This window comes from Papio anubis, chromosome 16 (genome assembly GCF_008728515.1).
Source record: "Papio anubis isolate 15944 chromosome 16, Panubis1.0, whole genome shotgun sequence".
Classification (NCBI taxonomy): Eukaryota; Metazoa; Chordata; class Mammalia; order Primates; family Cercopithecidae; genus Papio; species Papio anubis.
In genome coordinates, this window is record NC_044991.1 from 77961721 (window position 1) to 78083370 (window position 121650).

General features: G+C 50.4%; 1 protein-coding gene across 3 annotated transcripts; it reads left to right on the top strand.

The window, feature by feature from the left end:
* The first annotated feature begins 25263 nt into the window (after window positions 1-25263).
* BCAS4 (breast carcinoma amplified sequence 4) lies at window positions 25264-110121 on the top strand. 3 transcript variants are annotated; one of them, XM_021920932.2, is made up of 5 exons: window positions 25268-25825; window positions 50461-50532; window positions 62985-63086; window positions 72917-73051; window positions 74958-75367. In XM_021920932.2, exons 1-5 carry the CDS (start codon window positions 25646-25648, stop codon window positions 74982-74984), a joined length of 516 nt encoding a protein of 171 aa, XP_021776624.1. In that variant the 5' UTR covers window positions 25268-25645; the 3' UTR covers window positions 74985-75367. The 3 variants fall into 3 exon arrangements, with proteins under 3 accessions (XP_021776625.1, XP_021776624.1, XP_003904663.1); XM_003904614.4 differs by lacking the exon at window positions 74958-75367 and adding an exon at window positions 109426-110121 and having other exon boundaries at window positions 25277-25825; XM_021920933.2 differs by lacking the exons at window positions 72917-73051; window positions 74958-75367 and adding an exon at window positions 109426-110121 and having other exon boundaries at window positions 25264-25825.
* Window positions 110122-121650: the final 11529 nt, after the last annotated feature.

A 121650-nucleotide genomic window follows, 5' to 3' on the forward strand; every position in this document is an offset into this window, starting at 1 on the left:
CTCAAAAAAAAAAAAAAAAAAAAAAAATTGTAGGCAGGGTTTTTTTTGTCTGTGTGTTTTTTGAGACGGAGTCTCTGTCTGTTGCCCAGGCTGGAGTGCAGTCTCGAACTCCTGACCTCATTATCCGCCTGCCCTGGCCTCCCAAAGTGCTAGGATTACAGGCATGAGCCACCGCACCCAGCCAATTTTTTGTATTTTTAGTAGAGACCATGTTTCACCATCTTGATCAGGCTGGTCTTGAACTCCTGACCTCATGATCCACCTGCCTTGGCCCTCCAAAGTGCTGAGATTACAGCCATGAGCCACCACACCTGGCCAGGGCTTTTTGTATTCATGTCTGGGCCTGAAGGTTTAACTCGGAGCTTCAGAGACATACCTGGAAAGGAAAAATGTATATTTGTATATATAAATATTGTATATGAAAAGTAAACAAGTTAAGGAAGCTGTGTGCCCACAGAAGTAATATGTGATTTTAGGAGAAATTTTAGAGAAAAAAAATTACTATTCAGAGATAACCACTCAAGTTTTTCAGCACATGTGCACATCAAATGTATATTCATATTAGACCTATAAAATTATTCTGTAGTTTGCTTTCTTTAGAGGACAATATATTGCACATACCCTTCTCTGTCAATATGGCTCTGCATCATTTATAATGGCTTCATCGTATTTCACTGTATATATGCACCATCATTTTGTAAAACCAATTCCTTATTCTGAACTGCTTTCATTCATTCACCATCATGAACAGTGCTGTGGTGAACAACTTTGTAAATACATCCTTGTGTTCCTTGTCCAATTATTTCCTTAGAATAAAAGGAATCTTTAGGTCAAGGCGTACACATTTTTTTGGAAAGGGAGGGAGTGGCTTATGAATAGATCCAATTTCCTTCCAGAAAGTTTGCTCTAATGTACACACTTGCAGGGATATGTGTGTCTTTTTCTCCTTCAAAACACCAGATTTTATTATTATTATTATTATTATTATTATTATTATTATTATTATTTTGAGACAGGGTCTCGCGCCATCACCCAGGCTGGAGTGCAGTGGTACAATCACAGTTCACTGTAGCCTTGACCTCTCTGGCTCAAGTGATCCTCCCACCTCAGCCTCCCAAGTAGCTGAGACTACAGGCCTGCACCACCACACCCAGCTAATTTTTTTTTTGTAGAGACAGGGTTTCGCCATTTTGCCCAGGGTAGTCTCTAATTCCGGGGCTCAGGTGATCCTCCCCTTCTGCCTCCCAAAATGCTGGGATCACAGGCGTGAGCCACTGTGCCCAGCTCACTATTGATTACATTTTAGACTTTATTTGGATAGCACCAGTTTTCCACTAATGTCTTTCTTTTGGCCCAGGACCTAATCCAGAATACCGCATCCCATTTCATCCCCATTCTTTGCTGTAGCTTCATAATATGTAACCAGTTTAATTTATTTAACAATCCCCTATTGTTGGACCTTTGGGTTACATCAGGTTTTTTCTGTTTTGTTTTTTGTTTTGAAATAGAGTTTCACTCTTGTCGCCCAGGCTGGAGTGCAATGGCACCATCTCGGCTCACTGCAACCTCCACCTCCAGGGTTCAAGCGATTCTGCCGCCTCAGCCTCCCGAGTAGCTGGGATTACAGGCATGCGCCACTACACCAGGCTAATTTTTTATTTTTAGTAGAGATGGGGTTTGTCCATGTTGGTCAGTCTAGTCTCCAACTCCTGACTTCAGGTAATCCACCCACCTCGGCCTCCCAAAGTGCTGGGATTACAGGCGTGAGCCACAGCGCCTGGCCTCTGATGGATATACTTTTTTAAAAAGTCACTGTAGTATTCATGTGGGGCACAGGGTAAGGGGGAGGCAGGGATTGGTCCTGGTGAGTAGGGGTGGAGGTGGGAAGGAGGGGACAAATTCAGGGTATTTCTGAGGAGCAGTGGAATATCTTGACCAAGGCCTTCCTCAGCGGGGGAGATGGAGCCATGCCCTGGGGGACTTTGCAGCCTGGCTGGGAAGACAAGCTTCTCCCCCAGGGAATTAGATACCAGTGGTTAACAGATTAGCAACTTAATCTTAGAGACTGAGAAAGCAGTTTCCAAACTCTAAAACACAGAAGGAAAGCCCGTGACAGATTTGGCCACATAAGCATTTAAAGCTTGTATCTCTCTCTCTCACTCACTCTCTCTTTTTCTCCTCTCTCTCTCCCCCCCTTTCTCTCTCTCTCTCACTCACACACACACAGAACAATATAAGATTAAAAGGTGAGGGGCTGGGAGAAAACTGAGAAAGGATGGTCATCTAGGATTTATCAGCCGCTCCCAGGAAACAAGAAGAAGAAGGCAGATAACTGGACAAAGGAATAGGAACTGGTAATTCCCAGAAGAGGAGATTGGGAAGCCGGTAAACCTAAGGAAATATACTTAGTCTCATTAGGAATCAGGAAAATGCAAAGTAAACAAAGGCCCACCCCTAAGAATAGTAGCCGAATGTAAAGGAGGGAAGTGGGAGCAGGAGGAGCCTCTCCTTGGAATGGGGAGGAGCCAGCCAGGCTCTGCGGAAGCAGAAGGAGGTGGGTGTACTACTGCGATGGCACAAACACACGTCCACGGGCTCTCCAGGGGGCCCCACCCTCACCCCCCAGACCGTTTCTAGGAGTAGTGGCTGAGCAGGACCCAGTGGAGGCCACCACCCTGCATTGCGAGGGTTAAGTAAGATGCTGAAGGTCAAGCATGAGGTCCGGCCGGGCACTTCCAGCGGCTCTGTCTCGGCCAGGCCAGTGGCCATGCTGAACTGGGAGCAAGAAGAGTGGGAGATAAAACCCTCAGTTTCAGTTGTTTAGCGTGGGAAACGCTAAGCTGATCTGTGTACCACAGCTCCTGGGTGGGGAAGAGATGGGGAGGGAGCCTGTGGCCTGGAGGTGGCTGGAGACAGATTCCCAGGAGGGCTGGGAGGGGTCAAGGGCAGGGTCATGCTATCCTACTTCCCTGGGCACCGAGCATCTTGGCCTGCAGGGGCCCTTCCAATAAGAAATAGGGCTGGGTGTGGTGGCTCACACCTGTAGTCCCTGCTCCTCACGAGGCTGAGGTGGGAGGACTGCTTCAGCCCTGGAGCTGGAGGCTGCAGTGAGCTATGATCACACCACTGCACCCTGGCCTGGGCCACACAGAGGGACCCTGTCTCTAAACAAATTAAAACCAAATTAGCCGGGTGCAGTGGCACGAACTTGTAGTCCCAGCTACTCAGGAGGCTGAGATGGGAGGATCGCTTGAACCCAGGAAGTCAAGGCTGCAGTGAGCTGCGATCCCACCACTGCACTCCAGCCTGGATGATAGAGCGAGACCCTCTCTCTCTCTCTCTCTTTTTTTTTTTTTTTTTTTTGAGACGGAGTCTCGCTCTGTAGCCCAGGCTAGAGTGCAGTGGCCGGATCTCAGCTCACTGCAAGCTCCGCCTCCCGGGTTCACGCCATTCTCCGGCCTCAGCCTCCCGAGTAGCTGGGACTACAGAGGCCCGCCACCTCGCCCGGCTAGTTTTTTGTATTTCTTAGTAGAGACAGGGTTTCACCGTGTTCGCCAGGATGGTCTCGATCTCCTGACCTCGTGATCCACCCGTCTCGGCCTCCCAAAGTGCTGGGATTACAGGCTTGAGCCACCGCGCCCGGCCTATCTCTCTCTCTCAAAAAAAAAAAAAAAAAAAAAAAGGAGAAGGGGATATTACAACTTGGTATAACAATGAATACATTACTATTATATAACAACACATTTTCTTTGACCTAAAGAATCATTTTTTGTCTTCTGATCCTAGAAGTAATTCACATGTTCGTGGGCCCATGCATGACCTGTGCGTCTTATGGAGAGGTCACTCCAAAAAGGAACCTCAGGGTTCTCCCAGGCAGCGGCAGGCCTGGAAGTCTGTCTTTGTTTTTTTGACTGTTTTGTAGAGGGAAGCTGCTCTGCCGTCCAGCCCTGTGGAGGGGGCAGGGTTTTGTCCCTGAGATGACAGAGGGTTGGGGGCAGTTCACTCCAGTGACCAGTGGTTGGCCGAGGTGTGCTTCGGAGTTCAGCCCACCTGGGTTTGAATCACTGGTAACAGTGCCCTCCCCGCGGGGAGCTGTGGGGGTGAGTGACAGGCTGTGTGTCCAGCCCAGTGTCTGGGATTTAGAAAGAGGGGGTCTGTTCAGTGGGGGCAGAGCACAGGCTCAAGGCCAGACTTCCTGGGTACCAGGAATTCAGTGAGTGAATTCTTTGAGCAATGCCTGGCACTGCACAACTCCTGTAGCCATGTTGGGTACCACTGGCATTATTGCAGTCTTCAGGTTTGTTTGTTTGTTTGTTTGTTTTTTGAGTCCGAGCCTTGCTCTCTCACCCAGGCTGGAATGTAGTGGTGCGATCTTGGCTCACTGCAACCTCCGCCTCCTGGGATCAAGCAATTCTCCTCCCTCAGCTTCCTAAAGTGCTGGGATTACAGGCATATGCCACCACGCCTGGCTAATTTCTGTGTTTTTAGTAGAGATGGGGTTTCAACATATTGACCAGGCTGGTCTCGAACTCCTGACCTCAAGTTATCCACCCACCTCAGCCTCCCAAAGTGCTGGGATTACAGGCACGAGCCACTGTGCCCAGCCTGTTTCCAGTTTTTGACAGTTGAACAAAGGTGCTTGGCCTGGAACAGCAACCACCAGGTTACCTCACTCCCTCAGTGTCAGGGGTCTGTCTGCAGTCCCCAGTTGCTCTCACCTCATCTCAGTCCCTCCTGCCTGTCCCCATCCTTATCACTGCTCCTACAGCTGGAGACCGGGGTGGGGCACGTTTGAGATGGGATTCCCAAGTCAGCCTGTGCTTCTTGGAGGCCCAGCTTCCCCCACTCCCTCCCGCTACCCCATCACCCCCTACTTCCCCACGCTCTCTTCCCCAGCTTGGGCAGGCCCCAGCTGCCTTCCCACCTGGCACCCTGATACACAGCCACCCCCATAGTGGCCTCAAGAGGCTTTTTTCCCAGCCAGGCGTCGTGGCTCACACCTGTAATCCCAGCACTTTAGGAGGCCGAAGCGGGCAGATCACCTGAGGTCGGGAGTTCAAGACCAGCTTGACCAACATGGAGAAACCCCATCTCTCCTAAAAATACAAAATTAAAGGCCGGGCGCGGTGGCTCAAGCCTGTAATCCCAGCACTTTGGGAGGCCGAGACGGGCGGATCACAAGGTCAGGAGATCGAGACCATCCTGGCTAACACGGTGAAACCCCGTCTCTACTAATAAATACAAAAAAAAACTAGCCGGGCGCAGTGGCGGGCGCCTGTAGTCCCAGCTACTCGGGAGGCTGAGGCAGGAGAATGGCGTGAACCCGGGAGGCGGAGCTTGCAGTGAGCTGAGATCCGGCCACTGCACTCCAGCCTGGGCGGCAGAGCGAGACTCCGTCTCAAAAAAAAAAAAAAAAAAAAAATACAAAATTAGCTGGGCATGGTGGTGCATGCCTCTAATCCCAGCTACTTGGGAGGCTGAGGCAGGAAAATCGCTTGAACCTGGGCGGTGGAGGTTGTGGTGAGCCGAGATTGTGCCATTGCAACCCAGCCTGGGCAACAAGAGCAAAACTCTGTCTCAAAAAAGAAAAAAAAAAAACAAAACGCTTCTTTCCCAAAGAGAGACTTTGTCTTCAAGGTGACCCCTGCCTGACCCCTAACATGGCTGGTGGGAGTAGTGACGGGGCAGTGATGGGGCCATTTGAATTAAAACGCCCTCTAGATAATTCACAGAAATTCATGAGTCATCTTTATCTGGGGAAACGCCAGTGGAGTGGGCTGGGACCCAGGGCTGCAGACTGACAGACAGAGGGAAGCGGCCTCCCTGGACCCCGGTCCTCACTCCCGTGCCTGCTGTTGACTGGTCTGCGGGCAGGAGGCGTCCCTCTGCCTGCAGTCCTGGGACAGTGGATAGCAGGGGACCCTGGAGCTTCCCAAGGAGTTACTTGTTCTTCTCCTAAATCAGAAATCAGGGCACTCATTGTCTGTCTGTCCATCAGGCCGCTGTCCTCTGCACAGAGACACCTTGGGTGTCCCCTCCTGGCTCCACATGGTTCTGGAGGATGGCAGAGCCAGGACCATGGGCTGCCGTGAGGGTGGTTCCAACCTGCTCTATTTAAACCAAGGGTCCTTTAAATTTGTCTCTTTTCATTTAAATACACTCTTTAAAAACAAGCAGGCCAGGCATGGTGGCTCACACCATGTGGATCGCTTGAGGCCAGGAGTTTGAGACCAGCCTGGGTGACATTTTTTTGAGATGAAGTCTTGCTTTGTCCCCCAGGCTGGAGTGCAATGGTGTGATCTCAGCTCACTGCAACTTCCGCCTGCTGGGTTCAAGCGATTCTGCTTCAGCCTCCTGAGTAGCTGGGATTACAGGAGCCGGCTACCGCACCCGGCTAATTTTTGTATTTTTAGTAGAGACGAGGTTTCACCATGTTGGCCAGGCTAATCTCGAACTCCTGACCTCAGGTGTTCCGCCCGCCTCAGCCTCCCAAAGTGCTGGGATTATAGGCGTAACCCCTAATTACAGGCATGTGCCCAGCCCCCCACATTTTTTTGTTTTAAAGACAGAAAAACTCCCTGCCCTCTGGAGCTAATATTCTCGAGAAGGATGCTTGATTAACTGATGAATGAGACAGTCAGAACCGTGATGAGTTCTTTGAAGGATACGGGTGAGGGGCAAGGCCACGTTAGCCAAGGGGATCAGGGAGGACCTCTCTGAGGAGGTAGCCTTGGTTGTGAGGCCTGCAGGCTGGGAGAGAGTGATACGGAAGACCTGGGGGAAGGGAGGGGCTATATGGCAATCAGTGGTTGTATTGAGAAGTCATTTTGCACATGTGGAAATACATTTCTGAAGTAAATTCCTAGAAGAGGGATTACTGAGTCCAAAAGCATATGACTTTCTAATTCTGATAGATACTGCCAACTTGTCCTCTTTGGGGTGCACCAGTTTCTACTCCCATCCGCCAAAGACAAGAGTGCCTGTTTCCCCACAGCTTTGCCAATCCTGTGGATTTTCACTAATCTGATGGTTGAAGAATATATCTTATGACTGTCTGTGGTGGCTCACACCTGTAATCCCAGCACTTTGGGAGGGCAAGGCAGGCAGATTGCTTGAGGTCACGAGTTCGAGACCAGCCTCACCAACGTAGTGAAACCTCGTCTCTACTAAAAATACAAAAATTAGCCAGGCATGATGGTACGCACCTATAGTCTCAGCTGCTCGGGACGCTGAGGCAGAAGGATCACTTGAACCTAGGAGGCAGAGGTTGCACTGAGCTGAGATCATGCCACTGCACTCCAGCCTGGGCAACAGAACAAGACTTCATCTAAAAATAAAATGTATCTTATTAGGAATGAGATTGAACATCTCTTTATATGATTATGAGCTACTTGAATTATCTTTTCTTTCTTTCTCTTTTTGAGATGGAGTTTTGTTCTGTCGTCCCCACTGGAGTGCGATGGCGTGATCTTGGCTCACTGCAAGCTCCGCCTCCCGGGTTCAAGTGACTCTCCTTCCTCAGCCTCCCAAGTAGATGGGATTACAGGCACCCACCAGCATTCCCAGCTAATTTTTATATTTTTGGTAGAGATGGTGTTTCACCATGTTGACCAGGCTGGTCTCAAACTCCTGACCTCATGATTTGCCCGCCTCGCCCTCCCAAAGTGCTGGGATTACAAGCATGAGCCACCGTGCCTGGCCTCTAGAAGCCTTTTAAATATGAAAGAGAGAAAGTTTTGTTTTTTTTTTGTTTGTTTGTTTGTTTTTGAGTTGGAGTCTCGCTCTGTCACCCAGGCTGGAGTGCAGTGGCACAATCTCGGCTCATTGTAACCTCTGCCTCCTGGGTTCAAGCGATTCTCCTGCCTCAGCCTCTGAGTACCTGGGACTACAGGTGCATACCACCACACCCAGCTAATTTTTGTGTTTTTAGTAGAGACGAGATTTCATCATGTTGGCCAGGATGATCTTGATCTCTTGACCTTGTGATCCACTCGCCTTGCCTCCCAAAGTGCTGGGATTACAGGCATGAGCCACTGCACCCAGCCCAAAAGAGATTAACTTTTAACTATGATATGTGTTGGGAAATACTTTTTTCCCAGCTTGTCATGTTACTTTGACTATGATATGTGTTTGCAAATATTTTTCCCATCTTATCATATTACTTTTCTTTTGTCTTTTTCCCCCATCTTATCATATTACTTTCCTAACAATCAGCTTTATTGAGGTATGATTTATGTTAATAATAAAATGTGCTTTGAAAGTACAGTTTGATGAATGTTGACAAATGTAATACACCCATGTAACTACCAACACAAGACACAGAACATTTCTGTGACTCTAATATTATTTTAGAATATGAGTATAGTTGTTTTGGCCATGGAAAAACTTCTTTTCTTTCTTGATGGAATCTCGCCCTGTCGCCAGGCTGGAGTGCAATGGTGCAATCTCAACTCACTGCAACCTCCACCTCCTGGGTTCAACTGATTCTCCTGCCTCACCCTCCCGAGAAGCTGGGACTACAGGTGCATGCCACCATGCCCAGCTAATTTTTGTATTTTTTTTTAGTAGAGATGGGGTTTCACCAAGTTGGCCAGGATGGTCTCCATCTTTTGACCTCGTGATCCACTTGCCTCAGCCTCCCAAAGTACTGGGATTACAGGTGTGCACCACTACCGCCCAGCTAATTTTTGTATTTTTTTTTTAGTAGAGAGGGGATTTCACCATGTTGGCTAGGATGGTCTCCATCTCTTGACCCCATGATCCACTTGCCCCGGCCTCCCAAAGTGCTGGGATTACAGGCGTGAGCCACTGCACATGGCCACTATTTTCTATTTTAATACTGTCTGGCTTTATCTTTATTAATTACTCCATTCTCCTTTGATTCATTTTATTCTTTTCTTATTTCTTTATATTTTATGCTTTCTGTTCTTCTTTATTTACTCATGTAGGTTTTTAAGGATATAAATTTTCATCTGAGGACATTTTTATTTGAACCCCACAGGTTCTATATGTTGTGTTTTTATTATTTTTATTTAATGTGCTGCAACTTTGCTTTGTGCTTCCTCTTTAAGAAAGTCTTGGTCAGGAGGGGTGGCTCACACCTGTAATCCCAGCACTTTGGGAGGCCGAGGCAGGAGGATTGCTTGAGGCCAGGAGTTCGAAACCAGCCTGGTCAACATAGCAAAACCCTGTCTCTGCAAAAGAAAAACTTTAAAATTAGCTGGGCATGGTGGCGCATGCCTGTAGTCCCAGCTACTTGGGAGGCTGAGGTGGGAGGATCACTTAAGTCCGGGAGGATGAAGCTGCACTGAGCCGTGATCGCACCACTGCACTCAGCCTAGGGGACAGAAGGAGACCCTGTCTTAAAAAGCAAGAAAAGAAGAAAGTCCCGTTATTATGGTATTTTAAGAACTGCCCTGTATCATTGCTTTGTGATCACAGAGTGCTATCTGTGCTATTTTCATTCTGTGGAATTTTCCTCCAAATAGCTCACTGTGGGGTCAGTATTTGGGACTGTTCCATTGGTACTTGAGAGGCAGAGTATGTTGTATATTTTCTGGATTTTCAGCTTAAAATATTTGTAGGATTCTGATCTTTTACATTCTTACTTATTTCTGTCCACTTCATCTGTCATGATGTAAGAGGGGTAATTATTATAATTTTGTGATTTCAATTACTCTTATTCAAAATTTTGCTGGCTAATCTTGACAGCTAAGTTCACTAAACCTAAGATGCAAGTTAAGCTCAAAAATGTTAAAATGTAGGGGAAGGAAAGGGTCTTAGAACCAATAGGATAATGCATGCTTGTTTCAGTAGATCAACTGTGGGATGTCTTTACATTATACAAGAAAAATCCCACTGCAGGTCTAGTTTGTGATCTTGTTAAATTTGTAGATTTTTTTTTTCCTTTTTTTTTTGAGACATAGTCTCACTCTGTCGCCCATGGTGGCTCACACGTGTAATCCCAGCATTTTGGGAGGCCAAGGCAGGAGAAGGCTGGAGTGCAGTGGTGGGATCTCAGCTCACTGCAACCTCCATCTCCTAAGTTCAAGCAATTCTCGTGCCTCAACCTCCCGAGTAACTGGAATTACAGGCGCCCACCACCACGCCTGGCTAATTTTTGTATTTTTAGTAGAGATGGGGTTTTACTATGTTGACCACGCTGGTCTCGAACTCTTGACCTCAAGTAATCCTTCCACCTCAGCCTCCCAAAGTGCTGGGATTACAGGCGTGAACCACTGCCCCGGGCTAAATTTGTAGATTCTTTTCAGGAAGAGCTGGTAGCTTTATGAAGTGGAGCCTTCTCTTCAGCAAATATGATGTTTCCCCATTTCTTTCCTTCTTCTTTTATGTTTCTTCATAGTTTTCTTCTTCAGGCTCCTATACATTTCCTGTTAGGAATATTTCTAGGGATTGGTCTTTGTTCTCATATGAAGGAGGTATTTTTACCACTGTGTCCCCTAACTGGTTATTGTTGGTTTATAACTTCCCCTCCTGCTTCTTTTTGTGTAAAGTTATTTGTAAACAGCTTCCTCACTATTTCCAATTGGTTAATACTTCCAGAGGGATAAGACAATAGAGGATGCTTCCTTTTTACAAAAATACCACCCGTATTTCATAATGAAGAATAACTTTTTAAATAACAGATTAATGTTTGTCCTTGCAAAAGTAATATATATTCACTGCACAGATTTATAAAATATAGAAGGATGCCAGGTGCAGTGGCTCATGTCTGTAATGCGCTTTGGGAGGCCAAGGCAGGTGGATCACTTGAGGTCAGGAGTTTGAGACCAGCCTGGCCAACATGGCGAAACCCCGTCTCTACTAAAAATACAAAAGTTAGCCGGGCATGGTGGCCTGTGCCTGTAGTCCCAGTTACTCAGGAGGCTAAGGCTGGAGAATCGCTTGAACCCAGGAGGCGGAGGTTACAGTGAGCTGAGATCGTGCCATTGCACTCCAGCCTGGGGGACAAGAGTGAAACTCTGTAAAACAAAATTAGCCAGGCGTGGTGGCACGCACCTGCAATCCCAGTTACTCAGGAGGCTGAGGCAGGAAAATCGCTTGAACCCGGGAGGCAGAGGTTGCAGTGAACCAAGATGGTGACACTGCACTCCAGCCTGGGTGACAGAGTGAGACTGTCTCAAAAAAAAAAAAAAAAAGGAATGAAGTACTGATACGGGCCACAACATGGATAAATCTTGAGAACATTACAGTAAGTGAAAGCAAACACAAAGGGCATATAGTATATGATTTCTTTTACATGAAAGTATCCAGAAGAGCCAAATCCTTAGAGACATAAAGTAGATTAGTGGTTGCCTTGGAGGTGTAGGGGAATGGGAGGGTTGCAGAGTGATGATAAGGTGTGTGGGGTTTCTTTTTGGGGGCATGAAAATGATGGCTGCACAGCTCCACAAATGTACTAAATATACCATTGAAATGTACACTCTAAATAGGTGAATTGTATAGTATGTGAATTATATCTCAATGAAGCTGTTAAGAATGATTCATAAACTCTACTCATTCAAAATATGTCAACTCTACTCTGCCAGATGGTGAGAACACGGCCCTGAACAAGACCAATGCCATTCTTGTCTTCACGGGATTGCTACTCTGGCGAACTTCCTCTGGAACTCTATTCTACATCCTTGCAAAGAAAATACTTGTCTTGAACTTCTGAGCTCAAGTAATCTGCCTGCCTCAGTCTCCCTAAGTGCTGGGATTACGGCGTGAGCCACCATGCCCAGCCATTACTTATTCGTTTATTTACTTAGAGACAGAGTTTCACTCTGTTGCCCAGGCTGGAGTGCAGTGGCACAATCTCGGCTCACTGCAACCTCTGCCTCCTGGGTTCGAGTGATTCTTATGCCTCAGCCTGCCGATGTAGCTAGAATTATAGGCACAGGCTACCATGCCCAGCTAATTTTTGTAATTTTAGTAGAGATGGGTTTTCGCCATGTTGGCCAGGCTGGTCTAGAACGACTGAACTCAAGTGATCCGTCCGCCTCAGCCTCTCAAAGTGTTGGGATTACAGGCGTGAGCCACCGCACCAAGACTATTTTATTTTTATTTTTGAGACAGGGCCTCGCTCTGTCATCCAGGCTGAAGTGCAGTGCCATGAACATAGCCCACTGCAGCCTCCATCTCCCTGGCTGAAACGATTCTCTCATTTCAGCCTCTCAAGTAGCTGGAACTACAGGTGCACACCGCCATGCCTGGCTTTTTTTTTTTTTTTTTTTTTCTTAATTTTTAGTAGAGATAGGGGCTTTCTATGTTGCCCAGGCTGGTCTCGATCTCTTGGGCTCAAGGAATTCTCCCGCCTCAGCGTGATGGCAAGCGTGAGCCACTGCGCCTGGCCATTTCACCTTTAGACACCCTTTTCCTTATTTCCAGGTAAAGTTGGCTTCCTTTTGGCAGTGCCTCTGTATTTGTTTTCTGCTGCTGCCTGACAAATCACCACAAACTTAGCAGCTTAAAATGACACACATCAGCCAAGTGCGGTGGCTCATGCCTGTAATCCCAGTGCTTTAGGAGGCCGAGGCAGGTGGATCACCTGAGGTCAGGAGTTTGAGACCAGCCTGGCCAACATGGTGAAACCCCCGTCTCTACTAAAAATACAAAAAAAAATTAGCCAGGCGTGGTGGTGGGCACCTGTAATCCCAGCTACTTGGGAGGCTGAGGTAGGAGAATCGCTTGAACCCAGGAGGCAGAGGTTACAGTGAGCCAAGATCACGCCATTGCACTCCAACCTGGGCAACACGAGCAAAACTCCATCTCAAAAGAAACAAACAAAGAAACGACACACACGTTATCTCAGTGTCCCTGGGTCAGGGGTGTTGGAACGGGTTACCTGGGTCCTTGGCTCAGGGTCTCACAAGGCTGCCATCAGGGTGTTGGCTGGGGCTGTCTGAGGCTCCAGGCCTCTTCCAAGTGCATTCAGGTAGTTGACAGAACTTAGTTCCTGCAGTTGCAGGTCTCGGGACCTCAGCTCCTGGAGGCACCTGCAACTCCCTGCCATGTGGCCCCCAAGGGCAGGCCATAGCATGAATGCTCCCTTTCTTCCAGGCCAGCAAAGGCCTGTTTCTCTGCCTTCCTCCGCCTCTAAACCCTCTTTTAAGGGCTTGCCTGATTAGGTCAGACCCACCCCGGATAATCTTTGGTTTGTTTGTTTGTTTGTTTGTTTGTTTGTTTTTGAGACGGAGTCTCGCTCTGTCACCCAGGCTGGAGTGCAGTGGCACGATCTCGGCTCACTGCAAGCTCCGCCTCCTGGGTTCACGTCATTCTCCTGCCTCAGCCTCCCGAGTAGCTGGGACTACAGGCACCCGCCACCACGCCCAGCTAATTTGGTTTTGTATTTTTTAGTAGAGACGCGGTTTCACAGTGTTAGCCAGGAAGGCGTCGATCTCCTGACCTTGTGATCCACCCGCCTCGGCCTCCCAAAGTGCTGGGATTACAGGCGTGAGCCACCACGCCCGGCCTGTTTTGTTTTGTTTTGAGACAGAGTCTCACCATGTCACCCAGGCTGGAGTGCAGTGGTGCAATTATGGTTCACTGCAGCCTCAACTTCCTGGGCTCAAGCAGTCCTCCCACCTCAGCCTCCCAAGTAGCTGGGACTACAGGCGTGCACCACCACACCCAGCTAATTTTTGTATTTTTTGTAGAGACACGGTTTCACCATGTTTCCCAGGCTGGTCTTGAACTCCTGAACTCAAGCGATCCTCCTGACTGCCTCTCAAAGTGCTGGGATTACAGGCATGAGCCACCGCACCCAGCCATAATCTCCCTTTTGAGTAACTCAAAATAAGCTTGTCAGGAATCTAAACTCAGGAGTGATATCCCATGTATCCACTGATCCAGCCCACCCCAGGGGGAGGGTGTTATACAGGGCATGTCCACCAAGGGGCAGGAATCTCGGGGGCCATTTTGGAATCCCACTTCCCTTAGCCCCTGTGTAGCACAGCACCAAGGGATGCCACTCAGATGGTCATCTATGTGAGTGGTGCAGCGATCAGCCTGCACACCCACGACAATGGTGCTTCTACGGCTTTTGTCTCTCTGGATCAGTTGGACTTCTTTCCTTAGAAGCCTCATAGAACTCACTGAATTGTTTTTCCTCATGATCTTCCTTCAGATCATTCAAGCTTTCTCCAGGCAAAACAGCTCCAGCTTCTTCAAACTGGCACCACGTGACATGACTTTAGTTTTAATTTTTCTCTTTTTAAAGTTTTTAAAAATAATAGAGACAAGGTCTCACTATATTGAGCAGGCTGGTCTTGAACTCCTGAGCTCAAGTGATCCTCCTGCCTTAGCTGCCCAAAGTGCTAGGAGTACAGGCGTGAGCCACCGTGCCCAGCCAACATGAGATGACTTCATATTCAGTTTCTCAACAGACCCAGATGCACAGTTGGTGATGATAAAATAAAAACTTCAACTGAATTAAATTTAAGCTAGCTTAATTGAGCAATGAACAATTTGTGAATCGGGAGCCTCTCAAGCCCGAATAGGCTCAGAGACTCCAGCACAACCACATGGTGGAAGATTTATGGACAGAAAAAGGAAAGTGACTGATAGAAAACGGAAGTGGCGGCCAGGAGTGGTGGTTCACTCCTGTAATCCCAGCACTTTGGGAGGCAGATGGATAACTTGAGGCCAGAAGTTTGGGACCAGCCTGGCCAACACGGTGAAACCCCTGTCTCTACTAAAAATTAGCCGGGTGTGGTGCTGCACGGAGGCTGAAGCATGACAATCACTTGAACCCAGGAGGCGGAGGTTGCAGTGGGCCGAGATTGCGCCACTGCACTCCAGCAGGTGTGGAGAGCAAGACCCTGTCTCAAAAAAAAAAAAAAAGAAAAGAAAAAAAAGGCCGGTGGTGGCTCAAGCCTGTAATCCCAGCACTTTGGGAGGCCGAGATGGAAGAGCCGGATCATGAGGTCAGGAGATCGAGACCATCCTGTAGCTAACAGGTGAAACCCCATCTCTACTAAAAATACAAAAGAATAGCAGTGGTGGCGAAGCGCCTGTAGTCCCAGCACTGAGCTGGTGAAATGGCGTGTTCAGAGCGGAAGCTTGCAGTGAGCTAATAACCACTCCAGCTGAACCACAAACGAACTTGGTCTCAAAAAAAAAGAAAAAAAGAAAAAGAAAAAGAAAATGGAAGTGAGGTACAGAAACAATCAGATTGGTTACAGCTCAGCGTTTGCTTTATTTGAACACGGATCAAACAGTTGGCGACATTTGATTGGCCAGAGACGGAGTCTCTCTGTGTCACCCAGGCTGGAGTGCGGGGAGCGCGATCGCCCGGCTCCTGCAAGCTCCGCCTTGCGGGTTCAAGCAATTCTCCTGCCTCAGCCTTCCAGGTAGCTGGGACTACAGGCACGTGCCACCACGCCCGGCTTTTTTTTTTTTGTATTTTTAGTAGGGTGAGGTTTCACCATGTTGGGCAGGATGGTCGATCTCATGACCTTGTGATCCAGCCGCCTCGGCCTCCCAAAGTGCTGGGATTACAGGCGTGAGCCCCCGAGCCCGGCCTTGTTTTGCTTTGTTTTGTTTCGTTTTTTTGTTTTTTTTTTTTTTTTTTTTTGGGGCGGGTCTCGCTCTGTCCCAGGCTGGAGTGCAGTGGCCAGATCTCAGCTCACTGCAAGTTCCGCCTCCCGGGTTCACGCCATTCTCCTGCCTCAGCCTCCCGAGTAGCTGGGGCTATAGGCGCCCACCACCTCGCCCGGCTATTTTTTTGTATTTTTAGTAGAGACGGGGTTTCACCTTGTTAGCCAGGATAGTCTCGATCTCCTGACCCAGTGATCCGCCCGTCTCGGCCTCCCAAAGTGCTGGGATTACAGGCTTGAACCACTGCACCCGGCCTTGTTTCGTTTTGTTTGAGATGAAGTCTCACTCTATCACCAGGCCTTGATCTTGGCTCACGGCAACCTCCTCCTCCTGGATTCAAGCGATTCTCGTGCCTTGGCCTCCTGAGTAGCTGGGACTACAGGCGCCCGCCACCACGCCCAGCTGATTTTTGTATTTTTAGTAGAGATGGGGTTTCACCATGTTTGGCCAGGCTGGTCTCAAACTCCTGACCTCAAGTGATCCTCCCGCCTCAGCCTCCTAAAGTGCTGGGATTACAGGTGTGAGCCACCATGCCCAGGCAACACCTCCATTTATTCACCATGTACAGAGAAACCTTTAAGCGGAACTTAAAATATGTCAGGAGGCAGCTTTAGGCTAATCTTGATTTAACAATGGCAAATACTTTGCCTGGCAGTGTCACCTGCTCTCTTGTTTATCTGGCCATCCTCTTTGCCCTTCCTTGAAAACATCCTAGTTTGTCAAAATTTCACTTAAAATGTAGTATTTATTGAGTGTTCACTCTTTGCCAGACACTGTTTGAAGCAGCGTACATAATGAGATTGTTCTTATTGAATTTTTTTGTTGTTGTTGTTGTTGAGACAGGGTCTTGCTCTGTCACCTGGGCTGGAGTGCAGTGGCATGATCTCCGCTCACTTCAACCTCTGCCTCCCAGGTTCAAGCAGTTCTCAGGCCTCAGTCTCCTGAGTAGCTGAGATTACAGGTGCCTGCCACCATGCTAGGCTAATTTTTGTATTTTTAGTAGAGACAGGGTTTCTCCATGTTGGCCAGGCTGGTCTCAAACTCCTGGCCTCAAGTGATCCACCTGCCTCAGTCTCCCAAAGTGCTAGGATTACAGGTGTGAGCCACCATGCCTAGCCTTGTTGAATCTTTTTAGCAACCTTTTGAGTTGTATCATGCCATTTTACTGGAGAGGAAAGTCAGGCACAAAGAAGTTAAGTAACTCCACCAAGATCACACAGTCATTCTGTGTGGGGAGCCAGAATTCGAACCCAGGCAGTTTGAGTCTAGGACCTGTGTAGTTAGTCCTATGCAATGCTCCCTCCCAAAGCCACTCTCTGTACCCAGAAGGGGCTGTCCCAGAGCCGGGGTCATTCTTTCTTGGCCCTCTGTTTTGCATGCAGTGTTCTTCTAAGTAAACATCCTCATTCCCATTTGCTTTATATCAGCTATATTATTTCATTGCCTTAAATTGAACTCAGAGTCCCTTTAAAAGATCTGTGTTTGTCATATGAACTGCTGAAAACAAGATTTCCCACATCCTCATGCAGGTAAATGAATTAACAAATTTTTTTTTTTGCTAAATTTTTTAATGTGGTTGCTTTTGGCCACTGTTACAACCAGAGGCCTGGCTCAGCTTTTTATGTTATTGGTATGACTGCAGATTTCATATAGAGCAGCATCTCATTTACAAAGAACACAACCATGCCATGGACTCCAAAGATGGAAAAGTCCTTTGAGGCTGGGCATGGTGGGTCATGCCTGTAATCCCAACATTTTGGGAGGCTGCGGTGGGAGAATGGCTTGAGCTCAGGAGTTCAAGACCAGCCTGGGCAACATGGTGAAACCCCGTTTCTACAAAATTTAGCTGGGCATGGTGGTGTGTGCCTGTAGTCCCAGCTACCTGGGAGGCTGAGGTGGAAGGATTGGTTGAGCCTGGGAGGTCAAGGCTGCAGTGAGCCGAAATCAGTGCCATTGCACTCTAGTCTGGGCCAAAGAGACTGAGACCCTGTCAAGGCATGAAGAGAAAGGTCCGGGTGTGGTGGCTCACACCTGTAATCCCAGCACTTTGGGAGGCCGAGCTGTGTGGATTGCATGAGCTCAGGAGTTCTAGACCAGCCTGGGCAACACGGTGAAACCCTGTCTCTACTAAAATACAAAAAAAGTTAGCCGGACTTGGTGGTGTGCGCCTGTAGTCCTAGCTATTTGGGAGGCTGAGGCAGGAGAATCACTTGAATGTAGAAGGCAGAGGTTGTGGTGAGCCAAGGTTGTGCCATTGCACTCCAGCCTGGGTGAAAGAGTGACTCCATCTTACAAAAAAAAAAAAGAAAAGAAAGGAGAGGGAGAGAGGAAAGAGGGGCAGAGAGAGAGAGAAGAGGAAAAAGAGGAGAAAGAAAGAGAAAGAAGGAAAGAGAGAGAAGGAAAGAAAGAGAAAGGAAGAAAAGAGAGAAAGAAAGAAGTCTTTAGAATTTTAATGAAAGGCCGGGTGTCGTGGCTCATGCCTGTAATCCCAGCACTTTGGGTGGCTGTGGTGGGAGGATGGCTTGAGCTTAGGAGTTCAAGACCAGCCTGGGCAACATGGCGAAACCCTGTTTCTACAAAAATTACCTGGGCATGGTGGTGTGTGCCTGTAGTCCCAGCTACCTGGGATGCTGAGATGGGAAGATGGGTTGAGCCCAGGAGGTCCAGGTGGCAGTGAGCCGAGATCAGTGCCACTGCACTCCAGCCTGGGCCACACAGTGAGACCCTGTCAAGGCAGAGAGGGAGGAAAGAAGGGAGGGAGGGAGGGAGGGAAGGAAGGGGAGAGAAAGGGAGAAAGAAAAGAGAGAAATAAGTCCTTAGAATCTTAATGAAAGGCTGGTTGCGGTGGCTCATGCCTGTAATCCCAGCACTTTGGGAGGCCTAGGCGGGTGGATCACATGAAGTCAGGAGTTTGAAACCAGCCTGGCCAACATGGTGAAACCTCGTCTTATTAAAAAAAAAAAAAAAAAAAAAAAAAAAGAATCTTAATGAAAGAAGAGAAAAAGAAGTTCTTAGAATCTTAATGAACAAAAACACAAGTTTCTGAAACAAGAAAACAAATGTCTCATGTAGTCTAAAGAATACAGTTTTTACTAGGGTATTTAGCAATTTTCTAGAAGATTCTGATCTATCTCTATGTGATATAATAGGTGCAAAGCTCAACCGCTCCACTTCACGGTTATGTGTGAAGGCCTCATTTTCTCCAGCTGTGGGACTGGAAAACAAGTCAATTCTTTTTTTATAATTTTGAAATCCAGGAAACGCCAAAACCATTAGCTCTCTTTCCCATCAGTTTGGCAGAAATTCACTGAGGTGAAGAGATGGGGGGTTATTGAAGGCTTTTATTTAGCTCAATTAAGGTGAATATCCACATATTTTTCTGAGAAATATGATTAGATAAGAGGATGCTGCCCCAGCTCCCCTGGGACTTGTATGTACTTTGTATTAGCCTTCTACACTCCAAGGAGTTCGGATTCTGAAACACATCTGGCCCCAGCGGTCTTGGATGAGGAGTAACACCTGTAACACCCACAGGTAGCCGAGAGCAGTGAATGAGAATCCACGGACAGCACTGAAACTCATCCCTCGGGGGACCTCTAATGTCCCTGCATCGGGCCAGTAGTTTCCGCCACTTACTCTTTAGATAGAGGCAGAGAAAACAAGTAGGGACATAATTTCAGTAACTGGAAGGGAGAACATTCCTTCGCCCTCCAACTAAGTCACTCTCCTCTCGCTTCTCAAGGCCGGGGAAGCTCTGCCATAAGGCTGAACGCGACACTCAGGGAGCATCTGGAAACTTGCCCTGTGGCCTTTTGCCTCTAAAGCTGCAAGACCCTTTATGTGGCTCTGTTGTGATAAGGGAAAGGAGTAGAGAGAAACTGCTCAAATGACTGCAGAGACGTAGAAGCTTTCCTTATCAGGGAGAGAATAGGAAGCTGTGATTGCTGTGTCCTGTCACTGTAGTGAACATTTCAAAATTATGACATAAAAATGGTCTTTGTTTGTTCTTTTGAGATGGTGGTCTCGCTCTTTCACCCAGGATGGAGTGCAGTGGTGTGATCACAGCTCTCTGCAGCCTCAATGTCCCAGGCTCAAGTGATCCTCCTGCCTCAGCCTCCTGAGTAGCTGGAACTACAGGTGCATGACACCATACCTGGCTAATTTTTATAATTTTTGCAGAGGTGGGGTTTCACCATGTTGCCCAGGCTGGTCTCGAACTCTTGAGCTCAAGCGACCCATCCGCTTTGGGTGGCCAAAAATGTTTATTTATTCATGTATTTATTTTTGAGACGAAGTCTCGCTCTTGTCCCCCAGGCTGGAGTGCAATGGCGCGATCTCGGCTCACTGCAACCTCCACCTCCCTGGTTCAAGCGATTCTCCTGCCTCAGGCTCCTGAGTAGCTGGGATTACAGGCGCCTGCCACCACGTCCGGCTAATTTTTGCATTTTGATTTTTAGTAGAGACAGGGTTTCACCCTGTTGGCCAGGTTGGTCTCGAACTCCTGACCTCAGGCGATCCGCCCACCTCAGCCTCCCAAAGTGCTGGGATTAGAGGTGTGAGCCACCGCGCCTGGCCCCAAAATGTTTTTTAATATCTGGGTTTTTATTGTTGGTGGTGGTGTTGGGTGTTTGTTTGTTTGAGACAGCATCTTACTCTCTTGACCAGACTGGAGAGCAGTGGCACGATCTCGCCTCACCACAACCTCTGCCTCTGGGTTCAAGCAATTCTCCTGCCTCAGCCTCCCGAGTAGCTGGGATTACAGGACCAAGTACCACCAAGCCCAGCTAATTTTTGTATTTTCACTGGAGATGGGGTTTCACCATGTTGGCCAGGCTGGTCTCGAATTCTTGACCTCAAGCAATCCACCCACCTCAGCCTCCCAAAGTGCTGGGATTACAGGCGTGAGCCACCATGCCCAGCCAATACCTGGTTTTTCACTATGCTTCTATGAAGATGGGTTGTGCTTGAAATTATTTCACTAGTGGGGAAACACACTAAGCAGGAGAGCGACTTCACATTTTATTTATTTTTTCCAGAGAGAGGTGCCCAGGCTGGTCTCGAAACCTGGTCCCAAGCAATTCTCCCCACCTCAGCCTCCCACAGTGTTGGGATTACAGGCGTGAGCCACCGCCTGTCATGTGTTCTTTTGACTGAGGGGATCGTCGCAGGACCTACTGGCCTCACATGGTGAGGTGAGGATCCAGTGAGCGCATCTATGTAAAGAGCTTAGAACAGTGCCAGGCACATAGTAAGGGCTCAGGACACATTAGCAACGAATATGGTTTTAGAGATCAGGGTCCCAGACAAAGCTATGCCAGCGCTGAAACAGTGTAGATCGGAATCACCTAGGGGCATCTTTTAAAACTGTCAAAGCCGAGGCTACATCCCAGACCAATAAAGTCACAGCCTCTGGGGGTGGGGTCTGGGCATCAGTATTTTCTGGACGTTTCCCAGGAGTTTTCAATGTGAAGCCATGTTTGGGAACTGTCTGGTCTAGAACTTTGTGTGCCTGAGGCCTGTGCTGGGAGAACTGACTTTGAAAAGACACAGACAGGCAGTCATTTTGCAGCTAGAGGTGAAGCAGATGGGGTTGGGGCAGAAGGGTGTGAGACGTGGGACCCAGCGGGGGACTACAGCTCCCAGGGGCCTTCAGGCCTGGCAACCACTGGCACCCCCACCCCTTAGGCTGGGTTGGAGCCACTGTCTGCACCCGAGGAGGCCTCCCGAGCAGGAGGCGGGAGCAGCACTCTGAGCCCGGCTTGGGCACCAGAGGGAGCTCGTGGGGACGCGCCACGGCTCCATCCCTGCAGCTGGTTCAAACTGGTTTGGGCAGGGTGCGGCCTGGGCGGGCTGCATTCCAGGCCTCAGGCTCACGGCTGTCCGGGGCCTCCCCAAGGGCTGTGGACCTAGGGCAGGGAGCAGCGAGGGCAGGACCCCGGGCAGGAGCCCAGCACCCTGAGAGGCTAGGGAGATGTTTAAAAACCCAGTCCTCTTTGTGTAAAATCATTTACTTGACCTCCCACGGGGGTCCCTGACTAAGGCTGACAGAGCGGCTGAGCCCCTGGATAGGGCTATTCCCAGACATTAGCGTGCATTGGAATCAATGCAGAGCTTCTTAAATGCAGAGGCCCAGTGCCCCCTCTCACCAAAGAGCCTGATTCAGAACGTCTGGTGGGGGGGCTTGTGGGCATCCATATTTTTAGCAAAGTATTTTTTTTTTTTATACTTTAAGTTCTAGGGTACATGTGTACAACATGCAGGTTTGTTACATATGTATACATGTGCCATGTTGGTGTGCTGCACCCATTAACTCGTCATTTACATTAGGTATATCTCCTAATGCTATCCCTCCCCTCTCCCTTAGCAAAGTATTTCTAAGCTACAATCACACATTCAGAAAAAAAGGTTAGAAACAAAATGACTCTCAACGAGCCAACCTGGCCCAGGGTATGAATCACTGGGACACTTGCAAAGGACGCAGAGACCCCTTCCCCAGACCTCCTCTCTCCCCAGGGAAGAGGATTTGGGCAATTAGCACTTTTAGTTAATATCCCAGGCTTTTTTTTTGATAAAGGTAATTTTCTTTTTCTTTTTTATTTTATTTTTTGAGACAGGGCCTGGCTCTGTCACCCAGGCTACAGTGCAGTGGAGTGATCTCGGCTCACTGCAGCCTTGACCTCTGGGCTCAGGTGGTCCTCTCATCTCAGCCTCCCAAGTAGCTGGGACCACAGGCGTGTGCCACCACTCCTAGCTAAGTTTTGTGTTTTTTGTAGATGCAGGAGTTTCGCCATGTTGGCCAGACTGGTCTCAAACTCCTGGCCTCAAGATCTGCCCGCCTCGGCCTCCTACTCCCAAAGTGCTGGGATTATAGGCGTGAGCCACCATGCCAGGCTGGCTTTTTTTTTTTTTTTAAATGAGTCATTTTAGACATTTACACAGTTTTGATATTGTTACAAACAGCAGCTGAAGAAATAAAACGTTCCAAACGTTCAGCTGTCCCTCTCAGCTGAACACCTGAGGTCAGGAGTTCAAGACCAGTCTTGCCAACATGGCAAAAATCCATCTCTCCTAAAAATACAAAAAATTAGTCAGGTGTAGCCAGGTGCGGTGGCTCACGCCTGTAATCCCAGCACTTTGGGAGGCCAAGGCAGGCAGATCACCTGAGGTCGAGACTTCGAGACAAGCCTGGCCAAGATGATGAAACCCTGTTTCTACTAAAAATACAAAAAGTAGCCGGGCGTGGTGGTGGGTGCCTGCAATTCCACCTACTCAGGAGGCTGAGGCAGGAGAATCACTTGAACCCGGGAGGAGGAGGTTGCAGTGAGCCGAGATCGTGCCACTGCACTCCAGCCTGGGCTACAGAGACTCTGTCTCAAAAGAAAAAAAAAAAATAGTCAGGCGTAGTGGCATGTGCTTGTAATCCCAGCTACTTAGGAGGCTGAGGCAGGAGGATCACTTGAGCCCAGGAGGCAGCTGTTCCAGTGAGCTGAGATTGTGCCACTGCACATCAGCCTGGGCAACAAAGCGAGACTCTGTCTCAAAATAAATAAATAAATAAATAAATCCCTCTTGGACTGGGCGTGGTGCCTCACTCCTGCAATCCCAGCTCTTTGGGAGGCCGAGACTGGTGGGTCACTTGAAACCAGGAGTTTGAGACTGGCTGGGCCAACATGTTGAAACCCCATCTCTACTAAAAATACAAAAATTGGCCGGGCTTGGTGTTGCTTGTTCCTGTAATCCCAGCTACTCGGGAGGCTGAGGCAGGAGAATTGCTTGAACCCGGGAGATGGAGATTGCAGTGAGCCAAGATTGCCACTGCACTCCAGCCTGGGCGGCAGAGTGAGTCTCTGTCTCAAAAAAAAAAAAAAAAAAGAAGAAGAAGAAGAAGAAAAGAAAAAGAAATCCCTCCCATACCCCTCCCCAGTGTCTTCTCCCAGGCCCTAAAGTAACCACTTTTGGAACATGGGGTGCATCGTTCCCATGCACAGCTTTGTACTTTTGCTCCATCTGTCGGTGTCCATAAACAATCTATAGTGTGGTTCTGCATGTTTTAAAAACTGTGCTAATGGCACAGTGCCCTACAGAGCCTTCTGCAACACGGCTTTCCTTCCTTAGCTTTATGTTTCTGAGATTTATCCACCAGGAGAAGTTTGCTGTGCTCAGGTCAATTTGGTGATCTGAGGCCAGTCCTGGACTCTTTGTGGGAGATGCCCAGCCAGCAGGCAAGAGCGAAGAGGGTCTAAGACCGGCTCCCAGGGGATGGCGAGGAGGGCTCAGAGCATCAGGGAAATCATGACAATGACAAATGGCCAAGTGTGGGCTCAGTGAGTTCCTATAAAACCCTTAAGCACTTGGGGCCCAAGTCTATGCCAAGAATTTTCCAGAAAATGACTGGCCTGAAGGCCTGGATATTTGAATAGGGAGAAATTAGCAGTGGGCAGATTTGGAAGTGGGAATTGTGATGTACTACACAAAAGGCAGATCAAATATGTGTTGTTTAGGCCCCTACCTAGGGTGGCCAACTACAATATAAATTCAGACTTAATGGAGAGGAAGGTGTGGGACGTCCTATGTATTTATTTGCACCCTTGATACCAGCCCCCTCTTTTTTTTGAAAAAAACAAAAGACAAGCTTTCACTGTGTCACGCAGGCTGGAGTGCAGTGGTGCGATCGGAGCTCGCTGTATCCAAGAACTCCTGGCCTCAAACAATCCTCCTGCATCTGCCTCCCCACTAGCTAGGACTACAGTTGCGCACCACCACACCCTGCAATTTTAATTTTTTTTTTCTTTTTCCTTTTTTTTTTTTTTTAAGGCGATTTAACATTTAAAGAAAAGTCAGCAGTCCGGGGGTGGTGGCTCACGTCTGTAATCCCAGCACTTTGGGAGGCCGAGGCAGGTGGCTCACCTGAGGTCAGGAGTTCGAGACCAGCCTGGCCAAAATGGCGAAACCCCGTCTCTACTAAAAAATACAAAAATTAGCCAGACATAGTGACATGGGCCTGTAATCCCAGCTACTCGGAAGGCTGAGGGAGGGGGATAATTGCTTGAACCCAGGAGGTGGAGGTTGCAGTGAGCCGAAATCGCGCACTCCAGCCTGGGCGACAGAGCGAGTCCATCTCCAAAAAAAAATAATAATAATTAAAAATAAAAATCAAAGTCATCAAACGAAAAATTTAAACTTCAGACCTTTCTTGTACCTATTTGCCTTTTAGTACTTTCCTCATTAGCACTGCTGGGGTGGGGGATGGGGCGCACCTCGCTCTCTTCAGCCCCAGGGCTGTAAAGGGTCTATCTAGGCCAGCCTCCGAGAGCGTGGAGGGAGTGGGGGGCGGCTGTCAAATTTAGTGCGCTCAATAGTTTCCTGGTGAAGCTTATTTAAAAGCTGCACCGAAGAGGAAGACGAGGACCGTCACACTCGGCCTTCCCTCAACTCCAGGACCCTCTGCCCGATGCAAACTAGATGCTTTAGCAGGATGGGAACGGGAGGGGAGCGGGCGGCTTTGGGCTTCCTCTAAGATAGCGCCTCTCTAACCCGGACGCCCGTTAGAATCACCCGGGGAGCTTTAGAAACTACCGATGCCTAAGCCCCACTCCGAAGGATTCCGATTTAATCGGCCCGGTGCGAGGACTGGCTTCCGGGCTTTTAAAAGCTCCCCGGGGATTCTATTGTACAGCGGGGGCCGGGAGCCCGTACTCTACCGGGATTCCGAAGAGGAGGGGTGGCTTGCCCCAGTAGCTCTCAAATTTAGCTTTCGGTCAACAATCTGATTGGAACCACCTACCAAACATCAAAAGATCCTGATACCCAGGTCCCAACCCAGATACGGTGTGGTCCGGGCTTGGGAAATTCTAAAAGAGCTCCAGGTGACTGCCATCTGCAAGCGAGTTTGCAAAGCACTGGTGCCCAGGTGCTGCGGGGGCGGGCGCAGCGCGCGCCGCTCGCCACTGGGTGGCGCTGCCCGCTCGGCCCGGCGCTCCTGGAGCTGAGAGCCGCGACCGCCGGCAGCGCACCTGCCCCGCCTCCGCCAGGCGGGCCGCGGAGCATGCAGCGGACCGGGGGCGGGGCTCCGAGGCCCGGGCGCAACCACGGGCTCCCAGGCAGCCTCCGCCAACCCGACCCCGCCGCCCTCCTGATGCTGCTCGTGAACGCCGATCGGCCGGAGCCCGTGCGCAGCGGAGCGCGGGAGCTCGCGCTCTTCCTGACGCCCGAGCCTGGGGCCGAGGTAGGGGACGGGGCTGTGGAGTTGGAGGAGAGGGTTCTCGCGGTTGGGGGTCCGGGCTCCGGATCCTCGGCTTCCCCGGAGCATCCTCTAGCTCCCGGAATGGGGGGCCCGGGGATTCCCCCCTTCCTGAACTGTGGCTGAGGGGCGCCACCCAGAGATGCGCAGCGGGTCGCCCCTGCTCCCTGCTCCGGGCGACACCGGGCCCCGGAGGCCCAGGCTCGCTTTCCCTCCCCACCCAGGTACACCAGCATCCGCCGGGTCCCGAGGCGCCGCCCTTTGCCAGGCCGGCCCTGAGAGAGGCGGACCCCGGGACCGCCCCTGCCCCGGCTACCTCCGAGCGCGGTGCCCCAGCCGAGCGGCGCCGCAGGCTGCGGCTGTGCGGGGAGTCCTGAGGCCGCGCTGCGCTGCTGCAGCTCGGAGCGAAAACACCACGCCTCTGTCTGCGCTTTCTATTTTAAAAGCACCAAGTGAAAAGCAGATCTAAAACGAGACCCTCTACCTTCCGGCTGGAGGCATCTGTCGACGGTGCTGTGAAAAAGTTATTTACCCGAGTTCACTAGGAGTTATTTACGGCCAGAAATTCAACCCATTCTCTTTTTAAACCACAAAAGCAGTACAGGAGTATTTAAAATAAAGGCTATGCACCCCTTTCTCTTTTCTCTCCCATCCCAATTCTAGTTTTCTTAGAAAACCAGCATTAACAGTTTGGTATAAATCATTCCGGACATTTAAAATGCCTTTACAAATGTAGATATCTATATATCTGTATCTGTCTAGGCAGAGCATTGGCTTGCGCCAGTGGTCCCAGCATTCTGGGAGGCTGAGGAAGGAGGATTGCTTGGGATGGGGATGGGGGACGGGGAAGACTGAGGCTGCAGTGAGGCTTGATCATGCCACTGCACTCCAGCCTGGGCGACAGAGTGAGACATGTTAAAAAAAAAAAAAAAATCTATTTCACCAGGCGTGGTGGCTCACGCCTGTAATCCCAGCACTATTGGGAGGCCGAGGAGGGTGGATCACCTGAGGTCTGGAGTTCGAGACCAGCCTGACCAACATGGCGAAACCCTGTCTCCTAAAAATACAAAAATTAGCCGGGCGTGTAATCCTAGCTACTTGGGAGGCTGAGGCAGGAGAATCGCTTGAGCCTGGGAGGTGGAGGTTGCAGTGAGCTGAGATCAGCCATTGCACTCCAGCCTGGGCAACAAGAGCAAAACTCCCTCTCAAAAAAAAAAAAAAAAACAAAACATAAAAATATCTTTCCATATATATATAATATTTTTTCTATATACTTTCCATATATATTAAAGATATTTTTAACTCCTAGTGAACTTGGTATTTTATATATATATATATGTTTTTTCTTTTTTCTTTTTATTTTTCTCCATATATAGGCTGGAGTGCAGTGACACGATCTCAGCTCACTGCAACCTCCGCCTCCTGAGTTCAAGCAATTCTCCTGCCTCAGCCTACGGAGTAGCTGGGACTACAGGCGCATGCCACCACACCTATCTACTTTTTGTATTTTTAGTAGAGACAGGGTTTCACCACGTTGGCCAGGATGGTCTCTATCTCTTGACCTTGTGAAACGCCTGCCTCAGCCTCCCAAAGTGCTGGAATGACAGGTGTGAGCCACCATGCCCGGCCATCTCCATATATTTTAAAAATATTTTTTGAACAGAAGTTTTTCGTTTTTTAGGTTGTTTTTTTTTTTTTTTTTTTTTTTTTGAGACAGGGTTTCATTTTGTCACTCAAGCTGGAATGCAGTCGTAGCTCAATGCAGCCTCAACCTCCTGGGCTCAAGTGATCCTCCCACCTCAGCCTCCCACATAGCCAGGACCACAGGTGTGTACCACCATGTCAGGTTAACTTTTAAAACAAAGTTATTTTATGGAGACAAGATCTCACTATGTTGCCCAGGTCTTGAACTCCTGGGTCCAAGAGATCCTCTGGCCTCAGCCTCCCAAAGTGCTGGGATTACAAGAGTGTGCCACCATGCCTGGCCCATCTATATTCGTTTTAAATGAAACCTCACGTGCTGCTGTAATACTGTCCTGCAACTTGCTTTTCTTTACTCAAAATAGCATGGGCAAATGGGTGGGGACTGCTAATGGGAAGGTATGGAGCTTCGTTCTGGTGTGATGAACATGTTCTGGATGTTAGTTGTGATGGTTGCACAAATTTGTGAATATACTGAAAACTGCTGAATTGTACACGTTTAAAAGGGTGAATTTTGTGGTTTGTGAATTATATCTCAATTTTAAAAATAGCATGGAGGCAGGGCACAGTGGCTTATGCCTGTAATTCCAGCGACTTGGGAAGCTGAAGTGGGAGGATCACTTGAGACCAGGAATTCAAGACCAGTCTGGGCAACACAGGAAAACCCCTGTCTCTACAAAAATGTTAAAAGATAAAAAAAAAAAAAAAAAAAAAAAAATTTAAAAATTAAAAATAACATGAGCATGTATCCATAAACACTGTCCAACAGAAATATAATTGGAGCTACAAATGTGAGCCACCTATGCAATTTTTTTTTTTTTTTGAGACAGAGTTTCGCTCTTGTTGCCCAGGCTGGAGTACAATGGTATGATCTAGGCTCACCGCAACCTCTGCCTCCCGGGTTCAAGTGATTCTCCTGCCTCAGCCTCATGAGAAGCTGGGATTAGAGGCGTGCACTACCATGCCCAGCTAATTTTTGTATTTTTAGTAGAGACAGGGTTTCTCCATATTGGTCAGGCTGGTCTCGAACTCCTGACCTCAGGTGATTTGCCCGCCTCGGCCTCCCAAAGTGCTGGGATTACAGGTGTGAGCAACTGTGCCTGGCCACCTATGCAAGTTTTAGTGTCCCAGAAGCTACATGAAAAAGAAACAGGTAGCCAGGCACCATGGCTCACATCTGTAATTCCAGCATTTTCGGAGGCCAGCGCAGGCAGATCACTTGAGGCCAGGAGTTTGACACCAGCCTGGCCAACACGGTGGAACCCAGTCTCTACTAAAAATACAAAAATTAGCCAGATGTGGCGGCATATACCTGTAATCCCAGCTACTCGGGAGGCTGAGGCACGAGAACTGCTTTAACCTGGGAGGCGGAGGTTGCAGTGAGCTGAGATCATGCCACTGCACTGCAGCCTGGGTGATAGAGTGAGACTGTCTCAAAAAAAAAAAAGAAAAAAAAAAGGCCAGGCATGGTGGCTCACACCTGTAATCCCAGCACCTTGGGAGGCCAAGGCGGGTGGATCACCTGAGGTCGGGAATTTGAGACCAGCCTGACCAACATGGAGAAACCCTGTCTCTACTAAAAATATAAAATTAGCTGGGTGTGGTGGCACATGCCTGTAATCCCAGCTACTTGGGAGGCTGAGTCATGAGAATCACTTGAACCTGGGAGGCGGAGGTTGCAGTGGGCCGAGATTGTGCCATTACACTCGAGCCTGGGCGACAAGAGGGTAACTCCATCTCAAACAAAACAAAACAAAACAAAACAACAACAAAAACCAAAAGAGTAAAAAGAAAAGAAACAGGTGAAAGTAATTTTAATATATTTAAAATAACAGTATATCTGGGCCAGGTGCAGTGGCTCACGCTTGTAGTCCTAGCACTTTGGGAGGCCAAGACTGGAAGATCCCTTGAGCCCAAGGAGTTTGAGACCAGCCTGGGCAACATAGTGAGGCCCCGTCTCTAGTTAATAAAAAAATAAAAATATATCCAGGCCGGGCGCGGTGGCTCACGCCTGAAATCCCAGCACTTTGGGAGGCCGAAGCGGGCAGATCATGAGGTCAGGAGATCGAGACCATCCTGGCTAACATGGTGAAACCCCGTCTCTACTAAGAAAACAAAAAATTAGCCGGGTGTGGTGGCGGGCGCCTGTAGTCCCAGCTACTTGGGAGGCTGAGGCAGAAGAATGGCATGAACCCGGGAGGCGGAGCTTGCAGTGAGCCGAGATCGCGCCACTGCACTCCAGCCTGGGTGACACAGCGAGACTCCGTCTCAAAAAAATATCTCTCTCTCTCTCTCTGTCTCCCCAAAATATTTCAACATGTGATCAACAGTAAAAAGTTAATGAAATTTTACATTCTGTTCTTTGTCCTGAGTTTTCAAAATCAGGCTTTTGATACTGAACTTTCAGTCCATCTCAGCTTGGACTGACCACATTTGAAGTGTTCAGTAGTCCCATGAGACATGTGGCTGCCATGTTGGAGAGCCTAGGTCTCCGTCACCCTCTGGCTTCCTAGTGTCCCATGATGAAACGGTAATTGCTCCCATTCCTGAGCACATCCTGTGTGGCACCAGTTTGCCAAACTCTGTTCATGGCTTATGTCATTGTGTCATGGCAGTGACCCGGTGACTAGGATGGTGTTATGTTGATTTTATAGCTCAGCAAACAGAGGCTCGCACAGCATAAATGACGTTGTGTGGATGGACCGTAATTTATGAATCATTCATAAATGGTTCGGGGCTGCTGCGTTTTGCCAGGCAGCGTCCTGGGGGAGGCTGCACGCTCCCCAAGCATACTTTGGTCTAGTGTCCCAGGGACTCTGGCACAGACATTTAGGTTGTCTGCGACTTTTCACTGCCTTTAGCATCCTGAGTGCATTTCTTGTTCCTTCTCTCCCTTACTCTCAGCAGCTTCATGTCATTTTGCCCAGTGGCTAAGCCCCAGCTTCATTTTGTCTCTATTAGGAATAATCTTTAAGAGAAACTGCATGTATTAATTTCATTTTCTCACTCAGGGCTCTCTTTAACTGAGTCACGCGTTTGATTATGCACATGTGTAAGGGACGTGTAGTAAAGAGCCTCAACTCCCTGTAGCTCCGTGCAGCAATAACCCACTTAAAGCGCTTGTTGAACTTTATTTACCAAAAGAAACAGAAACTGCGCCAGAGCACAGTCACGTGCAGCCTCCACTTTTAAAGCTTAATTCATTAGCAGATCCTCAGGCTGGAACAGTTTCCAGGTGGGCAGATGAGCAGGAAAAGGGAAACCTGGTTTGCGAACAGGCCTGGACAGCAGCCTTCTCCCACCAGCCTGTCTCCCAGGGGCACTTTTGCCTCTTCCGTGGAGCAGTAGAAATCTCAGTCCAGCCAACCCCAGCCTTAGGGGGCCTGGGCCTCCCAGTGAAGTGGGGCCTGCTTCATTCAGCACCTTCAGCCTCGGTATGTGCCAAGTCTTTCCTGGAGCTGGGGACGCCACAGGCAGTTAGACACACAAAGCCCTTCCCCCGTGGCACTGCCAGACAGTAAACACATAACAAGGCCAGACACAGTGGCTCACGCCTGTAATCCTAGCACTTTGGGAGGCTGAGGTGGGCGGATCCTTTGTGCCAGGAGTTCGAGACCAGCCTGGGCAACATGGCAGAATCCCATCTCTACAAAAATTAGCTGGGCGTGGTGGTATGTGCCCGTGGTCCCAGCTACTAGAGAGGCCGAGGTGGGAAGATCACCTGGGACCTGGGAGATGGAAGTTGCAGTGAGCTGAGATCGCATCACTGCACTCCAGCCTGGGCGACAGAGGGAGACCCATCTCAAAAGAGAAAACAAAATGAAACCGTAGCAAGACCTCTAAATTGTAATGAATGCTACAAAGCACACGACATGGGTGGATGTGTGATAGGGCACCTGTGTGTGCAGAGACTCAGGAGGGTGAACAGAAAGTTATTGTCTCGGTGCAGTCATGGAGGTCTTCCCTGAGGCAGCATTGTCTTAGGATGAGCCCTGAGCCTAAATAGGAGTTGGCTGGCTGAGGAGAAAAATATCCCAGGCAGAAAGAACAGTTCTTACAAAAGCCCCGGGATGGGATGAAGCAGGGGGTTTTTGGGGGTGGAGAAAAGAGCAGCTGTGGGAGGCAGAGCAGCAGGAGATGGGGCAAGTGAGGGCACACAAGCTCTCCCTGGACTTCACACTGCCTTCCCCAGATGGAGAAGCTGCTGAGGGGGGTGCCTTGAGCTGGGTTGGCAGGTGAGTTACTATTTCCTGGGCCTCGGGTTTTCTGTTCAACCAGTTCCCTGCCACCCCTCTTTCTGGTTTGAACTTCCCCTTTTTTTTGAAACAGAGTCTTGCTCTTGTCACCCAGGCTGAAGTGCAGTGGCGCAATCGCAGCTCACTGCAATCTCTGCCTCCTGGGTTCAAACGATTCTCCTGCCTCAGCCTCCCGAGTAGCTGGGATTACAGGTATGCATCACCACGCCCAGCTAATTTTTGTATTTTTAGTAGAGACAGAGTTATACCATGTTGGCCAGGCTGGTCTATAACCTCTGACGTCAGGTGATCCACCTGCCTCAGCCTCCCAAAGTGTTAGGATTACAGGTGTGAGCCTCCGCACCTGGCGAACTTTTGATTTTTCTATAGTCAGAATGAGAGAAAAGAGAAATATTTCTCCAAACTCTGTACCTGGACAAAAGTAGAAAAATGTAAATTAGCCAAAGATGGCCTTCAGTTTCAAAAAAAATGTAGGAGAAGAGTTTTCTTTGCATAAGCTAAGAATATTACTTCCAACCTGCAAACATGATGCACCCATGGGAAACTTGCCAACATGTCTCATCCTTGTGTGACCTGCTGGTCCCCTTTGGGCATTCAAGTTTGGGATGCTGGATTAGAAGTCCATGGTGGGGGGCTGGGCGTGGTGGGTCACGCCTATAATTCTAGCACTTTGGGAGGCCAAGATGGGTGGATCACTTGAGGTCAGGAGTTTGAGACCAGGCTGGCCAACATGATGAAACTCCGTCTCTACTAAAAATACAAAACTAGTTGTGCATGGTGGCAGGTTGCCTGTAATCCCAGCTACTTGGGTGACTGAGGCAGAATTGCTTGAACCCGAGAAGTGGAGGTTGCAGTGAGCTGAGATTGTGCCCCTGCACTCCAACCTGGGCAACAAAAACGAGACTCTGTCAAAAAAAAAAAAAAAAAAAATCTGTTAGGGGGACTCCAGGGTATGGTCCACTGTCTCAAAGATGTAATTCCACTATTTATTCCTTAAATTTTGTTTTGAGATGGGGTCTTGCTATGTTGCTCAGGCTGGTCTTGAATTCCTGGGCTCAAGCAATCTGCCCACCTCAGCCTCCCAAAGTGCTGGATTACAGGCATGAGCCACTACACCTGGCCAGTTCCCTAAATTGTATGACAAACCTGCATTGTGCCATTCTGCTGTAGGCACTGGGCGAGACCAGCAAGATAGGCATGGTACCTGGTGTTGCAGGTGGGGAGGAAGATAAGCAGGCTAGTGACAAACAGAGTGACTAAATGATGATAAATGCCATGCAGGAGACACCTGAGGGGTTATAGGGACTGAGGGGAAAGAGGATGGGAAGGACCGGAGGGCAAAGATGTGACAGCAGATGCCTGGCCACAGGGGAAAGATGAGGGACCGGGAGGTACCTGAGGGGAGGGACCTCAGTGACCACAGGGGCGTTGGGGGAGGTAGGGCCACACCAGGGCCTAGGTCCCCAGGGGAGGAGTCTGAATTCTGTTCCAGGGTAATGCATAAAGGACAGGTTCTGATTTGTCAACTTGTGCTAGGCGTGATAGCTCATGTCTGTAGTCCCAGCACTTTGGGAGGCTGAGGTAAGAGGATCACTTGAGTGCAGAAGTTTGAGGCTACACTCTAGCCTGGGTGACAGAGCAAGACCCTGTCTCAAACATAATAAATGAAAAGATTCATGGCCATGTGGCTGTGGTGCTAGAATGTATTGGGGGACCGCAGCGGCAGCAGGGAGACCAGAGATGGGTGCTGCGCCATCCAGGTGGACAAGGACCGGCTGGCCGCCTCCCTTCATCAGAACCTTCTGGGGCATGAGGAGCCAGGGCCAAGGCATGTGCTGGGAGAGGCAGCTTTTCTCAGATGTGCCTGACTTTCTACCCACAAAACTTGCCCAGGAGCGGAAGGAGCCTTCCTCAGGGCTCTGGCAGCCTCTCATCAAAGGACGTGGTCTTGCTTTGGGTGAGGGTCTGCCTAGAGCCTTGGATGAAGGTTTCCCATCTGGCCGACCCTCAGCGTCACACAGAAGCCTTAAAACAAACACGTTAGGCCAGGCATGTTGGCACACGCCTGTAATCCCAGCACTTTGGGAAGCCGAGGCGGGTGGATCAGTTAAGGTTAGGAGTTTGAGATCAGCCTGGCGAACATGGTGAATCCTTATCTCTACTAAAAAAAAAAAAAAAAAAAAAAAAATTAGCCAGGCGTGGTGGTGGGCACCTGTAATCTTAGCTATTTGGGAGGTTGAGGCAGGAGAATCATTTGATCCCGGGAAGCAGAGTTTGCAGTGAGCCGAGATTGTGCCACTGCACTCCAGCCTGGGCGACAGAGCGACTCTTCATCTCAACAAACAAAACAAAACACATTGACTGGCCATGGTGGCTCACACCGCCTGTAATCCCAGCACTTTGGGAGGCTGAGGTGGACAATCACTTGAGGCCAGGAGTTTGAAACCAGCCTGGCCAACATGGCAAAACCCAGTCTCTACAAAAAATACAAAAATTAGCCAGGTGTGGGGGTGTGTACCTGTAGTCCCAGCTACTCAGGAGGCGGGGGCATGAGAATCGCTCGCACCCAGAATGTGGAGGTTGCAGTGAGCCAAGATCGTGCCACTGCACTCCAGCCTGGGTGACAGAGCAAGACTCTGTCTCAAAAACAAAACAAAACAAAACACGTTCCCAAAGATTGGAAACAGCCCAGTGCCCATCAGTGCGGGCCAGTGCCATAGCATTGCTTCTGATGAGTGGAGCAGTAGCGGCTGTGGCAGGAGTCAGCGCTACTTGTGCCCGTGCACAGCAGCGTTCAGCACAGAGTGCTGAGTGAGAGGTGCAAGGGGCATGTGTGTGTGCTGCCGTCTTCTGTAAATAAAAACAGAAGGCAAAAAATATGTATTTTCATGCATCTGTAAACAGGAGATTCAATTAAATCAGTTTCTCGGGTGGGGTAGGGTATGGGCGTGGTTCAGCAGTAATACAGATTATAGTTCTCAAACTTTACAAACTTTGGCATCCTTTGAGGATGCAAAAATACTTGCTGGGGTCAGATGCAGTATCTCATGCCTCCAATCCCAGCACTTTGGGAGGCTGAAGTGAGAGGATTGCTTAAGCTCAGGAGATTGAGACCACATCTCTACAAAATAAAATAATAAATTAGCCAGGCATGGTGGCACACGCCTGTAGTCCCAGCTTGTGAGCTGTGATCATGCCACTGTACTTCAGCCTTGGGGACAGAGTGAGACTAGACTCCAAAGAAAAAAGAAAGAAAAATACTGATTGCCTGCCCCATCCTTGAGTATTCTGATTTAATTGATGTGGGTGCAGCCTGGTCACTGGAATTATAAAATCTCTCCCGGAGGATTTTAAGCCTGGAAGTTTCCTGGTCTGATTGGTCTGTTGGAAAATCACTCTGGGGGCTGGTGGAAAATGGATTATAGAGAGGGGTGGATTATAATAACGGATTATTTAGCAGGCATGCAGGCATAGGGATGTGGACTTCTTTTTTTTTTTTTTTTTTTTGAGACAAGAGTTTCGCTCTTGTTGCCCAGGCCGGAGTACAATGGCGCAATCTCAGCTCACTGCAACCTCTGCCTCCCAGGTTCAAGCGATTATCTTGCTTCAGCCTCCCAAATAGCTGGGATTACAGGCACCTGCCACCATGTCCGGCTAATTTTGTATTTTTGGTAGAGATGGGGTTTTACCACATTGGTCAGGCTGGTCTTAAACTCCTGCCCTCAGGTGATCTGCCTACCTTGGCCTCCCAAAGTGCTGGGATTACAGGCATGAGTCACTGCGCCCAGCCAGGGGATCTGGACTTCTAAACACCACCCCCACCCCAGATGATTCTGACGGCCAGCTTGGTTGGAACTGCCCACCTGTCCTGGCCTGGACCCTGCTGGGGTCGCAGGCTCGTGTCCATGGATGTGGACTCCACTCCAGTGTCTGTGAGTGCCCCACCTCCAGCGTCAGACCCCTGAGGGCAGGGACCCCAGCTGTCCTGCTTGCTGCTGTGTCCTCGGTGCTTGGTGCCTCTTGGTTAAGGACACATCCCTTACAGGTGTGTGAACCCCCAACACCCTGCCCTGGTCAGACAGGGCAGAGAGGTGGGAGGACATGGGCTCTGGAGCTCCCTGGGCTGGTGCAGATCTGGGGGCTGTGTCCAGTGCCTCGCTCCCTGCCTTGTCCAGCCTGCCTTCTCATCCCATACTGTGGTCTCCTAGCAGGGTTCTGCCCATTTTAGGTGGTCTGGGAGCATTAGCTACGATCATTTGCTAATTGTACAGACCTTTATTGAGCAGGTACTGGGTGCAGATACTGTGAAAGGTGGCATGAGAGGTGTCTTGGTCCTTGAGGGCTTGCATTTGGGTGACCCACTTGCATGGGTTACACTTGCATAAGTTACAGTTGTATGCCATGCTTGGAAGTGGGCAATTTCAGCCCTCCAACTGGGCTGAAGAGCAAGGATTTTCACTCACCAGCTCTGCCTTACATAGGCGTGGAAGCCCGGTGTTCACTCGCTGCACCTGCGCATGCTGGGGGCAACCACGACATGGTCTCAACGAGCCACCAGTTCTCTTAAGCTGTTTTAGGATCTGAATTTATTCCTTTGCTGCAGCTGTGGTGGGGAATATGGCTTGTGGTTTTTTTTTTTTAAAGTAAATTGGAGCCGGGTGCGGTGGCTCGCGCCTGTCATCCCAGCACTTTTTGAGGCCGAGGCGGGTGGATCACCTCAGGTCAAGAGTTGAAGACCAGCCTGGCCGACATGGCGAAACCCTGTCTCTACTAAAAATACAAAACTTAGCCAAGCGTGGTAGCACGTGCCTGTAATCCCAGCTCCTCAGGATGCTGAGGCAAGAGAATCATTTGAGCCTGGGAGGCGGAGGTTGCAGTGAGCTGAGATCACACCACTGCACTCTAGCCTGGGCAACAGAGTGAGACTCTGTCTCAGAAAAAAATAATAATAAATAAGTAAAAAATAAAGTAAATTGGAGTTTTTTTTTCTATTTTTTAAATCTTTTTAAATATTTTTTTTTTAGAGACAGGATCTCCCTGTATCAGGAGGCTTAAGCAGTCCTCCCACCTCAGCCTCCCAAAGTGCTGGAATTACAGGTGTCAGCTACCACACTTAGCTGGTTTTGTTTTTTTAAAAAACTTTTGTCTTAAAGATTTAAAAATGTATGTACATGTTACAAATCCGAAAGACCCTGTGGCCATGGAGGGATGAGAGAGCCCTGCCTGCCTCCTCCGGTCCTCAGCCCCGCGCTTCTCCTGCAGAGCCCGGTCATTTCCTGTGTCCCCCTTCTGGGCAGGTAGGACAGGGAAGTCCCTACCTCCTGCCACCTCCCCTCTCTGCATTAAGCCTTTTTTTTTTTTTTGAAATGGAGTCTCACTCTGTCACCCAGGCTGGAGTGCAGTGGCGTGATCTCGGCTCCCAGGTTCAAGTGATTCTTGTGCCTCAGCCTCCCGAGTAGCTGGGATAACAGGCGTGTGCCACCACACCTGGCTAATTTTTGTATTTTCAGTAGAGGCGGGGTTTCACCATGTTGGCCAGGCTGATCTCGAACTCCTGACCTCAAGTGATCTGCCCACCTGGGCCTCCCAAAGTGCTGGGATTATAGGTGTGAGCCACTGTGCCACTGCACCCGGCCTCATGCTTTTTTCACACATTTTTCGAGATCTTTTTTATATTAATGCACAGGAGTTACCTGATTATTTTCAGCAGTTAGACAGAATTTCATTGTGTCTGAATGACACTTTAGGTAACCATTCCTCTGCTGACAGACATTTAAGTTATGTGGAATTTTTTGCTGTCACAAAGCGTCCTGCAATAAATATCTCTGCACATACATCATTTTGCATTTATGCAAATATGTAGGATAAATACCTAGGAGGTGTATTACTGTGTCTAAGGGCACATGCATTTTAGACAAGATTGAGTGGTTAGGGCAGTATGGCCATAGACTGCACCTGCATTTTAAATGTTGGTTACTGTTGCCAAATTAACCTTCCTGGAAGTCAGGGTCTGCATGACTTTAGAGCAGAGTAGTCAGCCCTTTCTGGACACTCAAACCTCAAACCTCAAGATCAAGGGTCCTTTCGGGACCAGGATGGGAACTCTATCTTGCTTTGGGGACCTGAGAGGAAAGAGTTCCTGAGTTTCTTCTCCGGGCGGTGGGTCATTGTTTAACCCACCAGCTCCTTCCTGGTTTGCAGTTCAAATCTAATGCTACTCAGAGAATCACTTCATTTGCTCCCTGGCTTCCAGGATCTTTCAACGTTCATTGCATCCCTTTCATCTTGTGCATAGAGATGAGGATGCTTTTTCTGCCTGGGCTGAATGGACCTTGCTATGCTAAGATTCTTCTGTGTGTGTGTGTAAGCAGCATTATTGAGATGTGATTTGCATACATACAATTCACCTGTTTAAAGTGTATAATGTGATGGCTTTTAGGATATTCACAGAGTTGTACAACCATCAACCACAACCAATTTTAGAACATTTTTATGACCCCAAAAAGAAACACTGCACCGTTATCTGTCATTCCCCAACCCCCCACCACGAATATCCTTTCCATCTCTGTAGATTTGCCTGTTCTGGTATTTCATGTGTGTTTGTGTTTTAAAAACACAGATTGGCCAGAGGCTTGAAGGCCACATTCAGCCCACAGACAGTTTTATTTGGCCGTCATGGTGTTTTTTAACTTATCAGGCTAGTTTTGAACATTTTCAAACGGAGAGAATTTGCATAAACATCTGGATTGCCATTTGTCTTGAACAAAGCAGGGTTGGCACATCCCTACCTGGCACAAGCTGGGGCCCAGTAGCAGCCACCCCATTTAAATAGGGCCTGTGGTCTTCTGTTTGCTACAGTCTCCACCCCTCCCTGTTGTCTCCCTGACCTGGAGGCTGAACATCAGCTGCTCTTTATAATCCCACCTGCACTGCTATTTTTCTTAGAAGTGAAATCTCTCTGTCAAAAGTGGGAAACTGGTCATAGTGGTGGCTCATGCCTGTAATCCCAGCACTTTGGGAGGCCGAGGCGGGCGGACCACCTGAGGTTAGTCGTTCAAGACCAGCCTGGCCAACATGGTGAAACTCCATCTCTTCTAAAAATACAAAACTTAGGCGTGGTGGTGTGCTCTTGTAGTCCCAGCTACTTAGGAGGCTCTGAGGTAGGAAAATCGCTTGAACCCAGGAGGCAGCGGTTGCAGTGAGTTGAGATTGCGCCACTGCACTCCAGCCTGGGTGACAGAGCGAGACTCCGTCTCAAAAAAAAAAAAAAAAAGTGGGAAACTGAAAATAAACAGTTTGCAGAAAACAGTCTTCAGCACAGCCCACTTCTCTGGTATTTATTACCTGCATGGCTTTGGTGTCATTTGAGTTTGGAGACCCTAGGAGGGTCCTTTTAAAGGGAGGTGGCGTCTCACTGGGAGTGACCCAGAGAAGTGACTTAGTAGACTTCCTTAGCTTCTGTCATGAGACAGAGTCTGTGGATTGTTTTTCTCATAATTTTCAAATGGGGAGTCAGAAGCACAGGGATGGTCAGAGGTGCAGTTGAGACCACACAGCATAAAATGCAAGGCTGGGACTAAGGCCGCCCAGGCTGCTGTTCTCAGGCCACACCTCTTCCAGGCAGTACACATCCTCCCCTTCCCTCCTCTCTCTTTCTCCCTTTCATCTTCCTCTCTTTTCTACAATGAATATTCATGAGCACTGTACTGATTACCAATCACTGGGTAGCAAACTACCCTAAACCTTAGCAGTTTCAAGCAACTGCCATTTCATAGGGTTCATGCATGGACTGCGTTCAGCTGGAGGATTGGCCACCCTGGCAGTCCAGCATGGCCTTGCCCATGTGTCTAGCAGTTGGTGCTGGCTATTGGCTGGGACATCTCAGTTCTCCTCCATGTGGCCTCTCAACCTCTAGGGCCTCACTCACTGGCTTTTGCAGAAGAGTTGCCTGGACTTCTTTTTTTCTTAAATTTTATTATTTTTATTTTTAATTTTTGGGGGTATATAGTAGGTATATATATTCAGGGGGTACATGAGAGGTTTTGATACAGACGTGCAATGTGAAATAAGCACATCATGGAGAATGGGCTATCCATCCCCTCAAGCATTTATCCTTTGAGTTACAAACAGTCCAATTATACTCTTTTTTTTTTTTTTTTTTTTTGAGACTGAGTCTCACTCTGTTGCCCAGGCTGGAGCGCAGTGACATGATCTTGGCTCACTGCAACCTCCACCTTTTGGGTTCAAATGATTCTTGTGCCTCAGCCTCCCAAATAGCTGGGATTACAGGCGCACACCACCACACGCGGCTAATTTTTGTATTTTTAGTAGAGACGGGGTTTCACCATGTTGGCCAGATTGGTCTTGAACTCCTGACCTCAGGTGATCTGCCTGCCCAAAAAGTGCTGGGATTACAGGCGTGAGCCACCGCACCCAGCCCGGTTATACTCTTTAAGTTATGTTATTTTCTTTTTTTGAGACAGGACCTCACTCTGTCACCTAGGCTGGAGTGCAGTGACAGAATCTTTGCTCACTGCACCCTCCACTTCCTGGCCTCAAGCGATCCTTCCACCCCAGCCTCCCAGGTAGCTGGGACTACAGGCATGTGTCACCACACCCAGCTAATTTTTGTATTTATTTATTTATTTTTTTGTAGAGATTGGGTTTCACCATGTTGCCCAGGCTGGTCTTGAACTCCTGATCTCAAGTGATCTGCCTGCCTCAGCCTTCTAAAGTGCTGGGATTACAGGCATGGACCACTATGCCTGGACTTTAAGTTATTTTATTTTTTAATTTCAATAGGTTTTTGGGGAACAGGTGGTGTTTGGTTACATGAATAAGTTCTTTAGTGGTTTCTGAGATTTTGGTGCAGCAACCATCACCTAAGTAGAGTACACGGTAACCAATGTGCAGTCTTTTATCCCTCACCTACCTCCCACCCTTTCTCCTAAGTCCCCAAAGTCCGTTGTATCATTTGTATGCCTTTGCATCCTCACAGCTTAGCTCCCACTTAACGAGTGAGAACATATGATGTTTGCTTTTCCATTTCTGAGTTACTTCACTTGAATAATCGTCTCCATTTCCATCCAGGCTGCTGCAAATGCCATTATTTCGTTTCTTTTTATGATTGAGTTGTATTCCATGATATCTATATGTATATATGCCACATATTCTTTATCCACTTGTTGACTAATAGGCATTTGGGCTGCTTCCATTGTTTTGCAATTGCTAATTGTGGTGCAATAAACATGCATGTGCAAGTATCTTTTCATATAATGACTTCAAGATACCCAGGGGTGGGATTGCTGGATCAAATGGTAGATCTACTTTTAGTTCTTTAAGGAATCTCCACACTGTTTTCCATAGTGATTGTACTAGTTTACATCCCCGCTAACAGCGTAGAAGTGTTTACATTCCCACTAACAGTGTAAAAGTGTTCCTTTTCACCGCATCCATGCCAACATCTATGATTTTTTGATTATGGCCAGTCTTGCAGGAGTAAGGTAGTATCGCATTGTGGTTTTGATTTGCATTTCCTTGATCATTAGTGATGTTGAGCATTTTTTCATATGTTTGCTGGCCACTTGTATATCTTGTTTTGAGAATTGTCCTCAGCCCACTTTTTGATGGGATTGTTTTTTCTTGCTTAGTATTCTGGATGTTAATCCCTTGTCAGATGCATAGATTGTGAAGATTTTCTCCCACTCTGTGGTTTGTCTGTTTACTCTGCTGATTATTTCTTCTGCTGTGCAGAAGCTTTTTAGTTTAATTAAGTCCCATCTATTTATCTTTGTTTTTATTGCATTTGCTTTTGGGGTCTTGGTCATGAAGTCTTTGCCTAAGCCAATGTCTAGAAGGGTTTTTCCAATGTTATCTTCTAGAATTTTTATGGTTTCAGGTCTTAGATTTAAGTGTTTGATCCATCTTGAGTTGATTTTTTGTTTAAGGTGAGAGATGAGGATCCAGTTTCATTCTCCTACATGTGGCTGGCCGGTTATCCCAGCACCATTTGTTGAAAAGGGTGTCCTTTCTCCACTTTATGTTTTTGTTTGCTTTGTCAAAGATCAGTTGGCTGTAAGTATTTGGGTTTATTTCTGGGTCTCTGTTCTGTTCCATTGGCCTATATGCCTATTTTTAAAAAAATTTTTCAATTTTTTTTTTATTGTTTGAAATGGAGTTTCACTCTTGTTGCCCAGGCTGGAGTACAATGGCGCGATCTCGGCTCACTGCAACATCCACCTCCTGGGTTCAAGCGATTCTCCTGCTTCAGCCTCCCCAGTAGCTGGGATTCCAGGTGTGCGCTACCACGGCTGGCTGATTTTTGTATTTTAGTAGAGACGTGGTTTCACCATGTTGGCCAGGCTAGTCTTGAACTCCTGACCTCAAGCGATCCACCTGCCTCAGCCTCCCAAAGTGCTGGGATTACAGGCGTGAACCACCGCGCCCAGCCTTTATAGTATATTTTGAAATCAGGTAATGTGATGCCTCCAGATTTGTTCTTTTTGTTTAGTTTTGCTTTGGCTGTGCAGGCTCTTTTTTGGTTCCATATGAATTTTAGGATTGTTTTTTCTAGTTCATGAAGAACAATGGTGGTATTTTGATGGGAATTGCATTGAATTCGTAGATTGCTTTTGGCAGTGTGGTCATTTTCACAATATTGATTCTACCCATCCATGAGCATGGGATGTGTTTCCATTTGTTTGTGTTGTCAATGATTTCCTTCATCAGTGTTTTGTAGTTTTCTTTGTAGAAGTCTTTTACCTCCTTGGTTAAATTCCTAAAAATTTAATTTTTGCAGCTGTTGCAAAAGAAGTTGAGTTCTTGATTTGATTCTCAGTTTGGTTGCAGTTGGTGTATAGCAGTCTACTGATTTGTGTACATTGGTTTTTATATCCTGAAACTTTGCTGAATTCATTCACCAGTTGTAGCAGCTTTTTGGAGGAGTCTTTAGGGTTTTCTAGGTATACGATCATGTCATCAGCAAATGGTAACAGTTTGACTTCCTCTTTACCAGTTTGGATGCCCTTTATTTCTTTCTCTTGTCTGATTGCTCTGGCTAGGACCTCTAACTTATTTTAAAATGTACAGTTAAGTAGTTATTTAATATAGTTGCCCTGTGGTACTGCCTGAACTTCCTTATGTGGCTTCTGGCTTCCCGGAGGGTGAATCAGAAGCTTTGAGGTCTCTCGAGGCCTAGACCTGGGAGTCACAGAGTCTTGCTCCCATCACATCCTATTGGTCTAAGCAAGTCACAGGCCAGCCCAGATTCGGGGGTGGGAAGGATTGGATCCCACCTCTTCACTGGAGGAGCTGCAAGGTCCTTTCGCAAAAGCACATGTGGGATGGGAGGGAGTTGGAGGGCTGCCTTTGAAACACAAGTACTTCTTATTTGCCAGACTTTGTTCTAGGCTCTGGGAATTGAAAGACGAGTAAAACAGACAAAAACCTGTGTCCCCCAGAGGTTTCATTCTGGTGGGGAAGATGACAGGAAACAAGTTGAGAAAAATAGATAGTATATTAGATGGTGATAAATGCTAAAGAGAAAAGTAAATTGGGGCAGGAGGATGGGGAGTAGGGGAGCTATAGGGTCAGGGAAAGCCTCACCTGGAAGAAATATTTGAGCAAAAGCTAGAAGGAAGTGAGAGACAACTTTCACCAGTAAAGGGAACAGCAGGTGCAAAGGCCCTGCGGTGAGGCTGTGGCTAGTGTTGTGGGTGGGGATAAGCAACAGGCAGTGAGATCAGGGGGAGGCGGAGGCTCCAGATGGGGTACAGCTGGGGAGGCCCCCATTAGGTGTTTTCTGAGTGGGTGGAAGATGAGGGAGGACTCTTAAAAAAATTGAAGCCAGGCATGGTGGTGCCCATCTGTAGTCCCAGCTACTCATGAAGCTGAGGCGGGAGGATCCCTGGGGCCCAGGAGTTGGAGGCTGCAGTGAGCTACGGTCCTACCACTGCACTCTAGCCTGGATGACAGAATGAGACAGGTCTCTAAGAAAAAAACAGTTGGTATATAATGCATGTATAAATGTATGATTTTAAAGTATATAGTTCGTTGGCTTTTAGTATATTTACTGTGTTGTGCAGACATCACCATGACCTAATTCCAGAACATTTCTATGACCCAAAAAAGAAACCCCATCACCATTAGCAGTTATTCCCTCTTCTCCTCTCCCTGCCACTCCATGCAGAGGGGCAACCACGAATCTACTTCTGTCTCTGTGGATTTGCCTATCTCTGGACATTTCCTCCCTCCCTCCCTTCCTTCTTTTCTTTCTAGATGGAGTCTTGCTCTCTTGCCCAGGCTGGAGTGCAGTGGCACGATCTTGGCTCACTGCAACCTCCACCTCCAGGGTTCAAGCGATTCTTGTGTCTCAGCCTCCCAAGTAGTTGGGACTACAGGCTCGTGCCACCACGCCTGGCTACTTTTTGTAGTTTTAGTAGAGACAGGGTTTTGCCATATTGGCCAGGCTGGTCTCGAACTCCTGATCTCAAGTGATCTGCCTGCCTTGGCCTTCCAAAGTGGTGGTATTACAGGCGTGAGCCACTGTGCCAAGCCTGGACATTTCTTATAAGTGGAATCATGTCATGTGTGACCTTTTGTGCCTGGCTTCTCTCACTTAGCATCATGTTTGCAAGGATCATCCATGTTGTAGTGCATGCTGGTGCTCCATTACTTTTTATGGACAAATGATACTCTATTTTATGGATACACCACATTTTGTTTGTTCATTCATCACTTTATGGACATTGGATTGTTTACACTTTTTTCTTTTTTTTTAATTGAGATGGAGTCTTGCCCTGTCTCCCAGGCTAGAGCGGGGTGGCGCAATCTTAGCTCACTGCAAACTCCGCCTCCCGGGTTCCCCAAGCAATTCTGTGCCTCAGCCTCCCAAGTAGCTGGGACTACAGGCTTGTGCCACTACACCCGGCTTATTTTTGTAGTTTTAGTAGAGACGGGGTTTCGCCATGTTGGCCAGGCTGATCTCGAACTCCTGACCTCAAGTGACCTGCCTGCCTTGGCCTCCCGAAGTGTTGAGATTACAGGCGTGAGCCACCACACCTAGCCTTTTCTACTTTTTGACTGTCATGAATATGGTACAAGTTTTTGTGAGAGCATGTTTTCATTTCTTTTTTATTTTTATTTTTTATTTTTTTTTGAGATAGGGTCTTGCTTTGTCGTCCAGGCTGGAGTGCAGTGGTGCCATCATGGCTCACAGCAGCCTTGATCTTCTGGGCTCAAGTGCTTCTCCCACCCCAGCCTCCTAAGTAGCTGGGAATACAGGCACATGCTACCGTGTCCGGCTAATTTTTGTATTTTTTTTTTTTTTTTTTTGTAGAGACGGTGTCTCACTATGTTGCCCAGGATGGTCTTGAACTCCTGCACTTAAGTGATCTGCCTGCCTCGGCCTCCCAAAGTTCTGGGACAAAGTGGTGGGCGTATTGCTTGATCATAAGGTGACTCTGTGTTCCTTCTGAGGAGATGCTGGACTGGTTTTCAGAGCAGCTGCACAATTGTACCCTTCCCACCAGCAGTGCGTGAGGCTTCCAATTCCTCCACATCCTTGCCAGCCTTCATCATTTTCCATTTTTGTGATTGCAGCCATCCCTGTGAGTGCAAAGTGGTACAGTGGAGGATTTGGGGCAGGGAGGGCTTTTTTTGTTTGTTTGTTTGTTTGTTTTGTTTGTTTGTTTTTTGAGACGGAGTCTCGCTCTGTCACCCAGACTGGAGTGCAGTGGCGTGATCTCGGCTCACTGCAAGCTCCACCTCCCGGGTTCGTGCCATTCTCCTGCCTCAGCCTCCCGAGTAGCTGGGACTACAGGCGCCCGCCACCACACCCGGCTAATTTTTTTGTATTTTTTAGTAGAGACGGGGTTTCACCGTGTTAGCCAGGATGGTCTCGATCTCCTGACCTCGTGATCCGCCTGCCTCGGCCTCCCAAAGTGCTGGGATTACAGGCGTGAGCCACTGCGCCCAGCCAGGGCTTTTGTTTTAACAGGACTGCACAGAGCAGATTGAAGGGCAGTGAGAACAGGAAGCTGGGACCAGTGAGCAGGCTACTGCACCAGTCCTAGCAAGAGACAATGGTGCCGTGTGCCATGGTGCTTGGTTGTATGGGAGAGAGAGTGAAGTAGTTGGATTTGGGTAGAGACATTTTGAAGGTAGAACTGAGAGGATTTGCTGGCAGATTGGTTGGGGTGGGAGGTGGGAGAGAAGAGTTGAGAGTGCTCTGAAGTATTTGGCCTGAGCAAGGGGACGATGGAGTTTCCATTTGTTGAGTTAGAGAAGATAATGGGTGGGGACCTTTTTGGGTTTTTTTTTTTTTTTTTTTTTTTTTGTGCCAGCCCCTTGGTGAGCAGGGCCAGCCCCTCTTCAATGTCTGGGCATTCCCAGCTGGGAAGTTTGCACTGCCACTTTGTGAGAAAGGGGATGTGGGAAAAGACAGTGAAAACCATGATTTGCAGGTGTTTGTTTAAAAAAAAAAAAAAACAACACTCACCATCTCCACTGGTCCTTCCTTGAATGTCACTTAAAGTGAGCCTCTCGCCTCCTTCCCCTCTGAGTGAAGCAGTTTAGGCCCAGGGGGCTGCAGAGAACAGCGAGGGCATTCATCGGCTCACAGGCTGGTTAAAAAGGCACGTGAGCTGCAGCCTGCGGGACTCTCATTTCTGAGGCCACTTAGGGGATAATCTTGAGAGAAAATTGCCCCATGGATGATTTGTGGGCATGGTGGGCTGGCTTATCCTGAGCGCCTTCCTGTTGGTTGGGAATGTTTCTTCCTGTTGGTTGGTCGGGCTTGTTTCTCCCTTTGCTGACCAGACAGTCGGCAAATGCTCACTTTGCTCCCTCCTGCTTTTGGGAACCTCCCTAGGTACTAGGGAGTGAGGTGGAGGACTGACCATAGCTGACAAGCAGCAATGAAGGGAACACATTTCTAACCTCCCCCAAGAGCATCTTGTTTTTGTTTTGAGATGATCTCGCTCTGTCACCCAGGAGTGCAGTGACGCATCACAGCTCACTGTAGCCTCAACCTCCTAGGCCCAAGTGACCCTCCCATCTCTGCCTCTCAAGTAGCCGAGACCACACAGGTGTGCACCACCATGCCCAGCTAGTTTTCTTTTTATTTTTAGAGAGACAAACTTTCCCCCTGTTGCCTAAGCTGGACTGGAACTCCTGGGCTCAAGCAATCCTCTGGCCTCAGCCTCCCAGTGTTGAGATTACAGCCGTGAGCCACTGTACCCAGCCCCAAAGAACATCTTATTACACATTCTAGCTCTGGAGTTAGAGTGCTCAGGGTCAAATTCTGGCTTCAATATTTATTAGCTGTGTGAGCTTAAGCAAGGGACTTAACCTCTCTGATCCTCTGTTTCTCAATCCATAAAAAGAGGGAAATAGTAGCACCTACTGCATAGGGTTCTTGTGAGAAGTATATGAAGTAATTCAAATACAGTATCTAGTCCTTGTTTTTATTCTATGGTAAAAGAGATGGGGTGGGTGCAGTGGCTCATGCCTATAATCTCAGCATTTTGGGAGGCTGAGGCAGGAGGATTGCATGAGGCCAGGAGCTTGAGACCAGCCTGGGCAACATAGTGAGACCCCTGTCTCTACAAAAATTAAAATACAAAAAAGAGAGAAATCGAGCTATGGAAAGCAACCCCTTATCATGCACCTATTGTGTGTCAGCACTCTGTTAACCACATCTATGATGTCAGGTTAACCTCCTGAGCATTCTGCCAAACGGGCATGATGGTTCCTGTCACAGGGGATCCAGCAGCAGTGAAATGCAGAGGTTAAGGCATTGGGTTCCAGCTGCATGACTGGCAGAGGGTAAGGTGAACCCAGCAGTGCCGTGACCACGCCATGCCCTTCCTGAGCGGGCCAGGATGGGTTGCGATGCGCTTCCTACAAGCACAGCGCTGCAGACACATCTTGGGAAGGAGGCATCCCATCCAGCTGGGGCGTGGGCTTCCGTGGCCTCCCATGCAGGTTGTGTGTTCTTAAGCGCGCCTGGACCCAGGTCTGTGTTAAGAGCACCTGCAGCCCCAGGATCTCTCCATCACCGGCTGTGCCCCACTCCTCTCTTTCCCCTGGATCAGAAAGAACCACCAACCTTCTCCTCCCACCACAGTGACCTCTTGGCTCCATCCTTTCTCCCTTAGTGCGATAATGACATTTTCTCATTGTAATTGAATTTGGGGGTTGGGTGAGGGGATGATCTTTCTTTTTCCGAGTCTTCGCTCCCCTCTCCCGCACTGAGGCACAGAAATAGTCCCAGCTGTGAGATGAAGGTTGCAGAGTTTAAAATTGCAACTTGGTACTATTTATACTCCAGCCTGAAAGATGTTTTTTTTGCGCAGTCGTTTATTTTGTTGTGGTGGAGATGGCTCATGCTGGAAGCAGCAGGAACTGGTGCTATATAAACAGTTCTCTGGGGACAAGTGGGTGGTGAGGGAGCCTTCAGGTGCAGGAGGCAGGGACGAGGCCTGCCCAGAAACCCTGAACACGCCTCCCTGGAGCAGGACGGTGTGGCCTGGTAGGGAAAGCAGATCATGTGCTGGGTGAACTTTCTTCCTGCATGCTGGCCATTACAAAAATAACAACAGAAACTGGTATTTTAGAAGTCGTAAAAGTAGTAGATACTTGGGGGGAAAAAAACCCTAATTTTTTTTTTTTTTTTTTAAGACAGGTCTTGCTCTGTCACCCAGGCTGGAGTACAGTGGCACGATCTCGGCTCACTGCAACCTCCTCCTTCCGGGTTCAAGTAGTCCTCTTGCCTCAGCCTCCTGAGTAGCTGGGACTACAGATGCATGCCATCGCATCCGGTTAAGTTTTGTATTTTTAGTAGAGATGGGGTTTTGCCATGTTGGTCAGGCTGGTCTCAAACTCCTAGCCTCGGATGCTTGGCCTGCCTTGGCCTCCCAAAGTGTTGGGATTACAGGCGTGAGCCACTACACCTGGCCAAACCCCTAATTATTTCCCTAATTTTTACACAAGCGCATGAAGCAGTTGTACACTGGCAGACCCTTTGCACGTTTGTGATTGGCTTCATTTATGGAGCATTAAAGGGTTTTTTTTTAATGTGTTCCCATGTTTAAACATTGGGGCATTTCCTATCAAATTAGGATTTCTGGCTTCTCTTAGAAAATGGAAGATCTGGTAGCTCTGGGCCTGCGTTTCCTGATGGCGGCTAGTGGCCAGCAGCTGGAGGACTGGATGAGCACCTCTGAGATCACCACAAGCCCGATGGCCTGCTTCACTCATGTATTTTAATGTCCGGCCTGATGACTGGGTGTTTTTTCTTCTTCTCTTTTTTTTAAAGACAAGTTCTCACTCTGTCGCCCAGCCTGGAGTGCAGTGGTACGATCACTGCTCACTGCAGCCTCAGCCTCCTGGGTAGCTGGGACTACAGGGGTGCACCACACTTGGCTAATTTTCATATTTTTAGTAGAGACGGGGTTTTACCATGTTGGCTAGGATGGTCTCGATCTCCTGACCTCGTGATCCATCCGCCTCAGCCTCCCAAAGTACTGGGATTACAGGTGTGAGCCACTGCACCCGGCCAAATTTTTTTTTTTTTTTTTTTAAAGGGACGGAGCCTCACCATGTTGCCCAGACTGGTCTCGAATTCCTGGACTTCAGTGATCTTCCTGCCTCGGCCTCCCAAAATGTTGGGACTACAGGCATGAGCCACTGCTCCTGGCCACGGACCCTTTACATAACATAAAAAATTCAAGTTTCCCTTGTCAGAGTCCCTTTCCCAACTCCTCCTGCCCAGGGCTAAGTAAGCCCTATTAATAGGGTTTCCAAAGAAACTATGGGACACCCAGTTGAATGTGAATTTCAGATAAACAACAAATAATTGTTTTAGTATAAGCACATCTCTTAACTATTAGCAGTTTGGCACATATCATTCCAGGCCTTTCTCTGTGGAGACAGGTACTTTTTTTTTTTTTGAGATGGAGTCTCGCTCTGTTGCCCAGGCTGGAGTGCAGTGGTGGGATCTCGGCTCACTGCAGCCTCTGCCTCCCAGGTTCAAGTGATTCTCCAGCCTCAGCCTGTGACTATGGGCACATACCACCATGCCTGGCTAATTTTTGTATTTTTAGTAGAGATGGCGTTTCACCATGTTGGTCAGGCTGGTCTCAAACTCCTGACCTCAGGTGATCCGCCCGCCTCAGACATTTTTTTGGTATGGTTTGTATCTGGCACTGTCTGCAGCTTGCTTTTCCTCTCTGGGGTATCGCCGGGGCCACTGTGTTTGTTAGAGCAGGCTGTGAGGCTGCGGACTCCATCTGGATTAGGATTCTTGCCCCGCGCTGTTTGTTAACCTTGTGATCTTGGGTAGGCTACCCCATCTCTCTGAGCCTCATCTGTACAATGTGGAGGGTAAGGGTAGCTTATTTCCTGTATTTGTTGATCTTGTCTCTTTTGAAAGCTGTGTAGAATGGAGAGGCCGTGGTGGCTTTAACCAGTCCTCTGTGATGGGTGCCAGGATTGCTGCCCGTTTATTGCTCTTTCAAAGGAGGCAGTGGAAGGGGGTCGAGCAGGAACTGGGCACATAATCCTAAGACTTAGTTTGCTTTTAAAAAAAAAAAAAAAAAAATGAAGGGTGTTTGTCTCCCTGGAAACCACTTGCTAATCTCCAGGATGTCGTCTCTTTTTCAGGCGAAGGAGGTGGAGGAGACCATCGAGGGCATGCTCCTCAGGCTGGAAGAGTTTTGCAGCCTGGCTGACCTGGTGAGTGGCTTCCTGGGAGGCGTGGATTTAGGCCCAGGCCAGACTTTGGGCCCTTGCTGGAGTTTTCTGGGGAAGCCATTTTGGTGGTGAGTTAGCAACCAGAAGGAATGGGGCAGCAGCCAGCGCTGAGAGGAAAACCACGTGCAAACACTCCCTTCTCTCTCTCTCTCTCTCTCAACCCCAAGTGCTTCCTGAGGCGGCCATCTTGATCTCGTCCTTCCCCCGAGATGGTTTTTATTCCGCAGAGGAGCCAGGAGTGGACCACAAGGTGGCACTCTCGGGCACCGATGCAGGGAGCCGTTCAGCGGGGACACTAGACTATATTTAACTTTCCTCAGCTCTGCACCGTCCCCTGTGCAAACATGGAGACAGCCAGGAAATGGCTTCAGGCCTGTGAGGCCTAGGAGGAGCCTCTTGCCCGGGCCACAGCCCGCGGTGGAGTTGGGCATTGAGTTCCTTCCTGAATCTTTCTGTTCTCTCTGCTTTTACCTCCTACTCTGCCTGGTTGGCCCAAATCTCCCAGCCTGATTGAGGCGGAAGATGGAAGACAATGGCCCAGAAGACAAGGCCTCCCAAGCCAGAGTCTCTAGAAATTGCCTGTAGAGGCTGGGTGCAGTGGCTCACACCTGTAATCCCAGCACTTTGGGAGGCCGAGGCGGGCAGATCACCTGAGGTCAGGAGTTCAAGACCAGCCTGACCAACATGGTGAAACCCTGGCTCTACCAAAAATACAAAAATTAGCTGGTGTGGTTGCAGGCACCTGTAATCTCAGCTACTCAGGAGGCTGAGGCAGGAGAATCGCTTGAACCCAAAAGATGGAGGTTGCAGTGAGCTGAGATTGCACCACTGCACTCTAGCCTGGGTGATAGATCAAGATTGTGTCTCAAAAATAAAAAAAAAGAGAGAAAGAGAAAAGAAAAGAAAAATTGTTTCTAGATCCCAGTGTTCCCAGGATTGCTACCAGCCAGGTGAGGAGCCCCCAGGAGCATTGATAGAATTTTCTAGAAGCTCCCAAGCTTGTTAGAGGCAAACCAGTAACCTGGGCTTGAGGTGTCTGCCTGGAGGCCCAAAGTGCTCCATGTTGTGACCAGGCCCTGTGTCTCCCCAGAATGGAGGAAGCCTGCCCACCCGGGCCCAGTGGTATGCGTTTGTGTCCCTGAGAAGCACTGTGTCCGGACCCTGAGAGTGTTTGTGAGAACCCAAGGGAGTAACAGTAACAGCAGCCCCAGGTGTTCATTGAACACCTTCCTTTGTGCCCGGCACAAAGCCACCCTAGACAGCAGGCACTGAGTCATCCCTATATATTCAGCAGACCTCAGCCCAACTTCTAGGGTCACAGCAGAAATCCCAAGAGGAACTATGTGGTTTCTTCTCTTGAGTCAAGTTTTATGTTCAGATGTGGGTCCAGGTGGGAGCCAAGTAACAAGACAGGCTTTTAATAGCCTGGATTGTCCTTTCTTCTACCACCATGCATTAGGTAGGCTCGCTCTCTCTCTCTCTCTCTCTCTCTCTCTCTTTCTGTCTGTCTTTCCCTCCCTCCCTCCCTCCCTCCTTTCCTTTCTTCCTTCCTTCCTTTCGAGACAGAGTCTCGCTCTGTCCCCCAGGCTGGAGTGCAATGATGCGATCTCAGCTCACTGCAACCTCTGCCTCCCGGGTTCAAGTGATTCTCCTGCCTCAGCCTCCTGAGTAGCTGGGATTACAAACATGCGCCACCATGCCCGGCTAATTTTTGTATTTTTTAGTAGAGATGGGGTTTTACCATGTTGATCAGGCTGGTCTCGAACTCCTAGCCTCAAGCGATCCTCCCGCCTCAGCCTCCCAAAGTGCTGGGATTGATTATAGGCGTGAGCCACCACGCCTGGCTGTATTGGGCACTTTCTCAGGAATGGGCTCCGTGATAAGCTTGAGTAGGCAGAGACAGTTCAGTCCATCTCCATCCCCACCAAGCCCCAGTGTATGTGGGGAGGCTGATTTGGGTACCAGTTGGTGCCATCCTATGCTACAGTGCTGTCGTGAAGGTAAGGTCAAGGTGTGAAGGGATTCCAGAGCCAGGGTGTTAAGTCCTGCCTAGGAAGTTGGGAAGGCTTTGTAGAACAGGTGGTAATGAATCTGGGACTGGAAGGAGAAACAAAGAATTCAACAGATTGGGAAGGAGGGCATTCAGGCAGAGGGACCAGCCTGTGCAAAGGTGGGGAGGCCAGGCATGTGGTGTGGCTGGGCACCGGGTGGAGGATCGTGGCTGCGGGCAGAGAAGGCAGGTTGGGAGGATGGTGTGGATGGATGCTCCAGGGATACCTTTGTTCTCAAATCCCATCCCGTCATCCATGTGGGCACTCTGTGCAAGGAGACCCAGCATCAGCCTAAAGAGGGCTGGGGGCAGGAGTCCGTGTGGACAGGTGGAGAGAGACCCATGTGGCCCAGCCCTGAAAAACCATCGCAGCTTCCTGTGGTGGGAAGTGTGTGTCTGTGTTGCCAGGAGACTCAAGATTGCAGGCAGCATCGGGCAGGTCCTCCTCACTCGAAGCCTGGAGATGCTTCATGGAAAGATTTAATCCTGCGGCCACACACAGATGACCCACAGCTCCAATCCTGCCTGCAGATAATTTGATGTTTCTGGGGCGGGGGGAAAAAGGCATTAGCTTGTGACATTTTTAGAATTTCATGTGAAAAATCTGGAGTTCTGGCTTCTCTCAGAAAAGCAAAGATCTGGCCCTCCTGGGGTACTCATTCCTACCTAGCAAGCGTCGGCCACCATGTCACGTGGCAAGCAAGCGACCGCCTGCTGTGGGCAGCGAATGTGCTTTCCAGCTTGCTGCAGTGCCGGCTGCTCCCGGGGAGCCTTCCTGACTCCACAGCCGCCACGTGCTTGTGTATTTTTGATAGATGATGTTTCTGTGTTCTTTTGACCCTACTGAAAGTGGGAAAATAAAGCCAGACCAAGAGGATCCCGTGTTCCAAGAAATGGAAGAGAATATGCATCCGTTTGGAAGCAGTCTCTTCCCATGTGTCTGTGTTGACAGGATGTGCCCAGCCAGTTCTGCAAATATGTGACGCTTTTGGGACCCCTGGGGGTGTTTGAGCTTACAGCCCCTGCATGGGCACTCTGTGCCGATGCCATTTATATTCTAGAAATCCTCTTGGCCCCTAGAGGTTCACGCTTGGCTTACCTGGTATGTTTGCTGTGTGCTGTGGGACCACCTGACTGCAGAGAGAGGTGTCCAGTGATCAGCCCTAGCTTGGGGCCTCTTTTTCTCTTTAAGAGCTGCTTTGAAATCCAAGCTAGGGATGAGTAGGGTCCTCTAGGGGCGAGTAGGGTCCTCTAGGGGCAGGTGATGTCACACCATGGACCACTGTCCCCCCAGGTCCCTGCCTCGGTCTTCAGAAACACTGTTTGATCAATTTACACGTCCGAGAGAAGGCAGGCCCTGGGCTGCACGGTTTAGAGAGAAGCCACTTCCTTTCTGATAAAATTGGGCTGTTAGAAATCAAAGTCCGGGCGCGGTGGCTCAAGCCTGTAATCCCAGCACTTTGGGAGGCCGAGACGGGTGGATCACGAGGTCAGAAGATCGAGACCATCCTGGCGAACACGGTGAAACCCCGTCTCTACTAAAACATACAAAAAACTAGCCGGGCGAGATGGCGGGCGCCTGTAGTCCCAGTTACTTGGGAGGCTGAGGCAGGAGAATGGCGTAAACCCGGGAGGCGGAGCTTGCAGTGAGCTGAGATCCGGCCACTGTACTCCAGCCCGGGCGACAGAGCGAGACTCCGTCTCAAAAAAAAAAAAAAAATCAAAGTCCAGCTTCCTGTCTGCTCTATTAGTTCTTCCACTAGCCTGTCCTGATCACTCCCTGTCACTGAAATTCACCCCTTTGTTCTGGGACCTCTTTTGACATTTGATATAATGCCAATTGTTGGCACTTCACGTTCTGATTCCTCCCACTGTGGGGCCATGGACACGTCACATTACCTCTCTGAACCTTTATTTTTTCCTCCATAAAATGAAGATAATGGTTCTGATTGTCTGTTGCTGTGTCAAACTACCCGAAAATTTCGTGATGTAGAACAACCACCCATTTATTCTGTGGGTTGGAGCAGGGCACAGAGGACTCAGCTCATTTGAGTCGAAGCTGGCTCCTTCATCACTTGTCTGATACCTGGGCTGGGCTGGCTGGGGCTGGTTGGTGTAACTTGCCTCGTGCACGCTCTCCATGTGGCTGGCGTGGGCTTCCTCATAGCATGGCTGTTTGACCTCCCCAGAGCAAGCAGTCCAGTGGGCAGGAGGGAAGCTGCCACATGTCTTGAGGCCTGAGTGTGAAAAGTGACACAGTGTCACTTCTGTTGTAGTTTATTGGTCAAAGCAGTTACACAGCACAGCCAGAATCAGGGGAGAGAACCTGGATTCTACCCCTTCATGGAAGGAATTAAGGAGTTTGTGGCCATCCTTAATCCACTACAAATAGTTTCCATCTCCAAAGAGTTACTGTAAGGGATAGATGAGGCAGAGATGTGTGCTTTACACCCACTAGAATGGCTAGATCTTAAAAACCACCAAAATACCAAGTGTTGGCAAGGATGTAGAGCAACGAAGCTCTGATACATTGCTGGTAGAAATGCAAAAAAACCCACAGCCACTTTGGAAAACAGCCTGGCAGTTTCTTACAGGTTTTTTTGTTTTGTTTTGTTTTTTTGGAGACACAGTCTTACTCTGTTACCCAGGCTGTAGTGCAGTGGCGCTATCTCAGCTCATTGCAACCTCCGCCTCCTGGTTCAAGCGATTCTTGTGCCTGAGTAGCTGGAATTACAGGTGCCCACCACCACGCCTGGCTAATTTTTGTATTTTTAGTAGAGATGGGGTTTCACCATGTTGGCCAGGCTGATCTCGAACTCCTGACCTCAAGTGATCCGCCCACCTCAGCCTCCCAAAGTGCTGGGATTACAGGCGTGAGCCACTGCACCCAGCCTCTTACAAAGATGAACATGTGCTTAACCTACATCCCAGCAATTCTAGCCCTTGTCATTACCAATAAGGAATGAAAACAAGTGCCCAAACCACACAAAGATTCACACACAAATGTTCATAGAAGCCTTATTCACCGGGCGTGGTAGCTCACGCCTGTAATCCCAGCACTTTGGGAGGCTGAGGCAGGTGGATCTCCTGAGGTCAGGAGTTCAAGACTAGCCTGGCCAACATGGCGAAACCCCATCTCTACTAAAAATATAAAAATTAATCGGGTGCAGTGGCATGCACCCGTAGTCCCAGCTACTCGGGAAGCTGAGGCAGGAGAATCACTTGAACCCGGGAGGCGGAAGTTGCAATGAGCTGAGATCGCGCCACTGCACTCCAGCCTAGGTGACAGAGTGAGACTCCATCCCCCCCCCCAAAAAAAGAAGCCTTATTCATGATACTCCAAACTGTAAACAACCCAAATGTCCATCTGCAGTAGAATGAGTAAAGCAACTGTTGTTTATGCATATATTGGAATACTACACAGCAATGAAAAAGAATTGACTGCTATACACAGCAACAGAGATGATCTCACACATGTGATATGGAGCAAAAGAAGTCATGGCCAGGCATGATGGCTCACACCTGTAATTCCAGCTCTCTGGGAGGACAGACTGGAAGGGCTGCTTGAGCTCAGGAGTTTGAGACCAGCCTGGGCAACATAGGGAAACCCCATCTTTATTTTTAAATCATCATAATAAATTTAAAAAGAAAAGCTTAACACAAGAATACATTCCGTGTGATTCCACTAGTCTGAAGTTCAGCAATAGGCAGAACTCATCTATGGGTGGTCTAAGTCCGGTAGTGGTTGGTCTGGGGAGGGTAGTCATGGCCTGCAGGAGGCCTTACGGGGTGAGGAAATATTCTATATTTTAGTCTGGGTGGTGGTTACACAGATGTAAACATATGTGTGGATTCCTCAAGCTGTTCCACTTATAAGCTGTGCCCTTTCCTTTGTGTCACTTACACCCAGTTAAAGATCATTGCTGAGCACAGTACCTGCTATTTATTAAATGACTAATAAATGGTAGCTACTAATGCCATCATCGTTATTACCAAAGCAGCAGAGGGGCATGACGCTGAGGAAGTTATTCAGAGTAAGGCTGGATTTGTAAAGCCTTTCAGCTCAGTGCCCTGTGGGGTTTGGGTAGCTTGTCCGGTCCCTCTGAAACTCCAGTGGCCTTGGGCCCACCTTCTGCCAAGGAGCAGACTCTTACTTCGCTCACATAAATGGAGAACATTTCCTGTTGGCCTTGGCCCAGCAGTTGCATTTGGCGTGGGTGCGCGTTCTCGGGTCCAGTGCGTTTGGCTCTCCTTCCTAGGGGCCCTGAATCATTCTGGACAGATGACTTCGCTCTGTGATGACCTCAGCACCTGCTGCCCAGACTTCTGGGCTCTGGAGACCAGCTCTGGAGAGGTGGGAGGAGAGTTGGGGGAAGGGTCCGGGACCCCCAGGCTAGCCTACCTGGTTGGGTGTTTGTCCTGGCAGAGGCTCCAGAGCATGGAGGCTTCTTCACTGAAATCTCTTTGCTCTTCTCAGAGCGTACCCCAAGGTGCGCAAATGTAAACACCTGTAATGTGATGAGAAGTGAGTTGGAGGTGGAAAATGTGCCACTTTTCTTTTGACTCTTCCATAAGAAGAAAGTGCTCCTCTAGGTAGCCATGGATTCCATGTTGGGGAGACTGTAGGGAGTGAAGGGGACTGGGGTTAACAAAAGTGGCAGCTGTCACTCAGCTCCAGCTGATTGTTGCCATGTGGAACATGGGCTCAGTGTGGCCAGGTCTTCTGATTTTTCACAAGAAGCCAGAGATCTGGGTTTCTAAGGGAAATATCCTGACTTTGACATCTTGGCATCTGGTTTGGTTTTACTTTTTTTAGGCATGATTGGGCTGACACTGCCTTGGCCCGATGGAATGACATCTGTAGACCTCTGGTATTAGGAAGGGTGGCCTCAGGCCCATCTGGATTGGAATCCTCCCTCTCCCACTTTCTGGCTTTGTGACCTTGGGCCAGCTCATTTAGTTTCTCTGAGCCTCAGTTTTATCTCCCATAAAATAAAGTTGAAGAAGAAATATTTCTTGCCTCCCGGGGCCTGTTCCCAGCACACAGTCAGAGGTCATGGAGTGTGCTCTGTTGGTATCATGCCCCTCTAGACTGGACCTACGTTAACCCTACAGTTCTGTCTTTTCCTTTAATAAATGTTTAATTTTTTAAATAGAGATGGTGCCTCACTATGTTGCCCAGACTGGTCTTGAACTCCTGGCCTCAAGGGATCCTCTCACCTCAGCCTCCCAAAGAATTGGGATTACAGGTGTGAGCCCCTGCACCTGGCCCTAAAGTTTCTTTTATGGTTCCCAGCCCAGGGTGGAACCAAGAGTAAGGGTTGGGGTCTTTCAGCCCCTGGGATTGCCCTCCGTGGCCCCTCATTCTGAGTAACTACCTCTGGGTAAACCTCTGGGCAGGTATAAACAGTTCCCTGTTGCCTTCGGTTTCAGCCATTGGAGAAGCTGCATCAGAGAAGGGATTTCTCTAAAAATAAAATAAGAGGCCGGGCGCCATGGCTCACGCCTGTAATTCCAGCACTTTGGGAAGCAAAAGTGGGTGGATCACTTGAGGTTAGGAGTTCAAGACCAGTCTGGCCAACATGGTGAAACCCTGTCTCTACTAAAATACAAAAATTAGCCAGGCGTGGCGGCAGGTGCCTGTAATCCCAGCTACTCGGGAGGCTGAGGCAGGAGAATCACTTGAATCTGGGTGCAGAGGTTGCAGTGAGCAGAGATGGCGCCACTGCACTCCAGCCTGGGCGTCTCAAAAAAAAAGGAAAATAAATAAAAATAAAAATAAGGAAAAAAAAAACTGTTCCCAGTTCTTTCGGATTTAGGGGGCGAGGGTGGTCCCTGAATCTCCTGTCTGCCCCTTTGTCTCCTGGAGGTTGCCAGTCCCAGCCCATATCCCCAAGCTCATTCTCACCCCTCCCCCAGTTTGTTTCTTTAGAAATTAACAGAAAGATACGATTCAGGTTTGCTCCCCCGTGTTCTGACCTTGCCCTGGAATTAATTATCTGCTCTTTGCTACATCAGGGTGATTTTCTCCAAGTTTAGCCTTGTTGAGGAATGAGCTTCTCTCTAGAAATCCGGCCTTGGGGAAGAAAGGGAGGAGACTGAGGACTTTTCCCTGTCACTGGTAACAAATGCTGGAGCCAGGCAGAGCGTGGAGCTGGGGTGAGACAATGGGGAGGGGTGATGACTGTGGAAACCCCAGCACTCAGGCCCATCTGGAGGGAGCAGCCTCGGCCTTTGCTGCCTGGGGAGACTCAGGCTCATCATTGCCAAAGCTGCTGACTTAAGAGAAGCTGTAGATTCAGAGCTAATTACTTGATTTTTTAAAACTACATTTATGTATTTTTTATTTTTGAATAGTTTATATTTACAGAAAAGTTGCAAAGATTGTTCAGTGAGTTGCCATATTAACCCTAAATTTTTTAAAATACATTTTTAATTTTTTAACGGAGATGGTGCCTCGCTATGTTGTCCAGGCTGGTCTTGCGTTCCTGACCCCCACTGTTAACATCTCACATCACCATGGTACATTTGTCAGTACTAAGGGGCCAGGCACAATGGCTGACGCCTGCAAACCCAACACTTTGGATTGAGGCAGGAGGATAGCTTGAGGCCAGGTGTTCAAGACCAGCTTGGACAACACAGTGAAACCCTGTCTCTACAAAAGATAAAAAATTAGCTGGGCATGGTGGTGGACAGCTGTAGTCCCAGCTATTCAAGAGACTGAGGCTGGAGAATTGTTTGAGCCCAGGAGGTCGAGGCTGCAACAAGCCATGATTGCGCCACTGCACTCCAGCCTGAGTGACAAAGCAAGACCCTATAAAACAAACAAACAAACAAAAAGAAACACCCCCCCCAAAAAAAAAAAAAAAAAAATGAAGAAACCAGCATTGGTATATTGCTATGCACTGAACTCCACAGTTTGTTTCGATGTCACCAGTTTCCCATGAGTGTCCTCTTTCTGTTCCAGGATCCAGTTTAAGGTGCCACATGGCACGAGATTGTCACATCTCCTTAGTCTTTGCCAGCCTGTGACAGTTTCAGTCTTACCTCGCTTTTCATCACTTATACAGTTTCGAGGCATGCTGGTCAGGTGTTTCACAGAAGGTCTCTCGATGTTTGTGACGTTTTTCATGTGGTTAGATTGGAGATAGGAATTTGTGGAACGATCACCACAGACGAGGAGGAGTCTTTTTTTTTTTTTTTTTTTTTTTTGAGACGGAGTCTAGCTCTGTCGCCCAGGCTGGAGTGCAGTGGCCAGATCTCAGCTCACTGCAAGCTCCACCTCCCGGGTTTACACCATTCTCCTGGCTCAGCCTCCCGAGTAGCTGGGACTACAGGCGCCTGCCACCTCGCCCGGCTAGTTTTTTGTATTTTTTAGTAGAGACGGGGTTTCACCGTGTTAACCAGGATGGTCTCGATCTCCTGACCTTGTGATCCGCCCGTCTCGGCCTCCCAAAGTGCTGGGATTACAGGCTTGAGCCACCGCGCCCGGCCAGGAGGAGTCTTATCACATCCCATCAGAGGGTACCGGATGCCCACGTGGCATCGTGGATGTGAACCTGCGTAAGGTGGTGCCTGCGGCTTTCTCCAGTGGAATTTGCCATTTCCCACAGTAGGCTTGTGCACATTTACTTTGTACTTTGAGCTATGATCTAATGCGATGTTAATTTTTTGTTGCTCAGTTTGTCCCAGCTTTGGCCATTTCATCCTGCAGGTTGGCTTCTGTGTCTCTTGGGTAAGCCCCATCTCATCTTTTATTTTGTGGAATACTTTCTTGCTTTCTGGGCTACAAGATGCTCCAGGCTCAGCTCAGTCCTAGAATCAGCCATTTCTCATGGGAGTCCCACTTGAATTTTTGTTTTAGAGACAGGGTCTTGCACTGTCGCCCAGGCTGTAGTGCAGTGGCGCCACCTTGGCTCACTGCAACCTCCATTTCCCAGGTTCAAGCGATTCTCCTGCCTCAGCCTCCCGAGTAGCTGGGACTACAGGCACGCGCCATCACACCCAGCTAACTTTTGTATTTTTAGTAGAGACAGGGTTTCTCCATTTTGGCTATGGCTTGTCTTGAACTCCTCACCTCAGGTGATCTGCCTGCCTTGGCCTCCCAGACTGCTGGGATTACAGGTGTAAGCCACTGTGTCCAGCCTGCAAAATCTTTTTTTTTTTCAAAATATGAGATGAGGAAACCGAGGCCCAGGGAGGATAGGGGACCAGCCTCGTGTCATAGTGGAGAACAGTGGGCCAGGGGCTTAGGCCGGGCAGCCTGATACCACATGCCACCCTCTCAGGGCTTATCTTTGACCTTGTGGGATCAGGGCATGAAAAACAAGTATCCCTGAGGATACTAGACACCTAGAGCTAGGTGCCCAGAGAGATGGCGGTGCTGTGACCAGAGGAGGGCTAGGCGTGGGGAGAGGCGTGGAGGAGTTTGGTTTTAGACATACAGAGCAATGGGGCGAAGGTCGCAGGAAACCCAGGGCAAGGGGGAAATGTCGTCTGAACAGTGGTGGGAGCAGATTTTCATGATAACCACGAGAAATCTGATGTACTTAGGCAGAAAGAGGAGGAAAAACAGTTACAGTTTTCAAAAAAAATTTTTTTAAATAAAAATTTGGGGCCAGAAGTGGTGACTCACCCCTATAATCCCAGCTCTTTGGGAGACCGAGGCAAGTGGATCACTTGAGGTCAGAAGTTCAAGACCAACCTGGCCAACGTGGTGAAACCCCGTCTCTACTAAAATACAAAAACTACCCGGGCATGGTGGTGCGCACCTGTGGTCCCAGCTACTCAGGAGGCTGAGGCAGGAGAATCGCTTGAACCTGGGAGGCAGAGGTTACAGTGAGCTGAGATTGCACCACTTCACTCCAGCCTGGGCAACAGAGCCAGACTCAGTCTCAAAAAACAAACAAACAAACTAAAGTCACTAGGCCTAGCCCAAAATCTAGGGAAGGAGATTACCTGAGCGTGAGGATACCAGGAGGGTGAGACCCCGGGGAGCACGTCAGAAGCCACCTCCATACTCCACGCCAGCACTGTGCTAAACAGCTCATCCTCAGCATCCCAGCGAAAGGACCATCATCATCGCACCACTGTCCCAGTGAGCAAAGGACGGCTCAGAGAGGTGCAGTGAGTTGCCTAAGGTCACAGAGCTCATGGTGGGTAGAGCTAAATTTAAACACTAGCCTGAATCCTTAGTCCAGCTCCTGCTGTGCCCACTGGTGTTTCTGTAACAGTGGTCCCCAGATTCCTATTCCAACGTTGCCTCAGAGTGTTGGCTGAAAATGCAGATTCTCAAACTAGGAGAGGCTGGGAATCAGAATCAGTGTTTGAAAGGCTTCCCCAAGGAGATTCAGTTGCTCCCCAGAATTTTTTTTTTTTTTCTTTTTTGAGATGGAGTTTCGCTCCGTCACCCAGGCTGGAGTGCAATGGCTCAATCTTGGCTCACTGCAACCTCTGCCTCCAGGGTTCAAGCAATTCTCCTGCCTCAGCCTCCCGAGTAGCTGAGATTAGAGGTGTGTGCTCTATGCCTGGCTAATTTTTGTATTTTTAGTAGAGACAGGGTTTCACCATGTTGGCCAGGCTGGTCTTGAACTCCTGACCTCAGGTGATCCACCTACCTCAGCCTCCCAAAGTTCTGGGATTACAGGCGTGAGCCACCACGGCCAGCCGCTCCCCAGAATTTGAGAGCCATGAATATATGGCCTTTTTTTTGCACAGCGAGGATGTGATAACATGAAAATGGAATCTCTCATTCTCTCTCACACACACAGAAGAGTTAGGCTTGGTCCTTGGGTTCTGAAGGAAAAAGGAACCATCGGCGTCTGATTTCAGTGATCAAGGGAAAGATATGTGGCTTCACACAGTTCACTTCTGGAACCCTTGCAAGCAGAAGAAAATGATAACTCAAGGAGATGGTGCAAGGAAGTACTTAGGACAAGCCTGCGTGTCGGAAGCATCTGATACACGAGAGTTGTGGTGTTCATTAACATTATTAATGAATATTAATCGTAATGATCAACTTGTTAATATTCCAGTGCAATGAAAACTGGACTGACTTTGACTTTGGTTTAGAGAAGAGATTCTGATTCTTTCCATTTGCTCCAGTTCAGTATTTAGTTTGGGACTGGTGTTGCTGGGTGGTTGGCGGGGAAGTGATTAATTTGTGGTTCAGTAAATAATACCTGGGTAGGTCTGAGTCCGCAGAGGCGATGAGGTTGGTCCTCCCCTGGGGCTCTGGGTTGTTCTTGGGCCTGTCTGGTGCAGGATGCCCCCTGGCACCTCAGCCATCGGTGGGGTCTGCGTAGGCCCTGGCCGACCTCTGAGGCAGGCAGGAGGACACAGTGATGGGGCAGAAGGGCCTGATGAGCTGTTTTGTTCCTTGCAGATCAGGAGTGATACGTCACAGATCCTGGAGGAAAACATCCCAGTCCTTAAGGCCAAACTGACAGAAATGCGTGGTATCTACGCCAAAGTGGACCGGCTAGAGGTGCGTCTAGGCAAACAAAGGTTCTGAGGCTGTGAACCTGATCTGGCTTTTCCCTCTTCCTGGAAGACGCCGATCTGGCCTTGAACATGCAGGCATTATGCCCAATGCAGGGGGTTGGTGGTGGCAGTTGGGGGGTCTGCACTCAAGTGATATTTTGAAAAAAAACCACAAGTAAGAATTTGTTTCCAGGCCAGGTGCAGTGGCTCGTGCCTGTAATCCCAACATTTTGGGAAGCCAATGTGGAAGGATCGCTTGAGCCCAGGAGTTTGAGACCAGCAACATGGCGAAACCCCATCTCTACCAAAAATACAGAACTAGTCAGGTGTGGTGGGTGCATGCCTCTAGTCCCAGCTACTTGGGAGGCTGAGGTAGGAGGATGGCTTGAGCCCAGGAGGTCGTGGCTACCGTGAGCCTTGATTGTGCCACTGTACTCCAGGCTGGGCGATAGAGCAAGATCCAGTCTCAAAAAGAAAAAAAAGAATTTGTTTCCAACATTTAAAATCAGGGTACTTTATATAAAAATCTGCACTTTAAGCTTTTGAAAATTCAGAAACTTTGATAACCCTGGGCCCACATTTCCTTAAATACTTTAATCTGTTTATGTTTCAAGGCATAAATATATAATGTATACACATCTAAGTATGTAATTTAGTGAATTTTTACATATACCGACATCATGTGATGATAACCCAAATTGAGAGCGAGAACATTTCCAGGCCCTGGGTTGCACTCTTGCAGTGTTCTTGCAAGAATGGATGGAGGCTGGGCGTGGTGGCTCACGCCTGTAATCCTAGCACTTTGGGAGGCTGAGGCGGGTGAATCAATGGAGGCCAAGAGTTTGAAACCACCCTGGCCAACCTGGTGAAACCCTGTCTCTACTAAAAGTATGAAAATCAACTGCGTGTGGTGGCACACACTGAGGAGGCTGAGGCACAAGAATCACTTGAACCTGGGAGGCAGAGGTTGCAGTGAGCCAAGATCGCACCACTGCACTCCAGCCTGGGCAACAGAGCAAGACTGTCTGAAAAAAAAAAAAAAATGGATGGAGCTGGTGGCTGCTGCTCCCCAGAAGGGCATGGGCTCTCCAGTTTTCCACAGTCCTCACCATGCCCTCTTGCCTTACCACTGACGTAGCTCACCCATCTTTTACTTGCCTGGCTAAGATGCATGGCATCTCATTTCCTCCTTGCTGCACTGCAGAGTCAGTCCTCTCACTGCCCCCATCTCCTGGAAGAGGAGCATAAGCTTTGCAAGGTCAGCCACTTCTCTGGGGTCACACTACTAGTTACATCAAGCCAGGACTCCAGCTCATATGTACCGGTCCAGACGCTCTTCATCCACCTGGGGCCCTAGGCTTGGGACCCTGGCTCCGTGCACAGCAGAGGACTGGGAGGCTGAGAGGACCTTGCGGCTGTGTCATAGTCACCTGGCCAGAGGGAATGTGAGCCCCTCCCAAGCTGCAGAGGGAGGGAGCAGGCGTGGCTGTCAGCACCGAGTTAGCAGAGAATTAACATTCTTGTCAGCAGAGAATGAAGCAGGAATATAATTAAAACTTTGCCCTTGGAATAGCTGATTCATTTGAATTTTATTCCACACGTTTGAAGGAGGAAAGAAAATGTGAAGACTTGCAGCTTGGTTCTCGCCTGGCCTGGGCCAACCCAGCTATCAGGACCATTCCTTTCTGAGCATTCAGTCCATTGACGTTGACTGAGGGCCGGCCAGGAGAGACCCTCAGCAGGGTATTACCACATCAGCCTCCTATCGCTGCTGGGAGAAATTACCATGAACTTAGTGGCTTAAAACAACACACAGGAGCCTCTCTGAGCCCACCCTGGCTCAGGAGGCTGCCCAATTTTAAAAAAAGAAGAAGAAAAGAAAACAACACCTTTTTTTTTTTTTTTTTTTGAGATGGAGTCTCACTCTGTAGCCCCAGCTGGAGTGCAGTGGTATGATCTTGGCTCTCTGCAACCTCTGCCTCCTGGGTTCGAGTGATTCTCCTGCCTCAGCCTCCCAAGTAACTGGGATTACAGGCGCCTGCCACCACGTCCAGCTAATTTTTGTTTTTTCAGTAGAGACAAGGTTTTGCCATGTTGGCTAGGCTGCTCTTGAACTCCCGACCTCAAAGGATCTGCCCGCCTCAGCCTCCCAAAGTGCTGGGATTACAGGCATGAGCCACTGCACTCGTCCACGACACACATTTATTATCTTATAGTTCTGGAAGTCAGAAGCCCAAAATGTGCCTTATGGGGCTAAAGTCAAGGTGGTGGCAGGTTGGCCCCTTCAGGAGGCTCTGGGGAGAATCTTCGCCTTTCCTTGCCTTTTTTCCTGCCTTTTCCAGATTCTAGCACTGCCTGCATTCCTTAGCTCGTGGCCCCTGCCTCCCGCTTCAAAGCCCATGGAGTGACATCTTCCTGTCTCTCTGTTGCTGGCCCTCCTGCCTCCCTCTTGTAAGGACCCTTGAGATTACGTTGGGCCTACCTGGATGATCCACAGTGACCTCCTATTCCAAGATCCTTAACTTAATCACACCTGCAGGATCCCTTTTGCCAAGGAAGGTGACATATTCACAGGTTCTGGGACTAGGATGTGGACATCTTTGGGAGCCATTGTTCTGCTGCTCACACTTGGCCAGGATTTGCTTTCATTAGGCAAGTGCTGTGAAGGGAAGCAGCGACTGAGGCATGGGATCTACAGGACCCTGGAGAAGGAGTGGAAGGAACTGTGTTAGGTGGGTGGAGGAACTGTGGGAACTGTGTCAGGTGGGTGCAGCTCAGGCAGGGGCTCCAGGCGGGATCTTGGCTCTGAGCAGGGAGGAGATTTGGGTGTTGGAAGGATCTTGGGAGGCCAGGTATTGGGGGCAAAGGGGAATCAGACCCCAGTGGGGCCACAGAAACTGGCGGCAGCAGCCAGGTTGTCCAACCCTTGCCGTCGGAGGTCAGGACTTTGGCCTTTATCCTGAGGAGGAGGAAGCCGCTGAAGAGTCCGGACAGCCTAGTGGTTAGGAACGCACACCCCAGAGCAGGGCTTCTCAGCCCCAGTGCTGCTGCCCTGGAAAATTCTCTGTTGTGGGGTTGTTCTGGGTATTGTAAGTTGCCTCTCTGGCCTCCACTCCCAAGATACTATTAGCATTCCTCCAACCCCACTCCCCAGCCTGACAACCAAACATGTGGCCAAATGTCCCCGGGGGGCAAGGTCCCTGCTGTTTGGAAGCGCTGATCTAGAGCCGCACAGCCGGGATTCACGTCCTAGTGCTGCTGTCTCCTAGCGTGTGACCCCCAGAAAATTCCCAGCCTCATTTCCCCATAAAATGGGAGTGACGGTGAGGTGCTTGCACCCAAATCCTTGTTGTATTCAACAAACATTTGCTGCACGGTGGGCTTCTCAGAGATGGGTGCTGGGCATACGACCCAGGGGAGATGTCTGGTTCCCTGTGGGTGGTCCTGGAGGAGCATTAGACAGGGAAGCAGGCTGGGTGGGGCGGGTCGGCCTCAAGAGCACACACCAAGGGGTCCTGGCCAGAGCTGGAACAGAGGGGGCTTCCCAAGTGTGTGACCTGGACCCTAAGGCCTGAGATTGGGTGCAGAAAACCTGGGGAGGGAGCAGCTTGTGCAAAGAAAGGTCCAGGGGCGGGAAAAGGCAGCTTCTCAGACACCTGGGGCCCGGGAGGAGCTCAAGGTCAGGGATGAGACTAGAGAGAGGGATGTAGCCCACAGGGTAGGGCCAAGGCCTGGAGTTTGGACCCTGTCCTTAGAATGACAGGACCCATCAGAGGGATTGCAGCTGCTGTAATCCCCACTCCCCACCAACAGGAAAGTTGACATTGATTATTCTTTTTTTCATTCATTCATTCATTCGTTCATTCATTCATTCATTCATTGTAGAGACTGAGGCTCACTAAGTTGCTGCCCAGGCTGGTCTCGAACTTCTTCTTTTTTTTTTTTTTTTTGAGACGGAGTCTCGCTCTGTTGCCCAGGCTCGAGTGCAGTGGTGGGATCTTGGCTCACTGCAACCTCTGCCTCCCGGATTTGAGTGATTCTTCTGCCTCAGCCTCCTGAGTAGCTGGGATTACAGGAATGCCCACCACACCTGGCTAATTTTTGTATTTTTAGTAGAGATGGGGTTTCACCATGTTGACCAGGCTAGTCTCGAACTCCTGACCTCAAGTGATCTACCCGCCTTGGCCTCCCAAAGTGCTGGGATTACAGGCATGAGCCACCATGCCCAGCCGATTATTCTTAAAGTATACCATTTGGAGGTGTGGGGTATATTTACCAGGTGATACAACAATAAGCACTATCTCATTCCAGAACATTTTCCCAAAAGGTACCTCATGCCTACTGGCAACCATTCCCCAGCCCCCGACTCTGGCAACCACTCTTCTACTTTCTGTCTCTGGATTTGCCTATGCTGGACATTTCGTGCTAATGGAATCATACCATATATGGCCTTTTGGGCTTGGCTACTTTCACTTGCCATAAAGGTTTCAGGGTTCATCTATGTTGTAGCATGTGCCAGGACCTCATTCCTTCTGTGGTTGAATCACCTTTTGGTATATGGCTGGACCGTACTTCATTTGTCCATGCACTAGCTGGTGCACAGTCGGGTGCTTTCCACTTTACGGCTGTCGTGAATAATGCTGCTATGAACGTTTGCGTACAAGTTTTTGTGTGACATATGTTTTCATTTCTTTTGGGTAGATACCTAGGAGTGGAATTATTGGCAGGTCTTTTTAGGAGAGCTATGGAAACTCATTTTAGGAAGTTTCAAACAATTTTCCGAAGTGACTACAACATTTTGAACTCCACTCGTTTTAGGAAGTTTCAAACAATTTTCCAAAGTGACTACACCATTTTGAACTTCCACCCACGCAACTACTACAATTTTTTTTTTTTTTTTTTGAGACGGAGTCTCTCTGTGTCGCCAGGCTGGAGTGCAGTGGTGCAATCTCAGCTCACTGCAACCTCTGCCTCCCGGGTTCAAGCAATTCTTCTGCCTCAGCCTCCCGAGTAGCTGGGACTACAGGCGCCTGCCACCACGCCCAGCTAATTTTTTGTATTTTTAGTAGGGACGCGGTTTCACCATGTTGGATGGTCTCGATCTCCTGACCTCGTGATCCGCCCGCCTCAGCCTCCTAAAGTGCTGGTATTACAGTCATGAGCCACCGCGCCTGGCCTACTATAAGATTTAGATGGAGATTGCAAACTCAGATGCCAACAGGAGCCAGAACTGCTGAGGGACCAGGTGTTAGAAGACCAACCCCAAGCTCTCCCCATTCTTTTCTGGGAACAGCTGAGAAGCAACTGTCACCACCGTGGGGCGTGAATCTCCCGGCTGTCACAGACCACGCTCTGCCCTAGAGTCTCACCAATTGAGGCTGAGTGGCACTCACCTCCTGTCAACACCCCTGCACATCTGCTTTCTTTAGAGTAGAGAGAGATTTCTCTGTAACTGATGCTCCGTTAAAAGGGGGGAGTCCTAAGGGAGGTTCCAAGAGGGCTGTGGATTTTTAAGGTCAAGTGGGAGATGATGTATTTCTTTTCCTTTTTTTTTTTTTTTTTTTTTTGGAGACAGAGTCTCGCTCTGTCACCCAAGCTGGAGTGCAATGGCACGATCTCAGCTCACTGCAACCTCTGCCTCCCGGGTTCAAGTGATTTTCCTGCCTCAGCCTCCCAAGTAGCTGGGACTACAGGCGTATGCCACCACGCACAGCTAATTTTTGTAGTTTTAGTAGAGATGGGGTTTCACCATGTTGGTCAGGCTGGTCCTGAACTCCTGACCTCATGATCTGCCCGCCTCAGCCTCCCAAAGTGCTGGGATTACAGGCGTGAACCATCGTGCCCGGCTGATGATGTATTTCCTATTAGCTCAAGTGTGTGCCATCAAACAATAAAACTGAGGGACCTGCTGAGAACCTGACATTGTATGGGGCAGGTGGACTCCAGAACCAGAGAGCTGGGGCTCTGATCTGCCCCTTTGGAGTCAGTGGCAAGGAAGACCCCCATCTCCTGGAAGGGAATGTGCCGTCCACCCCTCAGAGTCATTGTGAGGATTAAACGAGACCAGCACCTGCCATCTTGCAGATGCTCCGCAAGGACAAACTATTATGGTGGTTGTAGTGGTCCACAAGGCTGAGAGAGGGAGAATCTGTCCAGGATGGAACAATGACTGCTCTGCCCTGCCAAGGGGAGGTCCTGGGGTAACTAGAGTGTCAGTGGCTTCCACAGACTGCAAGTCCACCCTGCCCTCAGAATCAGTGTGACCTGCCAGGTGAGAGCTTGGAAACCACGAGGTGACCTCTTAGGCCAGAACTTGACCCTTTATCAGTTGTATTAATAAAAACTAACTTTGTTTTTTTTTTGAGACAAGTTCTCGCTCTGTCATCCAGGCTGGAGTGCAGTGGTGCAGTCACGCTTCCTGGCCTCAACCGATCCTCCCACCTCAGCCTCCCGAATAGCTTGGGACTACAGGCGTGCACCACCACACCCAGCTAATTTTTTTTTTTTTTTTGAGACGGAGTCTTGCTCAGTCGCCCAGGCTGGAGTGCAGTGGCACAGTCTCGGCTCACTGCAAGCTCCGCCTCCCAGGTTCACGACATTCTCCTGCCTCAGCCTCCCGAGTAGCTTGGATTACAGGCACCTGCCACCGTGCCCGGCTAATTTTTTGTACTTTTTTAGTAGAGACGGAGTTTCACCGTGGTCTCGATCTCCTGACCTTGTGATCCGCCCGCCTCAGCCTCCCAAAGTGCTGGGATTACAGGCGTGAGCCACTGCGCCCTGCCACAATTTTTTGTATTTTCTGTAGAGATGGAGTTTTGCCGTGTTGCTCAGGCTCATCTTGAACTCCTGGGTCAAGCAGTCTGCCCACTTTGGCCTCTCAAAGTGCCAAGATTACAGGCATGAGCCACTTTGCCCAGCCAACAAAAACTAATATTTTTGAGTACCTACTACAGGCGAGGCACTATGAGTGCTTTACACATAAGAACTCACTTCAACTCCACAGCAACCCCAGGAGCAAGGTCCTGCTATTAGTCTCATTTTACAGAAAAAGCCGCTGAGGCACAGAGATGAGAAGTGACGCTCCTGAGTTCACACAGGTGGGAAGTGGTAGAACTGGGGTTGCAAAGTTTATGTTCCCCCCTGCTGGATGTCAACACACCTTTCTGTACAGGAATCATGCTCTGAAGCTGGGAACTCTTTGGTGGAAATGTTCAAATTCTCCAGGCATAGTGGCTCGGCCTGTAATCCCAGCACTTTGGGAGGCCGAAGTGGGAGGATCACTTGAGCCTAGGAGTTCGAGATCAGCCTGGGCAACATGGCAAGACCCCTGTGTCCAGGGGGGATGAAAGTGTTCAAATTCCTCAATACTTGCCAATATATTTTTAAACAATGAGGCTTTCCTCCTTCCCTCCCTCTCAACTGATTATAAAAGTAGCGTGTCTTTATTGAAGAGGAAAATATGCAGAAATCAATTGTGCTCCCTGCACCCAGCCCTCAGGGTGGCTAAGATTAGCGGTGAGCCCTCTCGCTCACCTGCAGCCACCACAGCCTGGCTGTGTGGGTGGACATGCGCGTCTCCTCTCCCCGCAGTCGGGGCTGCCCTAGCCCAGGTTTCCGCCTCTCTGGCTGTGGCTTGGCCGGGCTGGCCTCACTGGCAGGCATTTTGGAGACAGTTCAGACGTCGCGAGCGCACATTCCTCAGCTTCGCCTCACACTCTCCACCAGATTGGTATTAACCCAGGGAGCACAAAATTGGAATCGGCTGGAGGAAGGGGAGTCGGGACTTTCTTCTGAGTTTTACAACCATATGTGCGGGCTGAGCCAGGCCTCTGAGGCTGGAGCCCTTGTCAGATGCTTCCTGGCCCATTTCCCAGCCACCCACCTCTATACACACACACACATACATGCACACATCTGCACATACACACACACACACACACACGACGTGGCTGATTCAGCCTTTCAGCCCTGCTGCAGCCAGAGCCCCAGGGCGGCAGCAGCACAAGAGAAGCCTCCATCTTGGGTTCACTCAATGTCGTTTTGCTAAGGATACACTCACTCATTCACTCATTCATTCATGCACGTGTGCATTTATGCATCCACCATCCATATGGGCCCTGTCTCCTGGACCAGGTTCTGGTCTTGGCCTGTGAGCAGTGCTGACTCAGCAGCTTCTGTTTTAGAACCCACATCCTAAAGGCGTGGACTGTGAATAGATAAGAATTTCAGAGGGCAATGAGGGCTGTGAAGACCAGGAATCTGGGTGGCTCTAGAGTACCTGCCGGGGCTGTATGACATCAGGTGCTCAGGGACAGTTAGATGGAAGCCTGAAAGACAGACTGAGCACAGTGGCTCACGCCTGTAATCCCAGCACTTTAGGAGGCTGAGTCAGGCAGAACACCTGGGGTCAGGAGTTCGAGACCAGCCTGGCCAACATGGTGAAACGCCATCTTTATTAAAAATACAACATAAGACGGGGTGCAGTGGCTCACGCCTGTAATCCCAGAACTTTGGGAGGCCGAGGTGGGCGAATCACCTGAGATCTGGAGTTTGAGATCAGCCTGACCAACATGGAGAAACCCTGTCTCTACTAAAAATACAAAATTAGCTGGACATGGTGGTGCTCACCTGTAATCCCAGCTACTTGGGAGGCTGAGGCAGGAGAATTGCTTGAATCTGGAGGCAGAGGTTGCAGCGAGCCAAGATCATGCTATTGCACTCCAGCCTGGGCGACAGGCTGCTAAAAATATAAAAAGTAGCTGGGCATGGTGGCAGGTGCCTGTAATCCCAACTACTTGGGAGACTGAGACAGGAGAATCACTTGAACCTGGAAGGTGGAGGTTGCAGTGAGCTGAGATCACGCCATTGCACTCCAGCCTGGGTGACAAGAGTGAAACTCCGTCTCAAAAAAATAAATTAAAATAAACAAAAAAAAAGAATTCTGGCTGGGCATGGTACCTTATGCCTGTAATCTCAATACTTTGGGAAGCTGAAGCCAGGGAGGGTCACTTGAGGCCAGGAATTTAAGACCAGCCTAGGCAACGTGGTAAAACCGTATCTCTACAAAAAAATTGAAAAATTAGCCAGGCATCTCAAACTCCAGATCTCAAGGCTGGTCTTGAACTCCTGACCTCAGGTGATCTACCCACCTTAGCCTCCCAAAGTGCTGAGATTACAGGTGTGAACCACTGTGCCCTTTATTCTTGAAACTGGCAGCTCTGCACTTGAGGCCTGGAGCTGAGTGGTTCCTGTGGGCCTGGACTTAGCTTTTTGGTTGACCCTGCTTCCCATTAGGCCCCCTTTACCTGCTTGTTTCCTGCTAGGCCCTTGGTGGCTTCTGAGTTCGAATATACAGCACATCCACTATTAAAATGAGCGTTTGTGTGTCCTTAACATAGATGAAAAGTACAAATAAATAAGCATTTGGGCTATTTCTATAAAATCAACTTTGAACAAAAAAGGCTTTGAAATCTGATGAATGTGCCCTGAGACCCTGCCGCCCCCCCGGCCCCCGGCACTTCCTGGCTTCATGACTTTGAGCAGGTGACCCAGCCTCTCTGAGCCTTGATTTCCCTCCCCTGTAAAATGGAGGCTAAGAACAGCGTCCCTATGGGGAGAAGGCAAGAGGCCACCAGCGGGAGTTGTGACCGTTGTCAGGGTTTCTGCAGGTGTCCCTCCAGCGAAGCAGGCCCTGCCACCTTGTGGGGAGCCCTGTTGGAGGGAGGCTGGTCGTAGTGATGAAAGGCCTGGAGTCCCCACCGGCCTAGGGAGTGTGGCCAGGAATGGGCTCCAGCCTGCACAGATGTGGCATCATGGCCTCTCCGTGTCTCTCAGGCCTTCGTCAAGATGGTTGGACACCATGTCGCCTTCCTGGAAGCGGACGTGCTTCAGGCTGAGCGGGACCATGGGGCCTTCCCGCAGGCCCTGCGGAGGTGGCTGGGATCCGCAGGGCTCCCCTCCTTCAGGAACGTGAGTATCCTGACCCAAGAAGTGAGGGGAGGGCTGCTCCCCCTTCCCTCCGCAGACCCCAGCATGGGGAGGAGCGCGCAGGAAGCCAAGTTCAGGGGGCACATTTCACTTCTGCAGACAGGAAACGGGTACAGGCGGCCAGACACCTCAGCCTTTCTCTGTCCCCTGTGAGCCCCGGGCTGCGATGGTTTGTGTGCTCATCCACCATTTATTGGGCACCTACTGTTTGCTGAGTGCCATCTGAGGTTACTGTGGTGAGCAGAAACAGCTCCCATCCTCCTGCCCATCCTTGCACACTTAGGGACAGTGACCAAGATGACATCCAGAATTCTGGCCAGGTTCCCCTTCCTGAGGCAGGAGTCAGCCTCAAGGAGCAGGGGAAGGGGGATGGGTTTATGGCCTGCAAAGGCCGTTCTCTTCCTCATCTCTCCTCTGTCGTCCTGGGATCCTCTCCATGGCCCCGCAAGGAAGGAAGGATCATGTGTCCTTTTTGTTTTCTTTTGAAATGGGGTCTCACTCTGTCACCCAGGCTGGAGTGCAGTGGCGTGATCTCAGCTCACTGCAACCTTCGCCTCCTGGGTTCAAGTGATTCTCCTACCTCAGCCTCCCAAGTAGCTGGGATTACAGGTGTGTGCCACCATGCTCAGCTAATTTTTGTATTTTTAGTAGAGATGGGGTTTCACCATGTTGGCCAGGCTGGTCTTGAAGTACTGAATTGAAGTAATCCACCTGCCTTGGCCTCCCAAAGTGCTGGGATTACAGGCATGGGCCACCATGCCTGGCTAATCACCCTCATTTTATAGTTGAGAAGATGGAGGCTCAGGGAAGGAGATTAGGGGACTTGTCTGAGGTCAGGTCCTGGAGTGCCTGTTTCTGGTGACTTGCCCTTCACAGGAAAGGTGTCACCTAGTGGGGCCTCTTGTGGCTCCTTGGGCTCTGCCTGCAGGTATCCCCTCTACTGCCCTGTCTCCACTGTTCCTGCCTGTCCACACCTTATCTCTACTTCATCACAACAGCCCAACTAGTGAGTGCTTTTTGTTTTTGAGATAGGATCTCACTCTGTCACCCAGGCTGGAATACAGGCGTGATCCTAACTCATCGCAGCCTGGAACTCCTGGGCTCAAGTGATCCTCCCACCTTGGCCTCCCAAGTAGCTGGGGCTGCAGGCATGCACTACCACACCTGGCTAATTTTTTATTTTATTTTTCTTTTCTTTTTTTTTTTTTGAGACGGAGTCTCGCTCTGTTGCCCAGGCTGGAGTGCAGTGGCACCATCTCGGCTCACTGCAAGCTCCGCCTCCCAGGTTCACGCCATTCTCCTGCCTCAGCCTCCCGAGTAGCTGGGACTACAGGCCGCCACCACGCTCAGCTAATTTTTTTTTTTTTTTTGTATTTTAGTAGAGACGGAGTTTCACCGTGTTAGCCAGGATGGTCTCGATCTCCTGACCTCGTGATCCGCCCATCTCGGCCTCCCAAAGTGTTGGGATTACAGGCGTGAGCCACCGCGCCCGGCGGCTAATTTTTATTTTTATAGAGACAGAGGCTCGCTTTGCTGCCCAGACTGGTCTCCATCTCTTGGACTTCAGTGATCCTCCTGCCTTGACTTCCCAAAGTGCTGAGATTACAGGCATGAGCTACCATGCCTGGCCTTGTTGAGTGCTAACCAGGTTCCAGGCTCTGCATTAGGCGTTTTATATGCAGTGATTCATTTACCTTTCCCAGCCATCTTGTGTGCTGGGTATTAATAGTATCTCCATTTAACAGGTGAGGAAATGAAAATTCAGAAAGTGTCAGGGTTCTGCCCGTGGGCAGAATTTGGCCCATGTCAACTCATTCTATTTGGCCAGGCGATATATTTAAACAGTGCGACTTGAAATGCTGATAGGGCACGTGCTTTCCCGTCACAGGCTCCTGGCCTCATTGTACCTGCCTGAGGCACGTGCTACTCACCTGCCTGCTTCCAGATGAATGGTTTGCCCAAGCTTGTAACAGCTGGACAGCGGCCTCTCAGATTTCATGGTCTAGGAACTCCTCTTGATCTTTCAGAGCCCAGGTTAAAGACACCTCCTGTGAGAAGCCCTCTGGGATTGCCCCTCTTCAGACAAACTCCATCTCTTTGCTTTCCAAAGACAATGAAGTCATGAGCTGCATCCTTTGTCCTCTCCCTCAACTTACAGTGACCATTCCTGAGTGACTTTTCCCACTGATGGCTTTAAAAGCACATTTGGGGCTGGGCACGGTGACTTATGCCTATAATACCAGCACTTTGGGAGGCCAAGGCAGGTGGTTCACTTGAGCCCAGGAGTTCGAGACCAGACTGGGCAACATGGCAAAACCCCATTTCTACAAAAAATAGAAAAGTTAGCTGGGCATGGTGGCGCATGCCTGTGGTCTCAGTTACTCGGGAAGCTGAGTGGGTGGATCACTTGAACCTAGCCTGGGAGGTGGAGGTTTCGGTGAGCCGAGATCGCATGACTGCACTCAGCCTAGGTAACAGAGTGAGACCCTGTCTCACAAAAAAAAAGCACATTGGGGCCAGATGTGGTAGCTCATGGCCATAATCCCACCACTTTGGGGGGCCAAGGTGGGAGGATTGCTTGAGTTCAAGATCAGCCTGGGCAACAAAGCAAGACCTCATCTCTACAAGAAATTATCCAAGTGTGATGGCGTGCACCTGTGGCCCTAGCTACTCAGGAGGCTGAGGTAGGAGGATCACTTGAGCCTAGGAGTTTGAGGCTGCAATGGACCTTGATCATGCCACTACACTCTAGCCTGGACAACAGAACAAGACCCTCTCTGAAAATTTAAAAAAAATTTTTTTTTTTTTTTTTAAAGACACATCGGGGCAGAAAGGACCTTGGCTGTCCATGTCCTGTTAGGACCCAAGTATCATAACAGTAGGTCCTGCCTATCATTTAATACACTTCTTGCAGTCGGCAGTCATCCCCATGAGGTTGGTGCTAGTGTTCCCATTTACAGAGGCAGAGACTGAGGCTTGGAGACGGAGAATCACCTACCCAGGGTCACTGCTGGGTTTGGAATCCAGGCCTGTGGAGCTCTGAAACTGAGGTCCCCCCACCACCCCTGCTGCAGGGATGTGGCATCCCCCCCGGGGTGTGGCTGGGGCATGCTGGGACCTGCACCCTCTCCTCTCTGCCACACTGGGCCTTGCTAAGCCTTGGAGAGCCCCCTAGACCTACCTGTGGTAACTTGTTCCAGGAAGCGCGTCCTGGCCAGGGGTGGGTGAGTCATTCAGCAACCCCGGTGTGTTGTTCTTGGCCCCACAAGGGCTTTGTCTGGGGGAGGCGGTGCAGCCAAGTGTGCGCATGCGTGTGCAGACCTGAAGGCTCCAGGGCTGTGGCTGCTCTAGTGTGTGAGCTGGAGGGGCCCTTCCAGAATGATGACCATCACTGTTGCTGCTGGGGCCGACTCTGCAGTCGCCTCACACCCCACCCTGTGAAGAGGGTGTGGTCATTGTTCCTGTTTTACAGATGAGGAAACTGAGTCACTGAGGGTTGCCCCACGCAGGAAGTGGTGGAGCTGGGATTTGAACTTGTGATGTCTGGGCCCAGAGTTGGTGCCCTGCACCCCGTTGGCCCATTCAGTGCCCTCCCTGACCCCCAGACCTGCTCTCTGGGAGGTGGGAGTCCTTGTAGGGCGCCCAGGCCTTCTCAGTGTCCTCCATCTTGATTCTTTCAAAACTGGGATTCTGTGCCGTCTCTAGTCAGTTCCCCTCAGTGCCTCCTCCCCCAGGGTGGACACCTCCTTTCTGTGACCCTGAACGGCCATCACCCTCAGAGGCTGACATTCCAGCCTCCACCAAGGGCTTGGATCTCCACCAAGCCCTTCTCCCGGGGCCTGTTCCAATGCCCAGTGTAGGCCCGAGGGGCCCAGGCAGCCAGGGGCTCGGAGAGCTTTGGTTTCTCTCGTGGTACCTCCCCCACTGCTCCCCCGAGGCAGGTGTTTGAGGCCTCCCCCAACCCCGGGTGGCCCGAACAGTGACCATCCAGACACAGCAGCCACTCAGGGTGACCTGGCCGTGTGGCGCCCCTGGGCTGTCTGTTCCTCACCCACCCGTGCTGTCTCCAAAGCGTCCATGGAGTGGAGAGGGCTGAGGTGAGACAGGGATATTGGGTGGCCCCACAGGAATGCTGGCATGGGGTTCTGCCCCTGTGGGGAGCCACACCACTCGCCAGAGGCCCAGCCCCCAGAGAGGGCAGGCTGCCCGCTGCCCGGGTGACTTGGTGCCGGCGTGGACATGGCCTGTGGCCTGGGCTGGCCCGAGGGGTCTGGTGCAGGAAGTGACCTGAGGATACTAGTGTTCCCCTCAGCCAGCTTTCCAACTGGAGCCTGGCCTCTCAGCCCCGCCTTTGAGCTGCCTGAGAAAGAGGCATTTGCTCCACAGACGGAGCCAGCCTGTGCCCCAGGCCCTTGGCGCCCAGCCACCAAAATGTACGCAGGGCCGTGCTACGACATATGTATTTCGTGGTACAAAAGTCCACATTTTCATGCTGTTCTGTACAAATGAAAAGTTTTCAGTTATGCTTTTATATTGGTCGTTATAACATTGTGAGGTTTTAATAAAAATTGCACCTCTCTTTCATTGTAGCTAAGCCCCTTCTGTGACATGTCTTAGCTGTGTGACCATGGGCAAGTCTCTTAGCCAGGCACAGTGGCTTCCACCCATAATCCCAGCACTCTGGGAGGCCAGGGCGGGAGGATCACTTGAGCTGGGAACAACATGGGGAGACCGCATCTCTAATTTACTAGATGTTATTAAGATGATATCTTTTGAGATCCTAAAGTTATTTTGAATTGTTCCGAGATGGCTTCTCAGTGACTTCAGAATAAAATCCAAACTCCTTGTCATGGCCTGCAAGAGGCTGCATGATCTGGCCACATTCAGTCTGTCTTTTTTTGGGGGGTCTTTTTTTTTTTAATTGAGACAGTCTCACTCTGTCGCCCGGGCTGGAGTGCAGTGGTGCGATCTCAGCTCACTGCAACCTCTGCCTCCTGGGTTCAAGCGATTCTCCTGCCTCAGCCTCCCGAGTAGCTGGGATTACATGCGCCCAACACCACGCCTGGTTAATTTTTGTATTTTTAGTGAGAGACAGGGTTTTGCCATGTTGGCCAGGCTGGTCTCGAACTCCTGACTTCAGGCGATCCGCCCACCTCAGCCTCCCAAAGTGCTGGAATTACAGGTGTGACCCACCACGCCCAGCTTAAAATAATATCTTTAAATTTCAAAAAAAAAAGCCTCAGAGAGTCTGACTGAGTCAGTGAGCTCGCATGGGCAGGTTCGTGAGAGGCTTTGCTTGCTAGAAAACTAGTTTGGATTTGATGGAAAATGATGAGGGCCCACGCTAAAGCAGAGGAGGAAAGCTCCAGAACTCTCAGGAGGGATTCTGAGCGTGGAGCGGAAGAGCATCGGCCACCTGAAAAGCCAGCCAGTGGTGTGATCTCAGCTCACTGCAACCTCCGTTTCCTGGGGTCAAGTGATTCTCCTGCCTCAGCCTCCCAAGTAGCTGGGATTACAGGCATGCACCACCATGCCAGGCTAATTTTTGTATTTTTAGTAGATACAGAGTTTTGCCACATTGGCCAAGTTGGTCTCGAACTCCTGACCTCAAGGGATCTACCCACCTCGGCTTCCCATAGTGTTGGGATTATAGGCGTGAGCCACCACACCCGGCTGAAAAGCCGGCTTTGCTTGTGAGTAATGGAGTGGTCCAGGGCAGACTCAACACTTGGTGCTCAGCGGTGAGCGGGAATCACGGGGCAGCTGACAGAGCCAGCCCTGCTGTGCCAGGCACTGTTTTCAGCCTGTCAATCCTCATAACATCCCACGAGGGAGGTGCTATTTCTATCTCCATCTTACAGGTGAGGAAACTGAGGCACAGACAAGGTAAGTAACTTACCCAGAATCACACAGTTGGACATCAGGATATGAATCCACGTTCTTCTTTCCATCACATATTGCCTTGGTAGAGAGCTGTGATCTCTTCAGGGAGCTTGTGTCTGGTGCAAGAATACAGACAATGACCAAATTCAAAGAAAGTTCAGTTACAGGTGGGACATGGTGACTCATGCCTGTAATCCCAGCACTTTGGGAGGCCTAGATGGGTGGGTCACTTGAGCCCAGGAGTTACAGCCTGGGCAATATGGCGAAACCCCGTCTCTACCAAAAAAAATACAAACTTTGCCAGGGATGGTGGTGCATGCCTGTATTCCCAGCTACTCAGGAGGTGGAAGGATCACTTGAGCACAGGAGGTCAAGGCTGCAGTGAGCCATAATTGTACCACTGCACTCCATCCTGGGCAACAGAGCAAGACTCTGTCTCAAAAAACAACAATAAAAAACAGAAAATCCAGTTAGATGGCTGTTTCTAAAGGGGGCCCTTTACCCAGGCATGGTGGTGCATTTGTGTGGTCCCAGCTACTTGAAAGCCTGGGGTGGAAGAATTGCTTGAGCCCAGGAGTTCAAAGCTGCAGTGAGTCGAGACTGCACCACTGCACTCCAGCCTGGGTGACAGACCCTGTCTCTACAAAATAAAATGTACAAAAATTAAAAAGGATCCCTGGTCTGAGGGGTCAGGAGTGGCCTCTGAGGAGGGGCCGTGGAAGCTGAGAGCTGGATGATGAGTAAGTGGCGGTGTGGAGTCAGAAGAAAGAGTGCTCTGGGCTGAGGGAACTGCAATTGCAAAATCTCTGCAACGCACCTGAGCTTGGTGCTTGAGGAATCGCCAGTTTAGCTGGGCTGCCTGCACGAGCCAGGGCAGAGTGGAGAGAGATTAGGTCTGGGAGGTAGCAGGGACCAGATTGTGCGGGTCTCAAGGCCACACAGAGGAATTTAACACTATTCTAGGGGCGACGGGAGCCGTGGAAGTGTTTGTAGCAGGGGAGTGACTTGGTCGAATTTGCTTCACTTGGCGAGAAACCAGGGCTCCTTCTCTGCTCTGAGCTCAGGCTGGCGTTCAGGGTCTGTGACGTTTTAGGACTTGAACACCAGAGCTGAGCAGGGCATGTGGGTGCCCTCCAGGCTGCAGGTTCGGCTGTTTGGAATGTTTCCTCCCCTGGAAGTACCTCATGCTGTGCCCTGAGCTCTCTGGAATCCTCCCCTCGCCAGGTCTCAGGGCCCTTGTCCAATCAGAGGAAAGAAAAGAGGCTCCGGAAAGGGGCCCAGGTCTTCCAGACAAATGTCCCTGAGACCCCGCTGGAGGGGGCGGCCATCAGCCCAGCGCCTGCCTGTGGAGGGCCCCTCACATCTGGAGATGGTTTCAGGCATGTGCGGAAGTGAAAGTGTGAAATGGGGCTGGAGCCCTGCGGGCTGCGGACCTCGGAAGTACACAGAAGCCACAGCAGGTGTCCCCTTGGCCCGGGCCAACTTCCTGCTGACCGTGCCCGGCTGGCCCTCCTCCTGGCTCACGTGCCCAGAGGCACAGAACAGCCTCACTAATTTGTTGTAAATCACTGTTTGTTTTCTGCCGCCAAAACATCTTGTTCACGAGGTGTCATTTTGATTAATTTTTCTGATGGAGAAGAATGCGGTGCTTCCCAGGGAAGCTCTTTGGCTGACAGCAAAGCTCACTGGGCCAACTCCTGACTCCTTTACAGAACGGTGCTGCCCTGGCGGAGGGAAGCTTGGCTGGGTCTTGGGGCTGCCTGGCCCACCTGTTCACCCCTACCCCCACCAGGGCAGCAGAGGCCTGGGGAGACCATGGTTGCTGAGACTTTCCCAGAAAGAAAGATGGGCAGAGGGGCTGGAGGGGAGCCAGGGTGGCTTTGGAGCAAAGCAGAGCCAGGACAGGCAGGGTATGAGATGTCACCCGGTCCCACAATTGCAGCGCTCCCAGGGTGATCTGGTAACAGCAGTGAGTGAGTGAGTCTTCTGGGCATGAGACAGGAGGGAGTGGTGGGGACTGTGGCGAATTGCAGACCCCATGCCTCATGTACAGGAGTGAAGCTTGCCTGGCACCAGCCTCGCAGAAATGGTGACCAGCAGTCACCAGGTTTTCCTGTATGGGGGAGAAAGCTGGACATCTGGAGGGTTTTTTGGTTTTTTTTGTGTTTTTTTTTTAATGAATCTTCTCATGTCAAAAAGTCAGTATTTTTCTAACTGTTGAATACTGTGTGGAAAAAAGTGTTGTGGCTGGAGCAGTGGCTCACACCTGTAATCCCAGCACTTGGGAAGGCCAAGGCAGGAGGATCACTTGAGCCCAGGAGTTCGAGACCAGCCTGGGCAACATAGTGAGACCCTGTCTCTATTCTTTTTTTTTTTTTTTTTGAGACGGAGTCTCGCTCTGTTGCCCGGGCTGGAATGCAGTGGCCAGATCTCAGCTCACTGCAAGCTCCGCCTCCCGGGTTTACACCATTCTCCTGCCTCAGCCTCCCGAGTAGCTGGGACTACAGGCACCCGCCAACTCACCCGGCTAGTTTTTTGTATTTTTTTAGTACAGACAGGGTTTCGCCGTGTTAGCCAGGATGATCTCAATCTCCTGACCTCGTGATCCGCCCATCTCGGCCTCCCAAAGTGCTGGGATTACAGGCTTGAGCCACCGCGGCCGGCCTATTCTAAAAACTAAAAAAATAAATAAATAAAACTCTGTTGTACCGTGGGCTGCACCCAGTATACCCCCAGCTCTGGACTTTAGGCTGATGACCTGTACCACTTCATCCCCTCCACTGTGGAACATTTGGGACCAGGGAGGAGTAGAGAGGCATCTTCTCCACTTTTTTGCATCAGCCCTGGCTGGAACTCTTCAACTCTAAACAGCAGCATGACTAACAGCCAATAGTTGTATTGAGCCCCTACTGTATACGAAGGGCTTTCTGTGCCTCATCTCAATTTCCTATAACAACGCCGGAGGCAGATGCTATTATTCCAGTTTACAAAGAAAGGACCTGAGGCTCAGAGAGGGCTGTTCACTTGCTCAGGGTCACACGGCATAACTGGCAGAGCTGGGATTTGATCCAGCTTTGACCTTGGTCAGCTGGTCAGCGTGTGTCTCTACCTCCCTCTGTGAGCTTCCCAAGGGCAGGGACCGAAACTTCGACTGCCAAGGCTGCAAACTCGAGATCTTTGGGCTAGTTCTGCCTCATCCGCACTTGCTCTTTGGCCAACGTGGTATATGGATACATTTAACTTGAGTTAATTGCCAAAAAGCAAATTTTATGTGAGATTTTGAGGAGGGGAGGGGAGGAAGTTCCTTCTGACAACAAGTAGTTTTTCTTTGGGTGGGGGGGGTGCTGTTTGTTGAGCCCTATCTGGAAGCACCCCAACTTTGCCCTTGTGGCTTCTCATGAAGAAGCAGAGGTCCAAGTGGGCCCCTGAGCGGCATCCCTGCCCAGCCAGCATCTGGCCCGCTGTGCCCACTCTTAGTGCCTGCTGGTGCATTTGAGTTTCTTCCCCTGGTAGAGCACATAGTAGGTGGTCAATAAATAGTCATCAGTGGATGTTCTGAAGGCTTTGCCTCCCAGATTTCTTAGAGGGCGTGTCCAGGCACTGGAAGGCTGGAGAGGATTTTCAAGGCTGAAAGGGAGGTAATGAGGCCGTGGGCGGAGCTGCCCTGCCCGGGCTGCCTGCAGGAGTCCTCAGTGCCAGGCTCAGCATGCTCCCCTCCCCCAGGGACCCCTAGCTCCCTCCCCTCGCCTCCTCTCCCTTCCTGCCCAGCCCTGCAAAGGAAGGGGCGGGGTCTCTCAGGACACCCCCTCTCCCCTGCAGAATCCCCCTGCAGGGGGCGACTCGGGGAGGAGGCCGACGGGCTCGGCTTTATCTGGTGGTGGAGGCTGGGTAAGACACAAACGAGAAGGGAGAGGAAATTGTGAGGCGCCTTCTCCCGGCCCTGAACCAGCCGCTGCTTCTCCTGCTGCCCCCATCAGCCCTTGCGGTAAAAATGCAGCAGGAGCAGATGGCAAATATGAGGACCACGACTGTGGAGAGCCGAGGGGCGCCGGGTCCCAGCCCCCACCCACCAGCCCCCTCCCCACGGCTCCCAGAGACCTCCCAGGCTGTTTCCTTCAGGGTCTTTGGTGGAGTGCTGTAGGGGGATGGAGGGTTCCTGGCAGGCTGGTTTGGGAATCAAATTGTGTTTTTCAGGCATTTCATTCTTGTTGAGATTTTGAGGATGAGAGGGGAGGAAGTTCCTTCCGACAACAAGAGGTTTTCTTTTTTTTTTTTTTTTTTTTTTTGAGACGGAGTCTTGCTCTGTCACCCAGGCTGGAGTGCAGTGGCGCGATCTCGGCTCACTGCAAGCTCCGCCTCCCGGGTTTACGCCATTCTCCTGCCTCAGCCTCCCGAGTAGCTGGGACTACAGGCGCCCGCCACCTCGCCCGGCTAGTTTTTTTTTTTTTTTGTATTTTTAGTAGAGACGGGGTTTCACCGTGTTAGCCAGGATGGTCTCGATCTCCTGACCTTGTGATCCACCCGCCTCGGCCTCCCAAAGTGCTGGGATTACAGGCTTGAGCCACCGTGCCCGGCCTACAAGAGGTTTTCATTTTGGGGGGAGCTGTGTGTTCTGTCCTATGTGGAAGCACCCCAACTTTGCCCTGGTTGGTGGGACCCTCATCATGCCCTTCTCTCAATGCAGCACCACCATCAGGGGCACCCCCTGGGGCAGTAGCGCCCTGGGCCCAGCCCTGCCATCCTGGGGTTGTTGGACATCATTTGCCGCCTTTGCACATGCCACTCCCCCTCCCTGGAAAACCGTTCCCGCTCCCCGCCTGGCAATGTTCATTATTGTTCAAAGTCCCAGTCACACGGTCCCACCCCGGGAAGCCTTCCTCTGGCGTCCCCAAACCCAAACCCTCGTTCATTCCCTGGCTGGCACATGGCTTCATCTGCATTTGCTCTTGTTGCTCCCCTAGACTGAGAGCTGCTCAAGGGCGGGGCCTGTGTCTTGTCTTCACCATGGTGATGAGAGTTCTGATGCTGCTGTAGTGTTCTGGGCTCGACTTTGGGCCGCCACAAGCAGCACTTAAACTGCCCTACTTGGTTCATCCCCAGGCCACCTGGTACAGAGTAACTGTCTCCATCCCCACTCTTCAGGTGAGGACACTGAGGATCAGAAGTTAGAACATTTTAACAAAACCAGGGCCTGGCCCATTTGGTTCCAGAGTCCCACATTCTTCACATCCCAGGAATCAAAATTCAAACACTCACTGAGACCAGGCAAGGGCCTGAGTGATGCAGAGAGGCCAGGCTGGGGCTATGACCAGCAGGGGAGGCAGGGCCCTCAGCTGCAGCCTGAAGCCTGGAACAGAGACCAGGGTGGCCAGAGTGGCCAGGCCTTGCGCTTTTTGTGGGTTTTTTTTTTTTTTTTTTTTTTTTTTTTTTAATGGTTTCACTCTGCTGCCCAGGCTGGAGTGCAGTGGTACGATCGTAGCTCACTACAGCCTCCTCCTCCCAGGCTCAAGCAGTTCTTCTGCCTCAGCCTCCCGAGTAGCTGAGACTACAGGTGCCTGCCACCACGACTGGCTAATTTTTGTAATTTTAGTAGAGATGAGGTTTCGCCATGTTGGTCAGGCCGGTCTTGAACTCCTGACCCCAAGTGACCTGTCCACCTTGGTTTCCCAAAGTGCTGGGATTACAGGCGTGAGCCACCGCACCCGGCCGAGGCCTTGCACATTTTAAAAGAGCGGATGCAGATTTTCTCTGAAATCAACTGATTTTGAAAACAGATCTGAGAGGCTCGAATAAATCTCCTCAGGGCCCTTGGTTCAGGGGCCTGCATCTGGGCCTTGGCAATGATCTGCAGTGACCAGGCAGCGCCCAGAGGACCCAGAACATGAACCCGTGGGTAGGTACCCACCTCTCCCCGCCCAGCCTGGCATTTGAGTCTCCTCAGTGGGGGATGTCATCAAGGATGTGAGAGGTGCCAGGGCCCACGGCTGGCCTGGGTTCACTTCTCAAAAGGGGTTCTGGGTGCAGTGCCAAGGGAGGCAGTTGGTGGGATCCCTCTACATCCCCCAAATTCTTTCCACCTGGCACTCCTACTTTTTGAGCCAAACAGATGATGTTTTCTTTGTCTTACATGAAGTGTTAATGGATGCAGTCAACAACATCTCCTTTCCTTTTGTTTTTTTGAGATGGAGTCTCACTCTGTCACCCAGGCTGGAGTGTAGTGGTGCGATCTCAGCTCACTGCAACCTCCGCCTCCCGGGTTCATGCGATTCTCCTGCCTCAGTCTCCCGAGTAGCTGGGATTACAGGCGCCCGCCACCACGCCCGGCTAATTTTTGTATTTTTAGTAGAGACAGGGTTTTGCCATGTTGGCCAGGCTGGTCTCGAACTCCTGACCTTAAGTTATCTGCCTGCCTCGGTCTCCCAAAGGGATTACAGGTGTAAACCACCTCACCCAGCCAACACCCCCCTTTCTTTATTTTTTATTTATTTTATTTTTTTGAGACAGAGACTCACTCTGTTGCCCAGGCTGGAGTGCAGTGGTGCGATCTTGGCTCACGGCAACCTCTGCCTCCCGGCTTCAAGCGATTCTCCTGCCCCAGCCTCCTGAGTAGCTGGGACTACAGGCACGTGCCACCACACCTGGCTAATTTTTTTGTATTTTTAGTAGAGGTGGGGTTTAACCATGTAGGTCAGACTGATCTCGACCTCCTGACCTTGTGATCTGCCTGCCTTGGCCTCTCAAAGTGTTGGGATTACAGGCGTGAGCCACCACGCCCAGCCCAACACCCTCCTTTCTAATTGGAATGTCACCTTCAGGGTCACTCATCATAGAGAAACTCTGCCTCTCGCAGCTCCTCATATCATAATGCAAACCCCATTTGCCCCTAAGATTGCAGATCCAGTTCCTAAAGCGTTTGGAAGGAAATAATCAAGAGCCAGGATGCAGACCAGGGCGCTCAACCTCAGCACTGTGGACATTTGGGGCCAGGTCATTCTTTTTTTTTTTTGAGGCCGAGGTCACCGGCTGTGTCACAGGCTGGAGTACAGTGGCTGGATCTCAGCTCACTGCAAGCTCAGCCTCCCGAGGTTCCACCATTCTGCCTCAGCCTCCCGAGTAGCTGGGGACTGGCTGCCCGCCACCGCCCGCGCCTGGCTGGTTTTTGTATTTTTTTTTTTTTTTTTTGAGGCGGAGTCACCGGCTCTGTCGCCCAGGCTGGAGTGCAGTGGCGGATCTCCCAGCTCACTGCAAGCTCCGCCTCGGGTTCCGCCATTCTCCTGCCTCAGCCTCGGTAGCTGGGACTGCAGAAGCCCGCCACCTGCGCCCGGCTAATTTTGTGTTTTTAGTAGAGGCGGGGTTTCTGCGTTAGCCAGGATGGTCTCGATCTCTCCTGACCTCGTGATCCACCGCCTCGGCCTCCCAAAAGTGCTGGGATTACAGGCTTGAGCCACTCATTACCAGCCGAGGTCCATTCTTTACTGTGGGGACCATTTTGTGCACTGGGGAATATTTTGTGTACTGGGAGGTGTTTTGTGCACTGGGGGATGTTTTGTGCACTGGTAGGTGTTTTGCCGCATCTCTGGCCTCTCTCGCTAGATGCACCCTTCCCACAGTGTAACAACCAAAAAGGAGTCCATAAATTGCCAGCTGTCCCCTGGAGGCAAAATTGCCCCGAGTTAAGGACCACTGGCCCAGAAGAGTGACAGCTGTCAAGACTGGGCAATGGTACCTGGAGACTCATCATAGTCCTCTCATTGCTTTTATGTTTCCTATAAATATGAAAAAGTTTCCTTATGAATATGGAAAAGAATAAAAAGTTTAAAAATATAGGAAAGTATGAATTCCGGAGCCAAACAGTCCTGGGTATTGTATCTTGGTGGTGTTGCTGGCTAGCTCCATGGCCTTGGGAGAGTCTCACCCTCCCCTCTGTGAAATGGGTGGCAGTTCTCCAGCCTCATGGCCTCAGGTCGAGCATTTGAACGTGCGTGATTTGCTCTTCATTTGGAAACTTCTATGTAGCAGTACTCTGATGCAGGCACTGTTCTAGCAGCTGAGATGCGTAAGTTATGGCGAGTGGCGTGCTTTGCTGAGTATTCTCACGAGGCAGGCACCCGGACGCTCTGCGCTGACCTCATTGCTCACCTGCTTAGCTGCCACGTAGTGAGGCAAGTTGCTATCACTGGCCCCATTTTATAAAGAGCAACTGAGGCAGCAGGAGGTGGAGCTTCTCGCCACAGTCAGCGGGAGGAGGTAGAAGAGGTGCCCCCAGGCTGCCTGGCTCCAGAGCCTGCAGTCCTGAGCTCCACACTGCCTGAAGTGATTCACTTACGCATTCGGCACAGCGCTAGCACATAGTAGGTGCTCAGTTAGGGTGGGCTGCAAGGATTGCTTTTGTAGACAGCTCTCTCTGAAGGGGCTGATTGTTCCTACCCACCCCCCAACCATGTGGCACCCTATGTGTGTCTCTGACATCTTCAAGGCTGCCAAAGCCAAGTCCTGAAGCTGCTGTTTACAGAATAACCTGTCACTGGCTTCCTGCCATGTGCAGATGTCAGCCACCACAGATCTCGCCTGCAGGAATTGAATGGAGTGGCTCACTCGCCTCTGAGCTGCTGCCTATCTGGGCCAACCCCTCCGCACTGCTCATGCCAGGAACATGTGGGTGGTCAGGGATGGCCAGGTTCGTGATGTCTCAAGCGATGCTGGGTCATGAGGGGTTGGACTAGCCACGTCCACCTGGGCACACCCACCGGGGGTGTCTTGGGTCCCCCTCTGGGTCCCACCTCTCCCACTTCCTCCCATCTTCAGCCCCCTATTCCATCTTGACCACTGGAGGAGGGGCCCAGGCTAGGCCCCACCCTCACCCCGACTCCTGCTTGGTGGAGATTTCGGCCTCTGGCTCTGCATCCCCAACAGTTCTGTTTCCTGCTGCCTCTCTTCTCTTCCCGTCTCCATCTCTGTTGGTATTCTGGTCTGTCTCTATCTTTGTGTCACTGCCTGAATCCATGTCTCTTGCATTCATCTTGCTTGTCTCTGCCTCTGCATCCCTATCTGTGCCACTCTGCGTCCTTGTCTCTCCTGCCATGTCTCTGTCCCATGTCTCTCCGTGTGTCACCCACACAATCACAAACCTTCACTGTGCTTCCTGCCCCCCAGGCCACAATCCTTTCATCCCCCTTCACTCCCCACCGCCACCTGCATCTCTGGCTCCTCCAAGAGACCTTCCTGGGACACCCTCCTCCTCAGACTGGAAGGGGACGGGTGTGGGCCAGAGGGGATAGGGCAGGTCTGAGCCGGGCCGGCCAGGCTGGGCTGTGGATACCCACTGCCCTTCTCTGAGCCCTGATGTCCACATCAGGCCGTAAGTGCATCCACAGGAGGGCCCCCCAGGGACACTTTTTACTGTGTCACTCTTGGTACGTGGGAACTGTTAGTAGCCAGAGCCATGAACCTGAGGATGAATAAATGACGGACCTGGGTCCCTGCCTGGGCTTAGGTCTGTCTGGAGAATAAAACTCACAGGCAGAAACTATCAGCAGATAATAACAAGATGGGCTGCATGCATCTGACTTCCATGCCTCACAGAGAAAAAGAGGAAGGAGCTCAGGGGAAGCTGCAGAGGATAGGCCGGGAAAGGCCTGCGGGAGGGAAGAGCCTGGCCCATGTGTGGCACTGGGGTGGCATTCGCAGCACAGCTCACAACAGGCTGCTGGGTCGCAGGCATTCCTGAGCGAGGTTGGGCCCAGCAGGGGATGGCAGGTATGGTCGGTGTCGGAACGCAGGTTCTGGAATCAGGCAATGTGCAGAGGTAAGTCGATTGTCAGTGCAGACTCCTGCCTGCTGCCTGCAGCTGTGGATTAGGTCTGGAAAAGGTGCAATCCCTTTGATGCCCACAGAGCCTGGGAAGTACTTGGCTCTGTTCCTGGTCAACTTTCTGCTGGGAAGATAAACCGTGTCTCATTAGGCAGTGATTTCATGCCAATGACTGTTCTGGCTGATAACGTCACACCGTGTCATGCTGCCAGGCCCAAAGTCAAGGTCAAAGTTCCTGTTACTTAGGGAATCCTAATAATTAACCTGGGAACCTCAGCTGGTAAGGGAGATGCTGGTTTTTAAATGGAGTGAGAAGCTGGAGCAGGGAGGTGGCTGTTTCAGGGCTGGGCATCCCCAAGCACCAGTTTCGAGGTGCCACCCTGACCAGGATTGGTGATCACAGTCTTCCAGCCACCTTGTCCCTTCTGTGTCTGGCAGCTCTTTGCTGGCCTGGACCTGGCTCCAGCGGCCTTGGGCAGTGCCCCTGGAAGTGTGTGCATTGGTACGGGGCAGGAGGGGCTCAGATGACAACGGTCAGTGCTTGGAGAGACATGAGGGGGTGCTGCTTGCAGGGCTGCCTGCCAGCATCTTTGTGCCTGACATGTGACATCGTATAACCTCTCACTCTCTGACCAGCAGGCATTTAGTGAGCACCTACTATGTGCCAGGCCCTCTGATTGACTGATCAGTCTCATCACTTAGTGGCTCAGAGATGTTCTGGCATTTGTAATTTTCAAGCCTCCTTGTAAGTTAAACATCGAAGCAGTATCAGAACTGGCTCCCATAATTGTGATTTAGTTTAAATGTTCACATTTTGAAACTGAATGTATTTAATTACTAAAAATGCAACATTATAACATTGTACGTTTGGGCTGTTCACAAGCTAATGATGGCATTTTAAAAGCATATGAATTCAGGGAGCCCTGTTAAGAATGAAATTAGCTGCCAGGCACGGCGACTCACGCCTGTAATCTCAGCACTTTAGGAGGCCGAGGCGGGTGGATCACGAGGTCAGGAGATCGAGACCATCCTGGTTAACATGGTGAAACCCCATTTCTACTAAAAATACAAAAAAAAAAAAAAAAAAAAAAGCCAGGCGAGGTGGTGGGCGCCTGTAGTCCCAGCTATTTGGGAGGCTGAGGCAGGAGAATGGTGTGAACCCGGGAGGCGGAGCTTGCAGTGAGCCGAGATAGCACCACTGCACTCCAGCCTGCGCGACAGAGCGAGACTCCTCCTCAAAAAAAAAAAAAAAGAATGAAATTAGCTTTCACTCATTGAGCACTATTTTCTTCCTTTTTTTTTTTTTTTTTTTTTTTTGAAACAGAGTTTCACTCTTACTGCCCAGGCTGGAGTGCAATGGTGCAATCTCGGCTTACCGCAACCTCCACCTCCTGGGTTCAAGTAATTCTCCTGCCCCAGCCTCCCGAGTAGCTGGGATTACAGGTTTGCACCACCACGCCTGGCTAATTTTGTATTTTTAGTGGAGATGGGGTTTCCCCATGTTGGTCAGGCTGGTCTTGAACTCCAGACCTCAGGTGATCTGCCTGCCTCCGCCTCACAGTGCTGGGATTCCAGGCGTGAGCCACTGCGCCCGGCTGAACGCTATTTTCTATGCACTTTCCATTATATGGGCATAATGCCCTGTGAGGTAGGAGCAATTATTAGCCCCCATTTTCAGATGAGAAAACGGGCACAGAGAGGTTAGTAACTTGGCCAGGGTCACACAGCTAGAAAGGGGGACTGCTGCCGTCTGAGGGATTTGGAAACGGGACAGTTTATTGCACTGGATGAAGGGACTCTGCTCTCAATGCTAGCAGCTCTGGGGCTTTGCAGGGGGATGTCAACGTGCAAATGCAAGGTCCTCTGTGACCCCCACCTCCACTCCCACCCTTATTCCCATAAGCAATGTGAGTCTCACCGAGGGAATGGGAAGGTGGTGGGAATCCCCTAAGGCTTTGTGCCTGCACCCCCAGGAGACCCTGAGAAGTGAGTTATTCCCTACCGGAAGTCCCCAGTTTCTGGTTCTGTTGAGAATGTCCATGGTGGGGGTGAGGGTGGCTCAGCCAGCAGGGTGTTCTCCTCTTTCCCTCTGTCTCTAGGGCTCCTGAGCCTGGAGACCACCCCCCCCGGTTGTGCTGCCTGGAGGCTCCTTCCACCCACCTCCATGCCCGTTCTGTACCTGCACAGTACCCTCTTAGCCTCCTTGTCTGCTCTGGAAGCTGCTGAGAACTAGCGACTCCAGCCCCTGGGCCAGACTTAACTCTGCTGCCAAACCTCCACCCATTCATTCATTCGCTCATTCATTCAAGTTAATACAGTCATCCCTGGTATCCATGGGGCTTGGTTCCAGGAACTCCTGTCAGTTATCAAAAATCCATGGGTGCTTGAGTCTCTAATATAAAGAATATATGGAGATAATCTGCATATAACTTACATCCTTCCCTATACTCTAAATCATCTCTAGATTACTTATAATACCTAATACGAAGTAAATGTTGGCTGGGCTTGGTGGCTCACACCTGTAATCCTAAGACTTTGGGAGGCCAAGGTGGGTGGATCACCTGAGGTCAGGAGTTTGAGACCAGCCTGGCCAACATGGTGAAACCCTGTCTGTACTAAAAGTACAAAAATTAGCCAGGCATGGTGGCAAGCACCTGTAATCTCAGCTACTTGGGAGGGTAAGGCAGTAGAATCACTTGAAACCAAGAGCCGGAGGTTGCAGTGAGCCAAGATCGTGCCATTGCACTCCAGCCTGGGTGACTGAGCAAGACTGTCTCAAAAACAACAACAAAAAACCAAAGTAAATGCTATATAAATAGCTGTTATACTGTATTGTTTGGGGAATAATGACCAAAAATCTGAACATGTTCAGTACAGAAGCAACCACCCTTTTTTTTTTTTCCTGAATTTTTTTTTTTTTTTTTGGTGAGGCAGTCACTCTTTCACTCAGGCTGGAGTGCAGTGACACAGATCATAGCTCATTGCAGCCTCAAACTTCTGGGCTCAAGCAATCCTACCACCTCAGCCTCCTGAGTAGCTGGGACTACAGGGATGTGCCACCACGTCTGGCTAACTTTTTATATTTTTTGTAGAGACAGTGTCTTGCTCTTATTATTATTGTTATTATTATCGTGTGAGACAGAATCTTGCCCTGTCACCCAGGCTGGAGTGCAGTGGTGAGATCTCAGCTCACTGCAGCCTTGACCTCCTAGGCTCAAGCAATCCTCCCACCTCAGCCCCCACAAGTAGCTGAGAGACTACAAGTGTGTGCCACCATGCCTGGCTAATTTATTATTATTATTATTAATGCAGACACAGTGCCTTGCTATGTTGCCCAGGCTCGTCTGAACTGGGCTCAAGTGATCCTTCCGCCTTGGCCTCCCAAAGGGCTGGGATTACAGACTTGAGCCACCACGCCCAGCCTCGCTTTTGAAGATTGTTGATTCATGGTTGGTGGAATGCATGGATGTGGAACCCACAGATGTAGAGGGCCAACTGCACTCATTTTTGAAGCACTGTGTGAGCCAGGCATTGTTTAGACCCTTGGTGTGGAAGGAGCGGAGGCCGCCTGCTCCCGGCCCTGGCAGTGGCCTAGTGCGTGATGTACCCCAGGGAGAGCACTGTGAGGAAGGGAAAGGAGAGGTGTCTGAGGAGGAGGAGCAAGGGGGCCAGGGAGGGTCTCTGGGGAGGTGACTTGAGAGCCAGGTGGCTGGTGCCCTGGGGGAGGGAAGAATAGGACCTGGGGATAAGGAGTTCAGGCAGTGGAGGGAGCAGGCCCTGGGGCCAGTGGGAGGCTCAGCCTGGAGGCTCTGAGGCCTGCTCAGCCCTTGTCTTCCTGGGACTGCCCTGCTGTATGTGGAGGGAAGATGCCGGGTGTGCGGTGTGGAGCTTAGGGGACTTAGAGCCGCTGCGATGGTCCAGGAGAGGTGCTGGTGGCCTGGAACAGGAGGGGGGCAGGTGGAGGTGGGAGGTGTAGCCAACTCTGGCTGTGCGTGCGTGTCAGTTGAAGTTTTTCTTTTGAGAACGTTGTAGATTCACATTCGGTTAGAAGAAATAACATGGAGAGGCCGGGCGCAGTGGCTCACGCCTGTAATCCCAACACTTTGGGAGGCTGAAGCAGGAGGATCGCTTGAACCCAGGAATTCGAGACCAGCCTGGGCAATCTAGGGAGACCCCCATCTCAAAAAAAAAAAAAAAAAAAAAAAAATGTTGGGCATAGTAGCATGTGTCTGGGGTTCCAGGCACTTGGGAAGCTGAGGTAGGACAATTGCTTGGGCCTGGGAGGTCGAGGCTGCAGTGACCTCTGATTGCACCACTGCACTATAGCCTGGGCGACCGTGAGATCCTGCCTCGAAAAAGAACACAGAGAGACCCCTTTCTGTGCCCAGTTGTCCCCAGTGGTAACATGTTTCAAAACCATAGCACAATATCCCAAGCAGGATAGCAGCATGAATCTGACCTGTTAATCTGATGCAGATCTCCCCAGTCCGACGTGGACTCATTTGTATGTGGCATAAGTCCTATACGTTTGTACGCATTCCATACAATTTACTTGTATCAGCCAAGACACCGAGCAGGGTCCCACCAGGTCCCTTGTGCTGTCCTTTATAACCACCCTCACCCTTCCTGTGCCCCCACTCCCTGCCCAACCACTGGCTACCACTCATCTGCCCTCCATTTCTAAGATTTTGCCATTTCAAAAATGTTCTATAAATGGAATGATGCAGTCTGTAACCCTTTGGGATTGGCTGTTTTCACTCAGCACACTTCCCTGCAGATTTGTGCAAGTTGCTACATGAATTGAGAGTCTGAAACAGGTGCAATGGCTCACGCCTGTAATCTCAGTAATTGGGAGGCCCAGGAGGGTGGATCACCTGAGGTCAGGAGTTCAAGACCAGCCTGGCCAACATGGCGAAACCCCGTCTCTACTAAAAATACAAAAATTAGCCAGAAGTGAAGGCATGTGCCTGTAATCCCAGCTACTCGGGAGGCTGAGGCAGGAGAATTGCTTGAACCCGTTGCAGTGAGCCACGATCATGCCACCGCACACCAGCCAGGCGACAGAGCAAGACTCCATCTCAAAAAAAACACAATAAAGAAAAAGAAAATAGTGTGTCACTTGGGCCCAGGAGGTCGAGGCTGCAGTGAGCCGTGATTGTGTCACTGCACTTCAACCTGGGTGACACAGCAAGGCCCGGTCTCTAAAGTTAAAAAAAAAAAAGTCTGAATACGTTTGTAGGCAGAGCCAACAGGATTTGCTGGGGTGGTCAAGCAGCAGTTGGAGATTTGAGCGTGGAGTTCAGGGCTGGAGGCATCCAGCATTGTGTCTCCATGAGGCCGAATGAAGTCACCCGGGAGCAGGAGGCCCAGAGGTCCGAGGTCTGAGTTCACATGGATTAGGCGTCTCCCATGCGGCAGATGCCGTCCTGGGCCAAGGGTGCAGCAGCCAATGGGGCAGACGAGCTCCCTGCGTGGCGAGGGGCTGATCAGCTGCAGCATCGGTGTGGGTATGGACAAGGGAGCAGGCTCAGGATCTTGTTCCCTTATCGTTTCTGTCTTTGCAGCTGTGGAGGGCTCCAGGGCCTTCTCTGTGTGGAGCCCAGTGTGGCCCTGGGGTGGAGGGGCTGGACCAGAGCCTTGCAGCAGCCATGAGTGAAATGAGAAGAGTGTAGTGTTTCTCTGAAGGCGAGATGGCCTCTGTCCAGCACGGATGGTCTGTCTTCTGAGATGTCCTTTGTACATTTAGAATATCAGCTTTGACAGAGGGATGGGGTTGGCAGGTGAGGGGGGTGCAGTTGTTTTGTGTGTCCATGCCAGGGGCAGGTGACCTGCCCACTCCTTGGCTTGGGTGCAGAAAGGCCTGGAATCCTTGGAGCGACTCCTCCAGCTCCCTTTCCCATCTCCTCCCCTCCAGCCCCCTGCCCCAGCCTAGCCACTCATTCCTGCTTCCCTCCCCTTATCTGGCTGCTTCATGTTTGCATCACAGCCACTAGGCTGTTCATTCCTTTCTTCTTCTTCTTCAACTAGGCTGTTCATTCATTTCTTCTTCTTCTTCTTCTTCCTGCTTCTTCTTCTCTCTTCTTTTCCTTCCTCCTCCTTCTCTCTTCTCCCTTCTTCTTCCTCCTCCTTCCTCCTCCTTCCTCCTCCTTCCTTCTTCCTCCTTCCTCCTCCTCCTTCTCCTTTCTCCTCCTTCCTCCTTCTTCCTCGTTCCTCCTTCCTCCTTCTTCCTCCTGCCTCCTCCTTCCTCTCCTTTCTCCTCCTTCCTCCTTCTTCCTCCTTCCTCCTCCTCCTTCTCCTTTCTCCTCGTTCCTCCTTCTTCCTCCTTCCTCCTTCCTCCTTCTTCCTCCTTCCTCCTTCTTCCTTCTTCCTTCTTAGACCTCCAAGGACACCCCCCATGTCGGAGGAAAGGGGGAGATTGAGAAGAGGCTGCCAAGGCTCCCTGGAGGCCTGGAATGGGGGAGAAGGGACACAGGGGACAGTCCAGGCCTTGTCTCTGAAGCAGGTCCTTCAGCTGCACCTGGGCTGTGCTTCTCCATAGGTAGGGGGCACAGCTCTAGGGAAGGAATTTCTCCAGGCTGGCCAGGGGCTTGGAGGAGGCATCTGAGCACCTGTTGGTTCCAGGCTGCCTCTCATTTTGCCCTCAGGGCTTTTTTTTTTTTTTTTTTTTTTTTTTGAGACAGAGTCTCACTCTATCACCCAGGCTGGAGTGCAGTGGTGCAATCTCAGCTCACTACAACCACTACCTCCAGGTTCTTGTGCCTCAGCCTCCCGAGTAGCTAGAATTATAGGTGTGTGCCACCGCTCCAGGCTACTTTTTGTATTTTTAGTAGAGATGGAGTTTGCCATGTTGGCCAGGCTGGTCTTGAACTCCTGAGCTCAAGTGATCCACCTGCCTCAGCCTCCCAAAGTGCTGGGATTATAGGCATGAGCCACTGCGCCTGGCCAGGGCTTGTTTCTTGAATGGATAACAACTGCCTGTATCAGGAACTGGGCTTCTCTGAGTAGTATTTGTGCAGCCTGACAACATGGTAGGTCAGGTTTACTTCCCAAAGCTAACTGGTGCTTTTTTTTTTTTTTTTTTTTTTTTTCGTGAGACGGAGTCTCACTCTGTCGCCCAGGCTGGAATGTAGTGGCGCAGTCTTGGCTCACTGCAACCTCTGCCTCCAGGGTTCCAGCAATTCTCCTGCCTCAGCCTCCCCAGTAACTGAGACTACAGGTGTGAGCCACTATGCCTGGCTATTTTTCATATTTTTAGTAGAGGTGGGATTTCACCATGTTGGCCAGGCTGGTCTTGAACTCCTGACCTCAAGTGATCCACCTGCCTCGGCCTCCTAAAGTGCTGGGATTACAGGCGTGAGCCATCGCACCTGGCCTAGTTGGTGCTATTTTCAATACTTTTTTGTGGAGCCAACCACCTTCCAGGCCGGCCAACAAAACCTTCAAGGATTCTATTGATAATTCAGCATCAAAGTGAGAAATGTATGACTCTGATGTGACAGTGGTTGGTGGTTGGACTACAGCCAGCTGTCGGTATGGGATAAGGGGACTGATCTGGAGGTTGGACACTGACTGCAGGCATCTGGGCCTAAAGCTGCCTCCCTTGGGGAGGTGGATCTCAGTGTGATGGGGGACCCCTGAACCCAGCGAGGCCACTGGGCACAGATGTTGGTTTGTTGCCCTGGGCTACAGAGGACTCTTCCATTTGCTGCTCTGTCCTGCAAGTGGGTCAATCCTAGCTCCAGCCAAATCCATCTGCTCATGTGCCCCCCTCAAATTCTACCACCGTTCCCACCTCCGCCCTTTGTCCCACGGTGTTTTCTCAGCCAGGAGCGCCAGTGCCATGCTGTCCCTTGTTCTGTGCCCAGGGCTCATCCATGGAGCTTCCCTGGAGTCATCCTTTTGACTGATAGCAGAGGACAAAGAACACCATCCTGGAGGCACACAGATCTCAGGTGACAGTTTGAAGTGCCAAGGCAGGGCCCCTTTGTCAAACTTATTAAGAATTTCGGCCGGGCGCGGTGGCTCAAGCCTGTAATCCCAGCACTTTGGGAGGCCGAGACGGGCGGATCACGAGGTCAGGAGATCGAGACCACCCTGGCTAACACAGTGAAACCCCGTCTCTACTAAAAATACAAAAATTAGCCAGGCGTGGTGGCGGGCGCCTGTAGTCCCAGCTACTCTGGAGGCTGAGGCAAGAGAATGGCGTGAACCCGGGAGGTAGAGCTTGCAGTGAGTGGAGATTGGGCCACTGCACTCCAGCCTGGGTGACAGAGCAAGACTCCCTCTCAAAAAAAAAAAAAAAAAAAAAAAAGTACTTCAAGACAGAGATAGCAGAGCGGTAGCCCACGCCTGGGCCCGATAACCTGGGTTTGCACACTCCAGAGGCCGACCCAGTCTGTCGTAGAAGCATCATGCTGGGAGGTGAGTTCCTAAGCCCCATTGAGTCTTGGTTTCCGTGACTATAAAATGGGATCACCATTCATATCCCTGCAGAGGACTGTAGTGTGCAATCATCGAGACAGGGTAAGGGGGAGCTGCTATTGTACTTACTATTGATCATGATTGATTTTTTTTTTTTTTTTTTTTTAAGACAGGAGTCTCGCTCTGTCACCCAGGCTGGAGTGCAGTGGTGCAGTCTTGGCTCACTGCAACCTCCCTTCCCAGGTCCAAGAGATTCTCCTGCCTCAGGCTCCTGCTTAGCTGGGGCTACAGGTGCATGCCACCACACCTGGCTAATTTTTGTTTTTTTGTATTTTTAGTAGAGACAGGGTTTCACCATGTTGGCCAGGCTGATCTCTACCTCCTGACCTCAGGTGATCTGCCCACCTCAGCCTCTCAAAGTGCCATTATTGATACTATTTAACACAACTGTCATCTGTGTTATTCCCCCTGTACTTTGCATCTGCCGCCTTCTGTGTGCTTTATTTATTTTTAAATGACCTTTTGGCCTGGCGCAGTGGCTCATGCCTGTAATCCCAGCACTTTGGGAGGCCGAGGCAAGCAGATCACTTGAGGTCAGGATTTTGAGACCAGCCTAGCCAACATGGTGAAACCCCGTCTCTATTAAAAATACAAAATTAGCCAGGCATGGTGGTGCATGCCTGTAATCCCAGTTACTCCAGAGGCTGAGGCAGCAGAATCGCTTGAACCCTGGAGGCGGAAGTTGTGGTGAGCCAAGGTTGCAGTGAGCCAAGATCATGCCACTGCACTCCAGCCTGGGTGACAGAGCAAGACTCTATCTCAAAATAAATAAATAAATAAAAATATATACTTGTGTGTCCTATACAGTCAGTGGCCATGTGACAGGAGCAAAGCCCAGGTGCCTTGGTGCTCAAGTAGGATGACTCTGGCACAAACCATCAATTGAAGGAGGGAGTCAGGACTCTAGGACAGAGGGATGGGGAGGGGCAGGAGGAAAGAGGGGACTTGGCCCATGGACAGCAGAGTTTGTTGACCAAGTTTGGAGGGACCAGACCCAATCAGGAGCTGGTGCCCCATGGAGCCCTGGGTTTGGAGGGTGCTGTGACACCGACACCCCGACCTGCTGTCCCTGTGCGCGAGCTTGGATTTAGTAGCCAGCAGCTTGGCAAGACTTCTGGGGCCACTCCTCTGCTGGTTTCCATGTTAACACTTTTCCTCCAGCTAAAAGCAGAATTCGTGGGCATCCAGGAACCTTCCAGAGCTGCCCCCTTGGGTCAGCATCACCTTAACAAGATTGCCGCAGCTTGTCCCTGCTGCTGGCTCACCCTGGGCACTGGCTGCCAGCTCTAGCAGCCCCAAACCCTGTGCTTCTGTCACTAGGGTCTCGGCAGCCTCCCATGTCCACCAGCTGCTGTGGTCACTGGGCTGGCAGAGGCTGGGGCCAAGGCTGGGCTGGACTGGGCAGGAGGATTCAGATGGGAAGGGGCCGATGTCCGCACGAGCTCTGCAAGGCTGTCCAGCCCAACCCCAAGGGCAGGATTGGACACGCAGGGGCTGCCTACAGAGAAATGGGAGGGGTTCTGCTCACAGCTGTCAGTGTTCTGGAAGACTCAGGGCTCTGGAGCAGACACAGACATTGCAGGCAGGACAGGCTGAGGTACAGAAAGCCCGGAGCCCGGACACAGCAGGGTGCCCAGGACCTAGGGGACGGGCCCTGGGGGCCGGCGGTAGTGGGGGCTGCCACCAAGAGCTCGGAAGAGCCCAGTTGAGTCTCCCCTCAGCCTTTGACCAGCTGGGACCCTGGGCACATGGCCTAGCCCTGTTGTCTCCAAGCCCGCTTTCTCATCTGTACAGTGGCATCATCACAGGTCCTCACTCATGGCTCTTGAAAGCACTGGAGGAGACAGTAAGGGAGGGACAGCAGCCACAGGCCATGGTGGTGGCCCCAGATCAGCAGTCCCTTACCCGTAGGGCTCAGGGTAAGCAGAGGCCTCTCCACTGGCATACTCTTCAGCCTTATGGAGCCTTGGCCTGGCGTTGTAAGCCGGGAGCCACTGCCAGCTTGGATGCCCACAGGGCTCCACAGGTCCTGCAGGCCAGGCAGGGACAGTGGCAAAGCAGACAGCACGTGTCCTGGTTGATGAGGCAGCTCACTGCACCCTGCGGGAATGCGGGCCCACGGTGGCCAGATAGCTCAGTTTTTCTAGAGAAATAGGCACTCAGTGTTTATTTGAACATCCCAGTTCTTCACTGTTGGCAACGAACTCATTTTTAAATTCGTCTGCAAGCCGGATGCTGACCAAAGGTGACCCATTTGTGCTCTCTGAGTGGACCAGATCAAGCAACCCCTAAGGGTCCTGAGGTTGGAGGGCAGATGCTGAAGGGACATCCTGGTTCCTGACTGAGAGCTCACCCCCAGCTCCACACAGCTCCGGGGGTGCCTGTGTGCTGGGACAGTGCAGATGCTGGAGCTGGGCAGGCCTGGGGTCGAACCCCAGCTCTGCCAATTCCCGGCTGAGTGGGTATGGCCAAGTGACTCGCTGAGCCTCAGTTTCCCCTTTTGCAAAGTGGGATGGAGGATCCCTGCCTCTCCCAGCCGCTGTGAGGATAAATGCTCTGTGACCCTGTAGGTCCCATCGTGGGCTGGGCACTCTGTAAATGCTCCATTCTTGGTCACTGAGGTTGAATTAACAGAGGCTGGGGCTTGGTTTATGGAGTGAGACTGATCTGTTTCTTCTGTTGGCTTTAAAAAAAAATTATAGAATTAGAGCGAAGTTGCTGTAATAGTACAGAGACTGTCTCTGTACCCCTCGGCCAGCTGTTTCTGTTGTTAACATTTTACTGTGTGCGTTGTTACAGCTAAGGACCAACACTGACACATTATGAACACAGTTGCTTCGGTTTCCCTAAAGCCTTTTTCTGTTCCAGGATCCAATACTACATTCAGTCATCATGTCTCCCCAGCCTGCTCTCCTCTGACAGTTTCTCAGACTTTCTTGTTTTGGTTTGGTTTGGTTTGATGTTTTTGGTTTTGGGTTTTTGTTGTTGTTGTTATGTTGGAGAGAGGGTCTCGTTCTGTTGCCCAGGCTAGAGTGCAGGCAAGATAATGGCTCACTGTAGCCTTGACCTCCAGAGCTCAGGTGATCCTCCCACCTCAGCCTCTCAAGTACCTAGGACTGCAGGTGCATGCCACTATGCCCAGCTAATTTTTTGGGTTTTGTTTGTAGAGATGAGGTCTCCCTATGTAGGCCAGGCTGGCCTTGAAATCCTGTGCTCAAGGGATCCTCCTGCCTTGGCCTGCCTCCCAAGGTGCTGGGATTGGCCAGGCATGGTGGCTCACTCCTGTAATCCCAGCACTTTGGGAGGCCAAGGTGGGCAGATCACTTGAGGTCAGGTGTTCAAGACCAGCCTGGCCAACATGGTGAAACCCTGTCTCTACTAAAAATACAAAAATTAGCCAGGTGTGGTGGCGCGCACCTGTAATCTCAGCTACTGGGGAAACTGAGGTATGAGAATCGCTTAAACCCGGGAGGCAGAGTTTGCAGTGAGCCAAGATCATGCCACTGCAGTCCAGCCTGGGTGACAGAGAGAAACTCCATCTCAAAACAAAACAAAACAAAAAAACCCACACAAAGTGCTGGGATTACAGGCATGAGCCACCACGCCCAGCCTCAGACTTTCCTTGTTTTTGATGACCTTGACAGTTTTGAGAATATCGGGTAGGTATTTTGAACAATACCCTTTAATTAGGGCCTATCTGATGTTTTTCTCATGCTTAGATCAGGGCTGTGGGTTTGGGGGAGGAAGACCACAGAGGTAAGGCGCCCTTCTCATCACATCATAGCAGGGATACCTCAGCATGGCTCAGCACTGATGCTGCTGGATGTGGGTCACCTGACCCAAGTGATGTTTGCCAGGTTTCTCCACTGTGCAGTTGCTTTCCCCCCTTTCCATACCCTGCTCTTTGGAGTGCAGCCCTACTCAAGGGAGGAGGGGCAGACGCAGGCAATTTGGAATTGTTTTGGAATGATTTTGAGATTTGCTTCTCCTCCTCATCTGCTTGCTTTTGCATCTAGCAGGTGTCGCTTCTTGGGTGATCCTTTCTTTCTTTTTTTGAGTCAGAGTCTTGCTCTATTGCCCAGCCTGGAGTGCAGTGGCACAATCACGGCTCACTGCAGCCTCGACCTCCAGGGCTCAAGTGATGCTGTCACCTCAGCCTCCTGAGTAGCTGGGACTACAGGTATGTGCCACCCCGACCAGCTAATGTTTTTGTTTTTGTAGAGGTGGGGGGTCTCGCTATGTTGCCTAGGCTGGCCTTGAACTCTTGGACTCAAGAGATCCTCCCACCTTGGCCTCCCAAAGGCCAGGATTGCAGGCTGCCATGCTCAGCCTGATCCTTTGATTTCATTATCTGAACAACCCGGGCTTGAGTCCTGGCTCAGTGCATTTACACTCTGTGTGACCTGGGTGGCTTGCTATGAACAGAGGGATCATGAGAACAAGAGGATGTGTACATCAGGCTGCACGTGGTGCTTTGAGCAAATAGGTTGGTGTTTTTTCCTACTTGTGACAAGAGGTACTGAGGTGGCCCATTGAGCTGACAGGGTGTCTCAAGGAAGTAGTCAGGGACCCAGGCTTCTCCTGGCTGCTGTTCTGCCATCCTTAGCATGTGGCTTTTGTCTTCCTGGTCTCAAGGTAGCTGCAGCACCTCCAGCCTCACTGCCGTGCTCCAGGCAGGATTCAGTGAAGTTGACGGCGTTATCCCTGTTTCGTAGAGGAAGAAAGTGAGGCTGAGGAGGATGAGAAACCCTGCCTTAAAGTGTGCTGTGAGGTTAGAAGTAGTGTCACCTGGCGTGTAGTAGGCATGGTTGTTTTCACAGTCGGATGGGCCTCTCTCAAGTTCCCTGGCACTGGGGGTGCCCAGTGCCCTGGGGGATGAAGGTGGGCCTCTTACAGCAGGCACCTGAGCTCCTCCACTTGGCTGGCCTGAGGCTTCAGGCTCCCAGGGGCTGGCCCAGGTTCTGGGGGGGCTGTGGGAGTTTGGGGCAGACCCTGGACAACCTTGGATCCCAGCCTGCGAGTACAGGTGCAGTGTGTCCGCCCCTCCTTCTGGGGTGGAGGATGCTGGGCCCAGCAGCCATGTTGACCTATGCCTCTTGCCTGTTCTGGGCGAGTCAGCACTGGCTGGGGCTGCAGTGGTCACCCAAGAACAACCAACCACATAAAAGTCAGGCCCGAGGACGGTCACCGAGGCAGGCCTGGCCCTGCAACTGGGTAGCCATGTCTGATGACCTGGCTTGGTAGGGAGGTATAGGCAAGGGTTTGTCATTCCTGTTCTATTTGGGAGGACAGATTTAATTCAGAAGCAAACTATGGTTTGGGGATCAAATCTGGCCTGCCACTGCTTTTTTTTTTTTTTTTTTTTTTTTTTTTTTTGAGATGGAGCCTCGCTCTGTTGCCCAGGCTGGAGTGCAGTGGCGCGATCTCAGCTCACTGTAACTTCCGCCTTCTGCTATAAGTGATTCTCTTGCCTCAGCCTCCCAAGTAGCTGGGATTACAGGCACCTGCCACCACACCCAGCTTTTTGTATTTTTAGTAGAGATGGGGTTTCATCATTTTGGCCAGGCTGGTCTCGAACTCCTGACCTCAGATGATCTGCCCACCTTGGCTTCCCAAAGTGCTGGGATTATAGGCGTGAGCCACCACACCCAGCCTGCCATTGCTTTTGTAAATAAAGTTTTATTGGCACACAGCCATGCCTTCTGTTTACATATTGTCTCTGGCTGCATTTATACTACCTGGGCAGAGTTGAGTGGTTGTGACCGAGACTGTGGTTGGCAAAGCGTAAAATATTTACTGTCTAGCTCTTTACAGAAAACATTTGCTGACCCTGACCTGAAAACCATGCAGGGTCAGGGATGTGCGATTAGGGCTTCCCAAGAGGGAGATGCGGGTGGGCCAGGACTGGCGAGGGGCTGTGGAGGGTTTGTAGAAACAGAGCAGCACAGGGCAAACGGAGGCCCGGAGGTGGTGGGCGTGGCTTTAGAGCAGAGCTTGTTCTGACTGGGGGGCTTCAGAAGTGAGGCTGTGAACCCAGCCGGGGCCTGAGGCTTCATCCTATCACATGCTGTGACAAACGTTTGAGGTCTTTGTGCGAAAAGGAGCTGCTGGGTGGTACGGATTGCTGGGGCCAACTCTGAGACTTCGGCCAGACGCAGCAGGTCACAGGAACTGTGGGGATCTCAGGGGCTGGGGCTCCTCAGCTCAGCCACTTTCAGCCACGAGGGACTGTGGGCCCGGAGCCGCCTGACGGTCTGATTTTCCAAGAGAAACCGGCAGTCTGCTTTTCACGGGAAATCTGATTTTTATATGTTTGAAGTTAATTCCATTTTTACAAAATCACGAAGCAGATCCAGCACACATGCATTTGGCCTGTGCACTGCAGGTTTGGGAACTCAGGTGTGCAGGGTGGACGCAGGGACCTGCGGGGGTGTGGGAAGACTCAGAAAGCAGCCAGGCCCTGCGCCCCAGCACTCCCTCTGGCAGAGGCGGGCCTTGGTCTGGGGTAGGCTGGGGAGGAGCTCACAGCCGAGTCAGGTTTCTGTGTCTTGACCTATCCTATCCCAGAGCAGAGAACATTCCTGCCTGCGGCACGGGAGGAGGGGGTGGGGAGCCAGATTCCAAAGGGTTGGACATACCCCGTGGACCCCAGCGGGGACTCATTCCCAGCCGGAGGGCGAGGGGCGGGAGGTGGAGAGCTCTGAAGTCCCCTCGGAGATTTTCAAGGGTGAAAACCCTAGGGTTTGAATTTGCTGCTCCATCAAGGAGCCCTGTAGCATGATGGGCAAGGGCTGGTCTTGGAGCTGGACAGGCCCAAGTGGACCCCAGCTCCACTGCTGTCTCCCTCCTCGGACCTCTGAGACACAGCGACTCCTCCCTTGCAGGCTGCCATGAGAATCTAAGAGAGAATGGGTGTGAAAGTAGTTTCCGTGGCATGCGGGTGTGCCAGTGAGGGGGTCTGCCTCCGGGGCGTGGTCCTGTCCATCTGCCAGGGGCGTCTGCAGCCTGACAGCCCTGCAGGCATCTGGTTGTTTTCAGCCTCACACACCAGCCCTCACCTGCTGATTCAGGCGGCTGGTTTCAAAGCACTTGCTGCCACCCCGGGGGGTTTATTATTTATTTCAGGCAGGACTCTTAGTTACAAGCAACCCTGGTCAGCGTGGCTTAAAGGAACAAGATAATTTTGAGGCTCATGAACAGGAAAAGCCCCAGGGTAATTCCAGTCTTCAGCAAAATAGGGTTCACGTGCTCAAAGTGATATTGGCAGGACTCTGTCTTGCCCTGTCTTCCAACTCTGCATCCCTCTGCGCGGGCTTCATTCTCAGGCGGGCCCCTGGTGGGGTAGCAGGAGTGGCCCGTCACCTGAACTCCCAGGAACCTCTGGGGAGAGCATCCCTGTCCCAGTAGCAAGAATTGCAGTGGCCCTGTCACATGCTCACTCCTGGACTCACCTCCGTGGGTGGAGGGTGAGCTGCTCACATGGGCTGGGACTGCTCTTAGCCCCAACCTGAGCTGTGGAGGGGGTGGGGATCTGCTTAGATGGGGAGTTGGGCACGAGGGGATCCCTTGGAAAAATCAAGATGCAGCCGGGCGTGGTGGCTCACCCCTGTAATCCCAACACTTTGGGAGGCCGAGGCAGACAGATCACCTGAGGTCAGGAGTTCAAGACCAGCCTGGCCAACATGGTGAAACCCCGTCTCTACAAAAATACAAAAAAATAAGCCGGATGTGGTGGTGGGTGCCTTTAGTAATCCCAGCTACTCGGGAGGCTGAGGCAGGAGACTCGCTTGAACCCGGGAGGCGGAGGCTTCAGTGAGCCGAGATTGCGCCATTGCATTCCCGCCTGAGTAACAGAGTGAGGCTCTGTCTCAAAAATAAAATAAAATAAAGATGCTAGCACCCCAAGGGGAAGTGGACAGACAGGCTGATACAGCGCCCACCCATGCCCACCGTTCTCCAAGACTGTGTTTTGGTCTGAAGAGGAAACACCTGAGCTTCCTGGCTCATGCCCCTCTGCCCCTGCCTGGCTCATGCCCCTCTGTCCCTGCCTGGCTCATGCCCCTCTGCCCCTTGCCTGGCTCATGCCCCTCTGCCCCTTGCCTGGCTCATGCCCCTCTGCCCCTGCCTGGCTGACTTGAGCCCCGTTCTCCAAAGAGCTGTGGTTACTCACCCACGTGTCTCCAGCATGTCCTCCCAGGTGTGAGGCTTGGGCCTGAGTGGATGTGGAGCGGCACCAGCCTCTGCAGCCTTTTGTCTGGTCTTCCAGAGTAGTGGCCCTCCTGAAAAGGGAAAGCATGCTTGTTCTCCGTGGAGCCCCTGGGGGCTCCTAGTGATTGACTTCCTTCCTGAGTGCACAGGAAGCAGCTGTTCAGTAATCCATTGTGACGTTTGGCCAGACACCGACAGAGCTTGTCTCCCTGCGACCCCCTTGTCCAAATTCAGGGAGGACCTTTCCCCTCTGTCACCAGGAGGGATGTGATTGTTGGGAGTTCCTTGCATTAGTTCTCTCCAGGCCTGAAGATACGATCACATCTAGAGCTGCCAGCAGCCTCTCACCACTCCTTCTCTTTGGCTTCTTCATAAGGATATTGATTTTTCCTCCATTTTTAGAATCCATCTCCTTGAGGGAGGAGACAGAAACTCCATCCTTCTTCATAGAACCATTTCAAAAAGGAACAGGGATTTGGGATGAGGCCCAGCTGGCCTAGGAGAGGCCGCCTGGCTGGGCTGGACACTGGCTCTGGCCTGGCCTGGTCACTGACCCTTGCCTGGGTCCTCAGGACCAGGAGAAGAAGGGCCGTTTCTTTTCAGATCACAGAACACTCGTTGGCTCCTAGTCATGTGTCAGGATGAGAGGGGCAGGCTTTGAACTCCCATGATTCACTTGAATGTTGCATTTTCTTTTTTTTTTTTTTTTTTTGAGACAGAGTCTGGCTCTGTCGCCCAGGCTGGAGTGCAGTGGCCGGATCTCAGCTCACTGCAAGCTCCGCCTCCCGGGTTTGCGCCATTCTCCTGCCTCAGCCTCCCGAGTAGCTGGGACTACAGGCGCCCACCACCTCGCCCGGCTATTTTTTTGTATTTTTTAGTAGAGACGGGGTTTCACCGTGTTAGCCAGGATGGTCTCGATCTCCTGACCTCGTGATCCGCCCGTCTCGGCCTCCCAAAGTGCTGGGATTACAGGCTTGAGCCACCGCGCCCGGCCGAATGTTGCATTTTCTAGATACTATGACAGCCAGTTCTCAGGCCATCATTAAAAAGAAAGAGGGTGAAATCCCACACCTGTGGGTACCCACCAGCCGCAGCCCTCTGGCTGGAGATGTATCTTGTGGCTCAGCTCCTGTTTGTGTTCTGATTGCAGTGCCATCAGGGGGACGTGTGTCCATTGACCCACAGAGGCAGGGATAGCTTGGGAACGTGCTAGGAGAAGAGGGGCAGGTGGGAATAGGCCTCATCTTCCGAGTCATCCCCGAGCAGGCTGAGCCAAGAGTGGCTGACTGAGCATTGGCTGGGCAGAACATTCCATTTGCCGTGTGTGAGGTTCACCCTTGGCCAAGTTGCGTCACTTGTCCTGGTTTTCCAGATGTGGAGGTGGTGACGCAGGCTGGGATGAGGTCCCTAGACGTCAGAGCGTGTTGCACCTTATGTAAGATCCTTTGATGGCTCCCTTCTGTAACAGGCTTGGTGTGGTATGGTGGGAAGCCAAGGCCCTGGAGCCCAGACGTGATTACCTAGCCACTCTCACTTTCGGGGGACACATGCAACAGCCTCCTCGTGGCTCCACTCTCGCCCCTAGAGTGTATTCTCTCCCTGCTGTTCCTGAAGCGCAGACCTCATCACACACACAGCCTCCCGCTTGGGAGCTTTAAAGGCCCCCAGTGCTCCTGGGATCAAGGTTATAGCTTGGCTTGCAAGAGTGAGCGCAGGTGGCCCCGGCCCGTTGTCTGGCTTCCTCCCTGTCTACGCGCTGATCCCCACAGTCCTACACCCCAGCCACTCAGCGCAGGCTGTTCCCTTGGCTTGGAACACCGGCCCTTGGCACTGCTATACCCCACTTCTCCTGACTCCTGGCCAGCTGCTGCTGAGGCTGTGAAGGTTCTAGACAGCTCAGCCCCCAAAATTCTCCCAACCCTCTAGGATGAGCTGAGGCCCCATCTGGGTTCCCCAGGCCTTTGTGTCCATCCTGCCATTAGCCCACATCATAGGGTAGCATTGTTTCTCCTGGTTCATCTGTGTCCCCACTAAGTGAGTGCCATGCCCCATGAAGGCTGGGATGGTTGTCTTGTTCATGGCTGTCTCCTCAGCGCACAGGACAGGGCTGGCCTGGTGCCCTGTAAGTCAGTTGCTGGTGGACAGATGCTTGGAGGATGTGTGACTTGGGGCAGGGCACCTCCTGAGCCTTGATCTCCCCCTCTGCACTGGGGTCGTGGTGTCAAGTGCAGAGGGAGGGGAGGGAAGGGAAGCAGGGAGCACGGGAAGGGGTCTGCAAAGGTGTCTGGCAGTTGGGGAGCTGTCATTGGCCACAGTCTGGAGCCCATATCCCTGCACTGACACCCAGCTTTCAGCTGTAGCCAGAACTGGGTCTCAGCCAGAGTGGGCAGAGGTAGCCAGGAGATGAGACAGTGCAGAGAGCTGGGGGACAGGGTCGGGGGTGGTGAGAAGGTCCCCTCCCTCTGTCCCCCTTGGCCCTGCATCCTTGCTCATCTCCACCAGCTCCAACCAGGAACAGCGGCCCAGGAGCCCTCTCCTTCCTCTGGTACAGGCCACGGTCCTTGCAGCCTGGATTCTGCACGAGAATCACCTGGGAGCTGTGAAATGTCCCACCCCCAGGCCATGCCCCAGACTAGTGACATCCGACTCCCTGGTGTGGGCCCTGGGCATCAGTATTTCATAAAACTCCCAGGAGATTCCAGCGCATGGCCAAGTTTGAGAGCCGTCATTCCGGGTGGTTGTTGGTAACCTGGTTTTTCCTGGAGATGCTTGGCAGCCTGCAGGAGCCCGCCAGCCAGCGCGCAGTGAGCGGCTCAATGGGAAATCTCCCCTTCCCCGCCTCCCTCCACAAAAATCCTCACCAGAAATGAGGAAGCACTTCTTAAAATGGTTTTGTTTTTTGAAAGAGTAGCACATGCATATGGCAGGAACTCCAGGCAGCACAGATGGGTACACAGTGGAAGAAAAATCAGTCCTGGCCAGGCGCGGTGGCTCACACCTGTCATCCTAGCACTTTGGGAGGCTGAGGCGGGCGAGTCACTGGAGGCCCGGCATTTGAGACTAGCCTGGCCAACATGGCGAAACCTCATCTCTACTAAAAAAAAAAAAAAAAAAAAAAAAAGCCGGGCGGGGGGGGGCACGCCAAAAATCCCACCAAACTTGGGAGACTGAGGCAGGAGAATCGCTTGACCCCAGGAGGGCGAAGGTGGCAGGGGGCAAAAAGGGCCCCCCTTTACCCCGGGTGGGGGACACAGCAAGACTCTGTCTCAAAAAAAAAAAAAAAATCATGTCACCAACCACAGCCACTGTACCCAGGCTCTGGGATCGCCCTGCAGAGCTGTCACGTGTCGGTACAGGTCCCTTTGTCACATGTCTGCCCTTCTCACCTTGCTTTCTTAGTCCTTCTCTGCCAGAACATATTGATCTGCCTGGCTCTTTTTTTTTTTCCCCCCCCCCCGAGACATTGTCTCACTCTGTTGCCCAGGTGGAGTGCAGTGGCACAATCTCGGCTCACTGCAACCTCCGTCTCCCGGGTTCAAGTGATTCTCCTGCCTCTGCCTCCCAAGTAGCTGGGATTACAAGTGTGCGCTACCACGCCTGGCTAATTTCTGTATTTTTAGTAGAGACAGGCTTTGACTATGTTGGCCAGGCTGGCCTCAAACTCCTGACCTCAAGTGATCCGCCCACCTTGGCCCCCGCAAAGTGCTGGGATTACAGTCATAAACCACTGCGCCTGGGCTGCCTGGCTCTTCTTGATGCCTACAGGGTATTCCGTTATGGAGAGGGCATGACATGGATGTCTTGGTCCCTTTGGGTGGCCAGCTTTGGCTGTCACAGGCAGTGCTGTTAGAGGAGCTCACAGTCTTTGGTCATATGTGTGAGTCTTGCGGGATGAACTTGTAGACGGGGAATTCCTGGGTCATGGAACAAGTGGATCCAAATTGCCGATAGAGCACCATTTCTTGTCATTCCAGAAGTCGCCTGCACCAGTACCCGTGACGTATGAGCTGCCCACACTGTACAGGACGGAGGACTATTTTCCTGCGAACGCCAGGGAGGCACAGCACCACCCCCGCACCTGCCCTCGGCCTCTGTGAGCTTTGTGGTCTTCCCATCAGGAGTGCTGGAAAAGTGACATTGTGTACATGCTGCAGCTTGGGGGGTTTTTTCTTTGTATTGCTGTTTATTTTATATTTTAAAGACATTTTTTAAAATGTCGAGATGGGCTCTCACTATGTTATCCAGGCTGATCTCAAACTCCTGGGCTCAAGTGATCCACCCGCCTTGGCCTTTCAACGTGGTGGGATCACGGGCAGCAGCCTCCGCGCCCAGGCTGCTGCCATTTTCAGATTTCCTCCCTGCCTCATGTGAGACTACAGGGTTTGGAGAAGCAGTTGGAACCCACGTGTGGTGCCTCCCACGTTGGCCTGCCTGGGGTTCTACAGGGGTTGAGGGGCCAGGCCTGGCCGGGGCTGATGGACAGTGGGGACTTTCCTTCTCTCCATGATGGCTTTGCAGCGGCTCCATGGTCCTCTCTGTGATGGGGTTTTGCACGGGGTGCGCTCTGCCACTGTGGTGGGTGGATGGGTGGATGGGTGCTGGTTGTGTTGCCTCTAGACCTCGGTGCCCACAGCCTTGAGGATCCTTCCAATAAAGGTGTCGAGAGCTCAGTCCTGGTCTGGTGTGAGAATGATGGGGAGTGATAGTTTCCTTTTCACCTGGGCAGTGTTTTCCAGAAGGTTCCTCCTGTGTGTCACCTGTGAGAGCCTGATCCTGGGCATCTGTTTATGAGGCTCTAGCTGAGGGGAGGGGATAGTCCCGGCCTTTGGATTCCCAGCAAGAATGCAGAGGTCATTAGGACCCCCAGGGTCTTCAAAGGCTTGTTTACCCGCATTTCTTCCCATGCAGATGAGTTTCCTGCAATTGTCCTAACACTCCAGATTTCTCACGGTGACTTCAACCTGTAATGGGTATTTCTGGAATTCCTCGAAGAGCCAAGAACACACACATACATACAGCCAAGTCCGCTATGCACATACAGGACTGAACTGTAGACCTGCATTAGAATTTCAAGATAATCTGCGTGACCAAGGTGACTCATGCCTGTAATCCCAGCACCTTGGGAGGCTAAGGCATGAGGGTCGCTTATGCACAGGGGGTCAAGACTGCAGTGAGTCGTGATTATTCTACTGCACCCTAGCATGTGCAACAGAGCAAGACCTTGTCCCCCACCCCCCAAAAAAGTTTTTCAAGGAAGCCTAAAATGTTGAATCTGGCAAGAGAGAGTAGAGGCCAGGTGCAGCGGCTCATGCCTGGGATCCCAGCACTTTGGGAGGCTGAGGTGGGTGGATCGCTTAAGCCCAGGAGTTTGAGACCAGCCCGGGCAACATAGACCATGTCTCTACCAAAAATACAAAAATTAGTTGGGTGTGTTGGTGCACATCTGTGGTCCCAGCCACTTGGGAGGCTGAGGCAGGAGGATTGCTTGAGCCTGGGAGGTTGAGGCTGCAGTGAGCCATGATTGTGCCACTACACTCTAGCCTGGATAACCAAGTGAGACCTTGGCTAAATTTTTTTTTTTTTAAATTAAAAACAGAAAAGCAGGGAAATAGTTTAGGACAATTTTTGGAATTAAAAGATATAGGTAGACCCCTTGTTTCTGGAAAAGTCGGCATTTTTCTTTCTTTTCTTTTTTTTTTTTTTTTTGAGATGGAGTCTCACTCTGTCACTCAGGCTGTAGTGCAGTGGCACGATCTCAGCTCACTGCAACCTCCGCCTCCCTAGTTCAAGCTATTTTCCTGCCTCAGCCTCCCAGGGAGCTGGGATTACAGGAGCCCACCACCACGCCCAGCTAATTTTTGTATTTTTAGTAGAGACGGGGTTTCACCATGTTGGCCAGGCTAGTCTCGAACTCCTGACCTCAGGTGATCCTCCTACTTTGACCTCCCAAGGTGCTGGGATTACAGGTGTGAGCCATCGTGCCCGGCCAGCAATTTTTTATTGAGGTAACTTTTGCAATTTTTTTTTTTTTTTTTTTAATGAGACTCCTGTCACCCAGGCTGGAGTACAGTGGTGTGATCACGGCTCCCTGAAACCTCAAACTCCTGGGCTCAAGTGATCCTCCTTCCTCAGCCTTCCAAGTAGCTGGGACCACAGACGTGCACCACCATGCCTGGCAACTTTTCACGTTTGTTTTATTTTTTGTAGAGACAGGGTCTCCCTATATTGTTCCAGCTGGTCTTGAACTTCTGGGCTCAGGGGACCCTCCCGTTTTGGCCTCCCAAAATGTTGTGTTGGCAGAAACTTTTATTGAAGTATAATTTACTTTACAGAAAGGGGTGCCTAAGTGGTTCACTAAATTTTTCACAAACTGAATGCATCTATTTAAGCCTCACCAGACTGAGAAACCAACCAACCAACATTATCAGCACTGAGTAGCCCCCTAATGCCCCCTTCTGGTCCATGCCCATGCCCACCCCCACCCCAGGCTGACAGCATACTGACATCTAACTGTATGGGCTGGAGTTTCTAGTTTCTGTGCGCTGTATAGAGAGGACACATGGGATGTGTACCTATGTTGTGTCATCTCTTGTCTCTGGAGTCATTGGCTTGATGTTACCTTGGGAGGTGTCCCTGTTGCTGTGTCACTGTAGATCATTCATTCTCATGCCTGTGTTGTATTGGCTGGGACTGTTTTTATCGAAGGGAGCTTGGACACTCTGCATGCCCCAGTGTGCTCAGGGAGAGCATGCATTGGATGGAAAGTTGGCCGGGTGCGGTGGCTCATGCCTGTAATCCCAGCACTTTGGGAGGCCGAGGTGGGCAGATCACTTCAGGTCAGGAATTCGAGACCAGCCTGGCCAACATAGTGAAACCTCATCTCTACTAAAAACACAACAATTAGCCAGGTGCTGTGGTGTACCCCTGTAGTCCCAGCTACTCGGGAGGCTGAGGCATGAGAATCGCTTGAACCTGGGAGGTGGAGGTTGCAGCAAACCTAGGTTGTGCCACTTCACTCCAGCCTGGGCAATGGAGCGAGACCCTCTCTCAAAAAAAAAAAAAGAAAAAGGAGGAAGCTAATGTTAAGTTTTTAGACAAGCGGTTGAGGACACTCATTTCCAGAAGGATGAGTATCTGCTGAGTGTTGGGCACTCCCAGGCTTCTTTCTCCTCCCCGCGCCTGAAACAGGGGCCGGGGAGAGTTGGAAGGAAATCCCATGTGATTAAGCCATAGCAACGTTGAGTGTCCTAAAGCAGAGAGCTAGGAGCATGGCCCTGAGGTTAGCCTGCCTGGCGGCACTGTCCACTCCCATGCCTCTTAGCTGTGTGGGCCGGGCTTTTCACTTGCTCTGAGTCCAGCCGCCCCTGCGGTAAGACATGAGGATGGCTCTGGCCTGATAGGTTGTGGTGAGGGTGACACGAGGTGAGCTGTGTGCGTGCTGGGCACACTGGTGAGGGGCTCTCAGTAATGGGAGGCTGCTGTTGCAGGGCCCCGGCTGCGATGGGGAAAGGGTTGTTTGTGCTGCATTTCTCAGTTGACCAGCGGCATCCGAGGGCCTGAACAGTGAGTGACTCAGGAACTGCCCTTACGTGTCAGAGTTAGAAGTCATGGGAGAGTAGAGGCTGCTCTCTCTGTCCTGTTAGGAGGGGTGAGGTTGCACAGGGAAATCTGTGGGGAAAAGGTGACAAATGCACTGGAAGTAGCCATTCCAAAGTTCCTAGGATTTGCATTGCCAAACAATGAGCTTTAAGGGACACTTGGAGACACCTGGGAAGGAAGGCCGGGACACTGCGCCTTGCCACGAACCCCCAACCTCAGTCCTCTGAGCGGCTGCACTGTCCTTGTGCCAGGTGACTTCGTGTGCATCCTCATTAAAGCAAAGTGCCTGACGTTTCCATTGTCCAGTCAATGATGTCCTCAGTTGCTGACTATTGATGGCCTCTAACCCCTTGGTAAAGGTAACTGCAGCCTAGGAAAGGGTGATCTGATCTTTTTTTTCTTTTTGAAACAGAGATGGGGTCTTGCTATATTGTCCAGGCTGGTCTCAACCTCCTGGGCTCAAGTGATCCTCCTACCTTGGCCACCCAGAGTATTGGGATTACAGTCGCGAGCCACCAAGGCCTGCCAGTCTTTTTCTTTTGTGGTCGATGTTGGACAGGGACACCAGTAGAAAGGTCACTACAGATTTTTTCCCAAGAGCAAGGCTCTTCGGTCAACCCCCTTTCCCACTTTGCCAGCGGATGTGAACTTCGTGCTCATCAAAGCAAGAGGTTTCAAGACAGCAGCCCATGGGGTTGTATCTGATTGGCAGAAATGTGTGGTTTGCCCTGAATTGTTCTAAGATGTTTTCATGTTGTGACAATTGGGTGACCTGAAAAAATAGAACTCCATACCTCACTCAGCACACCTGGAACAATTCCAAAATTGCAAATCAATTAGAAGTTTGATGTATAAAATGAATCTATTGGCCGGGTGCAGTGGCTCACACACGAATCCTACCACTTTGGGAGGCCAAGGTGGGTGGATCGGTTGAGCTCAGGAGTTCAAGACCAGCATGGGCAACATAGCAAAACCCCTTCTCTGTAAAAAATACAAAAATTAGCCAGGCATGGTGGTTCTTGCCTGTAGACCCAGCTACTTGGTGGGAGGCAGGAAGATTGCTCAAGCCAGGGAAGTTGAGGCTGCAGTGAGCTGAGATTGTGCAGCCACTGCACTCCAGCCTGAGTGACAAAGTGTTACCCTGTCTTAAAAAGTAAAATAAAACGAATCTATTGAAGAAATAGGTAAACACATTGGAGAAGTGTACAAAATCGAGAAGCCATAAAAGAGGTCAATTTGATTTTGTGTGTGTATATATATATATATAAATTTTAAACCTCTGCATGGCAAAACCAACAGAAAACGCAACCGAAAGATCCCAAAACAACAAAATCCTAGGCAAATTCAAAAGATAGATGACAAATTGGGAAAATATATTTGCATCTCATGCTACAAAGGGATAATCTCCATAATAAATGTCACCTACAAAAAAGGGAAACAGTGGCAAAACAGGCAAAGGCTATAAACAGGAGTTTCACGGAAAATGCAAAACATGGAAAGATACTCAGCCTTGATGTATGCCAGTAAGTATGGAAAAATACCCTGAGATTTTCCACATTTCAGGCTGGCAAGGATTAAAATTTTTGATGAGACTATTGATTCTGTTTTGTTTTGTTTTTGTTTTTTTGAGACAATGTCTGCTCTGTTGCCCAGGCTGGAGTGCAGTGGTATGATCTCGGCTCACTGCAACCTCTGCCTCCTGGGCTCAAGCGATCCTCCCAACTCAGGCACCCAAGTAGCTGGGATTAAAGGTGTGTACCACCATGCCCAGCTAATTTTTGTGTTTTTAGTAAGATGGGGTTTTGCCATGTTGGCCAGGCTGGTCTCAAACTCCTGGCCTCAAGTGATCCACCTGCCTCAGCCTCCTTAAGTGCTGGGATTACAGGCATGAGCCACTGTGCCTGGTCTTGTTGGTGACATTTTGAAGAAACATATTCTTGTACATTGATGGTGGGACACCATTCTCATGGGGGGCAATTGGCATGCCTATCAAAATTAGAAATGGTTCTAGTTACTCAGTAGGCTGAGGCAGGAGGATCGCTTGAGCCCAGGAGGTTGAGGCTGCAGTGAGCTGTGATCATGCCACTGCACTCCAGCCTGAATGACAAAGCAAAACCCCATCTCTTTAAAAGAAAAAGGGGGTGGGGAGGGGGAATGTCCTCAGACCCAGTAATTCCACCCCTAGGAATCCAGTTTACACACACAAGAAATAAAAGATAAATGTACAAGGTTAGTCACTGCACAGTGAGATAGCAAAAGATTAGAAAGAACCCAAGTGTTTATTGATCTGGGGTTTATTCCTTTATAGCCCAACTATATGATGGAACACTATAATGTTGTAAAAATGGATTAAGAGTTCTTTATGAATTGGTATGGAAACATTGCCAAGATATGAAAGCCAAATGCAGAAAAATGTACGTGGCATGCTATTATCTATGTGAAAAAGGCATTACCATTCTCTGGAAGGATAAATACAGATTTGAGAATGGTGGATATCTGGGGTGAGAGGTATCCTTTTCACTGTACTTTAAAAATTTTGATATTTTGGTGTTTGCCTATTCAAAAAATGGTTAAAATCAGTTGCCACCAATTAAAAATTAGGAGAATGCATATAAATAACTGAATTTCCTGTTTGCTTGTTGCCTTAAGAATGTGAGTGCACTGTTTTTAGTGCTAGATATTCTAATTTAAAACAATGAGCTAAATAAAGTCAAGTTGCTTTGGGGGGTCCTGCTCTCCAGGCTTTTCTTATACCCAAATTATTTCACTAATTTATTTCACCTGCCTAGCCCCTGTGGGCATTTGCATTTGAGATCCATAAAAGCAGAGACTCAGACAAGGGGAAATTTATTCCAAGGATATGGAGTGTGTGAAGAAATGCATCTTGGTCTCAGCTTCATGTGGTAGAGGATGGCAGCTGGATGGTCACTGCAGTTCAAGCAATTGGCAGTCTAGCTAGCACCTCTGTACCCCAATTCCAAACTCCCTGAGGATGAGGCATGGGGTCCCACTAGAGAAGTGTGTGCTGTCCAGGGCTCTCCTTTGGGAGGTGACTGATACCAGGACAGACATTGTAAGAAAGCTACCCCAATATTCCTCATGAATACAAATGCAAAATCAAGAAAATATCAGGAAACAGATTCCAGCAACATATAAAAAAGGATTATATGCCATAACCAAGCAAGATTTCTTCTGGGAATGCAAGGTTGGTTTAACATCTGAAAATCAGTGTACCACACCGTATTAATAAAGGACAAAAACCACACGATCATCTCAACGGATGCAGAAAATAAGCATTTGACAAAATCCAACACCTACTCATGATAAAAACTCTCCTTCTTGGGGTAAAAAGGGGAGTTCTTGAGAAGGTTAGAAGCTACCCCACAATGTCTGCATACAGGGTTTACTAACTCCCTGGAGATGTTTAGTTGACCCAGGCAGCTACAGGTGTCCAGGAATCTTCCTCTCCATCTTAAAGCAAAATCCCACTAAATCCCACTTTGCATTATGGTCAAGAGTGCAAACATCATTGGAAGGGGTTCAGAGTAGTTCTAATTTCAAGCAGCTGTCACAGAATTGCCTCTCTGAGTTCCCTGAGCTCGCTGTGGATTCAAAAGCCTGGAAATTCTTACAGGTGATCATCAGCTTGATGCATTTCAGGCTTGCAGCAGTAGGAGGGAGTGGAGGACAGCAGGTCTGAGGCTGGCCTCTGCAGTCTTTGCCGGGCCTTCTGGCAGAGTGCTTTAAGGACTGCTCATGATGCTGGATTTGGAGAAGTAGTTAAAGGGAGGACTGCAGGGAACATATGCATTACATTTGGTCAGAATGAACATACGGTTCCTCTGAAAAACCAAACCAGTGAAGCCTGAGTGCCTGGGGCCAGCCTCTTCAATGAGGAGGGGTTTCTCACTGGGCATTCCATGGAGATGCTCCGTTGTAGATGTAACGGGCAGAGTTTCATCCGGAGGAGCCAGGCCGAGGTGAATGAAAGGGAGGAGACCTGGAGGAGTGGGTCTTCTGTTGGCATCCTCAAGCCTAGTGCTGCTGCAGTGGGGACTCCACCCAGAAGGTAAGGATTCCAGCTTAGGCCATGGTCTCCTTGTTGACGTGATGAATCGAGGAGATATTGGGGCGAGTCAGGTTGCATCTCTGAGTGTACAGTTTCTTCTTAGGCTGCTGGCAGGTGTTTGTTGAATGGCGGGGAAAGAGAATAAATGGTCTCAAAGGAAACTGCCTGGAGCAGATATGCTATTCAGGGAAAGGCTCCAGCTTGTAGCCCACGTTCACTGCGCATCTCTTTAAACCATCAGTTCTGTCTGGGAATCAGCTGGGCCACACCTCAAACCAATTACATCAGAATCTCCAAGCAGGGGAGGGGGAACCTTAGCATCGCCTGTCTTTAAGGCTCCCCAGGTGATTTCAGTATGTAGCCAGGGCTGGGAATCACTGCTTCCAAATAATACCAGTTAAGAGACTTTTCAGGATTTGCTTCGTCTTCTGAGTTGGAGCAACTGCACCTTTTATCTGGTTTTCATACAGCACAAGGCTTCCTTTGAAGTGCTGGGTCCTCAGCATCCCTCTGCACCTTCTGAGTGTAGCATGGAATTGGGTTTGAATTGGTTTCACCTGAACTCCAGAGATGGGTCCTGACTGGTCTAAGCCAACCAGGGTGATGCTAGCTCAGTGACTGACCAGGTAGCTTTGGACTAAGCCCATCAGCTTAGTCAGATGTTCTGGAATGGTCCAGTTGGCTCAGAATTCAGGATTCTTGCTCAATACTGAATGAAGGGCAACCTCTCAGGTTAGGTAAGTGGGAGACACCCTATGAATACCGGGGTGCCTGCCTAGGAGGAAGTGTCCCTGTGGGTGGCAGGATGGAGACAGAAAACCTGAACCCTTGCTGATGTCCCTGAGCAGCTTGCCCTCCCCAGATACAGCCAGTTGCCCCCTTGTCACCTTTATTAAGCCCAGTCTGAGTTGGATTTCCTGTTACCTGCCAGTGAGAATCCTAATTAATATAAAAGGGCCTGAGGTTGGGTAAAGCAAAGTGAGTAATCACTGCTAAAGGAAGCAGAGTTCCCTGAGAAGCTCTCGGAGCCAGAGGCCAGGGTGGGCTTGGAGCCCGTCTCTCAGCCCCTAGCTCAGCGCTATTCGGCATGCTAGAGGTAGCAGAGTCATCCTGGGATAAGGCAGGTCTGGGCCGAGGCTCACTTTGGTGCTCATGGATCTGCAACCCTGTTCTGATTTTTCTTTTTTTTGAGACGGAATTTTGCTCTTGTTGTCCAGGCTGGAGTGCAATGATGTGATCTTAGCTCACCACAACCTCTGCCTCCCGGGTTCAAGCAATTCTCCTGCCTCAGCCTCCTGAGTAGCTGGGATTACAGGCATGTGCCACCATGCTCGGCTAATTTTTAGTAGATACGGGGTTTCTCCATGTTGGTCAGGCTGGTCGCGAACTCCTGACCTCAGGTGATCCACCTGCCTCGGCCTCCCAAAGTGCTGGCATTACAGGCATGAGCTAGGCGCCCGGCCTGATTTTCCTTTTTAATAGCACAAGTCTCAGGCTTGCAGCCTCAGCATGCAATAACAGGTAGCAAAAATCTAATGTTCGTCTTGTATTTACTTTCATAGTCACTTTTATGGTCATCTGAATTTGTGGCAAATTATGCTGATTTTGCTTTTTGGTGACATCGTTTTCCTTTAAAAGGGGGAGTGAGGGCGAGGCACGGTGGCTCACACCTGTGTTCCTAGTAGTCGGGAGGCTGAAGCGGGAGGATTACTTGAGCCCAGCAGGTTGAGGCTGCAGAGCTGTAATCGTGCCACTGCACTGGAGCCTGTGTGACAAAGGAGACCCTGTCCCCCCAAAAAAGTGGTGGCAGGAGTTGAGACATACTAGGAACATAAAGCAGTTGTGGGGCAGATGTGGCAAAACTGACAACGGTGGTGGAGTGTGAGTTTGGGGAACGCTAAGCCAGGGACTGTACACCGTGAGGGTGGGGCTCACACATCTTTTCATTCACAGCAGCAGCCACCTTGCTTCCGAGGCCAATCTCTATCCTAGGCCCAAGGGCATGGTGTGGCCAGAAATACCAGTGGCTGGGGACTCAGATATCCCATATCCTAGTCAGCAGCTTCCCCTTTGCCAGCTGCGATGTCAGGACAAGTTAGCTTCTCTGCACCTTCATGTCAGCACCTGAAACCCGGGGTTCCTACACCCTTTACAGGGTTTGGGGGTTTTTGGAGGAGTGCGGAAGGATTGGGGTTGGACTGTTTTGAGAATACCTTGGATTCCAGCGCTCTACAATTAGTCCCAGGAACTACACATCCGTTCTGAAAATACCCATTGGGTAGCTGCATATTCATGATGCCTGAGCTTCAGGTGTTTTTAGGAACATTGTCCTTGGAGGGTGTAGAGAAGCCCCTTATCCAGAGGCCTCTCCTTGGGGGAGAGGGTTCTAGCTGAGCTTCCCCAGGGGATGCTGATCCAGCTTTGCTGGCAGACGGAGTGGCATCGGGTAAGCCATGCCACTGTCTCTTCCTCTGTGTCTCCAAGGCGGGATCTCTACTTTTGATTCCTAGACTTGCAGATGGCTACTTCACGTACACAGCTGTCACGTCCCACTGCAGTCTAGGATGGCAGCCAGTACAGCACTCACATCAAGTATATTGGAAAAGCCCTTTTACTTCTACTGCTTTACGGTTCCTAAAAGGTGCCTGGTCTGCATATTAAGAGTATCCATTTTGCTTCACTTGTAGTAATAAGACACTATTAAAGGTACACACATAAAATAAGGATTCTTTCTTTTCTAAGATGGAGTTTCACTCTTGTCATTCAGGCTGGAGTGCAATGGTGTGATCTTGGCTCACTGCAACCTCCACCTCCTGGATTCAAGCAATTCTCCTGCCTCAGCCTCCCGAGTAGCTGGGATTACAGGCGCCTGCCACCACACCCGGCTAATTTTTGTATTTTTAGTAGAGACAGGGTTTCACCATGTTAGCCAGGCTGGTCTCAAACTCCTGACCTCAGGTGATCCACCCGCCTCAGCCTCCCAAAGTGCTGGGATTACAGGCATGAGCCACCATGCCCGGCTAAAATAAGGATTTTTAATTGCAAAAACCAGTTCAGGTTTAAATGGTCTTACACCTTAAGGATAGGCGGTGTCCTAGATGGGGAAGGGGTTTGCATCACAGATGCATTGACGCCATATGCTGAAAACACACACATGCAACCAAACTCATTAAATAGCGTGGAATATTTGTCCTGGAAATGACTAGGGACCTTCCTTCCCACGTCGCCTCCTCTTGGTTGGAACACTTTGAAATCATGACTTAAGAATTTTCAGGGGGTGATTTTGACTATATATGCAACTCTTATGTGCTGACTTTAAAACACAACCCCACCTATATTGTAGCTCCACTGCATTCAAGTTACAGTGAGTAGTCTGTTACTAAAGTGATACAAGTTGGTGGGAAGCAGGATGCAAAGAATTAGCAAACGGGGACCTTCCTTTGGTCAGGTTTTCAAGCCAACTTTCCAGCAGCCGGCAGAAATGCCTTTTAGTTTCAAACCTGCCTGTCAAGTTTCTATCAGCTAAGATGTTATTTTTCTAGATTACCTCATGGTGACCCACTGATAATTGGTATGTTGGAATGCCATTTCCTAATGGCGGGAGCGGCCTCTTCTAGTCTTCCGGAAGCTTTTGAGATGTTCCTCCATGACATTTTGGTGAAACATGCCTCAGCTGGCACCTCATTATTGCTCAGCAGGGGGGTGAGAAGGGTCACAACAGGCAGGAAAAAAAGAAAAACTGCCTGATACTCTGCAAAATCCATGTATCCAACATGTTCTACTTAATTTCATTAGGGAAATACAATTCCCATCACTCAAGCTAAATGGTTCTCAAATGCTAGTGGCACAGAACCACCTAGAGATGGACGGGAGTGGTGGCTCATGCCTGTAATCCCAGCACTTTGGAAGGCTGAGGCGGGCGGATCACGAAGTCAGGAGATGGAGACCATTCTGGCTAACGTTGTGAAACCCCGTCTTTACTAAAAATACACATGCAAAAAATTAGCCAGGCAGGGTGGCAAGTGCCTGGACTAGTCCCAGCTACTTGGGAGGCTGAGGCAGGAGAATCACTTGAACCCAGGAGGCAGAGGTTGCAGTGAGCTGAGATGGTGCCACTGCACTCCAGCCTGGGCAACAGAGCAAGACTCCATCTCAAAACAAAAACAAAACAAAACCCCGAGCCACCTACAGATAATTCTTGAGCCTCATCTCAAGGGCTCAGTGCTAGTCTGAGGTCTAAGTAGTAAAGGAACTACATGTCTACATGGCAGTACTTATTTAGCAATAAGCAGGTTTAATCATTTCTAGCGTGAAGCATCTCAGATGGGAAACTCCCGTGTTTAATACATCCAGTTTTCAAATCTGGCACATTTTGTTCATGCCAGAAATGGATGTCGTTACAAAGGGGCAGGCATTGGGATCAAACTGACATACAACTCTAAAGCAGTATGAGAGGCAGATACCCTTTCTGCTTGAATTTCAAGAGGGAACCAAGCTGTTCTCTCCCTATACTCTACAATGATGAGGAACC

Excerpts from the sequence above, each read along its gene's own strand:
- BCAS4 (XM_003904614.4), top strand. The coding sequence starts at position 25,646 with ATGCAGCGGACCGGGGGCGGGGCTCCGAGGCCCGGGCGCAACCACGGG. Across the intron at positions 50,533-62,984 it reads TTTGCAGCCTGGCTGACCTG|ATCAGGAGTGATACGTCACA; the intron begins GTGAGTGGCTTC and ends TGTTCCTTGCAG. Across the intron at positions 73,052-109,425 it reads GGCTCCCCTCCTTCAGGAAC|AAGTCGCCTGCACCAGTACC; the intron begins GTGAGTATCCTG and ends TTGTCATTCCAG.